The 110,934-nt window shown below is 42.7% G+C and overlaps 1 protein-coding gene across 4 annotated transcripts; it reads right to left on the bottom strand.

The window, feature by feature from the left end:
• Positions 1–2,064: 2,064 nt before the first annotated feature.
• On the bottom strand, positions 2,065–54,459 carry ercc6 (excision repair cross-complementation group 6). Of its 4 annotated transcripts, none has more exons than XM_042323440.1 (24): positions 54,135–54,459; positions 53,278–53,495; positions 50,938–51,166; positions 50,639–50,759; positions 50,300–50,414; positions 45,787–45,956; positions 45,604–45,711; positions 45,000–45,445; positions 32,817–32,948; positions 32,094–32,252; positions 23,762–23,897; positions 20,042–20,215; positions 19,424–19,600; positions 18,242–18,358; positions 12,766–12,861; positions 11,306–11,524; positions 11,064–11,174; positions 10,542–10,661; positions 10,260–10,354; positions 7,282–7,427; positions 6,501–7,196; positions 5,958–6,126; positions 5,781–5,859; positions 2,065–3,360 (listed from the first exon to the last, which is right to left on the bottom strand). In XM_042323440.1, the coding sequence occupies exons 2-24, from the start codon at positions 53,483–53,485 to the stop codon at positions 2,908–2,910; spliced, it is 4,476 nt and encodes a 1,491-aa protein (XP_042179374.1). In that variant the 5' UTR covers positions 53,486–53,495; positions 54,135–54,459; the 3' UTR covers positions 2,065–2,907. The 4 variants fall into 4 exon arrangements, with proteins under 4 accessions (XP_042179374.1, XP_042179373.1, XP_042179372.1 ...); XM_042323439.1 differs by having other exon boundaries at positions 53,278–53,528; positions 54,159–54,459; XM_042323438.1 differs by having other exon boundaries at positions 54,159–54,458.
• Positions 54,460–110,934: the final 56,475 nt, after the last annotated feature.

The following is a 110,934-nucleotide window of genomic DNA, read 5'->3' as shown; positions in this document are numbered from 1 at the left end:
AATTCACAGCATATGAGTTACAATATTGGTCTTACAGTGAAAAAAGTAGGGTCTGTGGAATCGGTATGGTATAATTTCATGGGCATTGAATAATACGGAGTGTTGCTGGCCTTTTACTACACCCATTCCATAGGACACAATGCACATCGGCAGTCTTTTTTACCCCTCTAAGCCAATATGTAATTTATAGGCCAACAGTGTATTGCGTTGGGACTGTTGGAATGGGTGGAGTAAAAGTGCTGGCTGGGTATGTAGACTCAGTCCCCCCAAGAAATAAAACCCTATTTAGATTCTACAGACCATATTGAGTAATCCCTACCCCACTTTTACAGTGGCATTATATTTCTTCTCTATAAGCCAATATATAACTCATATGCTGTGTATTGCATTGCAGTGAATGGAGTGGGTGGAGTAAGGACTCACCAGCACTCTGTATTAAACCCATTGCTCAGCTCAATAGACCAATTTAAGTTGTGTAGACGAGTAATCCAATTACATATACTTGTATTTTACTAAAAGTGTATTTCTTTACGTATAGCTTTCAACATACCAGTGTTGGTGTAAACTTTCTAAAGAAATGCTGGTATAAATACACTACATGGCCAAAAGTATGCTGGTCAAACATCTCATTCCAAAATCATGGTCATTAATATGGAGTTGATCCCACCTTTGCTGCTACAACAGCCTCCACTGGAAAGGCTTTCTGCTAGATGTTGGAACATTGCTGCGGGGACTTGCTTCCATTCAGACACAAGAGCATTAGTGAGGTCGTGCACTGATGTTGGGCGATTAGGCCTGGCTCGTGGTTGTCGTTCCAATTCATCCAAAAGGTGTTCGATGGGGTTGAGGTCAGGGCTCTGTGTAGGCCAGTCAAGTTCTTCCACACTGATCTCGACAAACCATTTCTGTATGGACTTTGCTTTGTGCACAGGGGTAGCCAAGAAGAACGTGTTCAAACATTCATTCATTCCTTGTGCTGTTGAACTACTAAATGCAAAGTCAATTGTATCGGTATATGTACTTATCTATCGAGTGCAGTTGGGACAGTGGTCGTTTGTGAGTGAATTAATGTCTTCCATGTTGTTAGTGTATGCAACATGATGGACTGACTGGTTTAAATGTGTATGATGTGAGAATGTATGTGATTATTTTAATGAAGGTGATGCCAAAGAAAAATGTCCATCCTGGATGGACGATAAAGTTTTATTCTATTCTATTGTCATGCTGAAACAGGAACAGGCTTTCCCCAAACTGTTGCCACAAAGTAAAAAGCACAGAATCTTCTATGTCATTGCATGCTGTAGCATTACGATTTCCCTTCACTGGAACTAAGGGGCCTAGCCTGAACCATGAAAAACAGCCCCAAACCATTATTCCTCCTTCAGCAAACTTTACAGTTGGCACTATATGCATGCGGGCAGGTAGCGTTCTCAGCAAAGTCACCACTTCACTGTTGACGTTGAGACTGGTGTTTTGCGGGTACTATTTAATGAAGCTTCCAGTTGAGGACTTGTGAGGCATCGGTTGCTCAAACTAGACACTAATGTACTTGTCCTCTTGCACAGTTGTGCACCGGGGGCCTCCCACTCTTTCTATTCTGGTTAGAGCCAGTTTGCGCTGTTCTGTGAAGGGAGTAGTACACAGTGTTGTATGAGATCTTCAGTTTCTCTGCAATTTCTCCCATGGAATAGCCTTCATTTCTCAGAACAAGAAGAGACTGACAAGTTTCAGAAGAAAGCTCTTTGTTTCTGGCCTGTAATCGAACCCACAAATGCTGATGTTCCAGATACTCAACTAGTCTAAAGGAGGCCAGTTTTATTGCTTCTTTAAATCAGAACAACAGTTTTCAACTGGGTTAACATAATTGCAAAAAGGTTTTCTAATGATCAATTAGCCTTTTAAAATGTCAAACTTGGATTAGCTAACACAACGGGCCATTGGAACACAGGAGTGATGGTTTCTGATAATGGGCCTATGTAGATATTCCATAAAATAAATCAGCCGTTTCCAGCAACAATAGTAATTACACTGTATTTCTGTATTATTTTAATGTACAAAAAAATGTTGCTTTTCTTTCAAAAACAAGGACATTTCTAAGTGACCCCACATTTTTTAACGGTAGTGTACGTGTTTGTGAGATATATTAGCGTGTAGCCCAAACTGTTCAGACGCTACAGACAGAAGTTGGCAGATCATCTGTACCGACTTCAAACGAGTCCCAAGACGCTTGTGGGGGTCGTAGAGCACAACATTGTGTTCGTGAGAGTTTCATCTTTCCATATAGGGGTAACAGTTTGTAGGCCATTCAGACGCAACAGACATTTTCGTGAGAAGACTGATATTTTGGAATGTCTCATGGTCTGACAAACACAGCTCTAGCTCTGCCACCTTTCACCGCAGATGCGGAAGTGTGACATCGGCGGATTAAGACGTGAAAATCGTCTCTATGGGGTTAAAAATAAAAGTACGTCAATGATCAAGACATTTTCTTAAAAAGTGGTTGCAATGCTGTGAAAAACGTTGTACTGCATATTCCCCAAGTTTAACATGTCTTTGTAGGGGGACTCTTATTTTGAATTAAAAACATCTGCATAATTTCCTGCTGCCACAATAACAGTATTCAATTTCTAGCTACAATGTCAGTTACATGTAAAATGTCTGAATTCAAGTAGATCCCAGGTATAAACAAATAAGACATTTTCATTAATAGCACCCCCCCAACCCAACTACTACAGTAACTCAGGTCCCCTTCTCCCTCTCTTTTCTATCTCCTCACCATCAGTCAAAATGTTTTTTTTTGAGCCTCAAGTTCCTCTCCATCAACCCAGACTTCTCCTCCTCTGCCTCACCCTCACTACAAGTAGTCAGGTGTGGGTCTCCTCTCCTCTCCCCTTCTCCTTACTCCCATTATCTGTAGTCAGATTTAAGTCTCCACGTCCCCTCCTGCCCCTTTGCCCTGTGGAAGTTACAGATGTTTCGGAGTAGTTCTCTGAAGACAGGGGTCTGGGTGTGGGTCAGTCTGGGGGTGAAGTGGTCCAGGACCTCCTTGGTGCTAGCCTGTCCATCCACAGCTCCCTGGAATGCCACAAAGTTTCTCAGATCCACCAGGAGTTCATCGTGTTCCGTAGGGGGGGCAGGAGGGCCTGATGGGATACGGGCACCCCCCTCTTCCTCTTCTCCTTCATCCCCTTCTCTCTGGGGCAGGCTGAGGTGGTTCCTAGCTTTCATGCAGGCCAGTAGAGTGGAGGAAGAGAGGGGGGCCGTAGTAGAGGAAGAGCCTCCCACCTCTACCCCTTCTCCACTGAAGTGACCCCCCGGGATGGGTTTCCTAGCGATAGTTTTCTTGATAATGGCAGCGTCCTACACAGATAAAGCAGACACACCGGGTTACAACAGAGAACAGAATAATGAAGAACATGGAGAACAGAGAATATCTGACTATATGTTTCAGCAGGGTCATGTTCATTAGGCACCTAACAGAGGTAAACAGACTGAAACATGGAGGGACTACCTGGATGTGTACAATAAGAAACACAAATTTCCATTTTAATCTGCAGGTTCCATCAAGTTGAATTTAAGACTTTTTAAAGACCTGTTCAATGCCAATTGAAATGCAATTTAATACCAATTGAGGTCTACGTGTGCTACAAACCTGCTAATTTTTTATTTTACCTTTATTTAACTAGGCAAGTCAGTTAAGAACAAATTGTTATTTTCAATGACGGCCTAGGAACAGTGGGTTAACTGCCTGTTCAGGGGCAGAACGACAGATTTGTACCTTGTCAGCTCGGGGATTTGAACTTGCAAACTTCCGGTTACTAGTCCAAAGCTCTAACCACTAGGCTACCCTGCCGCCCCGGGTAGCCTAGTGGTTAGATAAGTAATATTCCCATATTTCTTCATACCGTCACTAATAGAAAAAAATGTGTAGGCTAACCATCTTCTGATGGCATTCACAGTGCTTTAATAAAGATGTGCAATAGACTACTGAGATGGTATTCAAATAACTTTTTTCATCTAGGCAGGAATGCATGACTCAAGATATTTTGATGTGCACTGCAACCTAATCCTGTGATTGTAATGCATTTTAGGTTGACAATTAGTCCATTGTCATATTTTACAGTTAAAAATAGGTCTATATTTTTTGTTCAATAGAGATTCATTTTCCTACATCTTTACGTGCACTAATATCACAGATGAATATATTTGGTGTTAATTCACCTGGGTAAGTGGAAAATAAAAAACACATAAGCTAGATCACTACCTCGAAGTATAATTTTCAGTGGAAGTAACCATGTTTTAATCTAACAGTAAAGTAATGATTAATTCCCCCTCACAAACGTCGCTGTCATAGCCTAATACCCAGTGAGACCAATGCGCTCGCAGAGGCCGATGAGCTCGCAATGGACAATGCTAATTTTGCGTGCTCTGTATCGCAGATCCATATCTCGGTTGTAAAATAGACAGCTGAGAAATAAAAAAAACAATATACCTGCACAAAGCTGAGAACATCCTCTCTTCAACTGTGACGAGTATTACCAGGGCCTTAAACTTTTTTCTATACCAACCACTGTGGTTGGTAGATTAAAAAATCTAGCAGCAACTTTGATTTGTTTTTGGCATAATTACACAAAGATACAGAAAAAAATGAGCATGCTTAGTTTATGTTTCTAAAACAAGACATTTATTATTAGTAAGAAATAATGTGGTATATTGCTTAATTTAATATAATATTCTGTGACCTGAGGATTTTAACTAAACAAAACAATCTGACAAAACACTTTAGCTGCCCCTTTAAGGCAACCTTGGTAACAGGGCTGCTGGAGTCATCACATGTTCCCGTGAGAACTTCACTAGCTGAGGCCAACAATGTCTCTTTTTGCTAGCAGCGAGAGCAAACTCAAACATTGAAAAGCAACCTAGCTTGTGAACAAAACAATGTAAATTGCCAAGAAACACAAGGACAAAGTCTCACTTTAGTAGACTTCAGAGTACATTAGACCAACTTTTATGCCTGTGCCCAATAATTCTAAAAACAAATCTTTCAGTGCTCACAGCCCCCCAGACAGGCAGAGTTGCTGTTGCAAGGTGGGATAGCTATAACCTTAGGATTCAGATTTCTTTGTGTATTAGTAGATATGAAACAAAATGTCAGGAATACTTTGAAAACAGCTACTGCAGCATTTATTTTGCTATAAAATCACAACACACTCTTTAAAAAAAATTAAACACTCACACTGTAGAGCCCGGAGAGTTACCACACGCCAACGTGGCTGGTGAATTAGACATTCTTACCCACCAATGCCAAAATCTACCTGCATTTGTCAGGTGGCGGGTGTTAATTTTATGCCCTGAATATTACACAGGATTGCTGTTTTTCTTATAGCTAGAATCAGAACACTTTTTTTTCTCCAAAATAAGTGCAGTGGAAAAGGAAGTTAAAAGTGGCTCGCTCATTATCACTGCAGCAGGTCCTGGCGAAACAGGAACATGGGCAGACACTTTCATTAGAGGAATTATGAAGACAATGCACTATACTGTTTATTTTGCTGTGGTGGCAACAATAAGCAGCTGCGCACAACATTGCGGAAACACAGTCGTCTCCCCGGTTGAATTTATTAAGACCATTGAAAACATTTTAAAGGCCTTTCATTTAGCTAAATTAATTTAAAAAAAAATACATTTTAAGGACCAGCAGACACCCTGCGAAAAACATTTTATTTTGTGTGCCCTAATACAAATATGTTGTCTACCTCAATGGTGTTGAGGTGTGTAGTTACCTTGCATTTGTCCTGAGCTGGGACAACTGTAGCAGGAGGAGCAGACAGCAAAGGATTCTTCTTCTGACCAAACCTCTTCCTGTAGACACACAACCACCCACACACATTCAAACTACAATACCCATAATCCTCCACTCAATGTGGAAGTCTACAGTGATAGCCTGTGTGTGCGTGTACCTGGCTGGAGCTGGGGCAGGTTGGTTGTAGGGCAGTCTACAGTGTTGTCTGGAGACCTTCAGAGCTTTCAATGCGTCTTTAGCTACTCTGTTAGCTTCAGCTTCCACCAGGACAAAGTCTGGGTTAGACGCCTCCATGATGGAGTCATGCTGCATCACACTGTGGATACCTAGAGAGGAGAGACAGAGAGAATAAGGTTAAAGATGCACTGTGTAGCTTTACTTTACCCTGTGATTGTAGGACAAAATCATTAACACAAATTGTGGTTTAAACACCACAAACAAAAAAACACACATACAAAAACACCGTTTGGTTCATGCTAGTTCATCTTCTACGGTTTAAACGAAGAGCTTCACCTTCAGTCCAACAAAACTTCACCTGGCAAATAATGCCTCATGTGCAGAGGTACCCGATTTCTTGAAACGCGTAAGGGAAGTACGATAACACTTTATAATAACTTTCCTGAATAAGCATTAAAGCGACATAACTACCAACAAAAATATATTTCATTACTTGTAAACATGTATTAACATAAAAACATACCCGACTTCTTGAAGAGTTTGGCTAGTACATAGTCGTCGCTCTGTCTCTGGTCCTGTTTCTCCGGCTGCTCCTCGCGCTCCTCTTGTCCTTTGTAGCTCCTCTTCTTCACCAGGTAAGAGATGCGATGACCCTCAACCTTGGCCTGTTTCTGATTCCCGTGTTTGTTTTTAGGTCCTTCTACTGTCGAGTCACAGTGCTTCCTCTTCTCCCGGTGTTTGTAGGGACTGGGGCCGGGTCCTTGAGACTCTCTGTGTTTGTGTGGACTATGTTTTTCTCGTTGTTTCTGTGTGCTGGGACTGACGGAGTTAGTGTGTGAATGTTTGTGTGGGTTTGGGCTGGTCACGGGTGAGTCTCTGTGTTTGTGGGTCAGAATGGAGTTTTGGTCTCTGTCTGGGTCTGTGAGTATATGAGCATTGCTTCCCTCCTCCCTAGAATGCTGTGTGTCACATTCTGTCTGGGACTGTCCAATAGGAATATCTGCCTCGCCCTGGTTGGCTTCCTGGCTGTCCGTCAGCCTATTGTTCTTATTGAGAGAGATGTTACTGCGAAGGGGGGTGGTCTTGTCTCCAGGCCGGGGCGATGGGGAAGGGATGGCTCCACCTCCAGTGGAGCTAACATTGTGATTGGTTACAGAGTGTCTATGGTTAGACCTTGGTCTGACTGGCTTCTTAGGAGCTTGGACATCAGAACCGGTGCCTACACAATGAGTGGAAATAAAAATGAGTGGAAATAAAAATGAGTGGAAATAAAAACAGGCGGAACCGTGTGTGTGTGTGTGTACCTGCAAATATAGCGCTGGTCTCAGTGCCCTGCGTCCCGTCAGGGTTAGATAAGGTAAACAGCTCGTAGATGTCGTTGGACTTGAAGAAGCGTCGCTGTTTGGGGTCCTTCAGAATGCGGTTGGTCAGGAAGTGTTTGAAGATTTGCCTGAAGGGAAAAACACCAGAGGTGAATATTAACACAGTCTCTCCTGGTGGTGTTGGGAGGAGAATCTCAATAGTTCAGTTTATCACAGGTGAAGAGCTACTTGAAACGTGGACACAGTAAAAAGGTCCAGAAGTAATTGTAGCCCTGTGGTCGGTCAGCTGTTTGTTCACCCGCACACACAATTGCTAATAACCTATCCGCAATCGCCGACTATATGTGACAAAGTGAAAATCTGAAGCCCCGACCCTAACCCGATAATATAGAAAATGCGCTGTAGGCTACAGTCCGATGGCGGAATGATTTTGAGACAGGTTACTGCTTATAATTTCCAACTTTTTGGTAGGCTATTTGGGAGTCAAAATTTTGCCAACATTTGGTGTATAATTTTACTGCAAGAAATGCTAAATTCTGCAGGAGTTAATATGCGAGAGGTTATAGATTTCAGTGTCCATTTAACCAGTCTGAATAGTACGCTACAGTTCCCCTTGACGTGCCATAGGCCTATTTGACAACCTGTCTTGTGACTGTGGAATTTGTATAGTGCTCTCACAACGACACACATAACATAGCTGGCAGTGCTATCAATATATATTTTTTAACCACTTCACCAAATCTTTCCCAAACATGACTTTTCTGGCCCTCGCTTCTCTTTAACTTCAACTCTCCATTTAACATAAATTGTTACATTTACGTTTTTCCACTGGATGCATTAAACTCAGACATGGTTCTTTCTGCCTAACTTCTCCCAGCAAGTGTTCTGTGCCACTAGGGGCTCTAAAACTACTGTTATACGACCAACAAGTACGCTTACAAGTCACTCCCTTGGCCTCCATTCGCAAGAAGTGCCCGTGACACACTCAGTGGAGAAGTGGTCCAATGAAGCAGAGGCTACATTTTACGGGACAAGAAATGTGTTTCGCCAACATCGCCAAGTTTCACCACCCAGTCACCGGCTTCATCAGAAAGTGCACCGATGATGTTGTCCCTACAGTAAAGGTCAGATGTTCTCCCAACCAAAGGCCCTGGGTTAACACTGAGACACATGTTAAACTAAAGGACAGAGTCACACTACACATAGGGCTATTGCAGCCAACGTAGCTAACCGTGAGGCTAAGAAAGTAGCCACGGTCACATGACGAAGTCCCGCTACAACCTCCGTAGAACCCGCAAACATGCAAAAAACACGATACAGGAAAAAGGTGGAATCCTATTGCACTGGCTCCAATGCTCAATGCATTGGGCAAGCACGAAAATGCATTATGGATTATAAAGGACAAACCAGCCAACCGTGAGCTACCCAACAATGCCACTCTACCAGATGATCTTCAAGCCTTTTATGTACTCTTCATTGACAATACCGCAAGCCTTGCATAAGGGCTCCCGCTGTTCCGGATTACTCGCTCTCCGAGGCTGATGTGAGTAAGACCTTTAAACGCGTCAACACTCATAAGGCCACTGAGCAAGACAGAATACCAGGGCGCATCCTCAGGGCAGGAGCAGACCAGCTGGCAGGTGTCGTAACGGACAATCTCAACCTCCCCTGTTCCAGTCTGTAAATCTCCACATGCCTCAAAATGGCCATCCATCGTTCCTGTTCCCAAGAAATCTAAAGTAACCTGCCACAGTGCCCTGTAGCACTCACATCTGTAATCATGAAATGCTTAGAAAAGGCTGGCCATGACACATCCACACCATCACCCCAGACACCCTGGAGCCACTCCAGTTTGCATACCGCCTCAACAGATCCACAGACGGCGCCATCTCAATTGCACTCCACACTGCCCTTCCCACTTAGACATGAAGGGGAAAATCCTATGTGAGAACGTCGTTTATCGACTATGGCTTAGCGTTCAACACCATAGCCCCCTCCAAGATTGTCACCAAGCATGGGACCCTGGGACTGAACACCTCCCTCTGCAACTGGATCCCGTCTTGACCGGCTGCATCACTGCCTGGTGTGGCAACTGCTCCACCCTTATCCGCAAGGCCCTACAGAGGGTGGTGCGGACGGCCCAGCACATCACGGTGGGCGAGCTCCCAGCCATTCAGGACATACACACCAAGCAGTATCTGAAGAAGGCCCCAAAAAATTGCCAAAGACTCCAGCCAGCCCTGCCATAGACTGTTCTCTCTGCTTCTGTCCAACAGGCAGTACCAGAGTATCAGGTCTCGGACCAACAGGCTCCAAGAGAGAGCGAGAGCCTCTACCCCCACTGTGGACTGTATGCACTGACAGTGCACACGCTCACAGGTCTCAACCCGCACACGCATACACTGACACTCACCACCACGCACACACCCACCACTTACGCTGCTGCTGTATTGTTTACTATTGTGATTTATCCATCCTGCTACCAGTCACTTTCTCCTAATCCCTGCCTACATGTACACATCTACCTCAATTAATGCAGTATACCTGCACCTAAAATGTATTTCATGTTTTTTTTTATAGTTCTCCTATTTTGATATTGAATACTGCACTGTTGAGAAGGGTTTGCAAGTTAAGCATGCCACTGTACTTGCGCATGTGACAAATAAAACTTGAAACTAGAGAGCTTGCAACGTCAGCGTCGCAGTTTCTTTGGGAAGTCCATATACGAAATTGTATGCACGCAATACTGTAAATCGCTTTGGATGAAAGCATCTGCTAAAATGGCATATTATATCATAATGGGGCCTGAGAAAGTAAATGTTACCCTTCTTGATGCCTTTGGCAAAATGCAGCGAGCTCAGATATATGCAAAGTCTGTATTTTAACCCCTCAGGAAGTGAGGGCTATACCTCGGTGAATGGCTAGTGATATGAATAAGGTGTCCCTCCTTCCCTTCCTACCTGTGGTAGATCTTCTCCTCAATGGTCCCGGCGGTCAGTAGTCTATAGACAGTCACCTCCTTTTTCTGACCGATCCTCCAAGCTCGCTCTCGAGCCTAGAGGACAACAACACAGGGACATGGGGGTGAGAGTGTGATAAGAGTGTGTGAGATCCTCCACATACGCGCATCGAGCCTAGACAAGACAATAGCAGGAGATTCATGGTTAGGCAACGACTGACTGGTCACAGATATGTCTGTGTACCATGGAGTCTGTCGACCCTATGGTCAGCAGTGTGTGTACCTGTGTGTCAGTGCTAGGGTTCCAGTCGGGGTCATAGATGATGACTCGGTTGGCTCCGGTCAGGTTGACTCCCAGCCCCCCCACTCTGGTGGTCAACAAGAACACAAAGATAGACTTGTCCTGGAGAGGTAGAGAGGAAAAATTAGGATATAATGGTGGTCAAAGCATATACAGAACAATTTCTTATACTACTTTTTAAATCACTTATCAGGACACGTCTGATCATGGGACCATATGCGAAGATACCCAAAGACACTGGGCAGCAGGCTAGACAATATGCCGTTTCCACACTAGTAATCTAGCCCCCAGCGCTAAGATTTTTTACTGAAAGGTCTTTTCACACTACTGAGCCGAATCGAGAGGATCCAAACCTAAGCTATACTGAACAGGCCTGGCTACGCGTCAACCATAGTTGCTGGAAGCATGCTGAAAAAGACAATGTGAAAAGGAAATATCTGAGCCAGCACAGTTTGGTTCAGGTCTGCAAGAAAGTGTGAAAAGGCTAGAATTGTAGACCCTTACTTCGTTATATCGAGCGATGAGAGGCTGTCTGGAGGCGATGGTGGTGGTACCATCCATTTTCACATAGGTGTAGCCATTCTCCCTCACAAACACCTCCAATATCCCCAACATCTAGAAAGAGAGGAAGAAAGAGTTGTGGATTAGGCCTAACAGGATTGTCAGATTAATATTCTATGGAACTTGAGACCCACCCAGTCATGGTCTCTGTCGTCCGTCCCCCCCACCAACACACACATACATACCTGTCTGGACTGTGTGAACAGCAGGACTCTGTGTTGCTGTTTAAACCAAAGTCGGAGCAGTGATTCCACCACCATCAGTTTGCCGGAACGTTTCCAGAAGCCAAAGTGTTCCTCTTCAGTCAGTTGGTCCTCTGGTATACCCTTCAGGATCTTGGGACCCCCAGAGAACAGGTCCGGGTGGTTACACATCTTACGCAGTGCTATCAGGCCCGAGAACACCTGGAAATGAAGTATAAAAACACAATATATAAATGCATTAATAAATAAAACAGTCACTGTGAACTAGGAAGATAGTGTTCCCCAACTTTGTGGTAGAACTGTTTCATTTGTCAGTCGATGTGTCACAAGATAGCTCACAAAACTTAAGGTTGATCATAGCACAAAAACATTTGGTAAACACAGCATTGATCGATTTTTTGCATCTACCTTGTTAGGATCTACAAAAAGAAGCAAGCTAGAAAATAATATGCTTTCCAGTCAACAACATTACATTTGATTATATTTCCATGATCATATTGATGTTGGTCCCTTTAAACAAACACATTTTCAGACTAATTATTTCCATAAGGGTCCTAATGAATGATCCGACATAACTAATTCCCTGCAGAAGGCAAAGAGTGCGTTGTGTGTTTGCAGTGCACTAGCCAAGTGCTGCATTAGTAATGTGGGTTAATGGATTCAGAGACCACATCAAGGAGAGGACTGACCACTGAGAGTGTGTGTGCGCGCGCACAAGGAAATATAGAGCAGTGATGAAGAACGGTTGGTGTAAAAGCCTTTCCTCGGGTCAGAGATACACTCAAAAACCACTGTAGAGCATTCCTCTGACCAGGCATCAGTTATCATACCACTGACCTTACATATCCTAATGTGAATGACACACCGAGATAACATACAGGTCCCTATAGAAAGCTTTATGCATGCATCATGTCGAGCAAAACCCATAGAATGGCATATCTCAACATTATAGACCATCTCGGGTAGTACTCCAGTGTTTGTGTTAAATTATGAATAAGGCCCATCTTTTTCCTGGAAGAATAACCGGCTTAACCTGAGCTAGGTACTCGTCTTTCAGTGGGATGCCAGAACGTGCATTTCCAATCCAGATCATAACTTGAGATATATTAGCCCCGATCCACCATCCTGACCACTGCACTTTTGTTTTCGTTTTCACAGTGAAACAGAATGTAAGCTCGCAAGATCAGGATGGTCGTACGAAACAATATATATACATGGGCCTTAAAATGAAAATAAAAAAATCAGCCTGTGGTTACAGCACAATAATTTGTATAGACAGACAATTGACTTGACTGTTCAAAGCCAAAAGGTCAATCAATCAAAAAATGTTGATAGATAGAATTCTCTGATCAATAACAAAAGAGCCTCAGTGCAGAAAGAGGAGGAGGAGAGCCGGCTAAGAGGTAGATGAGAGGAAATGGAGAGGAGGGAGAGAGACTCACCTGCATATCCCCATTCAGTATTTGGTAGACCACTTTGGAGTCCAGATAGCCCTGATACACCTCACGCTGCGCCTCTGTTAGCCTGCAAAACAAAACCTGGAGAAACACAAGCCTTCACTTTAAAACCCCTTGATGAAACAAGTCTGTGAGCGGAAATCAAAGACAAGAGGTTTCAGCCTAGAGGCTCTGTCCCGAGGGAGACAATTAATGAACTGAACAGAATAGTGTGTGTGTGTGTGTGTGTGTGTGTGTGTGTGTGGGGTGAAATCTGACCAGCAGCATTTGAATTTAATGGACATTTGAGAAATTTACCAGACCCACATGCATTGGGTGCGTTACCTGATTAGGGCGTCCACTAACGGTGCTCAGAATGACAGAAATCACATTTAGATGATGGGTATTCATCTTTTTTTTACCAGCTTTATCTCCCCAATTTCGTGATATCCCAATTGCGATCTTGTATCATCTCTGCAACTCCCCAACGGGATCTGGAGGCGAAGGTCGAGTCATGCGTCCTCCGAAACATGACCCGCCAAGCTAAGCTTCTTAACACCCGCCCGCTTAACCCGGAAGCCAGCTGCACCAACGTGTCGGAGGAAACACCGTTCAACTGACGACCGAAGTCAGCTTGCAGGCACCCACCGCCCAAACCCTCCCACAACACAGATGACGCTGGGCCAATTCTGTGCCGCCCTATGGGACTCCCGCTCACGGCCAGTTGCGAGATCGAATCCCAGGCTGTAGTGGCGCAGCAATACTGTGATGCAGTGCCTTAGACCACTGCACCACTCAGGAAGCCCATGGTTAGTCATCTTAACAGAACATGCAACGGTGTGCACTTCTTACCGAATTACGATGCGCACTTTGAAGATGTTGGAATAACTGCCACAATGTACTTTTCCTCAGCTTTTCCTCATGAGGACTGCAGATGTGGCCAGGACAATAAATTGCAATGTTTGTACTGTGAGACGCCTAAGACAGCGCTACAGGGAGACAGGACGGACAGTTGATCGTCCTCGCAGTGGCAGACCACGTGTAACAACACCTGCACAGGATCGGTACATCTGAAAATCACACCTGCGGGACAGGTACAGGATGGCAACAACTGCCCAAGTTACACCAGGAATGCACAATCCCTCCATCAGTAGTCAGACTGTCCGCAATAGGCTGAGAGAGGCTGGACTGAGGGCTTTTAAGCCTGTTGTAAGGCAGATCCTCACCAGACATCACCGGTAACAATGTCGCCCATGGGCACAAACCCACCGTCGCTGGACTAGAAAGGACTGTCAAAAAGTGCTCTTCGCTAACGAGTCGCTGTTTTGTCTCACCAGGGGTGATGGTCGGATTCGCGATTATTGTCGAAGGAATGAGCGTTACACCAAGGCCTGTACTCTGGAGCGGGATCAATTTGGAGGTGGAGGGTCCGTCATGGTCTGGGGCAGTGTGTCAGCATCATTGGACTGAGCTTGTCATTGTAGGCGATCTCAACGCTGTGCGTTACAGGCAAGACATCCTCCTCCCTTCCTGCAGGCTCATCCTGACATGACCCTCCAGCATAACAATGCCACCAGCCATACTGCTTGTTCTGTGCATAATTTCCTGCAAGACAGGAATATCAGTGTTCTGCCATGGCCAGCGAAGAGCCCGGATCTTGATTCCATTGAGCACGTCTGGGTCCTGTTCGATCGGAGGGTGAGGGCTAGGGCCATCCTCCCCAGAAATGTCCGGGAACTTGCAGGTGCCATGGTGGAAGAGTGGGGTAACATTTCACAGCAAGAACTGGCAAATCTGGTGCAGTCCATGAGGAGATGCACTGCAGTACTTAATGCAGCTGGTGGCCACACCAGATACTGACTGTTACTTTAGATTTTGACCACCCTTTGTTCAGGGACACATTATTCAATTTCTGCTAGTCACATGTCTGTGGAACTTGTTCAGTTGTCTCAGTTGTTGAATTTGTTATTTTCATACAAATATTTACACATGTTAAGTTTGCTGAAAACACATGCAGTTGACAGTGAGAGGAGGTTTCTTTGTTTTGCTGAGTTTAGAACATGAGAGAAAAAGCCTACTGGTTTCAATAGCATATGGAAGCCTTTAAAAATAATTGCCTCCAAGTTTCAATGGTCAGATTTTTTACTTTGAACCAAGGTAAGACATGCCTCATAATATGAAGTAAAACGTTCAGGTTTCAAACCATTTTCAAAATGCATACTGCCTCCAGGTTATTGCAAAGTGCTGTGTGACACGCTGAAGCCTGCCTACTATTGCTTATATGCACTTGAAAGGTGAATGGGAAGCGCGCTACAATTACCAGTTGAGAAATACAAATAGTATAAAACACATAATCGCATTTAGATTTGTAACGGAATGATTGGGCTTATAAAAGCACAAACTTCAGTCCAGCAGCATTGAATGAGATTTTGAGAAGCTGTCCGACAGATTCTCCGCTCATAGGCTCTGCGTCTGTACTTTTCTCCAAGACAAATTGGCCAGCGGCAGTTTTATTTATCAGCTAAAACATTTTTTATAATAATATATATATATTTTTTAAATCAGCCAAAATCCGACCAATGGAAACACTGGTGTAGGTTTGTGAGATCCAACCAGATATTAGCTAGCCACCCTAATGAAGACCTGCTCCTCTAGTCAACGGAGAAACGAGTGATTACACTAATGAACAGTGTGCGCACAGGTGCTGCAGCACAGCCAGCACTATTCACGGGGAGCCAGTCAGGATAGAGAAAAGGGCTGAGGGAGGGCGGGTGGTGTTGTAATTCATTGGGAGAAGCCCTGACTAAAATAGACACACATCTACAATTGAAGTCAGAAGGTAACATACACCTTAGTCAAATACATTTAAAAACTTGGTTTTTCACAATTCCTGACATTAAATCCTAGTAAAATGTCCCTGTCTTAGGTCAGTTAGGATCACCACTTTATTTTAAGAATGGGAAATGTCAGAATAATAGTAGAGATAATTATTTGAGCTTGTATTTCTTTCATCACATTCCCAATGGGTCAGAAGTTTACATACACTCAATTAGTATTTGGCAGCATTGCCTTTAAATTGTTTAACTTGGGTCAAACATTTAGGGTAGCCTTCCACAAGCTTCCCACAATAAGTTGGGTGAATTTTGGCCCATTCCTCCTGACAGAGCTGGTGTAACGGAGTCAGGTTTGTAGGCCTCCTTGCTCACACACGCCTAATCAGTTCTGCACACAAATATTCTATAGAATTGAGGTCAGGGCTTTGTGATGGCCACTTCAATACCTTGACTTTGTTGTCCTTAAGCCATTTTGCCACAACTTTGGAAGTATGCTTGGGGTCATTGTCCATTTGGAAGACCCATTTGCAACCAAGCTTTAACCTCCTGACTGATGTCTTGAGATGTTGCTTCAATATATCCACACAATATTCCTACCTCATTTCCTACCTATCTATTTCGTGAAGTGCACCAGTACCTCCTGCAGCAATGCAACCCCACGCTTCACGATTGGGATGGTGTTCTTCGGCTTGCAAGCATACCCATTTTTCCTCCAAACATAATGATGGTCATTATGGCCAAACAGTTAATTTTAGTTTCATCAGACCAGAGGACATTTCTCCAAAAAGTACGATCTTTGTCCCCATGTGCAGTTGCAAACCGTAGTCGTAGTTTTTTTACGGCAGTTTTGGAGCAGTGGCTTCTTCCTTGCTGAGTGGCCATTCAGGTTAGGTCAATATAGGACTCGTTTTACTGTGGATATAGACACTTTTGTACCCGTTTCCTCCAGCATCTTAACAAGGTCCTTTGCGGTTGTTCTGGGATTGATTTGCACTTTTCGCACCAAAGTACATTCATCTCTAGGAGACAGAACGCGTCTCCTTCCTGAGCGGTATGACAGCTGAGTGGTCCCATGGTGTTTATGCATGCGTACTATTGTTTGTACAGATGCACGTGGTACCTTCAGGCGTTTGGAAATTTCTCCCAAGGATGAACCAGACTTGCGAAGGTCTACTATTTATTTTCCCTGAGGTCTTGGCTGCTTTCTTTTGATATGCCCATGATGTCAAGCAAAGACGCACTGGGTTTGAAGGTAGGCCTTGAAATACATCCGCAGGTACACCTCCAATTGACTCAAATGATGTCAATTAGCCTATCAGAAGCTTCTAAAGCCATGACATCATTTGCTGGAATTTTCCAAGCTGTATAAAGGCACAGTCAACTTAGTGTAAGTAAACTTCTGACCACCTGGAATTGTGATATGGTGAATTATAAGTGAAATAATCTGTAAACAATTGTTGGAAAAATGACTTGTGTCATGCACAAAGTAGATGTCCTAACCAACTTGCCAAAACTATAGGTTTGTTAACAAGAAAATGTGGAGTGGTTGAAAAACTAATTTTAATGACTCCAACCTAAGTGTATGTAAGCTTCCGACTTCAACTGTATAAAACCTCTGGTAAACCCCAAGATGTACCCATTAAAACTAGCAACGGTCATCAAAATTGAGAAGGTAAAACACACATTCTGATAAATGTAACAGCTACATAATGAAGTAAGACAACTCAATTTGTAAAAACCCATCAAATATGGACTATTATTGCACGTAGACAATTGTATAATGAGAAAAATAAAATAAAATCTCAACATTTTGTTGGGAATTCAGGTATTCAATTGAATGTCAAATATAAAAATGTTGTTATTTGTAACCACACATGCCAACGTTATTAATCCATATATTGCGCTTTGTTGTCATTATCATCTAAAGAAACATCAACAATTTTCTAAATCGGCAAAGGGGAACACTTACTGGAAAGAGACCGTTTTCTATTCTCTCATCACGTACTGTAGTTGCCCATCAACTTTGAAAAACACGTGGGTCAAAACCCATGTTGTTCTACGTCTACAATATCTGATAGTACCGCCATCCTTTTTTCCCCCCGATAGTGGAAAGTCCAGCAGAAAAGGTGGTTTAGCACAGGTATGAATATGGTCAGTTTCTATTTTGAAAGCAATCGGTCAAGTGACAGTCAGTTGTCCAATGTAATATCCACTTCTCAAACACAGCCAAATAATGGTTAAGAATGGTGTATTCTCAGGTGGGCGTGGCTTGAGCCTTGCTATTAAAATGGCGCACAGAAACACGGACAGTAACCGCGAAAACGGAGCTGACTACGGGTTCAGTTACGGCGGGCGGACAGCGCCGATCTAGACGCGGCACGCCCGGTACAACTCATTAATGGGCACATTCTACATACCTGTGGTTTGTTGAGGTTTGCTTGGCATTGTGCAGGAACAGGTTTGCAGTGTGATACTGCCTTGTTCTTTATGCTAGTATTCTTATTTCCCAGTTCCTCAAGAACGTAGAACAGTAAACTGTAAAAAGAATTGCAAAAAGACTACAGCCTCTTCTGGTATCCGCTACATGAGGGACAGAAAGTCGTAGAGAAGGAGAGGGGGGCAGGAGGGGAACAGAAAGAGACGCGCACCTGTTCATTCTTGTCAGGTAAAGAGAGGTTGGCCTTCACGTCAGCCTTCATCCGTCTGAGCAGGTAAGGGTTAATGGTATCCCTCAGAACACACGCACACTTATACGCTGTCTGGACCTAGAAAAACACAAAAAGACAACGATTCAAGACACGCACACAATTTTACACAGTCTGGACCTATAACAACCAAGACGCACAACAAACAGTTACAACAAATGACAGCAAAGACACCAACGCAATGGTTCAACAGCCCCTTGGGTAAGCATACATGACACACACACGCGCCTTCTGAAGGGTCAGATGAACAAACACTTGACCACGACACCTATAATGGAACATTTGTCCTGGGGCATGTTTGTCGTTTAGTCCCCCCACCTCCCTCTATCCACTCCTCCCCTCTCAGCAGATTGGGCCATTAAACATTGATCAGAGTGCTTATGGTGGTCTCTAGAGGGGGAACTCTCTCCCTTTCATCAGCTGCCTATAGTGTGTGATCCAGTAAACGGCTTCAGCCCAGGGTCACGATTTAACCCTTTAAACCGTTTGTTGACCATTCATTCATCAGTCATCCATCTCACTGGGGGAAGAAAGGGAGAGAGAGAGAGGACTATGGAAAGAAAGAGCAAGGGAGAGCGAGTTGAGGGTGGGGAGACGGAAGATGGACACAGATGGGGGGTGAGAGAGAAAGAGAGGAGCGAGAAAGGGAAAGGGGTAGAGCTATAGAGAGAAAGAGTGCTTTGCCCGCTCATCATTTAATAACTTCAATAATTAGTAAAGGTTTTTTATTATCGACAGCGGAAACACGGATGGCCATCTAAAAGCAGCTAAATAATTAAATCCAGTCAATGTGTGTGTGTTACCTCTAGAGCCAGTTAAATAATTAAATCCAGTCGGTGAGTTATTAATGACTGGACACTAATGACTGAGGATCATCGTTTAGCAGCTCACCGCCTCTTTCTCTGTCCATCCCTTCTCACGCACCCCCCCCTTTTGTCCACCCTCTACCTTCCTCTCTTTCCCTCTATCCATCCATCCCCTACCTCTCTTCCATCCCCTCCATGTGAATCAAATCCTGAGGTCAAATCCTGAGAAATGACCTTTTGTAACAATAGTAAGATCAACTCCCTTCTTCCGAAAATGACGAGAGCGTCTTTGATGCCAAATTGTGTGTCCGTGTGTTACCTGTACAGGTGAAGCGTTGCTGTAGCCTCCCATGGTGATCGGTACAGAGAACTGTTCCATAAAAATAGGCAGCGTGCCCAGTTTGCCAGGGAAGACAAAGTCAAATAGACTCCACAGCTCCTTCAGATTGTTCTGCATAGGACTGCCAGATAGAATGAACCTATGAGGAGTACGGAACTAGAGACGGAGAAAGGGAGTGAAAGAGCGAGAGATGGAGGTAGAGAGAGAGAGAGGGGTGTGTGTGAAAGAGAGAAAAAGAGGGTGAGATGAGGAGAGAGGTAGAGAGAGAGAGAGAGAAAAAAAGAGGGTGAGAGAGGAGAGAGGTAGAGAGAGAGGGGTGTGTGAGAGAGAAAAAGAGGGTGAGAGGAGAGAGGTAGAGAGAGAGAGAGGGGTGTGTGAGAGAGAGAAAAAGAGGGTGAGAGAGGTAGAGAGAGAAAGAGGGGTGTGTGTGAGAGAGAGAAAAAGAGGGTGAGAGAGGAGAGAGCAAGCGGGTAAAAGGGATGAAAAAAATCTTGATTAGCAGCTTGGATGGAACAAAACACTATACCACATACTTATACTGTAGCTATCCAGGACCAGGGTTGCTGACCAACGGTTTATTGAGCTGTGTGAGGGTACCTGTTTGCAGGCGGTGGTAACTCCAGCGTGAGGGTTGCGGATCTTGTGTCCCTCGTCCAGTATAACGTAGTGCCAGCCGTCGTATCTCTGCAGGGTCTCCTGCATGATCCTCACGGCTGAATACGACGTTATCAAGACACCATGACATGCTGCCATCTCTGATATCAACTTCTCCTAGAGCGAGAAAAATCAGCCCCCGCATCACTCTCAAGCGCCCAAATGACTCTCCGCCACACGGAGTGCCCACGCACTTTCAACATTTAGATAATAAACCATTTCACCTTTCCATTGAGTTAACGATGGTGGATTGGTTGATTTCCAGTTAAGTACAGAAAAGTATCATCCAACCCATCAGGTATCTCCCTGCACCCTCATATGTCATGTCTTGAAATATGCAGACAGATTAAAAGTACATTTACAATGTAATACTTCTGACATTCACTAACTTTCGGACTATAGGATTCCCAGAAGGCATGGATTATTGAGTCATTGTTAGTTGTACTGTAGAATGAGAATATTGTCACGTGTAAATTTGAGTTTATTAAGCATACATTTTCATTAACTGTAATTGTGTTATGTTCCAACATTCCCATCTTGTGCCAATGTCAGTTCTTTTTAAGTCTTGGTTCCAGTAGTATTTTTTCCTAGGAGATTGTCAGCAGTATAGGCTCTCTCTAAGGTTTGGTATATCTTACCCATCACATTAATATCCTATTCTGACTCAAATAGGGATCCCACAAGACTGGAAAGGGGGATACCTAGTCAGTTGTCCAACAATGTATTCAACTGAAATGTGTCTTCCGCATTTAACCCAACCCCTCTCAAATCGGAGAGGTGCGGGGGTGGTGCTTTAAATCGACATCCACGTTTTTGCCTTCAATGTTGAAAAGATATAACATTTCCATTTCTTGAATTAAACTTTTGAAAATATCTACATTGGTCAGTCCAAAATTGCTTTTTAATTCTGTCATGGAAATACATTTATTTCCTATTATCAAGTCATTAAAAGGTTTCTATGCCTTTAGTTTTCCATGTAGACCAATTTATCTGTGAATTCTGAAAAGCTATACAAGGATTGTTCCATGGGGGTGTTTTTAGGGAGTGATATTGGTGCTTGTAGAACACGTTTCAGTTTCTTCCATATTGTTATAGTGTTCTTAACTATGAAGTTGTTAATGTGCTTAGCTTTATCCTTTGAAAATAAACACGTAAAACAATTCTGGAGATGAGCATCCTCTACATGTACCCAGTGTTCCTCTTTAGTGCACTTAAATAAACACAGCAAAAATGGCCTTAGCCCTCACCCTCCAATCCAACAGGTCCCAGATGTGCTCGATGGGATCCGGGCTCTTCGCTGGCCATGGCAGAACACTGACATTCCTGTCTTGCAGGAAATCACGCCTAGAACGAGCAGTATGGCTGGTGGCATTGTCATGTCAGGATGAACCTGCAGGAAGGGTACCACATGAGGGAGGAGGATGTCTTCCCTGTAACGCACAGTGTTGAGATTGCCTGCAATGACAACAAGCTCAGTCCGATGATGCTGTGACACACCGACCCAGATCATGACGGACCCTCCACCTCCAAATCGATCCAGCTCCAGAGTACAGGCCATCACCCCTGGTGAGACAAAACCGCGACTCGTCAGTGAAGAGCATTTTTTGCCAGTCCAGTCTGGTCCAGCGACGTTGTTGCCTGATGTCTGGTGAGGACCTGCATTACAACAGGCCTACAGGCCCTCAGTCCAGCCTCTCTCAGCCTATTGTGGACAGTCTGAGCACTGATGGAGGGATTGTGCATTCCTTGTGTAACTCGGGCAGTTGTTGTTGCTATCCTGTACCTGTCCCGCAGGTGTGATGTTTGGGTGTACCGACCCTGTGCAGGTGTTGTTACACGTGGTCTGCCACTGCGAGGACGATCAGCTGTCCTCCCTGTCTCCCTGTCTTAGGCGTCTCACAGTACAGACATGGCAATTTATTGCCTTGGCCACATCTGCAGTACTCATGCCTCCTTGCAGCATGCCTAAGGCACGTTCACGCAGATGAGCAGGGACCCTGGGCATCTTTCTTTTGGTGTTTTTCAGTCAGTAGAAAGACCTTTTTAGTGTCCTAAGTTTTCATAACTGTGACCTTATTTGTCTACCGTCTGTAAGCTGTTAGTGTCTTAATGACTGTTCCACAGGTGCCTGTTCATTAATTGTTTATGGTTAATTGAACCATTGAAGCATAGGAAAGTGTTTTTAACCCTTTACAATGAAGATCTGTGAAGTTATTTGGAATTTCACAAATTATCTTCGAAAGACAGGGTCCTAAAAAAGGGACGTTTATTTTTTTTATTGAGTGTACATGTCGCAAGCAAAAGCCCTGGGTGGTGTGTTAATACAATTCCAAGTCTGGAAGGTTAAAACCACCCTCAGACTTACGTGCTGGCCAAACCAGACGCGCCTGTCTGCATGCGCACGTTGACTTTGTTCAGCCACACCAGAAGCGATTAGGACACGCAGATTGTTTTGATATTTCAAACTCTGAACCAATTCTAGTAATTTGTGTACAGGTCAAATTTGCATTAAACATTTATGACAATCTAGCTTGCTGTTGATAGCTAATTTGTGCTGGGATATAAACATTGGGTTATTTTATCTGAAATACACAAGGTACTCTACTCCGACAATTAATTCAGATAAAACAGTAAACCGAATTTGTTTCTTATCATCATTGCTCCTCCATCCTACAGGCTTCTTTTTCTTCGTTGGACTTGATATGGCGGTTGGCAACCAACTTTACAGCATTACTACAACCGACTGGAGTGTGGACATCAGTTCATCTTTCAATCACCCACGTGGGCTCCTAAAAGCCAATGAGGAGATTTGAGAGGCTGGACTTGAGTGTCACAAATAGAACCACCTATTTTCGCTCACTGTCTCGCGGGAGCAGTGTGGGTGCAATGATTGAATAACATGTATGTGTCCATTTATTTTGCGACGCGAGCAGTGTGGTCAGCATGTTAGAAAGATATAAAACGTTACTTAATTCTGTGACTTTTATTTGCCCTTTAAAAAGAATGTATTCGGTGGGGTAAATTGGTATTACAGAGAATAAAAATAAAAATGTATGTATTGTGTAGAACAGATATGCTTGTCTTTCAGGAAGAAGGGGGAATTGCGTCAGCTCTACTCATTACATTTCTATCATTGAGAACATGTCACCTTCACTGAACTCCAGTCTTCACACCGCCAGCTGAGCTGATGGTGACGCATTACTTCTCAGTACCATAGAGACTGGTTAATTAAAAGGTGCATGTGGAGTTTGTAGCTCTTCACTATTAAAGAAGGGGCAGGCATGAGGAGCCAACTCTGCATAAACCGTTCTTTGGTGCCCCCCCAAAGGAAACCCCTTTTTAAAAAAATACAAAAATAAATAAATAAAAAACTTGCACCCCCAGAGGGGTTGGGTTAAATGTGGAAGACACATTTCAGTTGAATGCATTCAGTTGTACAACTGACTACAGTAGGTATCCCCCCCCCAGCCCAGCCTGCATCACCCATTAATCACTGTGTCACACCCACACAACTTGCTGGGTGCGATCTACAGTGTAAAGTAATTAATATCTACCAGTGTACCACTAATTAATTTACATCTCCCTCAGAGCAGAATCCTCCACAAAATGCTGACAGGAGAAAAGATACAGCACAAGAAAAACACCTGAATACACACCCCCTACCTTTGTTTGGGTGAAGGATCCCGTGTCGTGTAGGACAGCCACTCTGAATGGGGGCCACCAGGTGTGAAACTCACTGACCCACTGGTGCATGACTGTAGCTGGACACACTATCACTGTAGGACCTAGTCCTTGGTACCTGGAACACACACACACACACACACACACACACACACACACACACACACACACACACACACACACACACACACACACACACACACACACACAGGATCAGGTAAAGTTCAGGGTTTGTGTTTCAGTCAGGCTGCTGGCATGTTATGGTTCATTCACACCGTGTTTATACCGACATAAATAGCCAAATTAGGGCTGTGACAGACTTGGAAAATGAGGTTACGGTAGTTGGCCATAACCGTTCAGGTTCGTACACTTGTTACATGGACATGCAGCTTAATAAAACCCATTTGAAACAAGCAATTAACACTTCCCTATTATCATGGCATTTTATTCTTATTATTCAGGTTATTACAAATACGGAAATGCCAGGATGGAGGATCTGTTGCATATTGACACAACATTAAACGGAGTCAAAAGAAAGATATACAGTTGAAGTCGGAAGTTTACATACACCACCTACTAAATACATTTAAACTCAGATTCACAATTCCTGACATTTAATCCAAGTAATAATTCCCTGTTTTAGGTCAGTTAGGATCACGGCTTTATTTTAAGAATGGGAAATGTAAAAAGTAGAGAGAATGATTCATTTCAGCTTGTATTTCTTTCATCACATTCCCAGTGGTTCAGAAGTTTACATACACTCAATTAGTATTTGGTAGCATTGCCTTTAAATTGATTAACTTGGGTCAAACGTTTCAGGTAGCCTTCCACAAGCTTCCCACAATAAGTTGGGTGAATTTTGGCCCATTCCTCCTGACAGACCTGGTGTAACTGAGTCAGGTGTGTAGGCCTCCTTGCTCGCACATGCTTTTTCAGTTCTGCTCACAAATGTTCTATAGGTTTGAGATCAGGGCTTTGTGATGGCCACTCCAATACCTTGACTTTGTTGTCCTTAAGCCATTGCATTGTGCCACAACTTTGGAAGAATGCTTGGGGTCATTGTCCATTTGGAAGACCCATTTGCGACCAAGCTTTAACTTTCCTACTGATGTCTTGAGATGTTGCTTCAATATATCCACATAATCTTCCTCCCTCATGATGCCATCTATTTTGTGAAGTGCACCAGTCCCTCCTGCTCCAAAGCACTCCCACAACATGATGCTGCCATCCCGTGCTTCACGGTTGGGATGGTGTTCTTCAGCTTGCAAGCTTCTCCATTTTTCCTCCAAACTTAACGATGGTCATTATGGCCAAAACATTCTATTTTTGTTTTATCAGACCAGAGGACATTTCTCCAAAAAGTACGATCTTTGTCCCCATGTGCAGTTGTAAACCGTAGTCTGGCTTTTTTTTAATGGTGTTTATACTTGCGTGCTATTGTTTGTACAGATGAACGTGGTACCTTCAGGCGTTTGGAAATTGCTCCCAAGGATGAACCAGGCTTGTGGAGGTCTTGGCTGATTTTTGATTTTCCCATGACGTCAAGCAGAGGCACTGAGTTTGAAGGTAGGCCTTGAAATACATCTACAGGTTCACCTCCAATTGACTCAAATTATGTCCATTAGTCTATCAGAAGCTTCTAAAGCCATGACATTTTCTGGAATTTTCCAAGCTGTTTAAAGGCACAGTCATATTAGTGTATGTAAACTTCTGACCCACTGGTAATAATGAAATAATCTGTCTGTAAACAATTGCTGGAAAAATGTCTTGTGTCATGCACAAAGTAGATGTCCCAACCGACTTGCCAAAACTATAGCTTGTTAACAAGAAATTTGTGGAGTGGTTGAAAAACAAGTTTTAATGACTCCAACCTAAGTGTATGTAAACTTCCGAAGTCAACTGTATACTACTGGTCAAAAGTTTTGAAACACCTACTCATTCAAGGGTTTTTCTTTATTTGATTATTTTCTACATTGTATAATATTAGTGAAGACACCAAAACGATCAAATAACATATTCAATAATGTAGTAACCCCCCCCCCCCAAAGTGGTAAACAAATCAAAATGCATTTTATATTTGAGATTCTTCAAATAGCCATCCTTTGCCTTGACAGCTTTGCACACTCTTGGCATTCTCTCAACCAGCTTCAGCTGGAATGCTTTTCACATATTCTCAAATATGCTGAGCACTTGTTGGCTGCTTTTACGTCACTCTGCGGTCCAACTCATCTCAATTTGGTTGATGTCTGGGATTGTGGAGGCCAGGTCATCTGATGCAGCACTCCATTACTCTCCTTCTTGGTCAAATAGCCCTTACACAGCCTGGAGGTGTGTTGGGTCATTGTCCCGTTGAAAAACAAATGATAGTGGGACTAAGCCCAAACCAGATGGGATGGCGTATCACTGCAGAATGCTGTGGTAAACACGCTGGTTAAGTGTGCCTTGATTTCTAAATAATTCACAGACAGTGTCACCAGCAAAGCACCCCTCACACCATAACACCACCTCCTCTATGCTTCATGGTGGGAAAAACTCAAATGCAGATCATCCGTTCACTCACACCGCGTCTCACAAAGACATGGCGGTTGGAACCAAAAATCTCCAATTTGCACTCCAGACCAAAGGCCAAATTTCTATCGGTCTAATGCCCATTGCCTTGTGTTTCTTGGCCCAAGCAAATCTCTTCTTCTTCTTGGTGTCCTTTAGTAGTGGTTTCTTTGCACCATGAAGGACTGATTCACAGTCTCCTCTGAACAGTTGATGTTGAGCTGTGTCTGTTACTTGAACTCTGACTGGTAACTCAAACGTATCCTCTGCAGCAGAGGTAACTCTGGGTCTTCCATTCCTGTGGCGGTCGTCATGAGAGCCAGTTTCATCACAGAGCTACACATGGTTTTTGCGTCTTATAGTAATGGTGGACTGTATTTTCTCTTTGCTTATTTGAGATGTTCTTGCCATAATATGGACTTGGCATTTTACCAAATAGGGCTATCTTCTGTATACCTCCCGTACCTTGTCACAACACAACAACTGACTGGCTCAAACACATTTTATTTTATTTAATCTTTATTTAACTTGGCAAGTCAGTTAAGAACAAATTCTTATTGACAATGACGGCCTAGGAACAGTGGGTTAAATGCCTTGTTCAGGGGCAGAACGACACATTTTTACCTCGTCAGCTCGGGGATTCGATCTAGTAACCTTTCGGTTACTGTCCCAATGCTCTAACCACTATGCTACCTGCCACCCACATTGTGGAAAGAAATTACACAAATTAACTTTTAAAAAGGCACACCTGTTAATTGAAATGCATTCCAGGTGACTACCTCAGGAAGATGGTTAAGAGAATGCCAAGAGTGTGCAAAGCTGTCATGAGTAAAAAAAGAAAAACTGCAAAAAACTTGAATGAGTAGGTGTTCCAAAACTTTTGACCCGGTAGTGTGTGTCTACCGGTACTTTATGCCTATCAGTTGATTTTCCTGTAATAAAAATAAAAAAGCAACACAGATCCTATTTTGACGCACAAAACCATTCAAATGAAATCCGATGGGTTTTCTACTTTTCCCAAAATATTCACATAATGTCACAAACCCTGCTGTTGCAGCCATTCGATGGCAGTTGCATAGAAATATGTCCTTCAAAGAGAGGACGCAGTAATGAAACAAAGTAGCCTAAGCTACTGAAAAAGCCAAGATTAAATCATGACAGGAGCGTTTGATTCTTAAAGAAACAGCCCCCCCCCCTCCATAAAAGCACCTGTCAATCAATGCCACATGCGTTGATGCCACAAGCTATAGTATGAAGATGTAATTGACAACGATTAAAATAGAAAGAAATAAAGTATTCGGCCCCCTTGAACTTCGCGACCTTTTGCCACATTTCAGGCTTCAAACATAAAGATATAAAACTGTATTTTTTGGTGAAGAATCAACAAGTGGGACACAATCATGAAGTGGAACAACATTTATCGGATATTTCAAACTTTTTTAACAAATCAAAAACTGAAAAATGGGGCGTGCAAAATTATTCAGCCCCTTTACTTTCAGTGCAGCAAACTCTCTCCAGAAGTTCAGTGAGGATCTCTGAATGATCCAATGTTGACCTAAATGACTAATGATGATAAATACAATCCACCTGTGTGTAATCAAGTCTCCGTATAAATGCACCTGCACTGTGATAGTCTCAGAGGTCCGTTAAAAGTGCAGAGAGCATCATGAAGAACAAGGAACACACCAGACAGGTCCGAGATACTGTTGTGAAGAAGTTTAAAGCCGGATTTGGATACAAAAAGATTTCCCAAGCTTTAAACATCCCAAGGAGCACTGTGCAAGCGATAATATTGACATGGAAGGAGTATCAGACCACTGCAAATCTACCAAGACCTGGCCGTCCCTCTAAACTTTCAGCTCATACAAGGAGAAGACTGATCAGAGATGCAGCCAAGAGGCCCATGATCACTCTGGATGAACTGCAGAGATCTACAAACAATCAGTCGTATATTGCACAAATCTGGCCTTTATGGAAGAGTGGCAAGAAGAAAGCCATTTCTTAAAGATATCCATAAAAAGTGTTGTTTAAAGTTTGCCACAAGCCACCTGGGAGACACACCAAACATGTGGAAGAAGGTGCTCTGGTCAGATGAAACCAAAATTGAACTTTTTGGCAACAATGCAAAATGTTATGTTTGGCGTAAAAGCAACACAGCTCATCACCCTGAACACACCATCCCCACTGTCAAACATGGTGGTGGCAGCATCATGGTTTGGGCCTGCTTTTCTTCAGCAGGGACAGGGAAGATGGTTAAAATTGATGGGAAGATGGATGGAGCCAAATACAGGACCATTCTGGAAGAAAACCTGATGGAGTCTGCAAAATACCTGAGACTGGGACGGAGATTTGTCTTCCAACAAGACAATGATCCAAAACATAAAGCAAAATCTACAATGGAATGGTTCAAAAATAAACATATCCAGGTGTTAGAATGGCCAAGTCAAAGACCAGACCTGAATCCAATCGAGAATCTGTGGAAAGAACTGAAAACTGCTGTTCACAAATGCTCTCCATCCAACCTCACTGAACTCGAGCTGTTTTGCAAGGAGGAATGGGGAAAAATGTCAGTCTCTCGATGTGCAAAACTGATAGAGACATACCCCAAGCGACTTACAGCTGTAATCGCAGCAAAAGGTGGCGCTACAAAGTATTAACTTAAGGGGGCTGAATAATTTTGCACGCCCAATTTTTCCGTTTTTGATTTGTTAAAAAAGTTTGAAATATCCAATAAATGTCGTTCCACTTCATGATTGTGTCCCACTTGTTGTTGATTCTTCACAAAAAAATACAGTTTTATATCTTTATGTTTGAAGCCTGAAATGTGGCAAAAGGTCGCAAAGTTCAAGGGGGCCGAATACTTTCGCAAGGCACTGTACATGCAACATGCTCATTGCCTATTTATCAGCGATGCCGATTATCGAGGGGGAGAGTGTTGGAAAGATTTTTCAAATACTAGAGGAATATACACCAAGTAAAAATATAAAACCCAACATTCAACTATTTAAACTTTTTTTTTTACTGAATTAGTTCATAGGCAAATCAGTCAATTGAAATAAAAATAATTAGGCCCTAATCTATGGATTTCACATGATTGTGAATATAGATATGCATATGTTGGTCAAAGATACCAACATATGCATATGTTGGTCATGGGGACGTTGATCAGAAAACCAGTCAGTATCTGCAGCGCGACACATCTCCTTTGCATAGAGTTGATCAGGCTGTTGATTGTGGTCTGTGGAATGTTGTCACACTCTTATTTAATGGCTGTGCGAAGTTGCTGGATATTGGTGGGACCTGGAACACGCTGTCGTACACATCAATCCAGAGCATCCCAAACATGCTCAACTGGTGACATGCCTGGCACATTTTCAGCTTCCAGTAATTGTGTACAGATCCTTGCAACATGGGGCCGTGCATGAACATGCTGAAACATGAGGTGATGGCAGCAGATGAATGGTCTGCCATCTGCTCTGTACAGTTGAAACCGGGATTCAATTGTGAAGAGCAAACTTCTCCAACATGCCAGTGGCCATCGAAAGTGAGAATTTGCCAATTGAATTCAGTTACAAAGTCGAACTGCAATCAGGTCAAAATGACGAGCACGCAGATGAGCTTCTCTGAGATATATAAAAATATTTGGCTGTGCAAACACACAGTTTCATCAGGGTGGCTGGTCTCAGATGATCGAGCAGGTGAAGAAGCCGGATGTGGAGGTCCTGGGCTGGCATGGTTATACTTGGTCTGCGGTTGTGAGGTCGGTTGGACGTACTGCCAAATATGAGGATTGGCACATTGTCCATTTGACATAACATTACCGCATTATAGGCCTCAGAGCCAGAACCTTGTCGACTGCTTAAAAAAAAAGATGTATTCATTTATTTACTAGCAAGCAATGAAAACGTGCACTGTATTAAAGAAAGTCGACAAATCAAAACACTTTTTATTGAAGTGTCATAGCCTATAGTGTTCTAAAGCTGCTTGAGCACCAGAAGGACAGTTAAAAAGAGGAGGATGTAGAACGTTTAATGGATAGACTAAGTTAGCAAAACAGTTGATTATAGTCATTAGTAAACACCCCCACTATTAGGCCAAGTTTAGCTACACAACAATAGATTTTTACCCCCTTTTCCAATTGCTAGTAGCTACTATCTTGTCTCATCGCTACAACTCCCGTACGGGCTCGGGAGAGACGAAGGTTGAAAGTCATGCGTCCTCTGATACACAACCCAACCAAGCCGAACTGCTTCTTAACACAGCGCGCATCCAACCCGGAAGCCAGCCGCACCAATGTGTCGGAGGAAACACTGTGCACCTGGCAACCTTGGTTAGCGCGCACTGCGCCCGGCCCGCTACAGGAGTCGCTGGTGCGCGATGAGACAAGGATATCCCTACCAGCCAAACCCTCCCTAACCTGGAAGACGCTATGCCAATTGTGCGTCGCCCCACGGACTTCCCGGTCGGGGGCCGGTTACGACAGAGCCTGGGCGCAAACCCAGAGTCTTTGGTGGCACAGCTGGCGCTGCAGTACAGTGCCCTTAACCACTGCGCCACCCGGGAGGCCCACGACAATAGAGTTAATACGATTTTTTTTATCCGAAAAATGAATGTAGGCCTATTTCGACGGTTATGGATAAAGAACGTTATAACAAAATAACCGTCAAAACCGTTGAAACAGTTTTACACGGTTATTAAATTATCGTCACAGCCCTAACTGCCATGAACCTCTGCTTGGTGGAAACCATTGATAGAGGCATAATTGAGTTTGCAAACAATCAATTTGTGGACGTTGACAGCAGACAGAGTATTGACCATCAGAGAGGTTCAATCCCTCTGGAGTGTGTGTGTGGAACCAGTGGGCCCCGCCTTCAACATGCTTTAATGTGGTTCACGTTTAATTGGCCCCCTCTGCCCCTGTGACCACGTCCACTAAGAATCACACACACACACACACACACACAAACATGTGTCATGTCCACGTTTCCTTTGGTGTCTGCAGTAGAGAATGAGAGGAGTCTAATAATTGAAACATGTTTAATAATTCAGACTAAAACTCTCCAGCACAAATCACCCTAATGAAATATTCATTACTACACAGACTCCCAGTCTGAACACACCATAACGGCTAGAGTTTGTGTGTGTTCGTGCGAGCGTCAGACATGGGTCCAAATCATAGACTTAGTTAGACGACAAATCTTTGTAACTGTCCCATTATGGCATCTGTGGGCATGAGCAGCACAATTGAGGCCATCTCCATTATAAAGTAGTTAATTGTCTTCTTCTACTACTACTACTGAATTGGTAAACAAACTGAAAGGGTGCATACTGCCACCTGGAGTCTGTTGTTTGAACAGGTATAAAGCCAAGGTTGGCGATTTAAACCACCTGCGGTAATGTAATGTTTGCTCACAAGTATAATTCTTTGGCTGATCCCTGCTGATGAGCTGGATGGAATTGTGTGATCCTTCATTAACCCATAGGAAGTTCCACCCAGAAGACTACTTTAAAAAGTCCTCAATGGCAATGTCCATGCAAAAATGTGTCAATTCCAAGGAGTGATCTCCATCTATCTCTAGGATCCAAATACTTGATCTGTGCCTGATTGAGCTTGCCTGTTGCAATGGAACTAATATAAAAGCTCAAATAATGCAGACCCCACCCACCTGGCCCTCTCGGCAGGCTAGAGCAAATGCTTAAAGTATTTGAAAGACTTCAAATAATAATTTAACCCAGGTCAGGTGTACGCGTGTGCATGCCCGTGTACCTGTAGTTGGACCCTCGTGTGCGTAGTTTGCTGTAGCTGAGGCCAGCCAGGAATGCGATGACTTGGATGGTTTTACCCAGACCCATCTCATCCCCCAGGATTCCCCCTGCCTGCTGGCAGTGTAGCTCCCACAGCCACCTCACACCTGTCTGCTGGTACCTGGAACACACGCACACACAGAAAGAGAGAAAAGACACACATACGTGCGCACACAGCTGTTAATATACACACACACACAAACATCCCCATCTGTCAAAAATCTACCACCGCCCAAACACAAAGAGCATAGTGTGTTGTGGTGGTAAATTAATCGTTAGGTCATTGTCAGTAACGATTCCAGATAAAGAGAACGGAAGTATAGAAACTGATCAGCTGTGAGCCACTTTGCTCACTTTCTACTTGAGTACTTTTTTACTCAACTCAGACTCAAGTTACTCAAGTGAATACAGTCCAAAACAATCTGCCTGCTTTGAGTTCAATACGCTTCACTTATACTTACAATGATGTTCTGTGGTGATGATAAAAACCAATCTAAAACTGAATGTGTATTTTTTTAATAAACTGGTCCACACACACACACAACTTATTATAAACATACTTTATGTATATGATCATTTGCACTATCAGAGTTCATATTCAACAGGTATCAACATAAACATTAGTCATAAACATTACAAAATACAGTGACAATTGGGAAAAGCTGTTACTTTGTTTGTTACTTACTTGAAGAGTTTATTCCAGAGGAATCCAGGCACTTTGAATCCTTCATCAAACTCAGCATCACTCTGGTCACTCTCCTCCTCTCCTCTCTCTCTCTTCTCCTCCCTCTCTCTCAGCCGCAGCCGCCTCCACCGCCTGTAAAAAGAGAAAACAGTCATCACTACTGTCATCCTCTCCCTTTCCTCTTCCTCCTCCTACAGGGGAGCAGGTGCTACTGTCACATAAGTCACTATAGCCCCGCCACCCCCTTCTACACACTCTTGTATTGACTCAGCAAAATCTCCCTCAGCAATCGCCCCAAGGGCCAACAGTCCCATCTGGATCTCTCCCCCTATAACACTTAGGCCCACAACACAAAGTGTCTCAGAGTAGGACTGCCGATCGAGGATCAGGTCCCACCTCTAATTTCATTACACTGATCGTAGATCAGCACACCTACTATGAGACGCTTTATGAATATGGGCCCAGACCCTTATGTGCATCTGAGCAGCAGAGATGTCCCATGCTGAAACAAGACCACTAAACATTTGCGGCCCGAACCTTGCTCTTTAAAACCCAAAGGGATGTATGAGTAATTGGTGTAATCACTATCAGTTAGCATAGGGAATTCTTAAGCCGTTTTAAGGAGGGCAATCTAAGGCAGTTGAATTTATATATATATATATATATATATACACATGGTCTTTTCTGACATTCTTGAACAGATAGAGAGAAAAGGTGATAGTGAGGAAAGATAGAGGCTGTGTCAAAGTGCAGTAGGCCGGATTCAAACCTATGCCGGCATAGACATGTGCCGGAGGCTACGGGATTACCACTAGACCAGCCAGGACACGTGTATTTTTAATAGACTAGCTGCATAGAGCGAGAGGGCAGTTAGTGGCAGAGTCGTCACACAGCAAATGAAGATTGATACAGACAATTAGTGGAGTGGGTTCCCTAGGAAAGGTGTGAGAGGGAGAGGACCGGAATCCATCTTCATTTGGTCCTGGTCCTGTCACTAAGGCTGGGAGACTGCTGCTCTTTGCTGGCCTGCTGAGACCAGCCACACTAATTAAGTCAAGGCATCGGCTCAGTTTATTACGCTTTTCTCTCTACACACTTCCCTTCCTCTCTCCCCTTTCCTTCTTTCTCTCCCCTGTCCCTCTCTTGTCCTTTCTCACTCCCTTCCCGTCCCTCTCGCTCTTCTTAACCGCTCTCTCAGCCTCCTGAGTCATTCCACCTCAAAAAGCACAAGAAAGAGGATTTCGAAACCCACCAATTTAGATTGTACTGAAATCATTTCTGTAGTTAGAAACGGATAAGATAAGCATTCCTGAAACATTATTTTGTTGAAATATAATTTGATCTGAGAAATTAAGCTATTTGATTGCACCCAAATTGTCAATTTAAATTGATAGGATTCATATAGTCAATGAATGTGATTTGGACCATAATTCTTCCTAACAATGAGTAAGACATGGGAAATCTAATAAAAAAAATTGTCAAGAGCCACCTACGAACCACCCACAGCCACGCCAATCCCACTCCATCAACCAGTATAACATCAGCTTTGACACGCTGCTGCTTGGAGTATTGCTTCTTCATCTTTTATAACGTATTCTCTGTGAATTTGGTGCTGTTCCCCTGTTTAGAGAAATTAGCCAATGAAGCCGCTTGCATCAGTGTGTTCCACAAGTACTCGGTTTAAACAAAATTGTGGAAGGAGCTGTGTTTTTAGCAGCCTCTGGTACATACTAATGCTTTGATTCCATCTGAAATACACCGCAAAGTTATTGAATACTTTATCGAGTTGATCTCCCAGATTGGAAACATTTGTGGTATTGTGTAAGACATGATTTTACAAATTAAATTACTGAGAATGTATGAATTAAATCTATTGTATAAACTGCCTTAATTTTGCTGGACCCCAGGAAGCTGCCTTGGCAGCAGCTAATGGGGATCCATAATAAATACAAATAGTTAGTCATTTTGAATATCGTCTAGGTCTATATGACCAGGACTATTTCTAATTAAGAGAATATTACACCTTTAACCGGTCTTCTCTTGAGATGAAAGTCTTATTTATTTAAGATATGAAATGCCAATGTTTGTTCAAATTATGGATTTTATTAAAACAGAATAATGAAGTAAAATAGCCCACATTATCTTGAAAAAGAAATTCAAGGTAACATTTTTAAATAAAAGGGCTATACATACACATCTTTAAAAAAGTCTAATGCAGCTGTTTTTTTTTATCTCAATATGAAATCATTTCATGGGTAACAATTAAGTACCTTACTGTGATTGTTCTCAATTAAAATGGTTGAAAAAAAATGAGCTTCTTAGTGGGCTCCCAAGTGGCGCAGCGTTCTAACGCACTGTATCTCAGTGCGAGAGGCGTCACTACAGATCCTGGTTCGATATCAGGCTGTATCACAACCGGCTGTGATGGGGAGTCCCATAGGGCAGCACACAATTGGCCCAGCGTCATCCGAGCAAGGGTTTGGCCGGGATAGGCCGTCATTGTAAATAAGAATTTGTTCTTCGCTGACTTGCATGGTTAAATAAAGATTAAATAAAAAATTTAAAAATCTTAGCAAAGAGCAATTTCTCAAGCAAGAATTTCACTAGGACTGTCGGGGAGTAGTCTGAGTGGGGAGGGGAAACTGAAATCTAGCTGTTATTGGCAGAGAGGTTTAGAATGATTTCTTATTGGTCTATTAACTCATTTACTGGGCAGGCCAAAACTCCATCCCACCAAAACATGCTGAAAATTCAGGCAGTCTTTTCAAACAGCGCTTACACTAAAAGGGCTATCATAATTTTCTCAATACTATTCCACCTTCATAGTGACAAAATGTATATCAAACACAGGCAAATCACGTTTGACTGCATCTTTAAGGTAAAATTATGTAAAATTATCATTAAGTAGGGCCCTATAAAATTAGTTATATTTTTTGCCTAATTCCAATTTCGATTTTTGGGTGTAGAAACCTTTTAATTGAAGTGTGCACCTAACAAGAAACCTTTTTTAGATGTGTTTTTGCAGTGCACATGTGATGGTAGAGTTTTCAAACCAAATACCCACTGGATTAATGAAAATAATCATTAAATTGTGCCAGATAAGCAAAGGCTACTTTGTAGTTCACATTTAATCGAGATTTTTTTTTTACCAGAATAATGTTTTCATTAGCATCAACACTAAAAGCTACACAAAGTTGTTGAGACACACACACATGGGGGGGCACTCTCGTTGCCTCTTCAGAAAGTTGCAGGAAATACGGATCACTGATGCATTATGTTCATGTCTTATGATAAACTTGGGATAATTCATTTAATACATTTAGTTGATTCTCTACTAAGGTTAGGGCTGGGTGATATGGCCAAAATATTATGTCACCGTATTTTTTAAATATATTGTTTTTTATGTTTATTTTTTATTTTTATAATAAAAGTTCTAAATGTGCTTTATGAGTTATTGCGTGACTCTAGGGTGGCAACACATACATTCTAAGTGATATCAATGGGTCTTTCTCCATTCTGATTGTTTTATAGCGTTCAATTCAACTTCAACCCACAAAAGTCATAATTTTCATCAATTCCTGCATTTGAGATAATTTCCACACTGCCACATAGAGCTGCACGATATGGGCAAGTAATCTGGGCCTTATTTTTAACCAAATGTTGCAATTTGTCTTGCAATTTAGAGCAAAACACTTGGGTTAACTGTTGGAATCAAGGGAATAGAATGTCTATTCTAATTATATAGTTTGAATATAATAGTGGGCACTTTTAATGCAGTGTTGTTTGAAATTACAATGAATGAAAATGCCAGGGAGGAATTATTGTGACAGGTTAGGATAGCTGTTTCTTAGGGGACCCTATAATCTTTGGCTACATTTAATGTTCTCTCTTAGCAACTTCATGGAGCTAAAATATTCTTTCTTTGCGTTTACCTCTTTAATTTAGAAGACATTGTTGCACAAACATGCTGATTTAGGTCTACACAATCATTGGTATTATCAGGCAGTATAGCTAAGTACGCTTGCTCTTACTCAGTACATGTATTAGCTAACTAGAGATTAGCATTAGCGGCTAACGAGATTTAGGAACAACTTGCTAAGAAAAGACAAATTAGCTGTTTGCAGATGTAAGAAACAAGCTAACAGTGTAATTATAGAATGCTATTAGATTTATATTAAGAAGCAAAGTGACAACTGCATCGTTGTCATCAACAGTGTTGCATATGCTGCACTGATCACGCAGACTGAATGCAAGTGTCTCGTGTAGTGATGGGTCTTTTGAGAACGAGTCGGCTCTAAGAGCCGGCTTGCATATCAGAAGAGCCGAATCTACTTATAAAAAATATAAAAATAAAGATATGAATAATCAAAAGATTTAAATGAATAGAATTAACTAATTCAAAAAATGAAAGAAAAAAATCAAATTGGCCTAAATGCTCAAGCGCACACACATTCGTTCTGACTGTCTTGTTCTGACTGTCTGCTCAGACTAACAGCCTCACCTGTTGTTCCTGTCAATCAGACACGCAGTGTCAACCAATGAACCAAAGATGCGTGAGGGAGGGCCGAGCCAACTCACTCACAGTCACACACTTAGCAGCTGAGGAGAGGAAGGACAGCTGTGAAAACAGCTGGAAAATGAGTTGGAAGCAAAGTAGCATTTGGGTGCATTTCATTAATGTAGACAATGTTAGAGCACAGTGTAGAATTTGTCAAAACAAGATCTCATATAAAGCCGGTTCTACGCACAACCTACACCGGCAGATGCGAACTGTGCACCTAACTGTGAAGCTAGCTGTAGTGGAGCGTCGAGAAACTAGCGGGCCTGCCAGTGATAGTGGTGGAGCCAGCACCTCCACACGTGGAGATGTATCCACTCAGTCAAGTAGGCCTACTCCGCGACCCACAGCAACGCAGTCTTCTATGGACCAGTTTATACCAAAGTCTGTCTGAGGCAAAACAAGGCCAAATTGATATTGCACTGGCTAAAATGATTGACACCGATTAGCAGCCATTTTTGATCGTGGAGGACAGAGGTTTTAGAAATTATAGCAATAGTCCAATGTACACAATTCCAAGCAGGAAACCCTTTCAAAATCACTTATTCCACAACTGTACGAGAGCACACAGGCTTCAGTGCGGGAAAGAGTCCAAATATCTACTGCAGTTTGCCTTACCACTGACTGCTGGACATCAAGGGTAACCACCTCTTACATGTCGGTTACATGTCACTTCATTGAAGGTTTTTCGATGTCTAGCTGTCTTCTGGACTGCTTTGAGTTCAGCGACAGACACACCTCAGAGAACTTGGCAGAGGAACTATTGAGAGTGGCCAGAGAATGGCAAGTAGATGGAAAAGTGGTCTGTTGTGTTAGCGACAATGCAGCTAACATAACCAATCAGCCTGATTGTAAGAGATTCTCTGAAGGTGATGAAGCCTACTGTGGACAAAGTGAAAACAGCTGTGGAATGCTTCCACAGGAGCACAGTAGGTGCTGAAAAATGCCAGAGGGGGATGCCTGAGCTGAGGCCTAAACAAGACTGCACTACAAGGTGGAATTCAACATGGTATATGTTGAAGAGGTTTATGCCATCATCTATACCCTGGCCATTGCCAATGACCCTTTTGATGCTCTGACCCAAAAGGATTGGGAGGTGGTGGAGGAGGTGTGCAGAGTCCTGGAACCCTTTGAGCAGGTCACTGTGGAGATCAGTGGAGAGAGGTACAGTAAGCAGTTATTACTACATAATTATTTAACCCTGTATTATAAATGTATATGAGCAGTAGGTGATAATGTAGTATCAGTGGACAAAACATGAACCTGAACTACTGTTCTCTCGTCAGCTATGTGACAGCCTAAAAAATTATACTCCTGTGTAAGGGTCGGCAGCGAATCACAACCAGGGCAACAGGAAGAAGAGGGATCAGATGGAGCAGAAGCACCAGCAGTAGTGCCACAAACGTCTGCTGTTTGGATGCTGTTTGACGAGAGAGCAACTGGGGATGCAGCACGAAGGAATCCCTTAGCAGATGCCATAATGGAGGTACAATACTATTTGGAGGAGCCACTCCTCCAAAGATCTGCAGATCCTCTGAGCTGGTGGAAGAACAAGGACTCTGTCTACCCAAGGCTTACTAAAACCATGACAGGGTGACTCTGCATAGTGGCCACATCCGTTCCCTCAGAGGGTCTTCTCGAAAACAGGACAAATAATTACTGAGAGAAGAAACTGAATCAGCCCCCTCGAAAGTGAGGCAGCTTGCATTTCTGAATGCAAATCTCTCAAAAGCAAAATATGGTCAGCATTGCTGTGTGCTGCTGGTTATAACATGGCAATAAAGAAGAGAGAGAAAAGAGGGACCAGTTTAATGTTTAAAGTGGGATGCTGCAGTTTTGCACCTTATTTATTTTTCTTTGATATGGTGCAATATTCTATTATTATGCTGTTCAGATTCTATTCGTTTTGAATGGTTAGATTTTTATGCACTTTGTTTATATACACAGTAAAAAAATTATACTTTAAATGCAAATGTTTAATAGCATTATTTTTAACAACGAACCAATGCATGTTTAAATAAATTGTGGTTAAGGTAGAGTTTGATTTCATTTAATAATATAATTAGAATTGTTTTAAAATCATCGCAAACTGTTTGACTTGAAAAAATACAAAACATTTTTTTTTTAAAGAGCCGTTTGGGAGCCTAAAGAGCCGGCACTTTTTGGTGAGCTGAGCCGAACGAGCCAGCTCACTGAACAGAGCCGGAATGCCCATCACTAGTCTCGTGGTTGAGGAACATCAAATGCGCTCCTTGAGTGACAGGGTGCGTGGCTAGGTCTGAGTGGAAAGCGGCATAGAGATGACCCAAGTAGCGAAGTAAACTGTAAAAAAATGGACGTTACACACTGCCTATCACATTTAACAAACCAAACATTCAAATACCGGTATAGGAGGTAAAGTAAAAAAACACAAACCTGTCCGTGCATCAATACCGGTATACCGCCCAGCCCTAACTAAGGTAAAAAAAAATTTAAAAGACGTTTTTGTTTTATTCTTTTTTAATGCCTGGATTCCGTGAGGGCCCTAATTATCATGGACCAGAATGAGTCTCTCCACTACTTATTGCTGCAGTGATGATTCACTGTCGTCATCGAATATTTTCATAATTTATCTGCAGATAATTGCAAAAAAGGTAGGCCTAATTGTAGCCTATGCAAATTAGGGATCCAAATGAGCGGCTCTCTCACCGGCTCTCTCTAAATAGCCTAGTTAATATTAAGTGCAAAAAGTAGCCGGTTGAAAACGAGTAAGTAACCGGTTGATTAGCTGCAGCCGGCACGAATGGAAAACAATGCTTCCATTATTTACCAGAAATTAGTGTGAAAGTACAGAATTTCTCCCACTAGATGCTGCTGTTCCTGATACTTTTACCCATTTTGCTGGTCTCCTGTGTTTATTAAATGGATATAACATTTTCTTAGCAACTTTAAGTAAAAAAATATATATATATTTTGCTGATGGTGAAAATACATTGTGCCGTCATCCTCACAATTCAACCCAGTCCTCTATGAAAGCAATTCAGTTTGTCCTTCTCTTAGGCTAAATTTGTGTCCAGGAAAACGGCCCCTCTGTGTGTGGTTTATTCCCTTAAAAAAAAGATATGGATTAGTTAGACCAACAGCAGTTCTAATGGTTTCAATGTTATGTTATCTAATGGTCTTCAAAGAGTTAAAGTCCCAAACACTGTATACACTGTATAGTTTTCTGCAAGGGTAATTGTATTTGGCTGGGTGTAAAGGTAAATGTCACTAAATCACACTACATATAGAGATGTTTTCTAATAATTGTATTGAAAAACATAAAACTGCCATGCAATGGTTTATAATTGTATTCTTTTATTAGGACCCTCACAACATTTTAGAAACACTAGCCCATTTCTCCATCAAAGTTTTGGGCTTGTAGAAAAAGCCTTCATACGAACTGCCATTTGGACTATTTAAGGAGAGTTGGGTTGAAGCATTAGGTTGCTCAGAAAAGGACAAACTGAATTGCTTTCATAGAGGACTGGCTTGACCCCACAATTTATTTTCATCATGAGAAAAAGCTATTGGTTTTCTACCCAAAGTTGCAAAGAAAATGTTGCGATCCATTTAATAAACACAAGAGACCAGAAAAATTTATAAAAGTGTGTGCTGGCAGCAGCAGGAAAAGCGGCATCTAGTGGGAAAAACCTGGTACTTAAACACAACATTATGGTAAATAATGCAAGTGACTTCAATGGCTAATTTCTCTAAATGGGGGGGAATAACAACCAGATTCACAGGAAATACATCACAAGGGATGAAGAAGCAATACTGCAAACCACATCTTTAAACCACACTGAACAAAAATAAACACGTAAAGTGTTGGTCCCATGTTTCATGAGCTGAAATAACAGATCCCAACAATGTTCAATACGCACAGAAAGCTTATTTCTCAAAAATGTTGAGAACAAATTTGTTTACATTCTTGTTGATGAGCATTTCTCCTTTGCCAAGATAATCCATCCACCTGACAGTGGTGGCATATCAAGAAGCTGATTAAACAGCATGGTCATTACACAGGTGCACCTTGTGCTAGTGACAATAAAAGGCCACCCTAAAATGCGCAGTTATGTCACACAACACCACAGATGACTAAATTGAGGGCACGTGCAATTGGCATGCTGACTACAGGAATGTCCACCAGAGCTGTTGCCAGAGAATGTAATATTCATTTCTCTCCCAACGTTGCTTTAGAGAATTTGGCAGTACGTCCAACTGGCCACACAACCACAGACCAAGTGTATGGAATTGTGTCGGCGAGCGGTTTGCGGATGTCAATGTTGTGAAGAGAGTGCCCCATGGTGGCGGTGGGGTTATGGTATGGGCAGGTATAAGCTACGAACAACAAACACAATTGCTTTTTATCGGTGGCAATTTGAATGCACAGAGATACAAGGATCTGTACACAATTCCTGAAGGTGAAAATGTCCCAGTTCTTCCATGGCCTGCATACTCACCAGACATGTCACTCATTGAGCATGTTTGGGATGTTCTGGATCGACGTGTACAACAGTGTGTTCCAGTTCCTGTCAATATCCACAAACGTCGCACAGTCATTGAAGAGAAGTGGGTCACCATTCCACAGGCCACAATCAACAGCCACAATCAACAGCCCGCGCTGGATGAGGCAAATGGTGGTCCAGTCAGTATCTGGTGTGTTTTCTGATCCTCATCCTTACTTTTTATTTATTTAAAAAAGGTATCTGTGACCAACAGATGCATATTTATATTCTCAGTCATCTGAAATCCATAGATTAGGGCCTAAATGCATTTATTTCAATTGACTAATTTCCTTATATGAACTGTAACTCAGTAAAATCTTTGAAATTGTTGCATGTTGCGGTTATATCTTTGTTCAGTATACTTGTTAAACATAGAAAACGGATACTGTATACTGGTTATTGGGGTGGGATTGGTGTGGGTCCGTGGATAGCTTTTGACCATTTTATTGGATTCTTAATGTCTTACCAGGTTTCGATACTGAGACCAGTTTGACTTGGCAATGCGACAAACATTGATCATCTGGTTAGTTTTTGGTTCACAATTTACTTTTTTAATCATCATGATTTATTTAAACAGTAATGTGCAATTTACCAAAAATAAACCAACAACAGCACAGGACTGCCTATGGCAGTGTGTGTCAGGACTCAATGTTGAACACAGTTTGTGCCTAGAAAGTTCGTTATATCGAGTACTTATCACATGCTCGCTGCACTCATATAGCCTATAGATATTCTGTCTGCAAATCAGGAATTTAAAAAGTTCAGTCTCGTTAGAATATTTGCAATGCGCAATTCAGTCATCATGGAATAGCCTATCTTGAAAATCCGACATTGCCTCTAGGCTCTTTGGTCCTTGAAGTAATTTAAGTTATGGTATCCAATTTAGAAGTTCTACTGCTCCAATATAATTATTCTGCAATTTCATTTCTATCAGATTTTATGAGAGATATTGGCACTTCCGTTTGTTTCCCGCCGTCTCAAATGAAGGGTGTTTGCCCTAGTCTGTTGCGGTAAAAACCATATGCGGTTATTATAAGCAAGACAACATCGAATGTTGCCTTCAACTTGGTTTTCCATACAATGCGTTCCATTACAAAGGGAATCGGGTTTTTAATAGCTTTTCATTTTAACACATGATACAGTATTCCCTCAACATCTCAAATGGCGAGACTGACTAGCTACCACATGGACAGACTTCATTAGCGTGTGTGTCGGGAGCATGCAGTCGATTTAGTCAGACAATGCCAGCATTATTTCAAAATATTTTAGAACGTAAAAATAGTACGAATGTCAATGCGGCGGGTAGGCCTATTAAAATTATTATGCATGTTTTTTTTTTTTTAAATATACATTTTGGGCCTATTATAGGCCATTACAACAATTCAATAGGAGATTACAACTGAAAGATACAATTATCGTGATATTGTTAGAGGGGTAAAGATAAGAGTTTTGTTCGGGGACCAGGCAAGTATTAACCCTGCCGAAAGGAACATGGTAGAATAGATAGAGTATCGCTCCCAGACGCACACACATCAGCAGAACTAGAAAAGTATCCTATGCCCTACTGGCAGAATCATGATCATTTGAATCAATCGAGTGGCCATTTGTTTTGAAAACTCCATCACAAGCGCGCTACAGAAACACCGCTAGCCAAACACAACTGTCTGGATGGTGCACACCTTAACCGAAGGGTAACTACATCATTTAAAAATGTTTTTTTTCTTAGATTTTCCCCAGACCTAAAAAATGGTCCCCTGGTGTGGTTTAAGCATTATTGTGGATTTAAAACATTCAATTGTGTTTTGAGAGCAAAAACCCGCATTTTCCTCCCAATTCTGCCCTCTAGAGGATTTCGCATAAATTAACACATGGCACTTAGAAATCTGAAATAAATACATTTTGCACTTTATTTTAACACTATTTTTGATGCCGTTACAGTAAATCTATCCAAATCAACGTAAGAACTCAAGGGCATGCTAATTTAAAAAGACGGCTAGTCATTATTAGCCCAGTTCTGTATGGAATGCAGGCACATTATGGGACACAGGCCAAGTCATTATCAAATCATGTGCTGGTGCCACCAACTGAAAGAGTTAGTGACACCAGTTGGAAAAAGTTAGCGCAGAACCCTGCTTACTCATTGTTATGAAGAATTATGGTCCAAATCGAATGTTCAGTATCATTTATTGAAGATTATATGAATCTTCTAAGTTTAAATGGACAATTTGGGTGCAATACATTTACTTCATAGAGATCAAATTACATTTCAACAAAATAATATTTTCAGGAATGCTAATCTTAATTGTTTATAACTACAGAAACTATTTCAGAACAATCTGAGAGGTTGGGTGTCATGGCTTGCTGAAATGACAGGGAATGACCCCCCCCTACCATCAGTACCCAGAGCAGTGGATGTTGAATTATCATTCCAACTGTGTAGCTTGTAGTGCAGAGAAAGGACACATGCCAACACCATTTAGTTAGTGTCTATAAATATGTAATCTTGTTAGCAAGCGTCTTAATATTAAATGTGTGCAGTAGGGTTGGGGGATATTTGGGGAGACCTCTTCTACAACATGCTACTCCAAATATCTTGATATCCGATATAATCGTTTCACACCTTTCATGACTAGATAACTACAGACTGCAATTTGTGCTTATTCACGATATTAAAATCAAATTCTAATTAAGTATGGCAACACAATAAAGGCTTAGCTCGTTCATTTAGACTTACTTTTCAACATATTCATACAGCCTAACTGATAAAACCGCACCGCTTTGATTTGAAAAGCTCAAAGAGTATAGTCGTCTCTCCAAAAACATCCTCGCAACCCCAATCCCAATTGGGGGGGGCAGTTAAGAGGTAAGGACTAACCTACTAGTGATTAGGCTACACCTTTAACATCAGTTTTCCACTACCACCTATGTTACTTAGATGGGACAAACTGCCCTGCCCTGCTCATCTATGTTTGAATGCGTTTTCATAGGAATGTTCTAAAGTTGGTGTTGGCAGCCTGGATGCTGATGAGGTAAATTTACAGGTAGAAGGTGTGTGTTTATCATATAATCTGTTTGTGAAGGCATGTTTTTTTTTTTTACCGTATCCTCTGTTTGTAGAACTCCACATCTCCGTCGTCTTTCTTCATCTTCTCTTTTCCCTTTTTCCCTGAACCCTTGTCTTCCTCTGAGCTGTCGGCGTAATACTCCTCGTCACGCTCTCTCCTTTTCCCCTTCTTCCCCCCCCCCTTTTCTTCACTCTTCTTCCTGTAGGGCTTTAACTCATAGTAGTCAACCTCATCCTCCTCTCCCCAGCCCTCATCTCGGTCCTCCCGCTCTTCTCTCTCGGGGTCCATCAGTTCATCACTGGGGAGGTACTCAGACCCCTCGCTGTCCATCTCATCTCCCCCAGCTTGAAGCTTCGTCCTGGGCTTGGGGATCGGCGTGACCCTCTTAGCCGGGGCCTTAGAGTGGGCCTTCAGAGCGGTCCTCTGCAGCTTACGCATTCGCTTCTGGAGCTTCTTATCCACAGAGTAGGAGGGGAGAGCCTAGTAATGGTATGAATGATGATAAGCATAGTCATAATAATAATCATGAAATGCATTAAGATATAATACTTTTCACCATAAGTAGCCATAGAGTCACAGATTCAGGAATTAATGGTACCTAAATCTCCACACACACACACACACACACAATCACGCACCGCTTCGTTGGTCTTTTTCCCTTCCTTGCCCACAGCAGTCTTGTTCTTCTGCTTTAGGGGTGCAGGTCTCTTCCTGTCCACCGCCATCTTAGCTTGGTCCGCGAGGTACTGAACAATAACAATAAAACAATCAATCAACCTATCAACCGATCAACCAATCAATGAAAAAAATGATCCACCTACAGCGTCGAAGCCAGAGTTTTCAGACAGCATGAACTTGCGTGGTTCCTTCTTCTCCTCCTTCTGAGGGACCCTCGTTCCAAACGGTGTCATGTGACCCGTCCGGATTAGCTCCTCCCACTCCGTCTCCTGTGCCGGCATCAGCATACTGCCCAGAGTAGATGGGCCGGGCTCTGTTAGAACAAAATAGGTTCAATATTTTAATGTTTACATACTGTTTTACCCACATTATATGTATATACTGTATTGTAGTCATGGCTCGTCCTATTATAACTACTGCTGTACACACATTTTCTATTCATATACTGTCCATAAACACCATTATATATACACTGAACAAAAATATAAAGGGTTCCATGTTTCATGAGCTGAAATAAAAAAAATCCCAGAAATGTTCCATACGCACAAAAGGCTTATTTCTCTCAAATGTTGTGCACAAATTTGTTTATATCCCTGTTAGTGAGCATTTCTCCATTGCCAAGATAATCCTTCCACCTAAAAGGTGTGGCATATCAACAAGCTGATTAAACAGCATGATCATTACACAGGGAGGGAAAATAACAATTTAATCAATTTTAGAATAAAGCTGTAATGAAACAAATGTGAAAAAAGTCAAGGGGTTAGAATACTTTCTGAATGCACTATGTATTTTGGTCTTTCTCCCATTCTTCTCTGCAGATCCTCTTAAGCTCTGTCAGGTTGGATGGGGAGCGTCACTGCACAGGGATTTTCAGGTCTCTCCAGAGATGTTCGATCGGGTTCAAGTCCGGACTCTGGCTGGACCACTCAAGGATTATCAGCCATCCTGCTTTGTCTTGGTTGTGTGTTTAGAGTCATTGTCATGTTGGAAGGTGAACCGTTGCCCCAGTCTGAGGTCCTGAACTCTCTGGAGCAGGTTTTCATCAAGGATCTCCTTGTACTTTGCTCTGCTAAACTGTCCCTCGATCCTGACTAGTCTCCCAGTCCCATGTTTCTCATGGCTGAGAGTCCTTTAGGTGTCTTTTGGCAAACTCCAAGCGGGCTGTAATATGCCTTTTACTGAGAACTGGCTTTCGTCTGGCCACTCAACCATAAAGGCCTGAATGATGGAGTGCTGCAGAGATGGTTGTCCTTCTGGAAGGTTCTCCCATCTCTACAGAGGAACTCTGGAGCTCTGTCAGTGACCAACGGGTTCTTGGTCACCTCCCTGACCAAGGCCCTTCTCCCCCAATTGCTCAGTTTGGCAGGGCGGCCAGCACTAGGAAGAGTCTTGGTGGTTCTAAACTTCTTCCATTTAAGAATGATGGTGGCCACTGTGTTCATGGGGACCTTCAAATGCTGCTGACATTTTTTGGTACCCTTCCCCAGATCTGTGCCTCGACATAATCCTGTCTCGGAGCTCGAAGGAATTGTCCGTTGACTTTATGGCTTCATTTTATACATTTTAGAACAAGGCTATAACATAAAAATGTGAGAAAAGTGAAGCGGTCTGAAAACTTTCCAAATGCACCATATAGAGAGTAGCAGTCAAACGTTTGGACACACCTACTCATTCAAGGGTTTTTCTTTATTTGTATTTTTTTTCTAAATTGTGGAAAACAATGAAATAACACATGGAATCATGTAGTAACCAAAAAGTGGTAAACAAATCAAAATGTATTTTACATGAGATTCTTTAAAGTAGCCACCCTTTGCCTTGATGACAGCTTTGCACATTCTTGGCATTATGGCAAGAACAGCTCAAATAAGCAAAGAGAAACGACAGTCCATCATTACTTTAAGACATGAAGGTCAGTAAATCCAGAAAATTTCAATAACTCGCAAAAACCATCATCAAGCGCTAAGATAAAACTGGCTCTCATGAGGACTGCCACAGGAAAGGAAGACCCAGAGTTACCTCTGCTGCAGAGGATAAGTTCAATAGTTACCAGCCTCAGAAATTGCAGCCCCAAAAAATGCTTCACAGAATTCAAGTAACAAACATCTCAACAGCAACTGTTCAGAGGAGATTGCGTGAATCAGGCCATAAATTTATTTATTTCATTTAACTAGGCAAGACAGCTTAGAACAAATTCGTATTTACAATGGCGGCCTACCCCGGCGAAAGCCTTAACGATGCCGGACCAATTGTGCACCGCCCTATGGGACTCCCAATCACGGCCGGATGTGACGCAGCCTGGATTCAAACCAGGTCCTGCAGTGACGCGTCTTGCACTGAAGCAGTGTCTTAGAACACTGCGCCACTCGACTCATTGTCAAATTGCTGCAAAGAAACCACTACTAAAGGACACCAATAAGAATGACACTTGCTTGGGCCAAGAAACACAAGCAATGGCCATTAGACCGGTGGAAATTTGTCCTTTCATCTGTAGTCCAAATTTGCGATTTTTGGTTCCAACCGCCATGTCTTTGTGAGACGCAGAGTTGGTGAAAGGATGACCTCCACATGTGGTTCCAACGGTGAAGCATGGAGGAGGTGGTGTGATGGTGTGGGGGTGCTTTGCTGGTGACACCGTCTGATTTATTTAGAATTCAAGGTACACTTAACCAGCATGGATACCACAGCATTCTGCAGTGATACGCCATTCCATCTGGTTTGCGCTTAGTGGGACTATCATTTGTTTTTCATCAAGACAATGACCCAACACACCTCCAGGCTTTGTAAGGGCTTTTTGACCAAGAAGGAGAGTGATGGAGTGCTGCATCAGATGACCTGGCCTCCACAATCACCCGCCCTCAACCCAATTGAGATGGTTTGGGATAAGTTGGACCGCAGAGTGACGGAAAAGCAACCAACAAGTGCTCAGCATATGTGGGAACTCCTTCAAGACTGTTGGAAAATAATTCCAGCTGAAGCTTGTTGAGAGAATGGTTGAGAGAATGCCAAGAGTGTTCAAATACAAGAGTGTGTCATCAAGGCAAAGGGTTGCTAATTTGAAGAATCTCAAATATAAAATATGTTTTGATTTATTGAACACTTTTTGGTTACATGATTCCATATGTGTTATTTCATAGTTTTGATGTCTAAACCCATGAATGAGTAGGTGTCCAAACTTGTGGTAATAATATATATATACACATACAGTTGAAGTTGGAAGTTTACATACACTTAGGATGGAGTCATTAAAACTCGTTTTTCAACCACTCCACACATTTCTTGTTAACAAATTATGGTTTTGGCAAGTCTGTTAGTGAGTCAGAAGTTTACATACACTAAATTGACTGTGCCTTTAAACAGCTTGGAAAAATCCAGAAAATTGTGTCATAGCTTTAGACGCTTCTGATAGACCTTGAAATACATCCTACCTTCTAACTCAGTGCCTCGTTGCTCGACATCATGGGAAAATCAAAAGAAAGCAGCCAAGACCTCAGAAAAAAAAATGTAGCTACACAAGTCTGGTTCATCATGGGGAGCAATTTCCAAATGCCTGAAGGTACCACCTTCATCTGTACAAACAATAGGACGCAAGTATAAACACCATGGGACCACGCAGCAGTCATACCGCTCAGGAAGGAGACTGTCTCCTAGTGGTGAATGTACTTTGGTGCGAAAAGTGCAAATCAATCCCAGAACAGCAAAGGACCTTGTGAAGATGCTGGAGGAAACAAGTACAAAAGTATCTATATCCACAGTAAAACGAGTTCTATATCGACATAACCTGAAAGGCCGCTCAGCAAGGAAGAAGCCACTGCTCCAAAACCGCCATAAAAAAGCCAGACTACGGTTTGCAACTGCACATGGGGACAAAGATTGTACTTTTTGGAGGAATGTCCTCTGGTCTGATGAAACAAAACTAGAACTGTTTGACCATAATGACCATTATTATGTTTGGAGGAAAAAGGGGGAGGCATGCAAGCCGAAGGACACCATCTCAACCGTGAAGCACGGGGGTGGCAGCATCATGTTGTGGGGGTGCTCTGCTGCAGAAGGGACTGGTGCAATTCACAAAATAGATGGCATCATGTGGGAGGAAAATTATGTGGATATATTGAAGCAACATCTCAAGATATCAGTCAGGAAGTTAAAGCTTGGCTGCAAATGGGTCTTCCAAATGGACAATTACCTCAAGCATACTTCCAAAGTTGTGGCAAAATGGCTTAAGGACAACAAAGTCAAGGTACTGGAGTGGGCATCACAAAGCCCTAACCTCAATCCTATAGAAAATGTGTGGGCAGAGCTAAAAAAGCAAGTGAGAGAAAGGAGGCCTTACAAACCTGACTCAGTTACACCAGCTCTGTCAGGAGGAATGGGCCAAAATTCACCCAACTTATTGTGGGAAGCTTGTGGAAGTCTACCCGAAACGTTTGACCCAAGATAAACAATTTAAAGGCAATGCTACCAAATACTAATTGAGTGCATGTAAACTCCTGACCCACTGGGAATGTGATGAAAGAAATAAATGCTGAAATTATTCATTCTCTCTACTATTATTCTAACATTTCACCTTCTTAAAATAATTTAGAGACCATAGAGTACCGCAAATGTGCAAAGAATGGGACAGGGCAATCAAGATCCCTCTAGTGAGAAGTAACTCACCTTCGTCCACATCGTCCTCCAGCAGCAGCTCAGCCTCTATCTTCAGTGTGTCTTCTCCCCCCAGGATGGCCTGTAGTCTCCTCTGCTTTGCTCTGATCTTCTTCAATTGCTTCTCCTGCAGAGAGACATCTTCATCTTGAATATCATCATCATCATAACCAGCCCCATCATCACTTATAAAGGACAGGAGGAGCATCAAATCAGAAGACAGAATGTGCTGTCCACAAGAGGATCTGCAACAAGCGAACACTAGTAAACTTAACAAGAGCTAATCCATTGAAGAACAGTGGATCACGGCTTGCATAGCACAGCCGCATTCCTTACAGCAGTTTTCCTCACCTTGTTCTCTTTCTGCCGTCTGACAGACTCAATCTTCCTGTTAATGTCTTTACTGGAAGTAGCATAGGGAGTCAGCTGCTCGATGATCTTATTAATATGCTTCAGAGCTGCCATACATGACCTGGAACACACACACACACGTACATTAGTACAGAACTGACACGTGCAGCCTGACCGATACCTGCTCCAACTACAATTATACCCCAGCACCTCTTCTGTACTCTACTGCTCTACCAACCCAGTTCTAACCCTTAGACTTAGCTAGATTAACCGTCACCAAGCCTAGCCAAAGGCCATACCTGACATCGTCTAGTACAGACTGGTACTCCTTCTCTGCCTCGGCCTTGGCTGCAGCCTGGCTGGCTTCGTGTATGGCCTGGTCCACCTGCTGCAAGACCCCCTGCTCCAACACATCCTGGTCGTACACGGCGACACCCAGACCCTGTAGCTCTGCAGCCCCGGAGCTGGCACTCACAGCCTGGATAAGCTGACGGTCAATGTGTAGCAGGGCTCCAGACTTCTTAATGGCTAAGAACAGAGTACAGACACACACAGTCACTGTCACTATGAACAACAGAGGAGTAATGATATAATGGCACCGTAGGTCTCCACACGTTCTCCTAACCAATTGTTATTTATAACTTTTTTGTACATGTTTCTGCCAGTCTCTAATAACCGAAAATAGCTTCTAGATGTCAGGACAACGATTACTCACCTCGTGCTAGTGAGTCGGACGTGAAGGATTTACTTCAGACTCCCGACAAGGCCCAAATCCCCGTAATTCGCATGAGAAAGAGACAGATATCGGGGACGTAGGTCGGGGTGCCTTATAAGGATCCGACAGACGAGTGTGTAATCTGTCTCTACCATCAGTCCTATTAGCCAACTTACTTGGATGACAACATAGACGAGCTACGATCACGAATATCCTACTAACGGGCCATTAAAAACGGTAATATCTTATGTTTCACAGACAAAGGGAAGCACAGCGGCGAGCTGCCCAGTGACACGAGCCTACCAGACGAGCTAAATTACTTCTATGCTCGCTTCGAGAAAAGCAACACTGAAGCATGCATTAGAGCATCAGTTGTTCCGGAAGACCGTTTGATCATGCTCTCCGTAGCCGACGTGAGTAAGACCTTTAAACAGGTCAACGTTCACAAGGCCAGACGGATTACCAGGACGTGTACTCCGAGCATGTGCTGACCAACTGGCAAGTGTCTTCACTGACCTTTTCAAACTGACCCTGACGGAGACTGTAATACCAACATGTTTCAAGCAGACCACCATAGTCCAAGAAGACTAACGTAACTTCAATTTGCATACCACCCCAACAGATCCACAGATGATGCAATCTCCATTGCACTGCACACTGCACTTTTCCACCTGGAAAAAAGGAACACCTATGCGAGAATGCTATTCATTGACTGCAGCTCAACATTCAACACCCTCAAAACTCATTAAGCTAACGACCCTGGGACTAAACACCTCCCTCTGCGACTGGATCCTGGACTTCCTGATGGGCAGCCCCAGGTGGTAAGGGTAGGTTACAACACATCTGCCACACTGATCCTCAGCACAGTGGCCCCTCAGGGGTGCATGCTCAGTCCCCTCATGTACTCCCTGTTCAGTCATGACTGCATGGCCAGGTACGACTCCAACACCATCATTAACTTTGCCGATGACACCACAGAGGTAGGCCTGATCAGACAACGATGAGACAACATATAGGAAGGAGGTCAGAGACATGGTCGTGTGGTGCCAGGATAACAACCTCTCCCTCAATGTGATCAAGACAAAAGAGATGATTGTGGACTACAGGAAAAGGAAGACCAAGCACGCCCCCATTCTAGTCGACGGGGCTATAGTGGAACAGGTTGAGAGCTTCAAGTTCATTGGTGTCCACATCACCAACAAACTCATGGTCCAAACACACCAAGACAATCGGTAGGAGGGCACGATAATGCCTATTCCCCCTCAGGAGACTGAAAAGATTTGGCATGGGTCCACAGATCCTCAAAAAGTTATATAGCTGCACCATCAAGAGCATCCTGACTGGTTGCATCACTGCTTGGTATGGCAACTGCTCTGCCTCCGACCACAAGGCACTAGAGGGTAGTGCGTACGGCCCAGTACATCACTGGGGAAAAGCTTCCTGCCATCCAGGACCTCTATACCGGACAGGTGTCAGAGGAAGGCCCTAAAATTGTCAAAGACTCCAGCCACCCTAGTCATAGACTGTTCTCTCTGCTACCACACGGCAAGCGGTACTGGAGCGCCAAGTCTAGGTCCAAAAGGCTTCTTAACAAAAAGGCTACCCAGACTATTTGTACCCCCTTTTACACTGCTACTACTCTGTTATTATCTATGCAGTCACTTTAACTCTACCTACATGTACATATTACCTCAATTAGCCTGTGCCTCCGCACATTGTCTCTGTATCGGTACCCCCTGTATATAGCCTTGCTACTGGTATTTTACTGCTGTTCTTTATTTGTTATTTTTCACTTATCTTTTTTTTTTTTTTTTTTTTACTTAACACTTATTTTTCTTAAAACGGCATTGTTGGTTAAGGGATGGTAAGTAAGCGCTTCACTGGAACATTTGAGTTTGTGAACCCAGACTATCCATCTTCTTACCACTGCTACCCTCCCCAGATCCAGTGCTATCTGGGCAGGCCATTGCAGGCTGCTCAGTGTCCCCCTGGCTGGTCCCAGTGATGGAGATTGAGCATCCAGCGGTTCCTCTGTTGGCCCCATCCTCCTCCATTCCTCCCGGGGTGAGAGCAGCACTAGCCGGGTTGGAGAGGATAAGAGGAACCTGGTTCTCAGTATCTTCTACAGGCATCCTGTTGCATCTTGAGACAGACAGATAAAACCATCTGATTCAACTGCAGTGCAAATACAGATACACACGGGGAAAGAGATGTCAACAGATTGTAAAATTACACATAGCTTTGATCTGTAGCTATGGCTATCCAGTTCAGAGACTATTTCAGCTCTAAACTACACACTTACCAGCAGCTAGATAACTAAATAGAATATGTCATGACTTGATTTGAGAATGATCAATTTAGCGCTCTCTAGCTGCTGTAGTTATTCTACTAGATTAGGTCCAATAGCTAACGTTAGCTAGATTACAAACTCATAATTTGAACGTTAGCAGAGTTGGCTAACTAACGTTAGTTAGCTATGTAACGTTTGCTAGCTAGTATCAATAACGTTAGCAGTTCACTCTTGTTTTATTTAGAAACTACAAGTTGCAACATTACTAACTAGTTACATTCCCGAGCTAGTAGCTAGCTATTTAGCTAGATAGTTGTGTAAAGGAACGTTGTCGAGAGCAAATGCATTGTTGACAGAAAAGAGTCTAGTCTCGATCAATGAAACGAGGCTGATATAACGTCTCAAAGTTCGCCCATTTCACCACTTACATTACAATTACATCGAAATACAAAAAGTAATGTTAATGTCTTTAGCCTAGCTTTGATACTTACAAATCGCCAAGTTACATAACATACCTGGCTACTCCTATTGTGATGCTTTCCACTAGATAGCACAGCCACAATGTGAAAATGGGCTATATCGTATACTTTTTTTATACAAACGTATGAAAACAAAAATGTGCTTTTTAGTCTTAATTTAGGGTTAGGCATAAGGTTAACCGTGTAGATAGGTTTAAAATTAAATTTTAAGAAGATTTTTTTTTCTTCTTCGATGAAGTTTAACGGCGGTTGGCATCCAATAAATGTGGCATTACCACCACCTACACTTTTTTCTATGGTATATTGACGATTACACATCCCACCACCTACTATACGGCGTGGAAACAGCGTTTCTTCTTCTTCGATGGGTGTTTAACGACGGTTGGCATCCAATTGTAATTGTACACTACCGCCACCCGCTGGACGCTGTATTGTATAAGAAACAAAAAAAAACATTTATGGAAAAGGGTAAAGGACATCATACAAAATAAAGCACATCAACTAAGAAAACCCATCACACTTCTTCAATAACATTCCACTCCAAAATACATCCCTAAACAGGCTCAGGGGCCTGTGATGATGGTACATTCACCGACAGGATTTCTTGCACCACCTCAGCAGTGAAATCATGAAGACCCAAAAAACGTTCAGCAGCATTCAGTGACTCCAATTTTCTTAGACTTCTTCTCCACTTATGCTGTACAGTTTATGACCATTGCAATAAATAATACAAAGTCCACCTTTTTAACAGGTAGCATTTCACTGTCCCTCGGTTGATGAGAAACCTTCACTGGTCGTGGTGGCTCTACTACTATTGTTTCTTCCCTGCCACTCAGACCTTCCAATTTTCTCACCGCCTCCAAATTGGACACACGCTGGACACTCCTTACCCTTGCCAGCTCATTCTCCTTCACCCTAAATGGGCACTCCAAGAATTCAGGTGCATGCTCACCTCCACATTTGCAGCATTTCCCTTCAACTGGCATACGATATTCTTCCCTTCTGCACACACTTGACACATGACCAACTCTTTTACATTTATGACACTGAAGGGGCTTGTGCACAAAAGCTCTTACAGGGTAACTCATGAATCCTAACTTGATTTGAGAAAGGAGAGACTCTTCATCAAAGAACAGTAGGATGGATGAAGTGAACTTCTTTTCTCCATCCACCATACAGGTCAATCGACGTGCACCAACCACTCCATCGATGTCTTCAGTTACATCCTCTACCTTTGTTTGTTGCGCCACCCCAGAAATAACCCCCTTGATAGGCACCCTGCTACGAAAATCCATGCAGGCAACATTCCACTCCAGTGTCTTTTTCAGTCTTTAAAACACCCTTCTTCCGCTCCAAAACATTCACACAAAAAAATAAGACCCGTTCTTGTTAGTCTCACCAAATCCACACTTTCCTCCAACACGTTCCAGATTTTCCTGGAGACGTTAAACAGATTTTCCAAGTAGCATTGATCCAGAACCCTGACTCCGACCAAAAACGAGTCTAGTGGTTTCCTATTTTCCAACATAGCTTTCTTAACTTCTCTTGTTTTCATTTTTCATCGCCAATGTAACCCACTCATTCTCACTTTATTTACTATTAGCTTCACTTGACTCACTATCAGTTGCAAACAAAACCTCAGTTTCCGCCATCTTCCGTCCCATCCTCAGTTCCGCTTCACATCTGCAAAGGATTCCACAAAAAAACTTTTAACACATAGGGTATATTTTGTCTGGCAGCAAACTTTTGCTATAGTTAGATTGACCGCTCCGACTTTTGCCACCACAATTTCCTTCGCCCTTACAGGGCCCTCCAGGAACCCAGGATCACGAGGATCCCAGGGTCCCCACCAGAACTGCAACACCGCCGTTCTTCTACACGCCGTTCTTCAGTATACTCTGTTCGTCTGCACACACTTGATACACGGCCAAATCCTTTACAATTTTTACACAGCGGTAGTTTGGGGACGAATGCTCTTACGGCAAATCTTTCATAACCAAGGTTCACATACTTAGGTAATTGCACTTAATCAATAAACGACAGGACCGACAGACCTTCTTCTTTTTCTCCATTCAGCCTGCGGGTCAGACGCCGGGCACCAACCACACCAGGAATTCTCTTCAGGTATTCAACCTAAACATCCGTCGTCACTCCTGAGATGACTCCTTTGACGGGTGCTCTACTCCGAAGTTCAAAATACAATATTCTGTTGTCCGGATTTCTTTTGAGGCCAACTGCAATCTGCCTCTGCTCGTCAGAAATACAATGAATCAAAATAAGAACACTCCTGGTCACTCTGACAGATTCCAGTTTTTCCAAGCGAAAACTTTATTTTCAACACCTCAAACTGGTTTCCCACATCTGCATCCTTACTCAACAACCGCTTCCCAACAAGAAGTGATTCATTATCATTTAAGCACGCATCATCCACTCCAATTTCAGAAAATTATCCTCTTTGTTCCAGTTTTTGATATTACTGTTGTCCGTTCAGAACATTCGTCAAATTTACTTGACATGCTGCTTAACATCAAAACACCAAAAGAAAGATGCCCAGGCTCCCTGCTTATCTGCGTGAATGTGCCTTAGGCATGCTGCAAGGAGGCGTGAGGACTGCAGATGTGGCCAGGGCATTACATTGCAATGTCTGTACTGTGAGATGCCTAAGACAGCACAGGGAGACAGGACGGACAGATGATCGTCCTAGCAGTGGCAGACCACGTGTAGCAACACCTGCACAGGATCGGTACATCCGAACATCACACCTGCGGGACAGGTACAGGATGGCAACAACAACTGCCCGAGTTATACCAGGAATGCACAATCCCTCCATCAGTGCGCAGACTGTCTGCAATAGGCTGAGAGAGGCTGGACTGAGGGCTTGAAGTCCTGTTGTAGGCAGGTCCTCACCAGACATCACCGGCAACAACGTCGCGTATGGGCACAAACCCAAGGTCGCTGGACCAGACAGGCTTGTCAAAATGTGCTCTTCACTGACGACAACAACGTCGCCTATGGGCACAAACCCACTGTCGCTGGACCAGACAGGCCTGGCAAAAAGTGCTCTTCACTGACGCATGACTAAGGCACATTCAGCGGTTTTGTTTCACCAGGGGTGATGATCGGATTCGTGTTTATCGTCAAAGGAATGAGAGTTACACCGAGGCCTGTACTCTGGATCGGGAACGATTTGGAGGTGGAGAGTCCATCATGGTCTGGGGCAGTGTGTCACAACATCATCGGACTGAGCTTTATGTCTTTGCAGGCAATCTCAACGCTGTGCGTATCAGGGAAGACATCATCCTCCCTCATGTGGTACCCTTCCTACAGGCTCATCCTGACATGACCTTCCAGCATGACAATGCCACCCTCCATACTGCTCGTTCTGAGTGTGATCTCCTGCAAGACAGGAATGTCAGTGTTCTGCCATGGCCAGCGAAGAGCCCGGATCTCAATCCCATTGAGCACATCTGGAACCTATTGGATTTGAGGGTGAGGGCTAGGGCCATTCCCCCCAGAAATGTCCGGGAACTTGCAGGTGCCTTGGTGGAAGAGTGGGGTAACATCTCACAGCAAGAACTGGCAAATCTGATGCTGTCCACGAGGAGGAGATGCACTGCAGTACTTAATGCAGCTGGTGGCCACACCAGATACTGACTGTTACTTTTGATTTTGATCCCCCTTTGTTCAGGAACACATACTCCTACTGTCACAAACTCATCTTTATCCTGACCCTCGGTGGAAGCCTCGCGCTCTGAGGAAGAGACATTTTAGAAATAGTCAGGGTTTATTACTTTGTGGTAATAAAGAGAGCCTTGACTTTTCCCACATTTTGTTATGTTACAGCCTTATTTTAAAATGGAATAAATAGTTTTTTTCCCCTCATCAATCTATACCACAATACCTCTTAAAGACAAAGAAAAAACAGGTTTCTAGAAATCTATGCACATGTATTAGAAATTAAAACTCAAATTTCACATTTACGTAAGTAATCAGACCCTTTACTCAGTACTTCATTGAAGCACCTTTGGCAGCGATTACAGCCTCAAGACTTCTTGGGTATGACGCTACAAGCTTGGCACACGTGTATTTGGGGAGTTTCTCCCATGCTTCTCTGCAGATCCCCTAAAGCTCTGTCAGGTTGGATGTTGAGCGTTGCTGCACAGTTATTTTCAGGTCTCTCCAGAGGTGTTCGGTCAGGTTCAAGTCCGGGCTCTGGCTCTGGCTTGGCCACTCATGGACATTCAGAGACTTGTCCCGAAGCCACTCCTGCGTTGTCTTGGCTGTGTGCTTAGGGTCATTGTCCTGTTGTCCTGTTCACCACAGTCTGAGGTCCTGAGCGCTCTGGGGCAGGTTTTCATCAAGGATCTCCCTGTACTTTGCTCCGTTCATCTTTCCCTAGACTCCCAGTCCCTGCTGCTGAAAACATCCCCACGGCATGATGCTGCCACCACCATGCTTCAACGTAGGGATGGTGCCAAGTTTCCTCCAGACGTGACATTTGGCGTTCAGGCCAAAGAGTTCAATCTTGGTTTCATCAGACCAGATCATCTTGTCTCTCATGATCTGAGAGTTCTTTCGGTGCTTTTTCTCCAAGCGGACTGTCATGTTGCTTTTACTGAGGAGTGGCTTCCTTCTGGCTGCTCTACTATAAAGGCCTGATTGGTGGAGTGCTGGAAGGTTCTCGCATCTCCAAAGAGGAACTCTGGAGGTCTGTCAGAGTGACCATCAAGTTCTTGGTCACCTCCCTGACCAAGGCCCTTCTCCCCCGATTGTTCAGTTTGGCAAGGCAGCCAGCTCTAGGAAGAGTCTTGATGGTTCCAAACTTCTTCCATTTAAGAACGATGGAGGCCATGTTCTTGGGGACCTTCAATGCTGCAGAATTTTTGTTGGTACCCTTCCCCAGATCAGTGCCTCAACACAATCCTGTCTCGGGAACTCTATGGACAATTCCTTTGACCTCATGGTCATTTACAAAATAGCCTCCAACACTCTACTCACCAAACTGGATGCAGTTTATCACAGTGCCATCCGTTTTGTCACCAAAGCTCCATACACCACCCACCACTACGACCTGTATGCTCTAATCGGCTGGCCCTCGCTACATATTCGTCACCAGACCCACTTGCTCCAGGTCATCTATAAGTCTTTGTTAGGTAAAGCTCCACCTTATCTCAGCTCACTGGTCATGATAACAACACCCACCCGTAGACATACAACAACTCCCGCAACCAAGGACTCACAGAGGCCATCAATGAATAATGATTATTTGGAGAGAGAGAGGCCACAGTTTGGGGATGAGACTTCTGATTGTATTTAATACACCCTATGTAAGATAAAATTAATACCTAGAGAGGTTTTTATTAACATTATTTAACATTGTATTTTCTTTTGGACAACAATTTAAGCATCCTTGTTTGTGAAGCAGTTGGATAACCAGCAGAGGGGGCTGTCAGAGAGGCTGATGTCTGAGATTATTGATGAGAGGTATGCTTTTTGTCCAGGGAGGAGAAGATGTAATTGAGAACCTTGGTTGTGGCAGTTATGCAGCTGTGACGTTTTCAGAAACCAGACTGGAACTTGGAGAGGATGTGGTTATGGCTCAGGTAGTGGGTAAGCTGGGTGTTCATTATCTGCTCCAGGAGTTTGAAGAGGCAGGAAAGAATGGATAAACGCAGGTAGCAGATGGGATCAGTGATGTCACCACATTTGAACAGTGAGTGAACATACAGTGCCCTCGGAAAGTATTCAGACCTTTTGACTTTTTTCACACTTTGTTAGGTTACAGCCTTATACTAAAATGGATTAAATAGTTTTTTCCCCTCATCAATCTACACACAATACCCCATAATGACAAAGCAAAAACAGGTTGTTAGAAATCTTTGCTAATTTATTACAAATAAAAAACTTAAATATCCAGAACCTTTACTCAGTACTTTGTTGAAGCACCTTTGGCAGCCATTACAGCCTCAAGTTTTCTTGGGTATGACGCTACAAGCTTGGCACACTTGTATTTGGGGAGTTTCTCCCATTCTTCTCTGCAGATCCTCTCAAGCTCTCTCAGGTTGGATGGGGAGCATCGCTGCAAAGCTATTTTCAGGTCACTCCAGAGACTTTAGATTGGGTTCAAGTCCGGGCTCTGGCTTGGCCACTCATGGACATTCAGAGATTTGTCCTGAAGCCACTCCTGCGTTGTCTTGGCTGTGTGCTTAGGGTCATTGTCCTGCTGGAAGGTGAACAAGTCTGAGGTCCTGAACACTCTGGAGCAGGTTTTCATCAAGGATCTCTATGTACTTTGCTCCGTTCATCTTTCCCTCAATCCTGACTAGTCTCCCATTCCCTGCCGCTGAAAATCATCCCTACAGCACTATGCTGCCACCGCTATGCTTCAATGTAGGGATGGTGCCTGGATTCCTCCAGACGTGATGTTTGGCATTCAGGTCAAAGAGTTCAATCTTGATTTCATCAGACCAGAGAATCTTGTTTTTCATGGTCTGTGAGTCCTTTAGGTGCCTTTTTGCAATCTCCAAGCTGGCAGTCATGTGCCTTTTACTGAGGAGTGGCTTCCATTTGGCCACTCTACCATAAAAGCCTGATTGGTGGAGTGCGGCAGAAATGGTTGTCCTTCTGGAAGGTTCTCTCATCGCCACAGAGGAACTCTGAAGCTCTGTCAGAGTGACCATCGGGTACTTGGTCACCCGCCTGACCAAGGCCCTTCTCCCCCGATTCCTCAGTTTGGCCAGGCATCCAGCTCTAGGAAGAGTCTTGGTGGTTCCTAACTTCTTCCATTTAAGAATGATGGAGGCCACTGTGTTCTTTGGACCTTCAATGTTGTAGACATTTTTTCCCCAGATCTGTGCCTCGACACAATCCTGTCTCGGAGCTCTACAGACAATTCCTTTGACCTCATGGCTTGGTTTTTGCTCTGTCAACTGTGGGAACTTATATAGACATGAGAATGGGGTGTGTCTTTCCAAATCATGTCCAATCATTTGAATTTATGACAGGTGGACTCCAATCAAGTTGTAGAAACATCTCAAGGATGATCAAAGGAAACAGGATGCACTTCAGTTCAATTTCAATTTCGAGTGTCATATCAAAGGGTCTGCATACTTAAATAAGGTATTTCATTTTTTTATGTTGAATAATTTTCCAAATTTCCAACAATTCCAAAAACCTGATTTCGCTTCTTCATTATGGGGTATAGTGTGTAGATTGAAGAAGGGAAAAAAAAAATCTATTTTAGAATAAGGCTTTAATTAACGTAACAAAATGTGGAAAAAGGGAAGGGTCTGAATACATTCCAAATGCACTGTATACCCTGCAGAGTAAATGGCAATCATATAAATGCCATTAACTGTAGTTGCTTCCTCAGATAAATGGAGTAGTTACTATGGACCGCATTATGGTGTCTGCAGTTTTACAACAGAGCCAGAAATGGTTGACGAAGACTTTGATCCAGACCAGAATGATGGATTGTCCAGAAATCTTTCCTGCCTGTGTTTGGTAGAACAGATAATACCAGGGAGAGAACATCCATTACACATGACTGCACTTCTACCCAGACACCACCTCAATTAATCAGCATTACTGAAGAAATGGTAATAAGTGCCTGGTATGCATATAATTTGTGCTTAAAAAGACTACTGGCCCACAATCCTCATGATTAACATAGGCAATTTACATGACAGGAAAAGGACCGATGTGCTAATAGGATGTCTACTATCAGAGCATAACAGTCATCTCATTTAAATTGTTTTGGTGCAATCTCTGAATGCAGTTGTGTCCAAAATCAGCGACACTTCCAGAGACCACAGAGGAATCAGTTTTATTGGATGAGATTGTAATGCGAGCAATACCTCAAGACTAATATTAAAGAAGTTTCAAGGTATTGCTCGTCTGAGGTAGAGTACCTCATGATACCTCACAATATCTACCAAGAACGTTCTCATCTATATTATTCATAGCGGTCTATTTACCACCACAAACCGATGCTGGCACTAAGACAGCACTCAACAAGCATTATAAGACCATAAGCAAACGAGAAAATGCTCATTCAAAAACTCTAGACCACCTTTACTCCACACACAGAGATTCATACAAAGCTTTCCCTCGTCCTCCATTTGGCAAACCTGACCATAACTCTATCCTCCTGATTAATTCATGCTTACAAGCTAAAACTAAAGCAGGCTGTACCAGTGACTCACTCAATACAGAAGCGGCAGCGTAGCCTAGTGGTTAGAGCATTGGACTAGTAATTGGCAGGTTGCAAGCTCAAACCCCCGAGCTGACAAGGTACAAATCTGTCATTCTGCCCCTGAACAGGCAGTTAACCCACTGTTCCTAGGCCGTCGTTGAAAATAAGAATTTGTTCTTAACTGACTTGCCTAGTTAAATCAAGGTAAAATAAAATGCTACGCTACAGGACTGTTTTGCTATCACAGACCGGAATATGTTCCGTGATTCATCCAATGGCATTAAGTAGTATACAACCTCAGTCACCGGCTTCATCAGTAAATGCATTGACGACGTCATCCCTACAGTGACCGTACGTACATATCCCAACCAGAAGCCATTGATTACAAGGCAACATCCGCACCAAGCTAAAGGCTAGAGCTGCCACTTTCAAGGAGCGGAACACTATTCCGGACACATAAGAAATTCCGCTATGCCCTCAGATGAACCATCAAACAGGCAAAGCGTCAAAACAGGACTAAGATTGAATCCTACTACACTGGCTCTGACGCTCGTCGGATGTGGCAGGGCCTGCAAACTATTACGGACTACAAAGGGAAACATAGCTGCGAACTTCGCAGTGCCTACCAGATGAGCTAAATGCCTTCATGCTCGCTTCAAGGCAAGCAATACTGAAGCATGCATGAGAGCACCAGCTGTTCTGGACAATTGTGTGATCACATTCTCCGTAGCGGTTGTGAGAAAGACCTTAAAACAGGTCAACATTCACAAGCCCACGAGACAGATTACCAGGGCATGTACACAGAGCATGCGCGAACCAACTGGCAAGTGGTTCTAAGATACCGTAGAATAGTGTGGAGTGCAGTTTATACATATGAGATGAGTAATGCTAGATACGGAACATTATTAAAGTGGCTAGTGATCCATTTCTAAAAGTGGCCAGTGATTCCTAATCAATGTCTACAGGCAACCGCCCCTGATGTGCTAGTGATGGGTGTTAAACAGTCTGATGGCCTTGAGATATAATCTGTTTTTCAGTCTCTCGGTCCCAGCTTTGAGGCACCTGTACTGACCTCGCCTTCTGGATGATAGCAGGGTGAACAGGCAGTGGCTCGGGTGGTTGATGTCCTTGATTATCTTTTTTTGCCGTACTATGGCATCGGGTGCTGTAAGCGTCCAGGAGGGCGGGAAGTTTGCCCCTGGTAATGTATTGGGCAAACCGCACCACCCTCTGGAGAGCTTTGCGGTTGTGGGAGGTGCAGTTGGCATACCAGGCAATGATACAGCCATACAGGATGCTCTCAATTGTGCATCTGTAAAAGTTTATGAGGGTTTTAGGTGCTAAGACAAATTTCTTTAGCCTCCTGAGGTTCTCCTGCTTCTTCTTCACCACACTGTCTGTGTGGGTGGACAATTTCAGTTTGTCAGTGATGTATACGCCAATGAACTTGAAGCTTTCCACCTTCTCCACTGCAGTCCCATCGATGTGGATAGGGGGGTATTCCCTCTGCTGTTTCCTGAAGTCCACGATTATCTCCTTAGTTTTGTTGACGTTGAGTGAGAAGTTATTTTCCTGGCACCACACTCCCAGAGCCCTCACCTCTTCCCTGTCATCGCTGTTGGTAATCAAGCCTACTACTATTGTGATGTCTGCAAACTTGATGATTGAATTGGAGGCGTGCTTGGCCACGCAGTCATAGGTGAACAGGGAGTACAGGAAGGGGTTGAGCACGCACACTGTTGGGCAGTGTTGAGGATCAGCGAAGAGGAGGTGTTGTTTCCTACCTTCACCACCTGGGGGCGACCCATCAGGAAGTCCAGGACCCAGTTGTACAGGGCGGGGTTCAGACCCAGGTCCTCGAGCTTGACGATGAGCTTGGAGGGTACCATGGTGTTGAATGCTGTGCTGTAGTCAATGAACAGCATTCTTTCATAGGTATGCCTCTTGTCCAGATGGGACAGGGCGGTGTGCAATGTGATGGCGATTGCATCATCTGTGGATCTATTGGGGGGTAAGTAAATTGAAGTGGGTCTAGGGTGGCAGGTAAGGTGGAGGTGATATGATCCTTTACTAGTCTCTCAAAGCACTTCATGATAACAGAGGTGAGTGCTATGGGGCGATTTTCATTTAGTTCAATTACCTTAGCTTTCTTAGGTACAGGGACAATGGTGGCCATCTTGAAGCATGTGGGGATTACAGACTAGGATAGGGTGTTTGCACTATTATGGAAAGTAGTGGCACATATATAAAGTGAAACACAATATACATATTCTTCTAATTTACCTGAGGAGTCTGTTCTCCCGTCAGCTAGAAGAAACTACACACACACACACAAAAAGGATGTTTAGTAATCAGAAAATGAAACACCAAAAGTAACGTGAGAACAAAATACATTACAAAGCTAATACTATGTTGATGACATAAAATATACTACCACTTCATATATGGATGACACATGGCGGTCAATGACTTCAGCCCTCTTCTCCTGCCAAAACGTTTCCAGAGAGCAGAATGTCGGTTGCCAAAATGAAGTCACCTTCCTGCATACTGTACTTGAAGGTGCGCTGTGAGTTCCACATAACAGAGCAGGGGAGAAAGTGGACAGGAAATAGATATTCAATAAACCTAAAATGTAGTCATGAAGGAAACCATTTGCACAATTCAAGTCAAGCACATTGCAATAGAGGCATTCCACTGAGATGTTAGGCTAAAGTCTAAACAGGACAAATATATAATGTGTTGGGAAAATTTGGACTGTAGGAACATCTCGAGTCATTCCAAAATGACTGCTGTTCCCCATGAGTTCATCTTGAGCTCGAATGGTGGAAAGCCATCACACTACACCAGTCACATAGTCTTTGTATGTGCACTTGTGTATAGGAAGCTGAAAAAAAGTAGAAAGCTGCCAAAAAATTATCGGCGTAGGTGATAATAGGTGAAACATGCTGGCCAACAATGTCATCTTCACACATTACTTAATTACCCTGGAAACGACAGCACATCCAGTTCAGGTGATTCCATAACCATCATTGGAGCTATCAACGGAGCTATCATCGGAGCTATCCTCGGAACAGTCATCCTCTGGTTCCCAATCCTCATCGCTTGTCTCCTACTGGTCATCAGAAGGCACCCAGGTCTCGTCTTAAGTCTATACTTGAAAACACACTTTTGCATATATAGTGTAAGTGTTCAAATGAGTGTATTCAGCTATTTCAGCCACACAAGTTGCTGACAGCTGTATAAAATCGAACACAGAGCCATGCAATCTCCATAGACAAACATCGGTAGTAGAATGCCACCTTTCCAACAAGTCAGTTCTTCAAATCTCTGTCCTGCTAGAGCTGATCCGGTCAACTGTAAGTGCTTTTATTGTGAAGTGGAAACGTCTTGGAGCAACAACGGCTCAGCCACACAGTAGCATGCCACATAAGCTCACAGAACAGGACCACTGAGTGCTGAAGTGCATAAAAATCCTCTGGCCTCAGTTGCAACACTCACTACCTGTCACGGCCTGGCCTTAGTTATCTTTGTTTTCTTTATTATTTTGGTTATTTCAGGGTGTGACATGGGTGATGTATGTGTTTTGCCTTGTCTAGGGGTTTTGTATGTTTATGGGGCTGTTTCCTTTCTAGGTGTTTATGTAAGTTTATGGTTGCCTAGATTGGTTCTCAATTAGAGGCAGGTGCTTCTCGATGTCTCTGATTGGGAACCATATTTAGGCAGCCATGTTCTTTGGGTATTTTGTGGGTGGTTGTTTCTTGTCTTCTGTCTTTGTGTTGATGCACCAGCTAGGACAGTTTTGGTTTTTCCACATTTGTTGTTTTGGTATTTTGTAGTGTTCACGTTTATGGTCTTTATTAAACATGTTGAACTCTTAACCACGCTGCATTTTGGTCCTCCTCTCCTTCAACTGAAGAAAACCATAACACTACCGAGTTCCAAACTGCCTTTGGAAGCAACATCAACACAATAACTGTTCGTTGGGAGCTTCAGGAAATGGGTTTCTATAGCCGAGTAGCTGCACACAAGCCTAAGATCACCATGTGCAATGCCAAGCGTTGGCTAAACTCAGCAAAAAAAAGAAATGTCCCTTTTTCAGGATCCTGTCTTTCAAAGATAATTCGTAAAAATCCAAATAACTTCACAGATGTTCATTGTAAAGGATTTAAACACTGTTTCCTATGCTTGTTCAATGAACCATAAACAATTAATAAACATACACCTGTGGAATGGTCGTTAAGACACTAACAGCTTACAGACAATTAAGGTCACAGTTATGACAATTTAGGACACTAAAGAGGCCTTTCTACTGACTCTGAAAAACACCAAAAGAAAGATGCCCAGGGTCCGTCCCTCATCTGCATGAACGTGCCTTAGGCATGCTGCAAGGAGGCATGAGGACTGCAGATGTGGCCAGGGCAATATATTTCAATGCCCGTACTGTGAGACGCCAAAGACAGCTCTACAGGGAAACAAGACGGACAGCTGATCATCCTTGCAGTGACAGACCACGTGTAACAACACCTGCACAGGATCGGTACATCTGAACAATACACCTGCAGGACAGGTACAGGATGGCAACAACTGCCCGAGTTACACCAGGAACGCACAATCTCTCCATCAGTGCTCAGACTGTCCACAATAGGCTGAGAGAGGCTGGACTGAGGGATTGTAGTCCTGTTGTAAGGGAGGTCCTCACCAGACATCACAGGCAACAACCGTCTATGGGCGCAAATTCACCGTCGCTGGACCAGACGGGACTGGCAAAATGTGCTCTTCACTGACGAGTCGCGGTTTTGTGTCACCGGGGGTGATGGTCGGATTCTCGTTTATCATCGAAGGAATGAGCATTACACCGAGGACTGTACTCTGTAGCGGGATAGATTTGGAGGTGGAGGGTCTATCATGGTCTGGTGTGGTGTGTCACAGCATCATCGGACTGATGTTGTTGTCATTGCAGGCAATCTCAACGCTGTGTGTTACAGGGAAGACATCATCCTCCTTCATGTGGTACCCTTCCTGCAGGCTCATCCTGAAATGACCCCCCAGCATGACAATGCCACCAGCCATACTGCTCGTTCTGTGCATGATTTCCTGCAAGACAGGAATGTCAGTGTTCTGCCATGGCCAGCGAAGAGCCCGGATCTCATTGAGCACGTCTGGGACCTGTTGAATCGGAGGGTGAGGGCTAGGGCCATTCCCCCAGAAATGTCTGGCAACTTGCAGGTGCCTTGGTGGAAGAGTGGGGTAACATCTCAAAGCAAGAACTGGCAAATCTGGTGCTGTCCATGAGGAGGAGATGCACTGCAATACTTAATGCAGCTGGTGGCCACACCAGATACTGACTGTTACATTAGATTTTGACCTCCCCCTTTGTTCAGGGACACATTATTCCATTTCTGTTTGTCACATGTCTGTGGAACTTGTTCAGTTTATGTCTCAGTTGTTGAATCTTGTTATTTTCACACAAATATTTACACATGTTAAGTTTGATGAAAATAAACGCAGTTGACAGTAAGAGGACGTTTCTTTATTTGCTGAGTTTACACGTATACATACATACATGCACTACCAAACGTTTTAGAACACCTACTCATTCAAGGGTTTTTATTTATTTGTACTATTTTCTACATTGTAGAATATTAGGGAAGACAAAACTCTGCAAGAACACATATGGAATTATGTAGTAACCAAAAAGTGCTAAACAAATCAAAATATATTTTATATTTGAAATTCTTCAAATAGCCATCATTTGCCTTGATGACAGCTTTGCACACTCTTGGCATTCTCTCAACCAGCTGTATGAGGTAGTCACCTGAAATGCATTCTTAAAAATGTATTTGTGGAATTTTTTCCTTCTTAATGCATTTGAGCCAATCAGTTGTGTTGTAACAAGGTAGGTGGGTATACAGAAGATAGCCAGAAGAAGTCCATATTATGGCAAGAACAGCACAAATAAGCAAAGAGAAACGACAGTCCATCATTACTTTAAAACATGAAGGTCAGTCAATACGAAACATTTCAAGCATCAAACGCTATTATGAAACTGGCTCTCATGAGGACCCCCACAGGAAAGGAAGACCCAGAGTTACCTCTGCTGCAGAGGATAAGTTCAATACAAGCCTCAGAAATTGCAGCCCAAACAAATGCTTCACAGAGTTCAAGTAACAGACACATCTCAACATCAACTGTTCAGAGGAGACTGTGTGAATCAGGCCTTCATGGTCGAATTGCTGCAAAGACACCACTACTAAAGGACACCAATAAGAAGAAGAGACTTGATTGGGCCAAGAAACATGAGCAATGGAAATTAGGTATTTGGTCTGGAGTCCAAATTGGAGATTTATGGTTCCAACCGCCGAGTCTTTGTAAGACGTGGTGTCACATCAAATCAAACATTATTTAGAAGCTGTTAAGAAGCCTTTTGGTCCTAGAATTGGCGCTCCGGTACCGCTTGCCGTGCGGTAGCAGAGAGAACAGTCTATGACTTGGGTGACTGGAGTCTTTGACAATGTTTGGGGCTTTCTTCTGACACCGCCTAGTATATAGGTCCTGGATTGCAGGAAGCTTGGCCCCAATGATGTACTGGGCCGTACGCACTACCCTTTGTAGCGCCTTATGGTCAGATGCCGAGCAGTTACCATACCAGGTGGTGATGCAACCGTTCAGGATGTGACAAGTAAAGTTTGATTTGATTTCAATGTCCTTGACTGGCCCAGCCAGAGCTCGGACTTGAACAACATCGAACATCTCTGGAGAGATCTGAAAATAGCTGTGCAGCGATGCTCCACATCCAATCTAACAGAGCTTGAGAGGATCTGCAGAGAAGAATGGGAGAAACTCCCCAAATACAGGTGTGCCAAGCTTGTAGCGTCATACCCAAGAATCTCAAGGCTTTAATCGCTGTCAAAGGTGCTTCAACAAAGTACTGAGTAAAGGGTATGAATACTTATGTAATTGTTTTAATTTTATTATGATTTTGGAATCCATTTTTAAAAACCTGTTCTTGCTTTGTCATTATGGGGTATTGTGTGTAGATTGACAAGGAATTCAAAACACATTTATTTTAGAATAAATCCAAATGTGGAAAAAATCAAGTGGTCTGAATACTTTCCGAATGCACTGTATGTATGGCATCAAAGTTCTCCTCAGTGAATTTTTTTCTGATATATACCAAACATGAATACTGTTGTATTATTCTTTCACACATTCCAATAGTCAGTTCTCTGGTTACTGTAGAGAGATACATTTTGGCCCCTCAAAGGGAGGAAGGGCATACAGTACTGGGCCTTAAACCATTGTCCTTTCTATTTTTGACCAATTCACCTACATGCCCCAGGTGACAGACAGCACATAAACATACATACTGTATGTTTGAGGCAGGGCCTACAAATCCTCACTTTCTGGACAAATACTACGAGTGAATATTCAGTCTGTGTCCAGAACAGGAAGAGATGGCCCGCACTGTCACATCTGCTCCTGCAACGCCCTCTACTGCTCATCCTGTGCCCCCAGTGCTCTTTCCCTCTGTGTGTGTGTGTGTGTGTGTGTGTGTGGGCGGAGACAGGTGTGCTGGAGTCAGAGCAGATTCCCACCAGCTGCAACCTGTTCCATAATCAAGACCTCTACTAATACACAGCCCTGCCACTTCCACGCTGCCAGATCGTAATCTCTGCTCATTCTGCCCGCTCTGACTCTGGTCTCTGTTTCCATTCCCACATCTCGTCATCCTGCTACTCTGTCCTGGATTCCCCACTCTACTACTCCCTTGGATTACCCTCCGGACCTACTTACTCTGTCTCAACCTCTCTCGGTCCAGCCTCAGCCTCGGCACCTGGTTTCCAGCAACCCGCCCGAGCTTCCCCTGCTTTGCACTCCATCTCCCCCTGTGTTTCAATAAATACCTTGGTTGCTTCATCCCAGTCTCCTCGTCTGAGTCTGCTCTTGGGTTCCCCTGTTCCACTCCGCTTAACACGCACCACATGAAAGTTCGTTCTTGAGTCTCCCGTCGAGCTTATGGAACCCAACCTCTAGTCCTTGGGCCCATGGCATGGCCTCATTCTGCTTTAGACATGCAAATGTACTTAGATGACACCTTCCTTCAAAAAATCTTTTTTTTTGTCAAGAACAGCGAGATTACACCACTTTATTTCAGATGAAACATTACAGTCAATAATTACCAGTCTTAGGGCTCTAGTTTTGGCTGGCAGCGCTAGTGTCAAACGCACCCTCTTTGACAAGTTTGACTTGTAAAAGCCAGAGCTCTGCTATATTCCAACCCTGGCGCCTCAGTTGGTAATTTAACAACCCTGTCAGGTGGGAGGGGAAAAAATATTTGAACTGTGTCCTTTTGGGCTACTGGAAGGCGCAGCAGTCTAAGGCACTGCATTTTAGTGCTAGAGGTGTCACTGCAGACCCTAGTTTGATTCCAGGCTGTAAAAATTTGTAAAAATACATGATTGAAAAGAAATATTTCCCACAAAATGAGTGCACTTGGACTTTATCACTCCTGTACGAGCAGAAACAAATAGTAATGTAGTCTGCAGCCAGGGAGAAAAAAATTGCGCCTTTTTTCAATATACTGAATGTCATTAATCAGAGCCTGTACCAAGGCATGAGATAGAAACACAATTATTGAACAACAACTCGTATTTCCCACAGAATTATTCTATACATTTACTTTGAAATGGTTTGAATAGTGCTTGCAGAATGTGCTGCCAGTGTTTGACACTTGCTATCGGCGGGATGTATTTTCTGTTTGAAAAATATGAAAAGATTCTGCCCACACCTCTACATAAATGTGATCAAATTTTCCCAGTTCCAACATCTCCAAATCATACAACAAATGAGGGTGTTTGTGTAACCATAAAAAGTGAATGGAGGGTGTTTTCCTGGTGGGGTTGTAACGCCTGTTCACGACTGCACTAATATAGTATGGCTCTTATTTATAAATTAAAACATGCGTACCGCGAAATCAACATTTTGCAATGGTCATCTCAGTCTCTGGACTTGAACCCCATTGAAAACCTGTGGTTTGAATTGAAGAGGGCCGTCCACCAGTGCAGATGAAGAATCTGGAAAGATTTTGTATAGAGGAATGGCCTAAGATCCCTCCCAAAGTTTTCCAATCTCATTAAACATTTAACATTTGAGTAATTTAGCAAACACTATTATCCAGAGTGGTATATAGGAGCAATTAGGGTTAAGTGCCTTGCTCAAGGGCACATTGACAGATTTATCACCTAGTCGGCTTTGGGATTGGAACCAGCAACCTTTCAGTTACTGGCCAAACACTCTTAACCGCTCGGCTAGAAAAAGGCTCAGTGCCATTGTCCTCGCAAGGTGAGGTATTGAAAGGCATTGAACCAAAATTATTTTGAGAAAAAATGTATTACTTGTTAAACAAAATGTCTTTCTCTGAGCAATGGTATTAGTATAAAATAATATAATTTCCCTTAATCTTTTTTTGCATACAATATACACTGTAGCTCAGTATTTGTATTAATTCATTTTTGGTCATCTTTTTTTAAGGGAGCAAATCATTTTGGACCTAACTGTACACACACACACACACACACACACACACACACACACACACACACACACACACACACACACACACACACACACACACACACACACACACACTTTACTGTAGTTATCTATCTATATTCCTGTTGTTTGTTTCACCTTTCCCCTTCTGTAGCTCTCTATAGCTCTGACCTGGATTAACTCACCTCCTGTTTGTCACACAGCAGCATTGTTCTGTCCTCCTGTGGAACATTTTTTAGTGTGTGCGTGTTCCTGTAGGAGAAATGTAGGCTGTCTGTGGCAGGTTTCCAGTATCAGGAGGGAGGAGAAGGGGATGAGAGAGGATGGGAGAGTGTCAGGAAGAGGGAGAGAAACAACTGCTGTTGTTTTGCCTTTTTGTTGTAGCGCCCTCTGCCTGTCTCCTTGATGCACAACTCTTAGAAGAGCCATTCGTTATATACCATACAGATAGGGGTGTGTGCTGTGCGTGCGTACCATAACATACCGATAGTGGTGTGCGATTGCGTGAATCATTCCCCATGGACACAGATGCAGGGATGATCCAATGATTTATATAAAGCCTGGATTGCTAATGCTATGTATTGGCCACTGAGAGGCTTTGAAGCCCCCAGTCGGCCATATTGGCACTCCCCAGTAGGAGCAGTCCTCCATACCAGGGTTTCCCAACCCTCTCCTTGCCCCCATTTTTGTTTTAACCCTAAACTGCCACATCTGACTAAATTAGTCAGCTAATCATCAAGCCTTTGTCTAATTGAATCAGGTGTGCCAGTTTCGGGTTAAAACAAAAATGAGAAATGTCTGGGAGTGAGGGTCCGAGGAGAGGTTTGGGAAACCCCGCTTCATAGGGATGAAAGGAATTCTACAGTATTTCAATCAAATGTTTAAAGGATGACATGTATTTAAGCATTTTGTTGTTATTGCAACAAAACAGGGTGAGGCAGATTGTTTGAGTCTCTGATATTTATTATAAAACAAGGGGCAGGCAAGAGACAGGTCGTGGACAGGCAAAAGATCATAAACCAGGAGGTACAGAGTGGCAGGCAGGCTCGAGGTCAGGGTAGGCTGAATGGTCAGGCAGGCAGGCAGGCTCAGTGTCAGGGCAGGGAAAGGTTAGAACCCGGGAGGACTAGAACAACACAGACTTGGACAAGACTTGACAAGACGAACTGGCAACAGACAAACAGAGAACACAGGAATAAATACCCTGGGAATAATGGGGAAAATGGGTGACACCTGGAGGTGGAGACAATCACAAAGACCGGTGAAAGAAATCAGGGCGTGACAGTTATAGTGGGGACAGTAACATTAGTACTCTCTAAAAGTACTATCCCCATCAAAATCCATCTGTTTAAGCATCTCAATCCACCGCATCCGCCGATGTCGGTCTTCTGCATCTGTGGCGGAAGGTGGTAGTGCTACAGCGCTTTTTGTCAAAACAGTAGACATCCCAAAAATCATTCTTCTCACAAAAACTTCTGTAGCTTCTGAATGATTTGGGCTACCAACTACTAATATGACCCCTCTAATGTTTCAAAACAGATGGAGGCACTTGCCAACAGAGCTCTCTCTGTCAATCAACATCAATCACTATTCAGTGACACACAAGTCACACTCAGTGACACAAGAGATCTCCATGTGAGGCCGGTACCTTTGATCTATAGTGCATAAGCATGAACTGTCATCTCCTCAATGATTTGGACTGTCAAATTAGATAACTGTTATAGTCATCCAGTTCTGTTTCTTAATAAGTTTGGCCTTTTCAAGGGAGTCATCTGTAGTCTTTGAAACAGTCCCAGTCATTTCTCTGGTGGTTTGTGTGTTGAAGCTGTGTGGTGTTGTAGATATGTTTGGTATTTACTCTGCCCAATAGAATTGCCAGTAACACAATTTAATAGTACTGCTCTATTGTTTGTGTGTTTAATCTGGGTTGAATCATAACCATGTGTTCCGCAGTGGAAAACTACATGGAACACACACTCACCAGTTTAATAGTGAGCCATTGCTGACTGGGCCATTATGTTTATAGAATGGTCCAGACTTTCATAAGAGCAGAGAATTATCCCTATTTGAAATAAGATGTTTTAGAGCACCGAGACACACACCACCGGAGTACGGCTCTATTTCTGCTCATGAGACTGTGTGTGTGTGTGCATTAAGATATTTATATTTATTATTTTTAATACATTTGCAAAATTTTCCCAAAAACTTTTCGCTTTGTCATTATTGGGTATTATGTGTAGATTGCTGAGGATTTTGTTTTATTTCATCAATTTTAGAATGAGGCTGTAACGTAACAAAATGTGGAAAAAGTCAAGGGCTCTGAATACTTTCTGAATTTTTTTTTTATATCTAACTTCCTTCATACAGAGCTATGGTGTTATGTTTTACTATATGGATCACTCCAATACATTAGTATCACTCCGCGGCAGTGGGATACATCCGAGGTGAGGATTTACAGATTTACTCCCGTGTACACCTGTTTCACGGCTGGGGTCCGCCCTTATAAATAGACCCCATGGCCGCAACAACACGTTCTCTTTCATTTCACGGCGGACATCCGTATGGTTTGAGGTAAAAACGTTCTGAAGTTCGTTTGGTAAGTCACTGGTAAGTGTAATATCTTGCGTGGAAGTATACTCACTGGCTATATGGCCAGCCCCTTCTGTTGAGTGTGCCAATTGCTGTGTGTGATTGGTCTGTATCTTCTGCCCGTGGTTTGTCGTACTTTTGTTTCATTAGCGTTACACTACAACTTTGTGTGCATCCATTAGTATGGTGGCTCTTGCTGCCACAAACTGTAATTTACCTTACACAACTTGACGACTGGCTTGTTCTATGTGTGTGTTGTGAATTGCTTTAACATTCTGCTCCCCGCGGGGGTTCTCTGCTAATTACCCTGCAGCTTTTTTGTCTTGTTCTTTCCCCTGCAGAGAGTAAGAGTATCATGGTGGGCTTTCCACTACGTTGAGACATTAACTTTGGAGTTCCCTAACGGAGTTGCTCCATCATATGGTGCTATTTTTACTACTTGGATATTAAACCGGCGAGGCAATATTGCAGTTGGTGTAAAACAAAAACAAAAAAATATAATCCATTAACAGCTTGCTGTTTTTTTTCTGCCTGCTGTTTTCTTTTGCAGAGCTACACGGGGGGGGGGAGACAGACACAGACACATTAATTCACTGCTGTACTGCTGGCTCTGTGGTCTTTCCTTCCACATTAGAAGGGAAGACATGCCAGTGGTGGCTTACCATCAGGGTGGACTGAGGTCCCACCGCCTCCATCTTATGACACGGGAGCTCTTTCTCTGAGCTCAAGGACGTCTAGCATCGCCACGCGCAGCGCACGTACCTGGCACCCTGAATCGAGGAAGGGCCCGCCACCTTGGGACTGGAGCCTACATCCCCAGGTGGTGCCGCACCAGTGGGACAAGTTTGGGAGGGTGCAGGTGGACCTATTTGCCTCCCTGGACAATGCACACTGCCCCCTGTGGTACTCCAAGTCGGAACCACCAGGGCCTCTGGGCTTGGATGCTCTGGCTCACGATTGGCCAGGGCTGGAGCTTTACGCATTCCCCCCTTTTTCCCAGATCCAGGCTGTGCTGGGCAGGACCAGGATGGCAGAGCATCATCTGCTGCTGGTGTCCCCATACTGGCCCAGACGACCCTGGTTCAGCCTTCTGTCCCTCTTGTCTGGGACACCTTGGCAACTGCCCCTGAGAACCGACTTGCTGTCTCAGGCCGGGGGAAATCTGTGGCATCCGAGACCGCACGCCTCAGTCTGTGGGCTTGGCTGCTGAACGGCACCAATGGTCCATGTTAGGACTACAGGAGGGCGTAATGAATACCATGCAGAGTGCAAGGGCACCGGCTACAAACCGTGGCATGCCAGTTGCTCTAGCGGTTGTTCTGAGTCATACAAGGTGCAGTATGTCCTCCAATACCTGCAGTCTCGCTTGGATGAGGGCTTGGCCACCCCACATGCCTGCCATGTGGGGTGGATGGACAGGCCTGTGGGGTGGCCAAGCCCTCATCCAAGCGAGACTGCAGGTATTGGAGGACATACTGCACCTTGTATGACTCGGGTACAACCTCAACTTGGTCTCCAGGTTTATGAAGGGGGTTTGTCGCCTGCGTTCAGCTAGGACCCGCTCAATGGCGAGCTGGGATCTGGATGTGGTCTTGGCAGCCTCCCTGAAAGGTGGCTTTCTTGATTACTTCCATGAAGAGGGTGGGTGAGCTCCATGCTCTGTAATTTCTGTAAGTTCTGAGTGCTACTGGATGGACTCCGGTGGGAGGAGTATTAAAATAGTCTGTTTTGTTTTTCTACAGACATTACACCCTTACCTAAACAGCACCCTTACCTAAACAGCACCCTTACCTGAGAAGTAAAAATCAAAGGGAGATAAACTGGGAATTGAATAACTGCAGTTGACATAGCTAAGTAGATGGAATAATACTCTTATTGCAATGTGGATGGCTCTTAAAAGAGCCTGTGGTTGTGCATAGTGTAGTCTATTGTGTTACCTGTGAACAGCACCCTCTTCGAAGAAGATGCTTCTGTTTCTAGCTCTAGCAATGCAGTAAATGTCAAACAGTATTATACTAATACACAAATAACCCCACGGAAAAGAAGAAGAAACAAGAAATTAAGAAATAGCAGAACGAGCAATGTCAGAGTCAGGAATATAAATATGTGGTGTGTATAGACAGTATGGACAATATATAACTAAGAAAAAGGTATGTACAGCAGTTGTTATATATGCTTAGCTAAATTGAGAATATAGTATGTGTAGATGTCACGACTTCCGCCGAAGTCGTTCCCTCTCCTTGTTTGGGCGGCGTTCGGCCTTCTAGCCATCGCCAATTTACTTTTCATTATCCATTTGTTTTTTCTTTGTCTTTCACACCCGGTTTCAATTCCCCAATTACTTGTTCATTATTTAACCCTCTGTTCCCCCATGTTTGTTTGTGAGTAATTGTTTCTATGTAGGAAGGTCCGTTATTGTGGGCTCTGTTTTTGTATTGCATTTATTATATGTTGAGTAAAATACGTCTATTTACTCATATCTGCTGTCCTGCGCCTGACCCCTATACACCAGCTACACATAGACCTCCTGACAGTAGATACAAATTGAGTAATCCATTTGCTTAATTTTCAGAGATCAAATTAAATGTCAAGAGAATAATGTTGCAGGAATGCTAATCTTATCTGTTTCTAACTACAGAAAGACTTCAGAACAATAAACATGTTAAAGTTATTAAAGTGCCCAGTATGCTAATTGACTCTATGTACATAGGCAACAGCATGGCCAGCACCAGAACGAATCAGTTGGATGGGTATTTGATTTCCAGGGGGGGTTAACACTATCAGGTTTCAGGTAAGTCCCAAGCGCAAACTGTGAAGTAACAATGTTCATTGCAACAACAGGGGCAGGCAAACAACAGGTCAAGGCAGGCAGGGGTCGATAATCCAGAGTAGTGGGGCCAAGGTACTTGAACAAACAAGATGATCTGGCACAGGCAGACAGAAAACACAGGTAGAAATACCCAGGGGATAAGTGGGGAAATGAGTGACACCTGGAGGGGGGTGGAGACAAGCACAAGGACAGGTGAAACAGATCAGGGCGAGACAGAGGACCTGCTCAGTGCACACCTTTCTGGCTTTTTTGTCCTTAGGTCTCAGAGGTGTAGGTTCAAGCTGAGGCTAGGAATCAGAAGAATAATCAGATTTTCTTCCCCACCATCTGAGTCATTTTCATTCAGATTTTGTAGCAATGCTAACGCAGCATGTGCATCTATTTGTCTTGAACTGTAGTTGAATACCCATACTAACATATTGTATACTACATACTTAATGAGTACATACTACATAATAATAAGATGATAAGATGGCACCGAAGAGGATGTCTGATGTTTTACATGCCCATAACCAATTGTGCTATTTTGTTTGATTCTTGTGTTGTTTGTAACTTATTTTGTTAACTTGTTATTGCTGGGGACAGCATTGAGTAGCTTGGATGAATAAGGTGCCCAGAGTAAACTGCCTGCTACTCAGTCCCAGTTGCTAATATATGCATATTATTATTTGGATATATTTGGATAGAAAAAACTCTGAAGTTTCTAAAACTGTTTGAATGATGTCTGTGAGTATAACAGAACTCATATGGCAGGTGTTACGCACGCCTCTACGAAGAGGGAACGCAACACCCTGCTACAACTAAACTCTCTGTGAAGCGAAAAAGGTATGGACTGTAGGTGCAAGTAAGAATGACAACAGGCAGAATGTGGTACCGTTTACAAGGACTTTATTCCTTTACACGGTAATATGGGGAAAAGGGGCTGGACGGAACCAAAGCAAAGAAAGTAAATCTCAAAGCCCCCCTCTCCTATCTTACCTGCCTACCCACTACTTACCTAATTTAGCACCACCTGGTGCCCTAACCAAAATACAAGGGGTGGTCCGCCCAGGTCTTACCTAGTGTGTCTAGACAGCGAATATGCTACGGGTATATGTATGCCCGCGGGCCTCTTGCCTAAGCACTCCCTAGGTGCCTTCCCCTTCCCCCCTGGGAACAAATGAAACAGAATATTAAACAATTTCAAACAAACTAAGAAACAAAAGGATGTCAAATAAGCTCTATCTGAGCAACAAACTCACAGAACATACCACTTTCCAGCAAAATCAACCTCTATCACAATCAATCTCAGCAATCCCTACCTCCAGCAAAATCTCTACCTCCAAAAAGATCTCCCCCCTGAACAGAACACTGGCTTTTATATAGTGTCAGAAGGAATGGGTAATTGGAGACAGCTGCGTCTTGACGAGGGGCGGGGTCAGCTCTCCAATTAGCCCTGGAGTCGACCAATCAGCTGCTTGAGGGATTTCAGGAAGCCATTTCCTGAAATAAACACATGTAAATACACAAACTACAACACATAATCTGGGGAACGTAACACGCCCACCACAAAAATTGCAAACCTAGTTTTGCAATAATAAATGCCAACGTTCTAGAGCCCCTTGACTCTCTGGATGATACGGACTGGAGACCTGATGGGAAATACACAATGTCTTTAACACATTTGAAAACAGTTTAGACATGAAGTTGGATCCCTGATCAGTTTGGATTACTTTAGGGAGTCCAAACGTAGAGAAGAACTTCACCAGTGCCTTCACCACAGTCTTAGCCGTTATAGTACGGAGAGGAATAGCCTCTGGGTATCGAGTAGCACTGCACATTATTGTTAGTAGGAACTGGTTACCTGACCTGGTTTTCGGCAATGGACCTACACAATCAATTATCACTCTTTCAAACGGTTCCCCTACCACAGGAATCGGGCAGAGTGGCGCTCGTGAAACTGTTTGATTCACTTTCCCAGTGAGTTGACATATGTGACATGTTTTACAAAATTGGACCACGTCAGACTTCAAACCTGGCCAGAAGAAATGACGAAGGATCCGGTTATAGGTCTTTGTGATCCCCAAGTGTCCAGACCACGCCTGGTCATGGGCGAGTGACAGCACCTGCTGTCGGAACGGTGTAGGAACAACCACTTGACACACTTCACTCCAGTCATTAATGGTGTCATGAGATGCCCATTTACGCATCAAAACTCCTGCTTCCATAAAGTAGGCAGTCTGTCTAGTTTTAGCTTCCTCAATGGAAATTACCGAAGCAAAACACTTGCGAAGACTGGTGTCTTCTTTTGACATTCAATCACCTTCTCAGGGGTGACAGACAAAAGAATGTCATGTAATTGGGGCGCAATTTCGTTTTCCCCTGCCTTAGTTTTTACGGGGTAAAAACTGTCGGCAATGCAGAAGGAATACTCAGTGCATTGTCTTCTACCTCAACATTCTCAAAAATAGAACTAGCCAAATCCACCACATCTCCTAGCTTGCGAGATTGTGCCCTCGTTAACACACAAGCAGGAAAAACATGTGGAAATGCTTGAACCAATTTCTCATCTGTAGTTCTGATTTCTGGGTTGTCTACTACCTCTAACACAGGAGTGACATTACCACCAGCAATATCATTCCCTAGTAGCAATTTTACTCCTGATACTGGCAGCGTAGACACTACACCAACACGGAAACGTCCTGATACCAAGTCTGACACTAAGTGGACCCAGTGTAATGGTACAGGTACGGTTTTTGTCTCTATGCCCTGTAATATGACATGTGAGCCACAATACGTTTCAGGAGACCAGGGTAAAGCATCAGTAATGATTACTGACTGAAAAAAAAAACCTGAGATAAAATCCAACCAGGAAGTGGTAAATTGGAGGTTGGTCGTTTTTCAACTCATTCCCTATTGAAGATACAGTGGGATATTGGTCATGTTGCACTTCCTAAGGCTTCCACTAGATGTCAACAGTCTTTAGAACCTTGTTTGATGCTTCTACTGTGAAGGGGGGCCGAATGAGAGGGGAATGATTCAGAGGTCTGGCAGAGAGCCACGAGCTGGCCACGCTCGTTCACATGAGAGCAAGCTCTGTTCCATTGCAATTCTACAGACAAAGGAATTCTCCGGTTGGAACATTATTGAATATTTATGTTAGAAACATCCTAAAGATTGATTCTATACTTCGTTTGACATGTTTCTACGGACTGTAACGGAACTTTTTGACTTTTCGTCTGCTCCTAGTGAACGCGCTTCATGAGTTTGGATTTGTTTACTAATTCTGGCAGCTCAGGACAGACGGGAGACTGTGGCAGCTCAGGACAGACGGGAGACTGTGGCAGCTCAGGACAGACGGGAGACTCTGGCAGCTCAGGACAGACGGAGACTCTGGCAGCTCAGGACAGACGGGAGACTCTGGCAGCTCAGGACAGACGGGAGACTCTGGCAGCTCAGGACAGACGGGAGACTCTGGCAGCTCAGGACAGGTGGGAGACCCTGGCAGTGCTGGGCAGGAGGAAGGCTCTGGCAGCGCTGGACAGGTGGGAGCACCTGTGGGGAGGAGACGGAGAGACAGTCTGGTGCGAGGGGCTGCCACCGGAGGGCTGGTGCGTGGAGGTGGCACCAGATAGACCGGACAATGAAGGCGCACTGGAGCTCTTGAGCACAGAGCCTGCCCAACCTTACCTGGTTGAATGCTCCCCGTAGCCAGGCCAGTGCGGCGAGGTGGAATAGCCCGCACTGGGCTGTGCTGGCGAACCGGGGACACCATGTGTAAGGCTGGTGCCATGTACCCCGGCCAGAGGAGACGCACTGGAGACCCGATGCGCTGAGCCGGCTTCATGGCACCTGGCTTGATGCCCACTCTAGCCCGGCGATGCGAGGCGCTGCTATGTATCGCACCGGGCTATGCTTTCGCTGCCTCCAGCTCTGCCTTGGGGTGGCGATATTCCCCAGCCTGTGCCCAGGGTCCTTTCCGTCCAGGATCTCCTCCCATGTCCAGGAGTCCTGAGATCACTGCTGCTGCTGCCCGTTACCATGCTGCTTGGTCCTTTGGTGGTGGGTGATTAGGTAACGATTCTCGTCCTCTTCATCTGAGGAAGTAAGAAGGATCGGAGGACCAATGCGCAGCGTGGTAAGTGTCCATATTGTATTTATTATATGAACACAAAACAAAAACAACGAGAACGAAATGAAACAGTCCTGAACGGTGAAATACAAAACACAGAACAGAAAATAATCACCCACGAAACACAGGTGAAAAAAGGCTACCTAAGTATGATTCTCAATCAGAGAAAATGAACGACACCTGCCTCTGATTGAGAACTATACCAGGCCAAACGCAAAACACAACATAGAAAAACGAACATAGACAACCCACCCAACTCACGCCCTGACCAGACTAAAACAAAGACATATTAAAATAACTAAGGTCAGAACGTGACAGCATTTCATCATCAATGCTACTGCCATCCTAAATGACCCGTTATACAAAATAAGACATGTCAACAGCTGGCAGTAAAGTGGCATGAAAAATGAGACATCCATGTCCTCCCCCTTTGTCCATACAGCAACCATGTCGGCCACAGGGAAGGTGGACCACCTGATGGGAGAGAAAAATCAAACCAGACTGCGTGCTTAACTATAACCTCAAAATGGGGGCAGTGGATAAGGTGGACATGATGAACAGCTTTGTGGAATGCCTTCAGAAAATGACCAACTTTTCCATCTGATCAACGCAGCCCTCAATGGCCACATAGTTCACCACCAACTAACAGGTGAGATGATTACTGAACAAGGGATTTTTTGTAATTGGACATAAAGTTCACATGCAAATCACATACAAAAACTATTATAATGTAATAAGGCACTTACTTTGATAGAAATGCAGTCTGGATTTGAACCTGGGTGTCTGTAGTGGCACCTCTAGCATAAAGACGCTGTGCCTTACACAGGTTCGCCACTTGGGAGTCGTAAGGCCAGGGTAGCTTCAAAATACAACACATGCTAATACTTCTCTGATGTAATTAGCATTGTTTTCCAGAGCTAATAGAAGAATGTAGCTAGCTACCTAAGCATTGAGTATAACACCATAAAGGTTATGAAATGAGTAATGTAACCTCGTGTGTCTGCGGTTATAAGGAATATAGACAAATATTATGCTACAGTTGACAAGACATAACACGACATGCAGAAACTTTTATAACATAATAAGACACTTACTTTGATAGAAACACACACATTTCACAAAGTTACATTTCACAATATTATTGTTGGTAACAAAAAAACAACTACAACTGCGATGCAGGCAACAGAAGGAAAATGTGAACACGTGTGTGCAGGATGGGAGATGAGCAAATGTCTGCAGACTTGAACTGCACAAACAATTGGGAAGTGTTTGGGGAATTTTGTCTGGGTCCGCAAAAGTAAAAATGACTGCTTTTATGTGAATGAATGAGGCGGAACACACCTCAATTCAAACTTGTTAGAAAAATAATTTGACAAGTTGAAAACAGCCTATAAATAAAAACAGGCTGCGTGCCTTGGTTTGAGGGCAGCGCGGATTAAATGTACTGTTGCGTAACAATCACATTCTGGAATGGAGAGAACATTATAACATCACATGCATAAAAAAAACTCATGCTGGAGCAACCGTTAGAGATATTTGGAACTCACACATGAAAAGGTTAATTACACTTTTTTCCCAACATTTACTGACAGATAGCCAGAGTGAATTTACGAAGCACCTGAATGTCCATTGAGAATGCACAACGACTATACCACTTAGCTAAGCTAGGAATTACGGGAAAAATCAAGTCAATAAAAGTTGGGTAGTTAGTTAGATAGCATATACAGTGGGGCAAAAAAGTATTTAGTCAGCCACCAATTGTGAAAGTTCTCCCACTTAAAAAGATGAGAGGCCTGTAATGTTCATCATAGGTACACTTCAACTATGACAGACAAAATGAGAAAAAAAATCCAGAAAATCACATTTGTAGGATTTTTAAATTAATTTATTTGCAAATTATGGTGGAAAATAAGTATTTGGTCAATAACAAAAGTTTCTCAATACAATGTTATATACCCTTTGTTGGTGTTTTCTGTAAGCCTCCAAAGATTTTCTATGGGGTTGAGATCTGGAGACTGGCTAGGCCACTCCAGGACCTTGAAATGCTTCTTACGAAGCCACTCCTTCGTTGCCCGGTGTTTGGATCACTGTCATGCTGAAAGACCCAGCCACGTTTCATCTTCAATGCCCTTGCTGATGGAAGGAGGTGTTCACTCAAAATCTGACGATACATGGCCTCATTCATTCTTTCCTTTACACGGATCAGTCGTCCTGGTCCCTTTGCAGAAAAACAGCCCCAAAGCATGATGTTTCCACCCCCATGCTTCACAGTAGTTATGGTGTTCTTTGGATGCAACTCAGCATTCTTTGTCCTCCAAACACGACGAGTTGAGTTTTTACCAAAAAAATCTATTTTGGTTTCATCTGACCATATGACATTCTCCCAATCTTCATCTGGATCATCCAAATGCTTTCTAGCAAACTTCAGACGGGTCTGGACATGCACTGGCTTAAGCAGGGGGACACGTCTGGCACTGCAGGATTTGAGCAGGATTTGAGTCCCTGACGGCGTAGTGTGTTACTGATGGTAGGCTTTGTTACTTTGGTCCCAGCTCTCTGCGGGTCATTCACTTGGTCCCCCCGTGTGGTTCTGGGATTTTTGCTCACCGTTCTTGTGATCATTTTGACCCCACAGGGTGAGATCTTGCATGGAGCCCCAGATCGAGGGAGATTATCAGTGGTCTTGTATGTCTTCCATTTCCTAATAATTGCTCCCACAGTTGATTTCTTCAAACCAAGCTGCTTACCTATTGCAGATTCAGTCTTCCCAGCCTGGTGCAGGTCTACAATTTTGTTTCTGGTGTCCTTTGACAGCTCTTTGGTCTTGGCCATAGTGGAGTTTGGAGTGTGACTGTTTGAGGTTGTGGACAGGTGACTTTTATACTGATAACAAGTTCAAACAGGTGCCATTAATACAGGTAACGAGTGGAGGACAGAGGAGCCTCTTAAAGAAGAAGTTACAGGTCTGTGAGAGCCAGAAATCTTGCTTGTTTGTAGGTGACCAAATACTTATTTTCCACCATAATTTGCTAATTAATTAATTTAAAATCCTACAATGTGATTTTCTGGATTTTTTTCTTCTCATTTTGTCTGTCATAGTTGAAGTGTACCTATGATGAAAATTACAGGCCTCCCTCATCTTTTTAAGTGGGAGAACTTGCACAATTGGTGGCTGACTAAATACTTTTTTGCCCCACTATAGTTAATATTCTGGCAAGTTTGATGTATTGGTAGCCAACTAACTTTAGGTAGCTAGCTAACCTACCAGGAAACATTTCTGTAATGATATGCTATGTGGTTCGTGAGGATAGCGTAGCTAACAAATTGTCAACCAACATAAATAGTAAAGTAACTTATTTGAAAAGTCATTACTTTATTACATAGCTCAACATTTTCTTAACATTTGTCATAATTAGTTAAAGCAATCAATTTGTATCCGCTGTCATTGGACTTCTCCTGCATATTTTCCGCCATTTTCGTCAAATCTGAAAACGATGAAGCTACGGCCATTTTCTGATTGCATTATGGGCCCTAAAAGCACGGAAATGGTTTCCACTGCTTGTATACTTCCCCTAATTTGGCAAATGTTGTATGACATCTGGTAACTTTTGGCATACTAACTATATCCATACAATGACCAATAAGATACTATATAGTCAATTTAATTAATAAATAGTATGGTTAGTCCGGTTAGTATAAGTATTCGAACACATCTCTGGTCTTCTTGCCATTGTAAATTAGGCACGCTCTCACTGTGTAATCCTAGTAGGCCAGCGTAGACTGATAAGGGTGGACTGATTTTGGGTACATACCATTTTGAGATTAGAATTAGAATAGTTCAGTACAATAGAATGGCCCGCCCTGTTCTTCATTCACAAATGGTGATCACATAATTATGCATTGCTCGCTTCGAGGCAATTATTGGGGTGATTATCAACTGGGCATGACACCTTCAACTATCGGGAGAAGGAAGGCAGCTGGCCCTACTGTTGGGAGGAGGGACAAAGGGGGAAAACCATTCAAAAAATGACATGCCTTCCTAAAACTAGTTATAACACCAGTTCAGTTTGTGATATTAAGATTCTAACAATGACAGTGTGTTTTATAGACTTATATAGGAAAAGTCAAGGACGGAGGGGGGCATGACTTAAAAAAATGGCAGAGTAAATACTTTTTTTTTTACATTCATGACCAATCCAAATAACTGCTTTAGTTAGCGACTAACTTATGCCAAAAGTTTTGTAGTTGTAAAAAAAAAATTGCAGCAGAGAAACACACGAGCTCTGGTGGAAAGGGCTTTTTATTCCGACCACGTTTCACATGGTTCCGGTCTGGCTAATGGTTCTAACGTTATGTAACGGAACAGTAGGTCTAGCTATGTACTTGTCATTCCGTTGAGACTAACATTAGTTTAGTTTAGAAAATAATTGTTTGCGATGTATATTTGGTTTGTTGGTTGCTTTGCTAGTTAGCAAGCTGAGATCTCTGCTCAAGTTGGCTAATGTTAGCTAACATGATAATAATGTTTTGAGAAGAACATGGTTCCCTGTATAATCCAGACAAGAGTGGATGGGGAATAAGATTAGTTGTGCAGTTGCTTCATCTGGTTGATGCATTACCCAGGTAAGAAGATAGCTGACTGCTACAGAGACAATAAGGTGAGATCGCTCAGATGATGTAGATGTGGTGGTTTCAAATATTAAAATTACTACAGATAACTAGCTCTCTCCATGCTTTTCCTGAAAATGGTTATCTGATATTACATTTAGCTAGTCTGGCTAGCTCAACCAAAACAGGCTTTTCTCCACCTTGCTGGTCTGCAGATGCATGACTAGATGATCATGATATTGTGGCTGTAATATTTACCGGACACCGGAACAACAACAACAACAACTAGCTATCTATACCAGATAGACATTTTCAGGAAAAGCAGCTCATATAGCAAGCCAATAAAATGAATAAAATGGGCACTGCATCAGCCAGATGAGGCAACTGCACATCTAATCTACTTCCCAATCTTGTCTTGATTCTACAGGGAGCTAGCCTGTTCTCCTCAAAACATTATTAGCAAGCTAGCTAACATTAGCCAACTTGAGCTGAGATTCCAGCATGCTAACTAGCAAAGCCAACCAACTACACAGCATATATAGTATACACAGCGTAAACAGTTATTTTCTAAACTAATGTTAGTCTTCACCAAATGTCACGTACATAGCTAGACCTATCGCTCTGCTACCCAACGTAAGAACCACTAGCCAGACCGGAACACTGTGAAACATGAAAGCATATTCAAGAATGACAACACCTTACCTGATTGACCTGAAGAAAAGGTCCTGTCTACCTAAGCTTGTGTTTATCTATGGTGCTTGTTCGCACAATTATTTTTCAGAACTATAAAACTTTTGGCAGAGGTTAGTCACTAAGGTAGTGCCAAAACTCTGAGCGCACAGATTCGACATTGTCATATGTATTTTTTTATTCAAAGAAGATTCATCAGTCGCAAGTTTAATAAATTAATTACATTAATTCTCATTTAGTTGCATGCTTGCTAATCTTATTGAATTTATTCACATATCAGCTTACATGTTTGCATGTGTTGTTGCATTTATTCTCAAAAGTTATGTTTGCAAAATAAATTTGCAACTACAAAATTCATTACCTGCTTGCACACTTAAGTACATATTTTACCTCCTAATGTGGGTTTAGGATGAGAGGAATGCATCCAGAGGATAACTTCTTTCTATATATACATCTTTCGGTGAGGTATGTTCCTCAGTGTTTGTTCGAAAAGTGGAACCACACATCCCCCGGTTCCCTGGTTCTAGAGCTCCCAATGACTCCCAGTGTAATATCCGGGGGAAAGTCTACATGATGACAGTCTCGCTTCTTAATATGAAATCTGATGATGTTGCTGAATTATTGACAAAAACATTTCCTGTCCCCAATGTCATCCTCATTGTCTTTTTATTATCAATCAGCAAGATAATTAACACTTGGCTGGAGTGACTACAGTACATCATGCATTCCATCCCCCTACAGAGTGCTTACAACTCTTGAACCACTGAAATTCACACACAGTGACAGTGGCTTGATGATCTAACTACAGTAATTATATCAAATACTGTATAACATGTACATCATTTATGGGTGACTCCCAAATGGTCACTGAGTATATATGAAACCCCCATTTCGATTGTTATCTGTAGAATTCTCTACATATTATTATGCTTTTCTCTGTGTTCTTCTGTAGTGATATAGATGAAACAGAGGTTATAGTCAGCTGAGAGGATCAGATGTGCCTAATGTCACGTAGAGCAGTATTCCCCTTTTCACTCTATTTCCCGTTTTCCTTCTCCAACCCCACCACACCCCTCCTTCCCTTCTCCCTCCTGCTCTCCTCTCCCCACCAGCTTCCTCTTGTCAAGAGGGGATTTCTCCCTCTAAATTCACACTGGACTGTGTGTTAGGTCTTCTATAGAAGGCTGTGAACTAACTCTGCTTAAGTTCAGGGTCAACTCGTGGCCAGTTCCTCATGGGTAAACAAAATAATTTCTTAACTTGATGGGTCACAAGACAATTAAAAAGACAAACACACAATCCTCACACCCCCAGTAACCCCCATATATCACTTACATAAACCCTTGGAGGGTGAGTTACAGTCTTACAGCATTTGTTGCAGGAGGTTTGTCAGGACAATCCCAGCAAGCAGGGGACATCCAAAGGACATTAGGAGACGTTCCCATTATGTCCCTTTCAGGGTTTCCGTGAGGATAATTAAACATGACGTTAACCCCTGGTCCATAAGGTGACGTTCAGTACAGGTCCTGGTCAGTCGCAGTATAACATTAGAATAAGGTCTTTTGATGTCCACTAGGGAAGGTTACAAATAAGTTCCTATTTGGTTTTGATAGGACGTTATCCCCGGGACATTCAATGCCCACTCGTGGACATTTCCGACAGGTCCTAGGTTGTTACAGACAGAACATTACAATAAGATCTTAGCATGACCATAAGGGGACATTACAAAAAGTTCCCCAGGTTGTTATATTCAGGACTTTCAGCTAACACAAGGGGACATCCAGTACAGGTCCTTATTGGCTACCGACAAAATGTTACAATAAGATCTTTGAATGACCATTAGGCAACATTCTCCTCTTGACATTCAACGAACACACAGGACGTTCCATGCAGGTTCTAGTTTGCTCATGCCATGATATTGTGTCAGAGTGTTTTGACTAGTTCCTGGTACGCTCCAGGCATTGTCATTTTAGGAAATTCTCAGGACAATTGGTATACCAGTGCTCAGGATGTCACGTGATGGTTACAAGGGAATGTTCTCTGGCGGACTTTTGTCTAGTTCCCTGTAAGCTACCAGGATGTTACTGATGACCATGTCAGGACTCTTCTTTGAATATTCTCAGGACACACATTTTACTAGTACTTAGGCCCCAAGGAAACTTTCTCTAGGGGACCTTTGTTTAGTTCCTTGTAAGTTACCAGGACAACACTGAGAAGACATCTTCAAGACGTTCTCAGGACATTTGTTTAACCAGTCGTCAGGACATTGCATGATGGTCATCTGAGAATGTTCTCTGGGGGCCCCTGTGTGTAGTTCAATCAAATTCAATCAATCAAATGTATTTATAAAGCCCTTTTTACATCAGCAGATGTCAAAAAGTGTTGTACAGAAATCCGGCCTAAAACCCCAAACAGCAAGCAATGCAGATGTAGAAGCACGGTGGTTAGGAAAATCCCTCTAGAAAGGAAGAAATGTATGAAGTAATAATCTAGAGAGGAACCAGGCTCTGAGGGGTGGCCAGTCCTCTTCTGGCTGTGCCGGGTTGAGATTATAAGAGTATATGGCCATTTAAAGCCAAATTGTTCTTCAAGATGTTCAAACGTTCATAGATGACCAGCAGGGTCAAATAATAATCACAGTGGTTGTAAAGGGTACAACGGGTCAGTACCTCAGGAGTAAATGTCAGTTGGCTTTTCATAGCCGAGCATTCAGAGGCCAGGACAGCAGTTGCGGTACAGCGAGAGAGAGAGTCGAAAACAGGTCAGGGTTCCCTAACCGCAGGCAGAACAGTTGAAACTGGAGCAGCAGTACGACCAGGTAAACTAGAGACAGCCAGGAGTAATCAAGTCAGGTAGTCCTGAGGCAGGATCCTAGGGCTCAGGTCCTTTGGGAGGGGAGGGAGGGAGGGAGGGAGAGAAAGAGAGAATTAGAGGAAGCATACTTAAATTCACACAGGACATCAGATAAGACAGGAAAATTACACCAGATATAAGACTGTCCCTAGCCCCCTATTGCAGACTATTACAGCATAGATACTGGAGACCGAGACAGGGGTGGGTCACTGTGGCCCCATCCGATGTTACCCACAGACAGGGCTAACCAGGCTGGATATAAGCCCACCCACTTTGCCAAAGCACAGCCTCCACACCACTAGAGGGATATCAACAGACCCCCAACTTACTACCCTGAGAGAAGGCTGAGTATCGCCCACAAAGATCTCCTCCATCGCACGAGCAAGAGGGGGCTCAAAACCCGGACAGGAAGATCACGTCTGTGACTCAACCCACTCAAGTGACGCACCCCTCCTAGGTATGGCATGGAAGAGCACCAGTAAGCCAGTGACTCAGCCCCTGTAATAGGGTTAGATGCAGAGAATCCCAGTGGAGAGAGGAGAACCGGCCAGGCAGAGACGGCAAGGGCAGTTCGTCGCTCCAGTGCCTTTCCATTCACCTTCACACTCCTGGGCCAGACTACACTCAATCATAGGACCTACTGAAGAGATAAGTCTTCAATAAAGACTTAAAGGTTGAGACCGAGTCTGCATCCCTCACATTGATAGGCAGACCATTCCATAAAAATGTAGCTCTATGGGAGAAAGCCCTGCCTCCAGCTGTTTGCTTAGAAAATCTAGGGACAGTAAGGAGTCCTGCGTCTTGTGACCGTAACGTGCGTGTAGGTATGTACGGCAGGACCAAATCAGAAAGATAGGTAGGAGCAAGCCCATGTAATGCTTTGTAGGTTAGCAGTAAAACCTTGAAATCAGCCCTAGCCTTAACAGGAAGCCAGTGTAAAGAGGCTGGCACTGGAGTAATATGATCAGATCTTTTGGTTCTAGTCAAGATTCTAGCCATGTTTATCACTAACTGAAGTTTATTTAATGCTTTATCTGAGTAGCCGGAGAGTAGAGCATTGCAGTAGTAGCATAATTTTCTGAAAAAGGTTTGTGATTTTTGCAATGTTACGAAGATTGAATAAACCTGTCCTTGAAAGATTCTTGATAGGTTTGTCAAAAGAGAAATCAGGGTCCAGAGTAACGCTGAGGTCCTTCACAGTTTTATTTGAGACAACTGTAAAACCATCAAGATTAATTGTCAGATCCAACAGCAGATCTCTCTGTTTCTTGGGACCTAGAATTAGCATCTCTGTTTTGTCCGAGGTTAAAAGTGAAACATTTGCAGCCATCCACTTCCTTATGTCTGAAACACAGGCTTCCAGGATAGGCAATTTTGGAGCTTCACCACGTTTCAGCGAAATGGACAGCTGTGTGTCATCCGCAGAGCAGTGAAAGTTGACATTGTGTTTCCGAATAACATCACCAAGATGTAGAATATATAGTGAAAACAACAGTAGTCCTAAAACTAAACCTTGAGGAACGCCAAAACTTACAACTGATTTGTCAGAGGACAAACCATCCTCAGAGATGAACTGACAACTTTCCAACAGATAATATATAAACCAGGCAAGAACTTGTCCATGTAGACCAATTAGGGTATTTAATCTCTCCAAAAGAATGTGGTGATCAATGATGTCAAAAGCAGCACTAAGGTCTAGGAGCATGAGGACAGATGCAGAGCCTTGGTCGGACGCCATTAAAAGGTAATTTACCACCTTCATAAGTGTAGTCTCAGTGCTATGAGGGTGTCTAAAACCAGACTGAAGCATTTTGTATACATTATTTGTCTTCAGGAAGGCAGTGTGCTGCTGTCGAACAGCTTTTTCAAATATGTTGAGAGAAATGGGAGGTTCGATATAGGCCGATAGAAATAAAGCCTCTCTTGAAAAAGCCAAAAACGGACACTTTAAGTGAGTTTGGTACACATCCGGTGGATAGGAAGCCATTTATTATGTTCACCATAGGAGGGCCACACACAGGAAGTAGCTCTTCCAGTAGTTTAGTTGGAATAGGGTCCAGTATGCAGCTTGACGATTTAGAGGCCATGACTATTTTCACAAATGTGTCAAGAGATATAGTATTAAAAAACTTGAGTGTCTCCATTGATCCTAGGTCCTGGCAGATCTGTGCAGACTAAGGACTCCTGAGCTCTGGAGAAATACGCAGATTCAAAGTTGAGTCTGTAATTTGCTTTCTAATGATCATGAGTACTTCATCAAAGTTAATGAATTTTTTGCTGAAGTGAAAGCTACATTTGAAGGCAGAAGTTTACGTACACCTTAGCCAAATACATTTAAACTCAGTTTCACAATTCCAGACATTTAATCCTAGTAAAAATTCCCTGTCTTAGGTCAGTTAGGATCACCACTTTATTTTAAGAATGTGAAATGTCAGAGTAATAGAGAGAATGATTTACTTCAGCTTTTATATCTTTCATCACATTCCCAGTGGGTCAGAAGTTTACATACACTCAATTAGTATTTGGTAGCATTGCCTTTAAATTGTCTATCTTGGGTCAAACGTTTCAGAGAGCCTTCCACAAGCTTCCCACAATAAGTTGGGTGAATTTTGGCCCATTATTCCTGACAGAACTGGTGTAACTGAGTCAGGTTTGTAGGCCTCTTTGCTCGCACACACTTTTTCAGCTCTGCCTACACATTTTCTACAGGATTGAGGTCAGAGCTTTGTGATGGCCACTCCAATACCTTGACTTTGTTGTCCTTAAGCAATTGTGCCACAACTTTGGAAGTATGCTTGGGGTCATTGTCCATTTGCAACCAAGGTATAACTTCCTGACTTTAACTTCCTGACTTGAACTTTCTGTCTTGAGATGTTGCTTCAATATATCCACAACATTTCCTCATTTCCTCCTCATGATGCCATCTATTTTGTGAAGTGCACCAGTCCCTCCTGCAGGAAAGCACCCCACAACATGATGCTGCCACCCCCTTGCTTCAGGGTGCTTCATGATGCTGCCACCCCCCTTTTCCTCCAAACATAACAATGGTCATTATGGCCAAACAGTTCTAAAAAGTACGATCTTTGTCCCCATGTGCAGTTGCAAACCATAGTCTGGCTTTTTTATGGCGGTTTTGGAGCAGTGGCTTCTTCGTTGATGAGCAGCCTTTCAGGTTATGTCGATATAAGACTCGTTTTACTGTGGATATAGATACGTTTGTACCTGTTTCCTCCAGCATCTTCACAAGGTCCTTTGCTGATGTTCTGGGATTAATTTGCACCTTTTGCACCAAAGTAAGTTCATCTCTAGGAGACAGAACGTGTCTCCTTCCTGAGCAGTATGACAGCTGCGTGGTCCCATGATGTTTATACTTAAGTCCTATTGTTTGTACAGATGAACGTTGTACCATCAGGCGTTTGGAAATTGCTCCCAAGGATGAACCAGACTTGTGAAGGTCTACAATTTATTTTCTGAGGTATTGGCTGATTTCTTTTGATTTTCCCATGATGTCAAGCAAAGAGTAACTGAGTTTGAAGGTAGGCCTTGAAATACATCCATAGGTACACCTCCTATTGACTCAAATTATGCCAATTAGCCTATCAGAAGCTTCTAAAGCCATGGCATAATTTTCTGGAATTTTCGGTCTTCTTAGTGTATTTAAACTTGTGATACAAGAATTGTGATACCGTGAATTATAAGTGAAATAATCTGTCTGTAAACAATTGTTGTAAAAATTACTTGTGTCATGCACAAAGTAGATGTCCTAACCGATTTGCCAAAACTATAGTTTGTTAACAAGAAATTTGTGGAGTGGTTGAAAACCGAGTTTTAATGACTCCAACCTAAGTGTATGTAAACTTCCGACTTCAACTCTATCTGCTCTTGTTGAATGCTGCTTTTTAGTTAGCTTTGCAATAGTATGAAAACTGCATTGTGGATTGTTCTTATTCTCCTCAATTAGGTTGGAAAAAATAGGAGGATCGAACAGCAGCGAAGGATCTTCGATATTGCACGGTTCTGTCTTTCCAAGATAGTCGGAAGACTTCCAGTTTGGTGGAGCGCCATTTCCGTTCCAATTTTCAGGAAGCTTGCTTCAGGGCTCAGGTATTTTCTGTATACCAGGGAGAAAATTTCTTGTGACAAATGTTTTTTGTTTTTAAGGGTGCAACTGCATCTAGGGTATTACGCAAGGTTAAATTAAGATATTCAGTTAGGTTGAAACTAGATCCAGGGTATGTCGTCTTGAGAACGTCCTAAAATCATCCTTGGGGATGTCCCTAGAACAAATTGGGAACTAGACAAAACTTCCACAGGACCATGACCCAATATCCTTAAAACTTCTTAAAATCATCATTGGTGTAATGAATTCTCAGGGAGAAAAGGTGTAGATACCTGCGCAGAGCGCGGCAGGTGTTATATCACCTCTGCAGAAGGCAGGAATTGTGGTCACAGGCAGGCAAACAGGCAGGTGAATCAAAACTAGGACTGAAGGCTATAACCGGTTCTCACAAACGAGTTAGGAAAAGGCTTAGTAGAGTCAAAACGAACAATACCTCACAAAGGCACAAACAGAATGAACTGAACTAAATAAGGAGCTGATGAGACCAGGTGACTAACTAAAACAGCTGAAATCAATGAACAAAAATGAAAGACAGGGCTACGTTCAAGAACACAACGAAACAGAACACAGAAAGAAAATAAATACAAAACCTTACAATTGGTTGGGACATCCATGGACCAATCCAGAAACTAGACAAAACCTCCACAGGACCATGACACATCGTCCTGGCGACTTTAGGCGACCATTTTGTGACGTTTCGTGGACGTCCTAATGCCTCTTTTTTTGTTTGCAGGAAATAGAGCTATGACAGATGACAGGAAACGTTGTAACCCTAGTGACACAGAGACAGTCAATACTGCTGTACAAATAAAGTTATTTATAAAATGGTTTGACATGGTACATTATAGCTACACAGTCTGGTGTCTGCAGGCAAGAAGGGAATGGGTGACCAGGTCGTGAGGTTTGGACATGAGGGGAAGTTCACTGCACTGAAAGCACTATAATGAACGGCACTATGGAGACGTGGAGTAAATACAGCATAATTACAGCAAAACACACAACAACAACATTCATTTATCATGATAGAGTTAATTGATGATGTTTACATTAGAACTAATAGCAACAAGTACAGTAATTATATGACACTGTTATTGGTCCAGGACGGGAGGACGTTCCTATCTGACCTTGGAACTGTTGAGGTCTGAGGTTGGGGTACTGCAGTATAGTTTAGTTAAATTCATTGCAACGTTCAGTATTTGTAAGGACAGGACGTTACACTTCATAATAACTTTGATAAATAATACAATATTAATACATTCTTTATAGATTATTAGAAATGGTATACATGCATTTGGATTGTTATAAAACGTATACATGTTTAATAGTTACTATTAATTGTTTGTACAATATTTATTTTAAAAAATGTAATGTTTTTTCTGGAAAGATATTAATAAAGTGTTAATGGATGGAAAAATACTTTGTTTAGAGTGTAATTATGTATGGCACAAATCACATAACTGGTTAGGTAATTTGGAGGGTTCAAGAATGGGAGTAAACAACAACCCCTTCGGGAGGTGTCTGTCTGTCAGCACCAGGATTGCTACATTTACATTGAGCACCACAGAGGAAGTCACCACACACTGTGAGGTGTGAGCCAATCACAACAGACTGATACAAGAAGCAAGGAAACGTGTGTCTCTTTGGCACTCGGGAAGACAGAAAGGTTGTAGCTGGGTGTTATGGTGGAATTGTTTAGGTAAGGGTGCTAGGTGGGACATAATTTGGATCTGCTGTATGGAGAACAATGGGGGGACAGAGATGTTGAGATTGTGATAGAGACTAAAAGAGAGAAAGTGAAGAGTTCACTCCTATAACCTGTATGTCTTCAGATGCACATTTCAAATATGAAGAAATGACCATGCCAGTCACTTTTGGATAACATAAATAGGAAACTAATCAAATAATAACAATAGGCTACACCAATATTAGTTTCCATTCATACAAAGTGTCGAGTAAATTGCTACAATAGATTTGCTGTGGTAATCAAGGAAATACTTTTCTCTCTTGTACAGAATGCTTGTCAATCTGTACAATAGATTTGGCCCTTAGTCTGTGCAAAAAGAGCTATGTTGTTTCGACGACAACATGTACCAGAGGGTGAACATACTGTATCTTGAAACATTTTGGTTGCAAGTGTATCACTCGGGCTATTAACCCGGGTGTCCCATGGGAGCAACCAACATCTTAGACTGTTTTCTACTGTTTTTGAAGTTAGCAGATGGGGCTACCTCATCACGTGACTATGAGCGACTCATGTCCGCTACACAAGCAGGACTACTAATTTAGGGGGTAGATAAGCTTCAATATTGTGGATAGATTGTAGCTTCCGTCAATGTAATTGTCTGCATCATTTCCAATCGCCCATTTATTTTGTTTGGAAAATATATATATTTATAAATATACATACATGCACATACCCACCTATATATAAATACGCATATACACATACATATACATAGATATACGTCTTGGAATTATTGGCTAATTTGTTTCTGTTTTAAATCTGTGACTATGCAGAATTCACCTTGTAACCAGGCAGAATGAATGAATCAAACATAAAGTCAAAGGGCAGTGGGCCAGATTCAAACCAATGCCGACTCTGGCATATCTGTGCTGGGGTAAACCACTGGACCGCACAGGCGCTGAGGTAACAAATAATTTATTCGGCCTATTGCTTGCTTATAATAAAACGATTTATCTAAAAAATAAATAAAAAATCCCTAACCAAAAACACAACTACCCTCTACAAAAAATGTAAATGTATTATAATCCACATAAGAATTCATACGAGACTCACTGTAGCCTGAACATAGCCTACATGAGGTACAATGTAGGTATGGTACTGCATTTGTATATTAAATACCGCTTCCAGCTGCCCCTGGCGGCAATTCAAAATATTTCTTCAGATAATCAAGTCCTCCTGCTGCAGGATTATTATCCTCCTGCGACGGAAGGGATCAAATGGGGCGGCAGGTAGCCTAGTGGTTAGAGTGTTGGACTTGTATCCCGAAAGGTTTCAAGATCGAATCCCAAAGCTGACAAGATAAGGCAGTCGTTCCTGTTCCTAGGCCGTCATTGAAAATAAAACTTTGTTCTTAACTGACTTGCCTAGTTTAATAAAGGTAAAAAATATATTAAGATCTGACATCTCTAGGTTTTCATCCAATTGGTGACAGATTTTAATGTGAATATAAAAAATTCTGCTCAAAGAAAATATCCCAAGTGGCTCAGCAGTCTAAGGCACTGCATCACAATGTTGTGGTGACACTACAGCTTTGGGTTTGATCCCAGGCTCTGTCATTAAAACTGGGACGTCCAGGGATGGGTTTGGCTGAGGGGCTTTACTTGGCTCATTGTGCTCTAGTGACTGTGCACCTGCTGGCTGACTTCAGTTGTCAGTTGGATGGAGTTTCCTCTGACATATTGGTGCTTCTGGGTTAAGAAGCATGGTTCGGCAGGTCATTCTTGGACGATGCATGACACAAACTTAATCTCTCCTGAACCTGTTGGGGAGTTTCAGTAATACTTTTCAAAAGTTTGGGGTCACTTAGAAATGTCTTTCTTTTTGAAAGAAAAAAATGTCATTTGAAAAAATAAAAAAACGTCAAATTGATCAGAAATACAGTGTAGACATTGTTAATGTTGTAAATGACTATTGTAGCGAGAAATGGCAGATTTTCTTCTTAGGGCTAGGCCCATATTTTTCTCAATTTCTGCCTGAATGATGTGCCCAAAGTAAACTGCCTGTTGCTCAGGCCCTGAAGCCAGGATATGCATATAATTGGTACCATTGGAAAGAAAACACTTTGAAGTTTGTCAAATGTTGAAATAATATAACACAATAGATATGGTAGGAGAAAATCCAAAGAAAAACCAACCGTAATTTTTTCTTTTTGAGAAACCATCCTCTTACAATGGGAAGTATTCTGAAAATTTGCTCCCAGGATGCAATTCCTATGGCTTCCACATGATGTCAGCAGTCCATGTTCAAGGTTCCAGGCTTGTAACTTCCAAAACTAATAAGAAATATCAGTTTAGGTACAGGGACACAGTCTTGGAAATCTGTGTTTGCACGTGTCATGAAGAAAGGACGCACCTGCTAAAATCGGTTTCCTGTTGAACATACTTCTTTCCGTTAGAAATATTATAGTTTGATAACATTTTAGGTTATCTGAGGAGTACATGAAAACGTATTTTGACTTGTTGAAAAGTTTAGGGGTAGATTTTCGGATTCCTTTCTCTGCATGTTGAACGAGTGGATTACTCAAATCGCTGGCGCCAACTAAACAGACTTTTTAGGATATAAAGAAGGATTTTATCTAACAAAACGACACTACATGTTATAGCTGGGATCCTTTGGATGACAAATCAGAGGAAGATTTTCAAAAAGTAAGTGAATATTTAATCGCTATTTGTGAATTTATGAAACTTGTGCCGGTGGAAAAATATTTTTATGTGGGGCGCTGTCCTCAAACAATCGCATGACATGCTTTCGCTGTAATTTCGCTACTGTAAATCGGTTGAATATGACTGATATGACACTTACATTTACCTAAATGTTTAATATCCATAATTTTTATGATTATTTATTTTGATTGCACTCCCTCCAGTTTCACCGGAAGATGTCCCGCTAGGGAGACACCTAGCCTTAATTTGAGCTGGATCTTACCTGAACAGAATCCGGCACCTCTCAGTTCTAGACTGTTTCGTTCCAGAACCCATTTGCACTATTTGCAATGTACCAATTATAATCAGAGTTAGGCTAATTGAAGTTGACTCCACTGTAATTCTCCTGGCTGGCCCCTAAAAAAACGTCACGTGAAAACATGCCTGATAATTGATTCGTGTTGGGCCAGCCATTTGTGCAACAAAGTAGCCTATGTGGACCATCTGGTGGCCTATGCTGTGGTGGATAGAGAAGCTAGCCTGTATCTCACACAGAACTAGAATGAAATTCACTTTCTATGATCTCTCTCTCTCTCTCTGCACTCTGGTAGAAATGAGCCTGCAACTCTCATCTCTCCAGCGTTGGACTTCATCATATATTTCCTTATAGAATCCTATGCACAAGAAATGAAATAAGGAGTAGGGCTACACTTTGGATTATATGTAGCCCAATCAATAGGCATGCCTGCAGTCGGGAACGCACAGCAAATCTGTCAGTGGACATTATGCAGCCAAAACAGGCCTTTCCCAATATTTCAAATACAGTTGCGGGAAAAGCTTAGAAAGCAAATGGATCCTGCTGAAAAGAGAAGACTAATGTGTCTGTAGGCTACCAAGTTATCAACTTCCAAATAGGCCTATTGAGCAAACAGCAATGTTCTACCAAGTAAAACAAGAGCGAGATAAGCTTTTGGCAGGAGCGGATCGGCCATCGCCTGTGAGTGAGCTGAGCATCATTGGGTGAGTCAGTGAGACTGGAATGTTTTTCTAGGACTATAATTTCCTCCTCATATTGTACAATATATGTGTCTCCTCACCAGTGGCGACCTGACATTCAGGGCAGGTGGGGCAGAGCCTTTTCAGTCTCACCTGTTTAACAACATTTTTTAAATAATCTGTTTGTCAGTGTCAAGGTATCCTGTCATTTTGATCATTTGTGAGGTATTAAAAAATATTCTGCTAAAGTCTCCAGTCATCTAAAAGTATGTAGAGTTGCATGAAATGCGATAATAAAGGCCAAATTGTTCCCGAACCCTAGGCTACAAAAAATGCTTCCCATGTTTGGAGGTGACGGAACAAAAATGTTGCCCAAGAAGGAGGTGACCTGGGGTGCTCTGAGGTACCAGAACGCATGCAAAAACATATCCTTTATAATGAAGCATTGACTGCTTTATCATGTTTTTGCAAACTGGCATAGAACTGGAATAGGCGCTTGCAACTTCTACTCTACTCTACTTCCAACTCTACTGATCTATGCCAGTATACAAAATGCTTTATTATTAAGGAGATTGAGCAACTGAGCAACCGGGCTAGAAGGACCTTGGTCAGGGAGGTGACCAAGAACCCAATGACCACTCTGACAGAACTACAGAGTTCATTGGCTAAGATGGGAGAAACTGCCAGAAGGACAACAGTCTCTACAGATGTCACCAATCTGGGCTTTATGGTTGAGTGGCCAGATGGAAACCACTCCTGAAAAAAAGGCACGCCTGAAGTTTGCAAAAAGGCACTTGAAAGACTGAGATCATAAGGCAAAATATTCGGTGGCCTGATGAGACAAACTTTGAAGTCTTTAATGCAATGCACTGTCTGGAGAAAACCAGGCACAGCTCATCACCTGTCTAACACCATCCCTACCGTGAAGCATGGTGGTGGCAGCATCATGCTATAGGGATGCTTTTCAGCGGCAGTGACTGGGAGACTGGTAAGGATCGAGGAAACAATGAATGGAGCCAAATACAGCAAATGCTTGATGAGAACCTACTTCATAGTGCAAACGACCTTAGACAGAGGCGAAGATTTACATTCCAACAGGACAATGACCCCAAGCATACAGCCAATGCAATGCTGGAATGGTTTCAGAACAAGAATGTGAATGTCCTTGACGCCCCGCCAAAGCCCAGGCTTTAGTCCCATTAATAATCTGGTCAAAGACATGAAGATTGATGTTCACCGCTATTCCCCATCTAATTTAACAGAGCTTGAGAAAATCTGCAATCTGAGAAAATTCCAAAATACAGATGTGCAAAACTGATACAGACATACCCAAGACGACTCAAAGCTGTAATCGTTGCCAAAGGTGTTTTTACAAAAGTATTGAATCAGGGTTGTGAATGCCTACGTAAATGAGATATTTCTCTATTTCATTTTCAATACATTTGTAAAAATGGGTGTGTTATGTGTACAGTCGTGTATGTGAATGTGTGTTGGTTGTGTGTAGGAGTGTCCATGTAGAGTGTCGGTGAGTGTGTATACGGTTTGTATCAGTGGCGGTTGGTGCTGTTTAAGATTAGGGAGGACAAACTTTTTTTATGAGCATGTCTTCATTTCTATTACAGCATATTGGTTGAATCGTTCATACTCCATTCAACTAGCTCATTGTAACATCAATAGGCTTAGGCTACTACACAATACTAGAATTTGGCTTATACCCATCATGAGGTTGCTACAACCTAGCCTACAAAGGAAAGTTTCTAACATATGTGCGTGCACAGGATAAGAAACAACTTGGAGTAATGAAGGTGACAGACAGTGACACATTCAATCCCACCTTGTACAATCTTGCCTGCATCTAGCTGATCTAGTGTGTAATCTTTAGTCAAAAGGAGAGTTTCTATTGGACAAATTCAGGTAGGTCCATCCGCGTTTCGTTCCGGTTGCTTCTGTTTAAGCAACATTTTGCAACAGAATTGGCGGAGTGAATACACCCCTGATCACCCGCAGTTCACTTTCATAGCAGCCATAAAAACAGCATCATCACATCTACGCGCTCTCCTCCTCTCCCTTTGCTTATGGATTTCAGTGCACAACACAACAGCTGTCTGTGACCAGGTGAAAAAGCCTATCCAAAACAAACCTTCATACCATAACCGCAGGTAGCCTAGTGGTTAGAGAATTGGGTTAGTAACCAAAAGGTTGCTGGATTGAGTTGACAAGGTAAAAATCTGTTGTTCTAACCCTGAACAAGGCAGTTAACCCACTGTTCCCCGGTAGGCTGTCATTGGAATGAAGAATTTGTTCTTAACTGATTTGCCTAATTAAATAAAGGATACATAACTGCTACACACAGCTTACAATGTCGTCACCTTATTAGCTAACATCAGAGTCAACATAGCTACTAGAACTACATGTTAGTAAGCCCACAATCCAATCCATGTCTACAAGTGCGCAATACAATGTACAGCAAGCAGTTTAGCAGTTACCCCAGTGGCAATACATTAATTAAATCGAAAGCTTACCTTGACTTGGAAGAGTTGGCATATTGGATAGCCTTAGCCAGCTAGCTAACATAAATATCATTCCTCGCTGTTTGAGTCAAGTTGTTGAGTAGGCTAAATAAGCTAGTTGCATTAGCTTGCAGAGTAAGTGAAAGTTTAAAAAAAAGAGAAATGTAGCTCTCTCTTTGCTCCTCTATAATTTTTTTAAGAAATACATTTGTTCAAAACTGTTCAACTATTGTCTTTTCTCTATTTTTTGTCAACTACTCAACACATTTTATAAACTGCAGTGCTAGCTAGCTGAAGCTTATGCTTTCTGTACTAGATTAATTCTCTGGTATTTTGATTGGATGGACATGTCAGTTCATGCTGCAAGAGCTCTGATAGGTTGGAGGACGTCCTCCAGAAGTCATCATAATTACTGTGTAAGTCTATCGGAGGGGTTGGGAACCATTAGCCTCCTAGGTTTGTATTGAAGTAAATATACCCAGAGGAGGACATAAAATAGTGGCCCTCCGGCTACACCATGGTGCTGCATTAGAAGGTGCTGTTGAAGCTACTGTATACTGTCATTGCAAAACATTGTGTTTTAATCAGTTATTTGGCGACGTGAATATATTTAGTATGGTTTAATCTAAAAAGGACAACTTTTTTAATGGTTTGTTATTTTTATTTTTAGGAAATTAACTGGGTTCCTACTGGTTCTCCCCTTCATCCACTGAGGAGCCTCCACTGGGCTTGGGGGTAGAAGCTGTCTCTGAGCCTGTTGGTCCAAAAGCTGATGCTCTGGTACCGTTTGCCGGATGGTAGCAGAGTGAACTTTCGATGGCTTGGGTGGCTGGAGTCTTTGGACATTTTTGGGCCTTCCACTGACACTGCCTGATATAAAGGTCCTGGATGGCAATGAGCTCAGCCCCAGTGGTGTACTGGGCTGTCCGCATCACCCTCGCTTTGTGGTCAAGGCTGGTGCATTTGCCATACCAAGTGGTGATGCAGCCAGTCAAGATGCTCTCGATGGTGCAGCAGTTTAACTTTTTGAGGATCTGAGGGCCCATGTGGGGAAGAGGCGCTGCCGTGCCCTCTTCACAACTGTGCGGGTGTTTGTGGACCATGTCAGGTCCTTAGTGGTCCTTGTGGAATAAGTCAATGGCTATGAAAACATTATGAAGGCACTGTATGCAAACACAACTGGTTTTGTACAAGAATGGAGTGCAACAGCCCATGGTTTCAGCCCATGGTTTTGAAGAGGCAGAGTAGCTGACAATAAAGATATGATCAAAGATACAGAGGTACTGGTACGAAGACACTTTTAAACATATTTCTACTACTAAGTAAATACATGTAAAATATTTATTAAGCCCATTTCACATTAACAGTTGTCACAAAGTGCTTTTACCTTAATAGACCCCAAAGATCAAGCATAAGTATAGTGGCAAGAAAAATAATGAGGAAAACTTGAGGGGAACCAGACTCAGAGGGGTTATATTATATATTATCTATGAAAGATCAAGTGGATGAAAGATTGCACAGCAGATCCAACAAACTATCAAGTTGACGGGTAGAGAAAATAACTAGTAATAAATAGTAAAAAGGGACAGTTGCATAATAACTGATCTTCTGTTCAGTAGTGGTGCTACAGGTGAGATGGGTACAGCAACTATATACAGTGCCTTGCGAAAGTATTCGGCCCCCTTGAACTTTGCGACCTTTTGCCACATTTCAGGCTTCAAACATAAAGATATAAAACTGTATTTTTTTGTGAAGAATCAACAACAAGTGGGACACAATCATGAAGTGGAACGACATTTATTGGATATTTCCAATTTTTTTAACAAATCAAAAACTGAAAAATTGGGTGTGCAAAATTATTCAGTCCCTTTACTTTCAGTGCAGCAAACTCTCTCCAGAAGTTCAGTGAGGATCTCTGAATTATCCAATGTTGACCTAAATGACTAATGATGATAAATACAATCCACCTGTGTGTAATCAAGTCACCGTATAAATGCACCTGCACTGTGATAGTCTCAGAGGTCCGTTAAAAGCGCAGAGAGCATCATGAAGAACAAGGAACACACCAGGCAGGTCCGAGATACTGTTGTGAAGAAGTTTAAAGCCGGATTTGGATACAAAAAGATTTCCCAAGCTTTCAACATCCCAAGGAGCACTGTGCAAGCGATAATATTGAAATGGAAGGAGTATCAGACCACTGCAAATCTACCAAGACCTGGCCGTCCCTCTAAACTTTCAGCTCATACAAGGAGAAGACTGATCAGAGATGCAGCCAAGAGGCCCATGATCACTCTGGATGAACTGCAGAGATCTACAGCTGAGGTGGGAGACTCTGTCCATAGGACAACAATCAGTCGTATATTGCACAAATCTGGCCTTTATGGAAGAGTGGCAAGAAGAAAGCCATTTCTTAAAGATATCCATAAAAAGTGTCGTTTAAAGTTTGCCACAAGCCACCTGGGAGACACACCAAACATGTGGAAGAAGGTGCTCTGGTCAGATGAAACCAAAATGGAACTTTTTGGCAACAATGCAAAACGTTATGTTTGGCGTAAAAGCAACACAGCTCATCACCCTGAACACACCATCCCCATTGTCAAACATGGTGGTGGCAGCATCATGGTTTGGGCCTGCTTTTCTTCAGCAGGGACAGGGAAGATGGTTAAAATTGATGGGAAGATGGATGGAGCCAAATACAGGACCATTCTGGAAGAAAACCTGATGGAGTCTGCAAAAGACCTTAGACTGGGACGGAGATTTGTCTTCCAACAAGACAATGATCCAAAACATAAAGCAAAATCTACAATGTAATGGTTCAAAAATAAACATATCCAGGTGTTAGAATGGCCAAGTCAAAGTCCAGACCTGAATCCAATCGAGAATCTGTGGAAAGAACTGAAAACTGCTGTTCACAAATGCTCTCCATCCAACCTCACTGAGCTCGAGCTGTTTTGCAAGGAGGAATGGGAAAAAATGTCAGTCTCTCGATGTGCAAAACTGATAGAGACATACCCCAAGCGACGTACAGCTGTAATCGCAGCAAAAGGTGGCGCTACAAAGTATTAACTTAAGGAGGCTGAATAATTTTGCACGCCCAATTTTTCAGTTTTTGATTTGTTAAAAAAGTTTGAAATATCCAATAAATGTCGTTCCACTTCATGATTGTGTCCCACTTGTTGTTGATTCTTCACAAAAAAATACAGTTTTATATCTTTATGTTTGAAGCCTGAAATGTGGCAAAAGGTCGCAAAGTTCAAGGGGGCCGAATACTTTCGCAAGGCACTGTACACACAAACCTCCGAAACCCAAATCTTTCTCACCATGACACGTCAGTGCCTTGGAAGAGGCAAGTTGATCTGAACAAGACCAACTGGCTTGAATTCAGCTTGGCAGAATGTGTATGTTTTGTATTTCTTGGCTGATAAAATAATAAGCCATGCGATAAACTTGATGAGATCACTATTCAAATCAACCAACCAAGATGCTACCTCTTCAAAGCATGGGCTGAAACCAGAAAGCAGCTAGGCAGAGGTAAAGTAGGTCTACATGATGTACAGAATATCATGTGAATGCCACATGTAACTGCTTAATAAGCAGGTTTTTATATAAACATTCATCTCAATGTTCTACTCAAAAAATGCTTTACATTCATCTGACTGAGGCCTTTTAGATCTTATGTACTGGAAACATGGTTACTTTTCATATTGTAATGATTAGGACATTTGAGAAGGGTCAGGACTTTCATTTTTTAAAATCAGGAATAACTACCTGGAAACTGTGCCTCCATCACATCTCCTGCTCAGCCAGTTCAATAGTAAAGGAATGTGTGGCCCTGGAGCACACTATAGTACGAAATGAAATAAATATTCAGCTCTTTATAAACCTCTGGTGCGGTTTACAGTTCAGCTGGAGTGCCAGACAATAGACACAGTGACACAGGAACAAAGGGAGAGATTCAGAGAGATTTGTCATCTGAAATGTGAGGAATGACAGAGGAATGGAGGACAAATAAAGCATTCAAACTCGTTTAACTGGCCTACTCACTCTATCATGGCTTTAAAAGGTTCCCAGATGTGTAGAAGCACACACGGTAACTCACTACCAGAGGGATTCTTTATAATGAGGAGTTTGATATCAAATAGAAATCTCAGTCTGTGTGTGCGTTCGTGTGTGTGTGTGTGTGTGTGTGTGTGTGTGTGTGTGTGTGTGTAGGTTCTAAATCTCTACCTTTATTGTACCAGAGACACTTAAGCCGTTGAGGATTGCCTATATTATAATGAACACATAGTTTAAAATGATCTCTGTAGAAGTGACTGAATCTGAGGGAGCAGTTGGCACCTTCCAAGAGACCGGAGCAGGACCCCAGGCTGGGAGTTGAGAAAACTGCTCAAAAGTCCTGATGAACATTAAAGTCCCTGGCCAGATCTGTTAAATAATTGCTAATAGGTGATAAAACTGTCTGAGGTCACCTCCCAACTATTTTCCAACAGATTATTTTATCTGGCTTCAAACCTACAGTAGTGTTGGCAGCACAGGTCCCGAGCTTTCATAACCTATCACCACTGGAAAGTGGGACATTCAGACAAATTATAGGGTGGCCACCCACTCTGCCCAACGTGGGTGAAAATGCGTTTTGGTGATGAAAATACATTTGACATGTTCTGAATCCTTCAGTGGGATCTTTGTCTATCATAAATGAAAAATCCAAAAAGTCATAATATAATATATCTGATAATAAGCACCGAGCTATGTTGACATAGCGGAGCCGCTTTCTCGCAGTGACTTTTGAGGATTTTAACTTGTGGTGGTCATCTGTATAGTTGTTTCCGTGGTTCGCAAAAAGCTAAATTAACATGTTCATTTAATGTAAAAGGCTTTGAAAATAAGCTTGCGGTACTCTAAATACTCAGTTGACATTTCCCAAAGAAACGATTGTTTTAAAAAAAAAATGTCACCCTAATTTTGGCCATTGTGTCACGTTCTGACCTTTATTTCCTTTGTTTTGTCTTTATTTAGTATGGTCAGGGCGTGAGCTGGGGTGGGCAGTCTATGTGTGTTTTTCTATGTTGGGGTTTTGAGTTCAGCCTAGAATGGTTCTCAATCAGAGGCAGGTGTCGTTAGTTGTCTCTGATTGAGAATCATACTTAGGTAGCCTGGTTTCACTTTAGAGTTGTGGGTGTTTGTTTCCGTGTGAGTGTTTGTTGCTACAGGGTACTGTTTCGGTTTTCGTTCATGTTCACGTTTATTGTTTTGTATTTCATAGTGTTCTGTTTATATCTTATAATAAACTTTATGGACACTTACCACACTGCGCATTGGGCCTCTGATCCTTTTTGCTTCTCCTCCTCCTCAGAGGAGGAAGAACGCCGTTAGACATTGTACAAGAGTAAAAACTCAAATAGCTTTTTAAAGGATTATGATAGAGACATGGGGTTTTCACTATTGGTTTTCTTATACAATTAAGAATTATTTTACCCATTGGTCAAAAGATGCATTTTTGATTGGACACCCTAGATATTACCCTCAAAATCAAGTAAAAATATGTCACCCATCAGACTATTCTTGATTTGATCCTATTGCACCTGTCTCGAAACGGGGTCAGGGGAAAAAAATACATGTCATCTATGCACTTAAATAGTTCGGCGGTCGACGTCACCGGCCTTTAAGCCATCGATCCACCTTTCATTTTCCATTGGTTTTGTCTTGTCTTCCCTCACACCTGGTTTCAATTACATGTTGTGTATTTAACCCTCTGTTCACCCCATGTCCTTGTCCGGAATTGTTTCTTGTAGTGCTTGTGTACGTTATGCTGGTGGATACCGGGTTTTGTTTGACCCATTCACTGATTTTTCTGTTTATAGTGTTTTTTATGTTTATTAACGACACGGTTGTAAATCAGTTTTCGCTCTCCTGCGCCTGACTTCTCTGCCGCCAGTACGCACCCCTTTACAATTAAGACCTTAATGAGCTAGCTAGATGGATGTTGTAAATATAACAATTTGTTCAGCACTTTTTAAATGTACAGCGACAGAATTCAGAATATGGGCCGTTCTCACAGTATTCTCCCTGTACACCAAGTCAGAACTGTAGGATAAATAAAGGGGACATATAAAGCAGACAATGAAAGCTCTTACAATATTTGATGATGACATTTCTCTAAAACAGTCTATAGGCTAAATGTGCACCACCAAATCAGAACAGTAGGCTAAGTTATGAGGTGAAAATGGAGCAAATTATTAGGGTGAGGCACATTGGCTACTAATAGTTTACTACACAAAGTACACTTAGTATTACTTTCTTAGCTACAGTTTACATATCTCCCTGGCATATTCCATCATTTATGCAACAGCATACAATACATCTTTGGACTCACCTTGTTGTGCTGTGCTCATTTGAACAGAAAGGTGGCGAGGCGGTCCTTCTTGTGGGCTCTAGAAAGAGGCACGAAATACCGACATGGAATTCAGATTTGGATGACCATTCAAAATAATATTCTATATATTTCCAATCGGAGCTAATTTTATCCGAGTTCCCAGTTGTCTTGAACTCATTAAAGTCTGAAATTTCCCATATCCGAGTATCCAATTGTTTTGAACGTGGCAGAAGTCATGCTGGTTTGACAGCATGGACAATGTATTCAAACATTTGTGGCCTATGGCGTTACCCCCTTTTTCGTTATATCCAATTGGTAGTTATCATCTTGTCTCATTGCTGCAATTCCCCTACGGACTCAGTGAAGGTCAGGAGCCAAGCACTGCTTGCTTAACCCGGGAAGCCAGCCGCACCAATGTGTCTGAAGAAACACAGTCGAACCGATGACAGAAGTCGACCGACCGGCTCACCACAAGTCGCTAGAGCACGATGAGACAAGGACATCCCAGCCAGCAAAACCCTCCCTTAACCCGGACGAAGCTGGGCCAATTGTGTGCCAGTCTCCCGGTCTCGGCCGGTGGTGGCACAGCATGGGATCGAATGTGGGGCTGCAGTGGCGCCTTAGCAGTCATTGTTGAATTTGCGATTTCCAACTTGTAATGATTCTGTTCAATGGCAGATGAGCACCGATACGTTTTATCTATAATTTCTCTTCATGTGACAAGGATTGAAAAAATATTTGCCAGTAGATTGCCGACTTGATGCATGACGATGACCGCTTGTCTAGCTTTCTAGCTAACATTTTGAAAGTATGCTGTTGACATGATCAGTCCAATCAAAGCTAAGGTAGATATAACGTGATGTATCGTCATTTTATCTGTGGCCAATGACCTTGAGCCTTCTTGCATGGGCACTTCTACTGTAAGTCTATGGAAGGTCTTGAATTTTCAAACTCTACCCGTAGATTATTTTTTACATTGTTTGCAAACTGATATGTTGTTTGCAAACTGATATGTATTTAATGCCAAAATAACATGTAAAACATGTTAAACAGGTGAGGCTCTATCCCACCTTCCCTGAATGATGTGTTGCCACTGCCGATGTGTCTGTCTTCACTTGTAACCTGTGAGAAAGATCCGATCGATCATGTGAGTGAGAGGTGCTTTGGAGCTTGCAGCACTCAGGGAGAAGGGCACAATGCAGCACTCCAGGCCAAGGGCACAATGGCAAGGATTTTTTTTAGGGTGCATTACGGACACACAAAGGGATGCCGCTGGGAAATTCGAGGCATTATCAAGTGCTTGTCAAATTGTGAATGAGAGACTAATGAAGTGTGTACAGCCTGCGCACAAAAACAAAAACAAAGCAGAGCTCATGCCTTTCAAGTTACTTTTTTCAAATCATCATTAGAGTCGCATCATGCAGCCTTACAATGTATTCAAAATCAAAACATATAGCCCAGTGTTTGTAGAACAACTAAAGTTACATTAATAACTCTAAATTAAGCATATAGGAGTACATATTTTTTTGTTAACCGTTCAACACAGAATAGCCACATGTGAGCAAATATCCCTTCTATTTAAGTCAGCTTTGTTAAATTGTATTCTTCATACTGTAAAATAATGCCACGGATTACTGCGCAAATCTTGTCTGATAAATGCACTAGAGTAGCCCACAGCCATTTGGCATAGCCAGATCAGGACCTAACATAAGCACAACTCAGAGTATGCTATTCTGTTCTTCTGAAATAGACTACATTTTCTTCAAATCATGTTTCTTTAGACCTGTCTAAAAGAAATAATGGCTTTATTGTGTAGTTGTAGGCTAAATTATATGGATTTATTAGACATACTAAAATCTAAGTCCCTTATAGCCGAAGGATGCATAAATGGTTGAAGCAAGCATTATCTTTCCATTTATATATCAACATTTGGATTTGATTGTTTTTTTTGTTTGTGATTTGTTTGCCATATGCTCGACCACTACTGCCTTTGTTAGCACTAGCCATACCTTAGCATCCTATCCTGTTAATTTATCCTTTGTGCCAAACATGCTGTATTAAACTGATGTGTATTCTTTATTCCTTGTCTTAACACTTTCTGTTCATACAATAGTAAAACCATCCTTACACATGTATCATCTTACTTTATCAACATTGAAGCCTACACACACATAAAAGCAAAGACATCTAAAAAAAACACACTGCAAAGACAGTCCTCTCCTCACCATACTGAGCAGCACCTAACCCAAACCCTTACCCCTTACCCTAATACCGAGTTCGTATCTTAACCCCAATCCCACCCCTTACCCTAAACCGGGTTCGTATCCAAACCCCAACTCTACCCTCCCCATACAGTGATACATCATCATCTTTCACTTCTTTCACTTTCACTTTTAGTCAGGTATTTGTTTATTGTTTCATTTTGAGTTCTGTTTTTATTTATTTTTTAATGAAAGTGATTTTGTGTTCTTGAAAAGCACTATATAATTCCCGTTTATTATTATTATTAAATGATCAAGACCAAGAAAACAATCCTGTTTCAATTGGTCAAAGGCAGGGTTGGGGAGCTACATGTAATGTTAACTGCTTCCGGAACAACTGTAACTGTAATCCTTTAAGTTAACAGCTGAAATATTGTTTTCAGATTACAGATACTTCGGAGACTAGATGTCTCTGATTGAGAACCATACTTAGGCAGCCTGTTTTCCCACTATGGGCTGTGGGTAGTTGTTTTCTGTCTCTGTGTCTGCACCAGACAGAACTGTTTCGTGTTGGTCTATTTTTGTTATTTTGTCTTAGTGTTCTGAGTTAAAATAAATATTAATATGGACACGTACCACGCTGCATATTGGTCCGATCCTTCCTACTCCTCCTCAGAAGAGGAGGAAAACCGTTACAGAACTACCCACCACAAAAGGACCAAGCAGCGTGGAAGGGACTCCTGGACAGGTGAGCAGCGCTATCTGGAGTAAGAGAGGTGGACGGTCGACCCAGGGAGAG

This window comes from Oncorhynchus tshawytscha, linkage group LG06 (genome assembly GCF_018296145.1).
Source record: "Oncorhynchus tshawytscha isolate Ot180627B linkage group LG06, Otsh_v2.0, whole genome shotgun sequence".
Classification (NCBI taxonomy): Eukaryota; Metazoa; Chordata; class Actinopteri; order Salmoniformes; family Salmonidae; genus Oncorhynchus; species Oncorhynchus tshawytscha.
This window is presented reverse-complemented; position numbering and strand designations above follow the sequence as displayed.

What these genes read in the sequence shown, in the direction of transcription:
- ercc6 (XM_042323440.1), bottom strand. Translation starts at nt 53,485, where the DNA reads ATGCCTGTAGAAGATACTGAGAACCAGGTTCCTCTTATCCTCTCCAAC. An exon ending in TCTGTACTAGACGATGTCAG is followed by an intron (nt 50,760 to 50,937) that starts GTATGGCCTTTG and finishes TGTGTGTTCCAG; the next exon opens with GTCATGTATGGCAGCTCTGA. An exon ending in TTCTACAAACAGAGGATACG is followed by an intron (nt 32,949 to 44,999) that starts GTAAAAAAAAAA and finishes CTCTTTTTACAG; the next exon opens with GCGGTGGAGGCGGCTGCGGC.